The 143,747-nt window shown below is 44.5% G+C and overlaps 6 protein-coding genes across 10 annotated transcripts in view; 3 read left to right on the top strand and 3 right to left on the bottom strand.

The window, feature by feature from the left end:
- The window catches only part of si:dkey-73n8.3 (uncharacterized protein LOC100150965 homolog), a 3,703-nt gene extending 2,457 nt beyond the window's left edge, over positions 1 to 1,246 (bottom strand). Inside the window, exons 1-2 of the mRNA XM_064949907.1 lie at positions 1,113 to 1,246; positions 64 to 179 (exon numbers count right to left, since the gene is read on the bottom strand). Of these exons, the coding sequence (XP_064805979.1) occupies positions 64 to 179; positions 1,113 to 1,126 (130 nt within the window). The 5' untranslated portion in view covers positions 1,127 to 1,246. The remainder of the gene's footprint in view (positions 1 to 63; positions 180 to 1,112) is intronic.
- Positions 1,247 to 2,466: 1,220 nt separating this feature from the next.
- tnfrsf11a (tumor necrosis factor receptor superfamily, member 11a, NFKB activator) lies at positions 2,467 to 21,923 on the bottom strand. Of its 2 annotated transcripts, none has more exons than XM_064949301.1 (9): positions 21,617 to 21,923; positions 11,924 to 11,999; positions 11,441 to 11,566; positions 11,130 to 11,279; positions 10,857 to 10,941; positions 10,327 to 10,514; positions 9,772 to 9,821; positions 8,743 to 9,676; positions 2,467 to 4,635 (listed from the first exon to the last, which is right to left on the bottom strand). In XM_064949301.1, exons 1-9 carry the CDS (start codon positions 21,689 to 21,691, stop codon positions 4,322 to 4,324), a joined length of 1,998 nt encoding a protein of 665 aa, XP_064805373.1. In that variant the 5' UTR covers positions 21,692 to 21,923; the 3' UTR covers positions 2,467 to 4,321. The 2 variants fall into 2 exon arrangements, with proteins under 2 accessions (XP_064805373.1, XP_064805374.1); XM_064949302.1 differs by lacking the exon at positions 2,467 to 4,635 and adding an exon at positions 6,302 to 8,110.
- A 9,773-nt stretch (positions 21,924 to 31,696) lies between these two features.
- Positions 31,697 to 79,536, bottom strand: relch (RAB11 binding and LisH domain, coiled-coil and HEAT repeat containing). Its single transcript, XM_064949298.1, is given in 31 exon segments — positions 31,697 to 32,984; positions 35,657 to 35,727; positions 35,937 to 36,025; positions 40,937 to 41,053; positions 42,761 to 42,809; positions 42,812 to 42,910; positions 43,084 to 43,147; positions 44,339 to 44,421; positions 46,553 to 46,652; positions 49,024 to 49,130; positions 49,393 to 49,472; positions 51,386 to 51,434; positions 51,533 to 51,656; positions 51,736 to 51,892; positions 52,025 to 52,172; positions 52,541 to 52,705; positions 52,812 to 52,952; positions 54,588 to 54,659; positions 55,789 to 55,879; positions 56,059 to 56,171; positions 61,953 to 61,976; positions 62,184 to 62,279; positions 63,053 to 63,128; positions 63,275 to 63,538; positions 63,786 to 63,880; positions 64,658 to 64,840; positions 64,948 to 65,061; positions 65,214 to 65,266; positions 65,407 to 65,478; positions 71,508 to 71,597; positions 79,074 to 79,536. Coding segments are annotated over 31 exon segments (3,570 nt in total). The 3' UTR covers positions 31,697 to 32,863.
- On the top strand, positions 78,725 to 96,293 carry pign (phosphatidylinositol glycan anchor biosynthesis, class N). 2 transcript variants are annotated; one of them, XM_064949300.1, is made up of 30 exons: positions 78,725 to 78,804; positions 80,278 to 80,327; positions 80,542 to 80,803; positions 80,908 to 81,029; positions 81,417 to 81,515; positions 81,712 to 81,818; positions 81,918 to 82,042; positions 82,286 to 82,416; positions 82,494 to 82,613; positions 82,829 to 82,869; positions 83,003 to 83,062; positions 83,325 to 83,417; positions 83,516 to 83,571; positions 83,702 to 83,780; positions 83,943 to 84,125; positions 84,962 to 85,101; positions 85,253 to 85,352; positions 85,453 to 85,545; positions 85,842 to 85,933; positions 86,041 to 86,146; positions 86,221 to 86,329; positions 86,445 to 86,547; positions 86,643 to 86,745; positions 87,134 to 87,220; positions 87,873 to 87,928; positions 88,195 to 88,270; positions 89,475 to 89,548; positions 89,670 to 89,712; positions 90,501 to 90,553; positions 94,046 to 96,293. In XM_064949300.1, exons 3-30 carry the CDS (start codon positions 80,577 to 80,579, stop codon positions 94,167 to 94,169), a joined length of 2,802 nt encoding a protein of 933 aa, XP_064805372.1. In that variant the 5' UTR covers positions 78,725 to 78,804; positions 80,278 to 80,327; positions 80,542 to 80,576; the 3' UTR covers positions 94,170 to 96,293. The 2 variants fall into 2 exon arrangements, with proteins under 2 accessions (XP_064805372.1, XP_064805371.1); XM_064949299.1 differs by lacking the exon at positions 78,725 to 78,804 and having other exon boundaries at positions 79,773 to 80,327.
- An 8,806-nt stretch (positions 96,294 to 105,099) lies between these two features.
- Positions 105,100 to 117,482, top strand: LOC135522747 (probable G-protein coupled receptor 141). 2 transcript variants are annotated; one of them, XM_064949297.1, is made up of 3 exons: positions 105,100 to 105,517; positions 110,524 to 110,921; positions 116,673 to 117,482. In XM_064949297.1, exons 2-3 carry the CDS (start codon positions 110,554 to 110,556, stop codon positions 117,196 to 117,198), a joined length of 894 nt encoding a protein of 297 aa, XP_064805369.1. In that variant the 5' UTR covers positions 105,100 to 105,517; positions 110,524 to 110,553; the 3' UTR covers positions 117,199 to 117,482. The 2 variants fall into 2 exon arrangements, with proteins under 2 accessions (XP_064805369.1, XP_064805368.1); XM_064949296.1 differs by having other exon boundaries at positions 110,519 to 110,921.
- Positions 117,483 to 117,790: 308 nt separating this feature from the next.
- On the top strand, positions 117,791 to 140,375 carry hnf4g (hepatocyte nuclear factor 4, gamma). Of its 2 annotated transcripts, none has more exons than XM_064949295.1 (10): positions 117,791 to 117,984; positions 122,865 to 123,030; positions 124,560 to 124,654; positions 125,227 to 125,333; positions 125,440 to 125,595; positions 125,894 to 125,981; positions 126,510 to 126,662; positions 132,975 to 133,211; positions 138,858 to 138,977; positions 139,429 to 140,375. In XM_064949295.1, exons 2-10 carry the CDS (start codon positions 122,870 to 122,872, stop codon positions 139,536 to 139,538), a joined length of 1,227 nt encoding a protein of 408 aa, XP_064805367.1. In that variant the 5' UTR covers positions 117,791 to 117,984; positions 122,865 to 122,869; the 3' UTR covers positions 139,539 to 140,375. The 2 variants fall into 2 exon arrangements, with proteins under 2 accessions (XP_064805367.1, XP_064805365.1); XM_064949293.1 differs by lacking the exon at positions 117,791 to 117,984 and adding an exon at positions 120,472 to 121,874.
- The last annotated feature ends 3,372 nt before the right edge of the window (positions 140,376 to 143,747 follow it).

The raw sequence follows: 143,747 nt of genomic DNA, 5'->3' as shown, positions 1-143,747 counted from the left end.
TATAAGGGAGACAAGGGAAGCAATAGAATATCGAGGAAGAGAATGTAAGATTGTATGGTCTACCTCTCTTGGCCAGGTCCATAGCGGTCTCCTTGCCAATGCCAGTGTTAGCTCCCGTCACGATCGCAGTCTTCCCATCCAGACGAACATCAGACGACCAGTGCTTAGTGATCAGGGACCTTGAAAAAGAGAGAGCCAATATGATAAACAAATAAGCTGTTTGGCATTTGTTGTTAATATTGACTGGGACAACACAATTCTTACGTTAATATTAACAGCATACGTTTTGAATCGCAGTTATTTTCTCTTTGATGGTCTTACATCTAATTACAGTAGAACCATAGGGATTGGTCTTACATATATTTACAGTAGAACCATAGGGATTAGTCTTACATATATTTACAGTAGAACCATAGGGATTAGTCTTACATATATTTACAGTAGAACCATAGGGATTGGTCTTACATATATTTACAGTAGACCATAGGGATTGGTCTTACATATATTTACAGTAGAACCATAGGGATTGGTCTTACATATATTTACAGTAGAACCATAGGGATTAGTCTTACATATATTTACAGCAGAACCATAGGGATTAGTCTTACATATATTTACAGTAGAACCATAGGGATTAGTCTTACATATATTTACAGTAGAACCATAGGGATTGGTCTTACATCTAATTACAGTAGAACCATAGGGATTGGTCTTACATATATTTACAGTAGAACCATAGGGATTAGTCTTACATATATTTACAGTAGAACCATAGGGATTAGTCTTACATCTAATTACAGTAGAACCATAGGGATTGGTCTTACATCTAATTACAGTAGAACCATAGGGATTGGTCTTACATATATTTACAGTAGAACCATAGGGATTAGTCTTACATATATTTACAGTAGAACCATAGGGATTAGTCTTACATCTAATTACAGTAGAACCATAGGGATTGGTCTTACATCTAATTACAGTAGAACCATAGGGATTAGTCTTACATCTAATTACAGTAGAACCATAGGGATTGGTCTTACATCTAATTACAGTAGAACCATAGGGATTGGTCTTACATATATTTACAGTAGAACCATAGGGATTGGTCTTACCGGATCTTTTCCATATCTGTGTTTCTGATAGAAAACTGATATCCTCTTGGGAGACTTCAGAATTCCCCTCTTCAACCAGTCTGTCTTTCTGTCCACTCACAGAAACGGATGTGCAAGAGGACGCTGTGTGTCGAGACTCTTGTGTGTGTGTGCGTGTGTGTGCGCATGCAAGCGTATATATGTGTGTGTGTGTGTGTGTGTGTGTGTGTGTGTGTGTGTGTGTGTGTGTGTGTGTGTGTGTGTGTGTGTGTGTGTGTGTGTGTGTCATGTCTCCAAATTGTTAATGGTCTATTGATAGGCCCCAGATAAACCATTCTTTCATCAGGGGAGAGATGTGTCTAATTCATTACTGTGCCTTAGAGAAACTCTTTCTTACAAAATGTGTATCTGAATAGTAACAGTATTCTGTGATAAGTAGAGACGAGGAAGGAGTTAGTCAAGAGAGATAGCCAGCCGGAGGCTCCTCCTATTAGTGGGCCACCATGTTTTATCCTGACCATGTGACTGGACTGTGAAAACCTAATGTCACATGTATGGTTAGTAAAATCCCAGGTCCCTACATGAGAATGGAGTCTCACACTTCCATACAGGTCCTGTTTCACCTCAGGTGTAATTCAAGCCTGTCTAAACAGCAGGTGAAGATATTCCAGTTTCAGCATTTCTGACTGAGAAGTTTCTGGTAGTTTCCAGGTGAGAACTTGCTGCCCTGTGTCACCAGCAGCGAACTAGAACACTACAGGAAATGCAGTGTGTGTATTTGTTTGTGTGCAATACATGTAATACATCCTTCACTAGGTGGCATCATAGTTTAGTGCCAATGTTCTCCAATACATTACCCTCTAAATCTACACATTCTCTATTCTTATGTTCTCTAGAAGCAGCTGAGCTGAAGGCATCTGATGTAAACCATGTGCAGGTTAGTCATAACTTCCTGTTTTCACAGACAACAGAAAATACCCTCCTCTCCTGGTGGGCCTCTGGTTCTCAATGGCACACACGCACTTACACACAAACACAAGCGACCCAAACCAGGCCCTAAATCAGCATCTCCAGCCCTTCTCATGTGGTTTTACAGAAAATAGCCCCATCCTAGATGCTACGCAAGCTAAATGTGGCCAATGCTACGTTGGCCCTATACTGCCAGCCATCTTGTGTGATAATGAAATACTGTCAGTCTGTCTGTCTGCATTGGGACAGTGACAGAAACTGAAGCCCTGCCACATGTGTAATTAGCTCTGTTTTCACAGTCATTATGGCTCAGAGAGAAGATAAATAACTTCATTGTAATGACCAGATAGCAGACAGTAAACCATGGAATAACGGTATGGCTGCTGTCACAAAAAAAACCACTCGATTTGAATCAAAACAGTTCTGTCATTTATTGAAATTTGAATCAATATTTATAGTTTATTTACAGACAAGTTTTCACTTTCAACTCATGAAAGCTTTATTTGATTGGTTAGCTATTCAATAGCTGGTCTTAGACTTGGACTTGTAGACTAACTGTGTGAGCTGGTTTTAATTTCAACACAGCCTGGTCTAATAGACTAGACGTAACATAGTAAATGTAAATCCGAGACACTAGCATTAGTATATGTTACGTTTGGTATGGTTACAAAAGACAGAAGTTTACTTAAGGCAAAAAGTAAAGGACAGGGGGGACAGGTGGGCGTATAATGAAAACATTATCGAATCGTATCACAGACAATTTTAGCTAATTATCTACTTTAACTACTTACTACTTTACTTACTACTTTGCAACTACTTAGTATGTTAGCTAACCCTTCCCCTAACCTTACACTTTTTAGCTAACCCGAACTCAAACTCTTTTAGCTAAACCCAACCCTTTAACCTGCTAACCTTAACCCCTAGCATAACTAACGTTTGCCAGCTAGCTAATGTTAGCCTCCTACCCACCTAGCTAACGTTAGTCTCAACAAATTGGAATTCGTAACATACTGTATCATACATTTTTCAAATTCGTTACATATTAACAAATTGGAATTCGTAACATATCATACAAATTGGAATTCGTAACATATCATACGAAATGGATGATGGGCATCCTCAAATGAATACCTACCATACGAAACATAACATATGACACTAAATGTGAGTGTCTCTGATTTAAATATTGAATAATACAAAATGCTCGGAGACACTATGTTGTTCAACCAGGTAAAGTCTTAAAGCTGCAATATGTAACTTTTTGGGCGACCCAACCAAATTCACATAGAAACGGGAGTTATCGATCGATCATTATCATTCAAAGCAAAGAAACAGTAGATATGTTCTATGTGCACTATTTCTATGCGTTCCGTTCTGAAGTTTAGTTTTTTGCGTCTTTTACTTAAATCTTTTTCACCAGCTTCAAACAGCTGAAAATACAACATTTTTGATTACGGTAAATATATTTTCCAGCAATTTAGATGTTACAATGATTCTCTACACTAGACATGCTTGTTTTGTCACAAACTGAAATTAGGCAAACTATTCGATTTTAGTAACAACGAAATGGCGGAGTGATTTCTACATAGTGCAGTCTTTATTTTCTTTGGGTCAACACAATTGATTAAGGTGGATGAATCCCGGGTGTCCTACTGTCCACAAGACTTAGTTAGCGCTCTGAGCTAAAGCTAACACTAGTCTTTTCAGACAAGGTTACTCATCACACGAGTGTGGATCACTGATCCACTTCCATGGTTTTTGTAGTACGACAATAAGGCTTTCGTTCCAAAGATTTCTTCATTAGTCCAACATCAAAAATATTTTAGAAAATGAACAACACATTTACATGTATAGTATATAGCTCAACAAATGCATAGCATTTTTCTTAACAACAAACCGCACTCGTGGTGCTCTGAGAAGAAATCAACACCAAGGATAACAACAAGAAGGGAGTCAAACTCATGGACTTGATTTCAGTTGTCCAGCTCTTTTAGATCAGTAAGAATGAAAGAAAGGAGACAATGAAGTAAAGGAGGCTTCATGAGACTATTGAGACAGCCATGAGGTCCAGATGAGGAACACAGTCCTCCAGGTTCCAGTTCTAAGTCTATGGCACAGTTCCAATTCCTAGCACCTACCCAGGAAGACTATGGACTATTGTTTGAAGTAGGTCGTAGCAATAGGTTTTGGAGTGTCAACAAGTCTGTGGCTTCACTCCTCTCTTTATGGTACACTATCCACAATTTTCTTGTCTCACTTCATCAGTCACTGGGCAACTCATCAGTCACTTCCTGAACTGGCAGGTTGTCATCCTGCTGTGGGGGGTTATGGGTAATGGAGTTCCTTGGAGAAGGTGGAGGTGAATGACCGACACTTTTGGAGGAGGCGGAACTCTGGAACAACGGAGCTCTCTCATTGGCCTGTTCCTGGACGGGGATTCCGAATGCATCATCTAGCCCTTCCTCCTCGTTGCCTAGCGACGTCTGGCTGACGTAGACGACGATGACATCAGCGCTGAAGTTCATAACCTGACCGCTGGAGATGAAGGTGGTGTTATTGTTCCCCGTCACCTGACCTGGCAGAGAGAGAGTAGAGGTAGAGAGAGAGAGAGTAGAGGGGAGAGAGAGAGTAGAGAGAAGGAGAGGGAGGGAGAAAGAGAGACAGAGAATTAAGGGGTCAGTTTAGCCAGTTAGCCGAGTTAAGAGTCTTGCCATTATGGTCTCTTTCCCAAAATGGTATTAGGTTTAATTTCACTACCAGAGGTTAAGGGACATAACCAACACAGAGAACCAAACCTCTTTTGAAATGTGTACAGAGGCCAATGTATGTTATGGTTGTGTAATTATGCAGTAACACACACAAACACATGATCCTCTAAAGCCGTGATATAAAACAAAATGTTTATGTTAGGGGCGACCACAGATGACTAATAGCGAGTAGGAGTGATGATGACCGTGCACAGTAACCATAGAAAGACCGTGGTCGGCTGCGGTTGCTTTGACCATAGTCCTGGTCAAGGACATCATAAACATATCATTTAACATCACGGTTTCAGTGTGACCAGCAGTTTTCATTCTATGTGAAAATGTCAAACTTTATTCAAGCTGCCATTTAGACGTAGAGAAGTATAGTTTGTCATAACATTATTACAGACGACATGTCCGTTTCACTGCTGAAATAGAATTACTGTTATTGAAGCTGGCATTTAGACGCTTGTATCGTAAGCAACTTACAGCTAATGTCTTATCAAACCCACAACTTGTGAGAAGCACGATGCTCCAACCAACTGAGCCATCGGAACAACTCTGGCGTTTGCATTCAAATCAAGAGGAACAAACTGCCATCTTGTCCCTTATTTCCATGTTAGTAGTTCACACCGCTGATGGTATTTATAAACACAACAGGAAAACTACAGAAGTCCATGCCTGTTTCTGTCTGCTGCCCATTTCAACTCTCTCTCTCTGTGAACGCTCTGAGAGACTCTGGATTTCGCTCTCCTCTGCTTTCTTCCTCTCTCCCTCCATCTCTCTCTCCATCTCTCTCTCTCTCTCTCCATCTCTCTCTCTCTCTCTCTCATATATTCCCATGTTAACTCTGTAGAGGTGCAATGAGACAGTCACTCCTCACACCTCATTTACACGAATGCACGCGCACATGCACACAAACACACACCATAACATAGTATGTGTCAGTGTCTAGAATCCCATCTGAAATCATTTACAGGCATTGGAATACCAATCTGGCCAGCCTGGTGTAAAAATTTCATTTCACCACCATCACTACAACAAACAAACCCCCTGGTGTCTCTGTTTACAGCAGACTGTCTACCGTTTAACTACCCTTGGTGGGCAGATAACATCAATTATGAGAGGGAAATAATGGAACAGACTTAAACTGAGTGTGAAACTTGCTCTGCATCTCATTCTAGTCGAAAGTGGCTTCCTCTCCTCATCTCCTTTCCTACTGGAGCTGATGTAGTCATGGGGAACACCTGTCTTCGCTTCGCTCCCTATACTACTTTCACCTATCGTGCAGGTCTATGTCCAGGAGACACAGGGGCCATTGAGATGCAGCCCGTCTCTCCGAGGTGTGATCCCATAATTCAGTTGTTCCCAAACTGAGAGGTGCGTCATAGTAGTGCATCATCAGTTCCTCTTGTCATATCAGTCAGTAATACCTTAGAGAGCTACAGTATTTATAACTTTAGAACTCGTCAGACATTTCCAGATCAACTGGCCTGTCAGCTAAACCTTTTTATTTGTTTTTTTTTAGCCCATAGATATTGTTCACATTTTTCTGTCACTCAATTAGCACATGAACACACATTAGACATGGCAAAACATATAGAATTGCAAGATTTGCTTTAAAACTGTAAAATGTTCTTTGTATCCCATGACAAAATGTGTAGAATTTCAGAAAATAAGCTTTGAACCTGCAAAATTCTCTCCAGTGCTTGTGCTCATAGAAATAGATGTGGCGTGTGCGCGCGCAGGGTTGTGTGGGATGTTCCCCAATGCTTCAAGGGGGCCCTGAGTGAAAAGGTTTGGGAGCCCCCGCCATAATTAACCTCTCTGAGCGGGAAGTCCAGTTAATGACATGTTATTACTGCATTATGAGAAATGTGGTTTATTTACTTACTACTGCTTTGGGACATAATTAAAGTATACAGTGATCAACGAGAGTCTGAAAGTGTGTGAGTCTGTGTATTACTCAAGGGATGTGTATTCAGAGCACATCTTGTTTCAATTAGACCTGTAGTCACTTTGCAAAACCCTGTAGAACTCTGGAACTGGGTGAACAGGAGTGTTGTGGTGGGCAGAGCTCACACTCAGAGAGCTAAACACACACACACACGTTACAGCACGGTGTAATCACTGGCTCATCACACACACATTCCCCTTCCTACTGTGTGTGGTCTTTAAAACAAGCCAACAGCGTACAATATTAGTAGGAAACCAATATACTTATTTTGGAGGAGCAACAATGTGAAAAGATATTTCTGAAATCTCAGTTACAGTCCTAGCCAAAACAATGTACAATAACCCAGATCCAATAACCCAAGAGAAACACCAGTGGATGTATTTATCTTTCCTCTTTAACAATGGTTAGAATGTATAATGACATGTGGACAGTGCCTTCAGAAAGTATTCACACCCCTTTAGTTCTTCTACATTTTGTTGCGTTACAGCCTGAATTTAAAATGGACTAAAAAGAGATTTTGTGTCACTGGTCTACACACAAAACCCCAAAATGTCAAAGTGGAATTTTGTTTGCAGAACATTTTAGAAATGAATAAAAAATGAAAAGCTGAAATGTCTTGAGTCAATAACTATTCAACCCTTTTGTGATGGCAAACCTAAATAAGCTCAGGAATACAAATGTGCATAACAAATCGCATGGATTCATTCCGCGTTCAATAATATGGTTAACATTATTTTAGAATGACTACCCCCTCTCTGTACCCAACACATACAATGATCTGTAAAGTCCCTTCATCGAGTAGTGAATTTCAAGCACAGATTCAACCACAAAGACCAGGGAGGTTTTTCAAATGCCTTGCAAAGAAGGGCACCGATTGGTAGATGTGTAAAATTTAAAAAAAGATTACACTGATATCCACTGGCTTTGGATGGTGTATCAATACACCCAGTCACTACAAAGATACCGGTGTCCTTCAAAACTCAGTTGCCGGGAAGGAAGGCAACTGCTCAGGGATTTTCACCATGATGCCAATGGTGATTTTAAAACTTAGGTTGGATCAACAACATTGTGGTAACTCCCCAATACTAACCTAAATGGCAGAGTGAAAAGAAGGAAGCCTGTACAAAATACAAATATTCCAAAACATGCACCTGTCTGCAACAGAGCACTTAAGAAATATTTCAAAAATGTGGTGAAGAAATGTAGTTTTGGTCCTGAATACAAAGCGTTATGTTTGGGGCAAATCCAACACAACGCATCACTGAGTACCACTCTTCATATTTTTAAGCACGGTGGTGGCTGCATCATGTTATGGGTATGCTTGTCAATGGCAAGGACGAGGGAGATTCCTAGGATAAAAATAAACAGAATACAGCTATAAGCACAGGCAAAATCCTAGAGGATAACCTGGTTCAGTCTGCTGGCTAACATACACTGGGAGACAAATTCACCTTTCAGCAGGACAATAACCTAAAACAAGACCAAATCTATACCGGAGTTCCTTACCAAGATGCATTGAATGTTCCTGAGTCGCCTAGTTACAAATTTTACTTAAATCTATGGTAAGACTTGAAAATGTCTGTCTAGCAATGATCAACAATCAACTTGACAGAGCTTGAAGAATTTAAAAAAGAATAACTGGGCAAATATTGTGCAATCCAGGTGTGCACAGCTCTTAGAGACTTACCCAACAAAGCCTCACAGCTGTACTTACAAAGTATTGACTCAGGAGTGTGAATAATTATGTAAATTTGTTATTTCTTTATTGGATTTTCAATACATTTGCAAACATTTCTAAAAACATGTTTTCCTTTGTCATTATGGGGTATTGTGTGTAGATGGGTGAGAATTAAACAAAAATATTTAATCCATTTTGAATTCAGGCTGTAACACAATAACATGTGGACCAAGTCAAGGGATATGAATACTGTATTTAGCCTTTTTCTTGTAAAAAAGTGTGGCACTGCTGTGCAGTATCTACCTGAGGTGAGTGCTGGTTCCGCAACTTGGCTCTGGATACAATCAGCGGCACACTCCAGCTCCGAGCCCCCAGATAAGAGCTTGTTTCCTCCACTGCCCCTCCAGGAAAGTCCCTGGTTTGGCTCACTGCTGGAGGCCTCAGAGCTTAGCTTGGACTGCTGGTCTCCCACGGTTATAGAGGGGTCAGGAGAGGTTATGGAGGTTGAAGTGGGTGTGGTGTCTGTGGTGGGGGTGGAGCTTATGCTAGAGTTCAGTCTGTATAGCCCATCCACTTTCCTCTGTGAGCTGTCAATCAGCTGAGCTTTGACCTCTGACCTGGCTGGGGTCAGTGGCAGGTAGATGTCACATGACGGCATGACGGGGGAAAGGGGGGAGGAGGTGGGAGAGAGGGAGTAGGGGGAGGTATTACAGCTCATCTCAGAGCTCTTCCCTTGCAAGCCCTCAATCATCTTGGCCCTCTCCCTTCCTCCATCTTTCCTTTCATCCTTCTTTCCATCCCTGCTCTCCCCATCTCCTCCACAGGAGCAGGACCCGAGGGTTCCAGGGTTGACGGCCTGACTACAGTCTTCATTCTCTCCTACCTCTAAAGGTTCCCTCACAGACAACACACACACACAGGAGCCAGCCCACAGTGGAGACACACACACACCCTCTGATACACCCTCCTCACACACGGCCTCCTCAGAAACCTCCTCCGCCTCCCCTGACCCCTCACTTCCCATCCCCTCATCCTCCTCCTCCCTCCTCTCCTCCTTCATCTCTTTAATGGGTGGTAGTTTGACCCGGTCACCAGGTATGGCTGTAGGACAGGTGTGTAGAGTTTCTGAGGGGGTGTCAGCAAGGACAATCAGACAGGTTTTCTCACACAGGGTGCAGTTCTGCCCCCCTACCCCACCTCCTTCACCCCCACTGTGGTAGAGAGGGCCCAGAGTCTCCTGGAGAGAAACACAAACAGATAGGTTAGTCTGAGAGCCATTGAATGTTTTATTTAGTCTACTGTTTATGCATGTCATCAAAAAGTCTACCCTACCTGCTGTATCCGGGTCCTTTTCAGATTCTGGACACATAATCGCAAATTCACTGTAAAACATAAGAGGATGACAGTCATTCATTTCAGATACATTTTATGCCAAGGAATATTTATATAAAAAAATTATTCCTTCAAGAATATTGTCCTCTGCAACAAATTCAACCTGGGTAGACATAACATAGCAAATGTATCATATGTTACGTTTAGTATGGTATGTATTAATTTATGGATGTCCATCATACATTTCGTATGATATGTTACGAATTCCAATTTGTTGTGGCTAACGTTAGCTAGGGGTTAAGATTAGGGTTAAGGTTAGGATTAGGAATTTGGTTAAAGGGTTAAGGTTAGCTAACATGCTAAGTAGTTGCTAATTAGCTCAAATGCTAAAGTTGTCTGTGATGAGATTCAAACACAAAATCTTCGGGTTGCTAGATGTTCACAGAATACGCCCCCACCTATCTACCCCGACCGTGGGTGTCCAGGATTTACGTTTACTATGTTACCTCTAGTCTATGAGACACGGCGGACAAATTGAATCTCTCACTCGGGTACCTGAGAGTAGTTTGAGTTTGTCCTTGTAGCAGAAGAGCAGGAGGATGAGGAGACAGAGGACAGTGATGACTGACAGAATACACACTAGGACCCAGGAGGAGGTAGAGGAACCAGAGAGATGGGGTCCACAGACAGCATCAGTCTGGTCGCTCCCGGTCTTTTTGTCACTCTTCCCCAGGCCTTTACAACTGGAAGGAGAAAACACCCAAGGACACATGGTCATTATTTCTGTTTTATAGCAATTCAGGCATTCTCTCTCTTCTTTCTTTCCCTCTCTCGCTCTGCTCACTTTCTCTCCTTCCCTCCCCCTCTGTTCTCTTGGTTGACCACCGAGTCAGGCAGTGGTAGAAGCTGCTATGTGTTCCAGTGGAAGTGGTGCAGCATTAGTCAGAACAGCGCTGTGGTGGAGCTTTGAGCGCCTGTAGAACCCTGTTCCTGCCTCACTGAATGGGACACACTGGACTGAAGAGGAGCACCCAGGGGAAAAGACATTGTATGAAGGGACACGGTATAGGTGTGTGTTAACTCACTTGGTCCACTGTCTGCATGGTTCTATAGAGGTGTTGGGAGAGAAATATCCTCTCTTGCACGCAACACAAGTTCTCCTGCCCGCCTCTGAGTTTAAAACACACATGACAGAGAAGAGTGAAAAACTGGACTGCTAACAACAGTGGCAACACAGAAGTGTGTGTGTGTGCCTGCCTGTGTGTGTATGTGTATGCCAGCATGTGTGTGTGTGTGTGTGTGTGTGTGTGTGTGTGTGTGTGTGCATGTTCATGTCTGCGTGTGTCTGTCTCTCTCACCAGTGTCAGTCTCCAGTCCATATCCTGGTCCACAGGTAGGAATCTTCTCACAGAACTCACAGTTGATAGGAGAACACTCTAGACCAGGTTGACATTGACAGGGTACCGCAGCCTGGGGGTTACTGGTCCTCTCACGATTAAAACCTTTACCTGGGTTTCACAAACAGGTCAGGGGTTAGTGGTTAACCAAAGAAAACACCACAGACATCAGCATCTCTAAAGGCCTTTGCTAAAATGTATAGAAAACAAAGCTTCAACAGTAGACTTAAAGTCATCCTTCCAACTAGACTAGACTCCAGTCACCTACTGACCTGTGTCACAGAACTTCTGTGGCAGACACTTGGTCTCGCTGGTCCAGTCAGGCTGGTACTCATCACGACCACACTGACGACACTTGGTGTCAGAGTACCCAGAACACTCTGCAAACACATAGGACCCTGGGGAGTGGGGAAGAGCGAGAGGGTTAGACTGCCCACAGGTTAATACACCAACGTTGCAGTGATCTGCTGAGGTAAGAGAAAGCGGAAGAGGAAGAGGCTAAAATAGATACATTTCCGTTACGCTTAGAGATGGACAGTTATTTGGGGATTAGGGTGTGTGCATATGTGTATATATTGCAGCAAGTCAGTTCCTCTTTCACATCCTTCCTCATTTATTTTCAGGAAAAATGAAACATGGCAGTTTCTTTCTTCCATGCATATGACGGCTCTCTGCTAAAGCCCAGACAACTGGTTCTGTAGAGTGGTCATATTGGGTGTTAATGGCCATTCATGTATTTCTCTGGTTTAGTTTACCTGGTTCACACCTCCTGCAGCATCTCTTGTCTTTGAGGTACTGCTGCTGGGTACAGGTGGGTCTGGAGAGGGCTCTCTGGAAGACAAAACACAAACCACTATGGCCAATCTGGTTGTGGCAGGTGACAGTAAATTTAAACAAAATGTCATTAATTCATTTGTTTATTCACCGTACAAAAAGAAAACGCATGGGGAAAAAATCTGGTTAAAAAGGGTGGTTCATGTCTGGACATGTGAAAAATGACACGTGTGAACGTTTGTCACGTGAAAGTTCTGAATCTATTTTCACATATGAAACTGCTAATTTCACACGTGAATATGCAATTGACATGTGAGGTGAAAACGGGTTATTCCCCTCACATATAAAAAGTGGACTTCAAGACATGTGAACAACTGACTTCACGTGTCTCTTTTCTTATGTGAACATTTCTGCTCAACATGTGAAAATGCACATTTATCATGTGGGTTGTTTGTAAGGGTCATTCATGAATTTGTAGACATGAGATATAAGTCTATCAATAAGACTAAACAGTGGTTGTTGGAGGAAAAGAGAAGAGGATTGCCCAAGACAGAAAGAAACAGAAAAACCCCAACCCCTCAAGGCATTCCACTGCAAACATTCTCACATTCTCACTGTCAACAGAATGCATTTTGGAATGAAACATTACTGGAATAAAACTTTGTCCTAATGATTTGATTCCAAACTGTTCTAACGACCAAGCCCTTTTAAACAAAACCATAAAATACAAATAGTGCCCACTTCAGCAGAGCATACTGGCATTGTAGTAGTCACCAGAGTGGATACTTGGCTGTGGAGGGAGGGTGGTCGCCTCAGTGGCTCGTTGAAGCTTGGTGTACAGATGTAGGATCTTCATTTGATCACCCTGTTGCAGGATAACTTTCCAGTTACATTTGAAACTTGTAGTGTACAGTGCATTCAGAATGTATTCAGACCCCTTCTATTTTGTTACATTACAACCTTGTTCTAAAATGGATTAAATAAACAAATGTCCTCAATCTACACACAATACCCAATAATGACAAATATGTATTTTTTGGCCAATTTTTAAAAATAAACAGAAACAGTTTATTTACATTTACAAGTATTCAGACCCTTTGCTATGAGACTCAAAATTGAGCTCATCACTGATGTGTTTCTACAACTTGATTGGAGTCCACCGGTGGAAAATTAAATTGATTGGACATGATTTGGAAAGGCACACACCTGTCTATACAAGGTCCCACAGTTGACAGTGCATGTCAGAGAAAAAACCAAGCCATGAGGTCAAAGGAATTTTCTGTAGAGCTTCAAGACAGGATTGTGCTGAGACACAGATCTGGGGAAGGGTACCAAAACATTTCTGCAGCATTGAAGGTCCCCAAAAACACAGTGGCCTCCATCATTCTTAAATGGAAGAAGTTTGGAACCACCAAGACTCTTCCTAGAGATGGCCGCCCGGCCAAACTGAACAACCGAGGGAAAAGGGCCTTGGTCAGGGGAGGTGAACTATAACTCGATGGTCACTCTGACAGAGCTCCAGAGTTCCTCTGTGGAGATGGGAGAATCTTCCAAAAGGCCAAACATCTCTGCAGCACTACACCAATCAGGGATTTATGGTAGAGTGGCTAGACGGAAGCCACTCCTTAGTAAAAGGCACATGACAGCCGGCTTGTAGTTTGCCAAAAGGCACCTAAAGGACTCTCAGACCATGAGAAACAAGATTCTCTGTTCTGATGAAACCAAGATTGAACTCTTTGCTTCAAGTCCGGAGGAAACCTGGCAACATCCCTATGGTGAAGCATGGTGGAGTCAGCATCATGCTGTGGGGATGTTTTTCAGTGGCAAGGACTGGGAAAGTAGTCAGGATCGAGGGAAAGATGAATATAGCAAAGTACAAAGAGACCCTTGATGAAAACCTGCTCCAGAGCGCACAGGACCTCAGACTGTGGTGAAGGTTCACCTTCCAACAAGACTAAGCACACAGCCAAGACAACGCAAGAGTGGCTTCTGAATGTCCTTGAGTGGCCCAGCCAGAGCTCAGACTTGAACTCAATCGAACATCTTTGAAGAGTGAAGAGACCTGAAAATAGCTGTGCAGCGACGCTCCCCATCCAACCTGACAGAGCTTGAGAGGATCTGCAGAGAAGAATGGGAGAAACCCCCCAAATACAGGTGTGTCAGACTTGTAGCGTCATACCCAAGAAGAATCAAGAATGTAATCGCAAGATTAAGATCCTACAGCTGTGTAAGACACTTAAAACATGAGTTTCTCTCTACTGTGAACACTGATCGTGCTATGGTCTAGCCACCCACTGCTGTTGGCAGGGGTTCAATGGTACGCTAATACAATACCCCTCACCACAAACACACATATGCATGTACCTCCCCAGCCAGTGTTCTGAATTACAGAATAACACAGTTATGAGAGAAAATATGCTGAACCAAAAGTTTCTTTGTGAAGGAATAGAACTAACAAAAACACATAATTCTCCATTTATATAAACCTTCAAACACCACAAGCACAGAGTGCTTCTGCCTAGTATTACTAACTCCATCCTAAAGAATCTTACAGTAGCTCTACTTCACTGTCACATGGCACAACTCTTTCCTCTCTCCATCCCTCCCTCTGCTGTCTGTGCCCCTATGCCAGCTCTGTCCCCCAATCACAGACTACAGAAACTCATCTAAAGCTTCTCATTCAGGTTTTTCTTGTTACCCACCAAGTAAAAAAAACAAAGTCTGTAGCCTTATGCTACAACCCAGAACAAACAACCTTTTGCGACCAACCCTTTGAAAACCTCCACTGATACGGTTTTAGTCTGTGTGTCTGTGGTGCCAGAGATCCCAACCAGTTGAATTACTTCCACAGTGTCTCACATCAGTCATTGTTTTGCTTTTAATGATGAATGCCACTCATAGTTGTGACCACAGTCATAATGAGCAACATGTGTTAGAGGAGACAAGCTGACTGAGATCAGAGCAATGCTGCCATGCATCAACTTACAGCTGTTGGAGAAGGACACATTTCCCATACATCGAAGAAGGTGGGTGAGTAATGGAGCAGCAGTTCCGAAGGCTCAGCATGGTGCTGGAAACACTATAGTTGTGGGTTTGATTCCTGGATGGGCCATATATAGATCGGTCCTCTGGACCCCAAGGGCTGCATGTTTTGGTTTTTGTCCTGATTCAGATCAACTAATCATCAACCTTCGATCATTTGAAACAGCTGTGTAGTGTTAGCAAATACCAAAACGTGCATGCCTTGGGGTCCCGAGAACCCAGTTTTGGAAACGCTGCCTTACCGTATAACTGTCATGGATCAATGTTTCAGAGATGAGGGAAGGATATGCAGGAAGGAGGTGAGGGAAGAAGGCATGTTGAGACTATTGACACCCAACCGTGACAGAGAGTATTGCTCAGTGACAGATTTGGGCGAATGGGGGCAGGAAACCAAAAGAATGCTGGGAATTGTATTTCAGTTTCCTCTGCCTCCGAACATCAGGCCATAATTGAGACGTTGCTGCAATATGTTTTAATTCATTAAATATATAAGAGCATGGCTGGATCCATCCTAATGATTACAGGCTAAACTAGAGAAAGGCCAGGATGTTACATAGGCACCTCTAACCTCCATCCATTCTTATTTTATCTGAAGTGCAACTACAGTCAGTTCTGTTACATGCAAACATTGGTTCCCAAACTGTTTGTGTGTGTGCTGTGAACCATCAAAGCTTTAAAAGAAGAGATAATTATCTAATTATCGAAATCCAGAAAACAGCTGTTAAATTCTACAACCACCTAAAAGGTAGCGATTCCCAAATATTCCATAAAGCCATCGCCTACAGAGAGATGAACCTGCAGAAGAGTCCCCTAAGCAAGCTGGTCCTGTGGGCTCGGTTCACAAACACACCCCACAGAGCCCCAGGACAGCAACACAATTAGACCCAACCAAATCATGAGAAAACAAAAAGATAATTACTTGACACATTGGAAAGAATTAACAAAAAAAACCAGAGCAAACTAGAATGATATTTGGCCCTAAACAGAGTACACAGTGGCAGAAAACCTGACCACTGTGCTTGACCCAAGCTCTAGTTGTCACGAATCTCACCGAAGATGGTGCCTCTTCCTGTTCGGGTGGCGCTCGGCGGTCGTCGTCGCCGGCCTATTAGCTGCCATCGATTCCCTTTCCGTTTGTTTCTGTTTATTGGGTTTAATTGGGTACACCTGTTTTGAGTTAGTGTTTGTTTGTAGGCTATTTAAGGGCACTAGGCCCGCTGGGTATTTGTGCGGGCTTGTTCTCTGTTATTTAGTGTTGGTGTATTTGTGTGATCTATATTTTTTCCGGACAGTTTTAGTCCTTTGTATTTTGGACGGGTTGTTTCATGCGCCCTTGTGTTTTGCATGTCCGTGTCTCTACTGTCTTTGGAATAAAATATCCACGTACGGAATTACCTGCTCTCTGCGCTTGACCCCTCCACTCACCATTCATAGCAGTCGTAACAGAAGCACGCAACACCCCCGAATGGAGTCAGCAGGAGCAGCGACCACCCCTCTCCCAACTATGGAAGAGCGCGTCCATCATCATACAGCTGTCCTCCATTGGATCGGTTCAGCGATGGACCAGATGATGGAGAGGATGGAGCGATGGGAGAGGAGTGGTCTACCGACGTCTACCCCAGCTCCCCCACAGATGACGCCACCTACTCCACCTACGTCGTCCTCTGTGTCCAGCGCACTGCGTCTCTCCCCCCCGAGGGAGTACGATGGAGCGGTGGTTGGGTGCCAGGGATTTTTGCTCCAGCTAGAGCTCTACCTGGCTACCGTGCGTCCAGCTCCCTCGGGTGAGGAGAGTGTGAGCCTCCTCGTCTCCTGTCTAACGGGCAGAGCCCTGGACTGGGCTAACGCGGTCTGGAACAGCCCAGACTCGGCTCGGGACCACTACCCGGAGATCACCCGCCGTTTTCGAGGTGTGTTCGACCACCCACCAGAGGGCAAAGCGGCGGGTGAGCGACTGATCCACCTCAGACAGGAGACGAGGAGTGCGCAGGACTTCGCGTTGGAGTTCAGGACCCTGGCTGCTGGTGCTGGCTCCAGCCGAAGATGGTGCCTCTTCCTGTTCGGGTGGCGCTCGGCGGTCGTCGTCGCCGGCCTATTAGCTGCCATCGATTCCCTTTCCGTTGGTTTCTGTTTATTGGGTTTAATTAGGTACACCTGTTTTTGAGTTAGTGTTTGTTTGTAGGCTATTTAAGGGCACTGTTATTTGGTGTTGGTGTATTAGCGTGATCTATTTTTTTCCGGACAGTTGTGACCACTTACACAATGTAGCCGCTTACGGGTATTCTTCAACATAAAGGCGTAAAACTACGTCACAATGCTGTAGACACATTGGGGAATACGTAGAAAAAGTAATCTGGTTGATAGCCCATTCACTGCTCAATAGGGACGCATTGGAACGCAGAGCTTTCAAAACATGATGCACTTCCGGATTGGATTTTTCTCAGGCTTTCGCATGCAATATCAGTTCTGTTATACTCACAGACAATACTTTTACAGTTTTGGAAACTTCAGAGTGTTTTCTATCCTAAGCTGTCAATTATATGCATATTCTAGCATCTTGTCCTGACAAAATATCCCGTTTACTTTGGGAACGTTATTTTTCCAAAAATGAAAATACTGCCCCCTAGGTACAAGAGGTTATTAAGGAAAGCTTTGACTATGTACAGACTCATCCTTGCTATTGAGAAAGGCTGCCGTAGGCAGACAAAATTAGATGGAAACTGAACTGCACTTCCTAACCTCCTGCCTAATGTACGACCATATTAAAGACACATTATTTCATCAGAACACACAGATCCAAAGAATTCGAAAACAAACCCGATTTTGACAAACTCCCATATCTACTGGGTGACATACCACAGTGTGCCATCACCACAGCAAGATTTGTGACATGTTGCCACAAGAAAAGGTCAACCAGTGAAGAACAAACACCATTGTAAATACAACCCATATTTATGTTTATTTATTTTCCCTTTTGTACTTTAACCATTTGCTCATCGTTACAACACTGTATATATACATAATATGACATTTGTAATGTCTTTATTCATTTGGAACTTCTGTGAGTGTAATGTTTCCTGTTCATTTTTATTGTTAATTTTACTTTTACTTTTGTATATTATCTACTTCACTTGCTTTGAATTGAAATAGAGAGAAAGAAAGGAAGAGAGTGCGCGATAGAGAGAGACCTGGATCTCAAGAGAAGACAGGCTCGGTGCACACTGTCCACAAAACGAGGTAAAAACTGAGCTGCACTTCCTAACCTCCTGCCAAATGTATGACCATATTAGAGGCACATATTTCCCTCAGGTTACATAGACCCACAAAGAATTTGAACACAAATCCAATTTTGATAAATTTGCATACCCATTAGATGAAATACCACACAGTGTGCCATCACAGCAGCAAGATGTGTGACCTGTAGCCACGAGAAAAGGGCAACCATATATTTATTTTTAGTTTTCCCCCCTTTGTAGTTTAACTATTTGCACATCGTTACAACATTGTACATAGCCATAATATGACTTTTGAAATGTCTCTATTCCTTTGAAACTTTTGTGAGTTTAATGTTTACTGTTCATTTTTATTGTTTATTTCACTTTTGTTTATCATCTATTTCACTTGATTTGTCAATGTAAACATATGTTTCCCATGCCAATAAAGCTAATTGAATTTAAATGAATTCAGAGTGAGAGGGAGAGAGAGAGAGAGGGGGGAGAGAGGGATAGAGAGATGAGGCGGCAGGGTAGCCTAGTGGTTAGAGCATTGGACTAGTAACCGAAAGGTTGCAAGTTCAAATCCCCGAGCTGACAAGGTACAAATCTGTTGTTCTGCCCCTGAACAGGCAGTTAACCCACTGTTCCTAGGCCGTCATTGAAAATAAGAATTTGTTCTTAACTGACTTGCCTAGTAAAATAAAGGTAAAATTAAAAATGTGAATGAGTGAGTGAGATAGACAACTAGAGAAAGAGTGTGTGACAGTTCTCACAACCAGTAGCACCTGTAAAATATGAGCTTTATTTGTTTGTGCATGGGGGGCGCTGCAATCCCTGATCCCATCATCTTCTCTGACATGAGATACATTCCAGTCTTTCTCAGATTTGCATAACCGCCACCCCAAACTCTGACAACAGGCCAAGAACAACCTCTTCCCACATTAATGATTTAACATCTGGGTATTTGTAGACTACAGATTCAAATCTAGGTACTCTGTGAATTATTGCATGATAATCTCATGTCCATTCATGTTACTACCAAGGGATATAAATGATATGTAATGACTTATAAACAGTTTACTTATTGTTAACATCTGTAACAATGGTTTATAGCCCTTTATAAACAGATCTCCATCTAAAGTACTGTCTGCCGCTGGATGTGGGCTGTAGTAGACTGTATGTCTGTCTGTCATCGAAGCACTACCACAAAGCTTTATTTTTTACAGCGAACTCCGCAGCAGAAGCGAACTCCTTCGTCCGCTGCTCTTTAGCACGCGCGAGGTTCCAATAAATCACGTTTTGTGGGGGAAGTTGTGAAGCACCAGGGAAACTGTGAAGCATACTGTACCCTATCGCGTGATTGTGTTTATGAGTCTGTTATTAAAGAATGTGAAACAATGTGTATGTTTAATGCTTTTCATTAAATCATGTACGGCTATTAGTTATTGTTTTTAAATGATTAAAGGAATGGAAACATTGTGATTTTAGTGTGCGGAACGGCTTGCAGGGGAACTCAGTTAAATGTGTCATGAGGCTGATGGCTAAAAAAACAGTCTGTACTATATCTAGATTCTACAATATATTTTCACTTTAAATAATGTCTTTTCTCCCCAAATAGAAGCTATAATTATCACGGTCCACAACTTGGTTGGTTTCTTCGTCTGTCACTCTCTCAGGTTAAGACTTGTCCTACAGGAGTGAGAATAAGGCAACACCTGGGCTCGTCCAGTTAGTACAGTTAGTATAGTTGTAGACACTTAGCGTTTAGATACTGTAGACACTTAGCGTTAGATACTGTAGACACTTAGCGTTTAGATACTGTAGACACTTAGCGTTTAGATACTGTAGACACTTAGCGTTTAGATACTGTAGACACTTAGCGTTTAGATACTGTAGACACTTAGCGTTTAGATACTGTAGACACTTAGCGTTTAGATACTGTAGACACTTGGCGTTTGCCTGCACATTAGACAAAACATAAATGACTAAATTAATACTAGTGTTTGGTATTGCATAAAATACTGACAACTGTCTCGCATAAGAAGAGAGTCATTACAATAGAACATATGACTAGAAATGTATGTTTTGATAACAACGAGCATTGCCATTAAAAAGATGGACATGTGCAACTCAGTGAAAATCGTATATAGTTGAGGACAAATAAACTGAAATTAAAAATAAATAAAAAACGTTTGGTGTTCACTTGTGTTTAAATTCCAACTGCAAAGTCACTTCAAAGTCAAAAAATGTAATGGACTAAATGATTCACGCACTCCATTGTAAAGTGCAAGGTAGCCCAATACTGGACTAAAGGAGCCTACAGTTACTCTTTATTTTCCAAGAAACTTACCTGTTTTGTTTAGAGGCGAATTGCCTCTGGCAGCTAAAACAGCCAAATTCTCCATCTAAACTTGAATCGATTCTCAATTGTAGTAAGGTTCTAGAAACATAAAGCCCTTGACTTTCATATCAGATCAAAATAATTTCACAAATGCAAAATACACACTTACTGCCCACTGTTTTAACACAGTTTTAGACAACAGTATTTTTCAGTGACAACATTTTTGTGGCATGTCCGACTCCTCACAGGTATTTGGAAACGCAGATAGTCCTAGCTAATTAGTACAGGTAGTCCACTCTGTTTTCCCGCTGTAACATGGGAATATGGCCATGTGGGAACCTTAACCCTATACAGGTGTGTAGTAATTTAAGCTTTTTTGAATTATTATTATTTCTGGCTGTTATGAAAGATATCTTCCTTACGTTTCCAAAACCGTACCGCAAGCAATGCTTGTTAACATTTAGATCAAGTGTCGGGGCTCTTAAAAAACTTAACTGGCCAGAAGATACCTTAATCAATTAGGTGCTAAAGGTAGTTTGTGTATATGAATGGGGTAAGTGCAAAGGTACCAATGTACATGAAAGCAACTGTAGGTCCTGCATTTCTCAATGGAATATCTGACATGCAACATATTGCTCAGACAGTTGCAACACCAGCCCGTAGGATGGGGAGAAAGACAGAAGAGAACGCGTCCTAAATCCCCGAGACAAACCCACATGATCCTGATTTACAGTAACAAGACAAACGCCCCCACAACACATTGGAGCCGAAACGTGAACGTCCGGTAAAAACAACCTTAAGGCCAGCAAGAATGCATTCAGCTGTCCTTTACAGTTTACAGGGAACGGAAGAGGGCCGGGGTGCTTGGGTCGCTTGGTCACGACCCAAGCATAACTGTTTCCACTTGATGCTCAAGCATGTCTGTTTTCTACCAACTCTTCCAGAGCAATAACAATGGCTAGATGAAGACCTACTCTAGATATAGACAACTCTATACATCCATTAAATAAAACTATTATCTATATAAAGCACTTTTGTATGTATGCAATGAGTTTTTTGAGTAGCCTACGATTTACCTGTGCGCACAGATTGAGAACCAGATGGGTGACCCAGCCTTGAAATATCCAACTGGTAGGGAAGTGAACTCTCATCTCTCCTCCTTAGAGACACAAATCAGAGAAGACAAGAAATCCAATTGTCTTGTGCAGATTTAGGATGGTCGATAGCAAAGGAAACGGTACGGTTTTGTCGGTAATTATAGGGATTTCGGGGATTTCGGGGGATACAGTGTGCAGCCTCCAGACCAGTCTGGCATTCTCGCTTCGCATGCCCGGTAATGCACGCTCTGCTCTCCTCTAGTATCACCCACGCGCTCTAGAGTGAGCAGCCTCCGGTGAAAACACAGTAAATTTACTAGCACTACCGGAGAGAGTTGGGGAAGATCCCGCCCCTCTGACCTTCTCCTCCAATGGGTTTTGAGGAGACGTGGAGAGACAGCATGCAATTGAGATTCTCTCATAGTCTAAACTCCTCCCTCGCCATTGAATAAAATAATCCGTGTGTGTTGATTGCCTCAGACATATTGTAAAAGTTCAATGGTTTGAGTCTCACACCTAAAGTAGACCCTAATGTTGTTTCACAATGTAAATGAACCCATATAGTCAATTTAAATAAACATAATTGTATAAATCTGGTCTGTCTCTTCCTCTCCACTGTATTAAACTAACATGGCATTTTGTGAGGAAGGTTGTAATGTAATGTATTCATTGCCATGACTGTGAGACTGGCCAATAGCTTCTACCCCCAGACCATCAGGCTGCTGAATAGCCAACACTAGGCAGCTGCTCACCTTGTCTCCCTCCTGCACCCTGTACTTCCTCTGATATGTCACAAAATGGGTGAGTGATATTTGGGGATCCTCTGTAACAGCCTCATCTATCCTCTCTAACCCCCCCTGCCTACCTTGCTTCCCTCTCTCCCTCGAAGCCGTCAGGTGTAATTTAATATTTGCATAACCGTCACTTTATTTTAGAAGGAAGGCTTTCTTCACCTTTACTCAGCTCTGCGTTACTCTCTCCTCTCCCCCTGCCAGGGACAAGCAGAACCTCACATGCAAATCCAGAGGCTTTCCGCTTTTGTTTTTGTTACGTTTTTTTCTTTTACTAGGTGAGAGAGAGTTGGGGGAGTATTTCCTGGAGGCGTTCTCTGGAACTTGGTAGAACTTAATGTTCTAATTCCAGGAACACAGAACAGACAGTGATGTTTGGAGTTGTAACTCAGCCATTGCAGGTTTCTGTGACACAATGGAACCTACTGGAGCTAAGTCTAGAGCTCTGCTCACCAGGTCAGCTCTGACAGAGACCGCAAACTTGGCTTCTGATAATGATGATGCAAAGATGCAGGGATGTGTTGCATCGGTGACGTCATATTTGAGATTGTACGGTACATCCAAACACACACTGAATAAACAGATATACAACTACATTGAACAGAAATGTAAACACAACATGTAAAGTGTTGGTCACATATTTCATGAGCTGAAATAAAAGATCCCCAAAAATGTTACATACGCACAAAAAGCTTAATTATTTTCACAAATTTGTTTACATCCCTGTTAGTGAGCATTTCTCCTTTGCCAAGATAATCCATCCACCTGACAGGTGTGGCATATCAAGAAGCTGAATAAACAGCAAGATTATTACAAAGGTGCACCTCGTGCTGAGGACAATAAAAGGCCACTGTAAAATGTGCAGTTTTGTCACAACACAATGCCTCAGATATCTCAAGTTTTGAGGGAGCATGCAATTGGCATGCTGACTGCAGGAATGTCCGCCAGAGCTGTTGCCAGAGAATAAACCGCCTCCAACGTTGTTTTAGAGAATTTGGCATTACGTCCAAGTGTCCTCACAACCGCTAGACCACGACGTCACGCTTCCAAACAAACTAAACACCTTCTTTGCCCGCTTTGAGGATAATATAGTGCAACCTTCACGGCTCACTAACAAAGACTGCGCCCCCCCTCTCCTTCTCTGTGGCTGACGTGAGTAAAACATTTAAACGTGTTAACCCCCGGAAGGCTGTTGGCCCAGACGGCATCCCTAGTTGCGTCCTCAGAGCATGCACAGACAAGTTGGCTGGTGTGTTTACAGACATATTCAATCACTCCCTATCCCAGTTTGTTGTCCCCACATGCTTCAAGATGGCTACCATTGTTTCTGTACCCAAGAAGGCAAAGATAACAACCACCCCCGTAGCACTCACTTCTGTCATCATGAATTGCTTTGAGAGGCTAGTCAAGGATCATATCACCGCCACCTTACCGGCCACTCTAGACCCACTTCAGTTTGCGTACCGCCCCAACAGGTCCACAGATGACGCAATCACCATCACACTGCACACTGCCCTATCCAATATGGACAAAAAATAATACCTATGTAAGAATGCTGTTCATGGACTACAGCTCCGCATTCGACACCATACAACCCTCCAAACTCACCATCAAGCTGATGGACCTGGGTCTCAACCCCGCCCTGTGCAACTGGGTCTTGGACTTCCTGACGGGCCATCTCCACTTCGCTGACCCTCAACACTGGGGCCCCACAAGGGTGTGTGCTCAGCCCTCTCCTGTACTCCCTGTTCACCCATGACTGCGTGGCCATGCACGCTTCCAACTCAATCTTAAGTAGTGGGTTTGATCATCAACAATGACGAGACAGCCTACAGAGAGGAGGCGAGGGCACTCGGAGGGTGGTGTCAGGAAAACAACCTCTCACTCAACGTCAACAAAACAAAGGAAATGATTGTGGACTTCAGGAAACAGCAGAGGGAGCATCCCCCTATATCCACATCCTCAGGAGGCTGAAGAAATTTGGCTTGTCACCCAAAACCCTGACAAACTTTTACAGATGCACAATCAAGAGCATCCTGTAGGGCTGTATCACAGCCTGGTACGGAAACTGTGCTGCCCCCAACCGCAAAGCTCTCCAGAGGCTGGTGCACAACGCATCACCAGGGGCAAACTACCTGCTCTCAATGAAACCTACAGCACCCGATGTCACAGGAAGGCCAAAAAGATCATTAAGGATAACAACCACCAAAGCCACTGCCTGTTCACACCGCTATCATCCATTTACATTTACATTTAAGTCATTTAGCAGACGCTCTTATCCAGAGCGACTTACAAATTGGTGAATTCACCTTCTGGCATCCAGTGGTGCATCTAAATCATTTAAGGGGGGGGGGGGGTGAGAAGGATTACTTTATCCTATCCTAGGTATTCCTTGAAGAGGTGGGGTTTCAGGTGTCTCCGGAAGGTGGTGATTGACTCCGCTGTCCTGGCGTCGTGAGGGAGTTTGTTCCACCATTGGGGGGCCAGAGCAGCGAACAGTTTTGACTGGGCTGAGCGGGAACTGTACTTCCTCAGTGGTAGGGAGGCGAGCAGGCCAGAGGTGGATGAACGCAGTGCCCTTGTTTGGGTGTAGGGCCTGATCAGAGCCTGGAGGTACTGCGGTGCCGTTCCCCTCACAGCTCCGTAGGCAAGCACCATGGTCTTGTAGCGGATGCGAGCTTCAGCTGGAAGCCAGTGGAGAGAGCGGAGGAGCGGGGTGACGTGAGAGAACTTGGGAAGGTTGAACACCAGACGGGCTGCGGCGTTCTGGATGAGTTGTAGGGGTTTAATGGCACAGGCAGGGAGCCCAGCCAACAGCGAGTTGCAGTAATCCAGACGGGAGATGACAAGTGCCTGGATTAGGACCTGCGCCGCTTCCTGTGTGAGGCAGGGTCGTACTCTGCGGATGTTGTAGAGCATGAACCTACAGGAACGGGCCACTGCCTTGATGTTAGTTGAGAACGACAGGGTGTTGTCCAGGATCACGCCAAGGTTCTTAGCGCTCTGGGAGGAGGACACAATGGAGTTGTCAACCGTGATGGCGAGATCATGGAACGGGCAGTCCTTCCCCGGGAGGAAGAGCAGCTCCGTCTTGCCGAGGTTCAGCTTGAGGTGGTGATCCGTCATCCACACTGATATGTCTGCCAGACATGCAGAGATGCGATTCGCCATCCAGAAGGCGAGGTCAGTACAGGTGCATCAAAGCTGGGACCGAGAGATTGAAAAACAGCTTCTATCTCAAGGCCATCAGACTGCTAAACAGCAATCACTAACTCAGAGAGGCTGCTGCCTACATTGAGACCCAATCACTGGACACTTTAATAAATGGATCACTAATCACAACAATGCCACTTTAAATAATGCCACTTTAATAATGTTTACATATCTTACATTACTCATATCACATGTATATACTGTATTTTATACCATCTATTGCACCTTGTCTATGCCCCTTGGCCATCGCTCTTCCATATACTTATATGTCCATATTCTTATTCACCCCTTTATATTTGTGTGTATTAGGTAGTTCTTGGGGAATTGTTAGATTACTTTTTACTTGTTAGATATTACTGCACTGTTGGAACTAGAAGCACAAGCATTTCGCTACACTGTGATACATTTTTACATTTGATTTGAGGACCTCCCTATCCGGCTTCTTCACCAGCAGGATTGTTTGAGACCAGTCCCCCGGACAGCTGATGAAACGGTGGGTTTGCTCAACCAAATAATTTCTGCACACTGTGAGAAACGGTCTCAGGGAAGCTCATCTGCGTGCTCGTTGTCCTCACCAGGGTCTTGACCTGACTGCAGTTCGGCATCATAACCGACTTCAGTGGGAAAATGCTCACCTTCCATGGCTACTGGCACGATGGAGAAGTGTGCCCTTCACGGATAAATCCCGTTTTCAACTGTACCGGGCATATGGCAGGCGTCTTGTAGGCGAGCGGTTTGCTGATGTCAACATTGTGAACAGAGTGCCCCATGGTGGTGGTGGGGTTATGGTATGGACAGGCATAATCTACGGACAACGATCACAATTGCATTCTATCGATGGCAATTTGAATGCACAGTGATACCGTGAGGAGATCCTGAGGCCCATTGTCGTGCCATTCATCCACTTCCATCACCTCATGTTTCAGCATGATAATGCACAGCCCCACACTGCAAGGATCTGTAAACAATTGCTGGAAGCAATTGTATACTCACCAGACATGTATACTCACCAGACATGTCACCCATTTAGCATGTTTGGGATGCTCTGGATTGACGTGTACGACAGCGTGTTCCAGTTCCCGCCAATATCCAGCAACTTCGCACAGCCATTGAAGAGGAGTGGGACAACATTCCAGCCAACAGCCTGATCAACTCAGGTAAGGGTGCTCTCGAGTGGCTAGATGTTCTTTACCATTCAGCCATATGATTTGCCACCAATGCTCCTTATGGACACATTACTGCACTCTATACTATAATATGTAAACTGGTCATCTCTGTATACCCGTCGTAAAACCCACTGGTTGATGCTTATTTATAAAACCCTCTTAGGCTTCACTCCCCCCTATCTGAGATACTTACTGTAGCCCTCATCCTCCACCCGTTGTTGTCACACCCTGATCAGTTTCACTTGTCCTCCTTATTGTCTCCACCCCCTCCAGGTGTCGCTTATTTTCCCCAGTGTATTTATCCCTGTGTTTCCTGTCTCTCTGTGCCAGTTCATCTTGTATGTTTCCAAGTCAACCAGTGGTTTCCCGTTCTCCTGCTTTTTGCTATTCTCCTTTTTCTAGTCCTCCGGGTTTTGCCCCTTGCCTGTTTCTGGACTTTGTACCCACCTGCCTGACCATTCTGCCTGCCTTGACCACGAGCCTGTCTGCCACTCTGTACCTCCTGGACTCTGATCTGGTTTGGACCTTTTGCCTGTCCACATCCATTCTCTTGCCTTTCCCTTTGGATTAATAAACAATGTAAGACTCCAACCATCTGCCTCCTGTGTCTGCAATTGGGTCTCGCCTTGTGCCTTGATAGTTCTGCCAGTCACATTCTGTAAAAGGTCCCCAAAGCTGTGTGTCTTTTCAGTTCACTGCAGCTAGCGACTGGAACGAGCTGCAACGAACACTCAAACTGGACATCTCAATTTCTTAATTCAAAGACTCATTCATGGACACTCTTACTGAGAGTTATTGTTGCTTTGCGTGATGTGTTGTCTCTGCCAGTTGTGCTGTTGTCTGTGCCCAATAATGTTTGTATCATGTTTTGTGCTGCTACCATGTGCTGCTGCCTTGTTGTGTTGCTACCATGCTGTGTTGTTAGGTCTCTCTTCAGGTAGTGTTGTGTTGTTTCTCTTGTTGTGATGTGTGTTTTGTCCTATGTTTAATTTATTTTGTATTTTTAATCCCAGCCCCCGTCCCAGCATGAGGCCTTTCACCTTTTGGTAGGCCGTCATTGTAAAAAATAATTTGTTCTTAACTGATTGGCCTAGTTAAATAAAAAATAAATAAACTCTATGCAAATGGTCATACCAGATACTGAGTGGTTTTAAAGTATCTGTTACCAACACATGCATATCTATATTCCCAGTTGTGAAATCCATATATTAATGAATTTATTTCAATTGACTGATTTCCTTATATGAACTGTAACTCAGTAAAATCTTTGAAATTGTTGCCTGTTGCATTTATTTTAGTTCAGTGTATGTTTGTATACGGATGATGGTTTGTTGCTCTTGTTACTGTTCAGAGGTATTAGCCTACACTCAAATGTACATTGTTAGTCTTTCTAATATGCCACTAAATCTTCTCTCTTTCATTGATGAGAGCATTATAATGACAGAAAAACAATATTTATGTATAAAATGTATGTATTAAAACATTTTTTTCTCAGAGCCAATGGAAGTCTTTCACACTGCTACCCCCACTCGCCTGCCCCCCCCCCCTCGCCTGCCCCCCCCCCCCCGCCTGCTTCCCCCCTCCTCTCTCTCCTCAGCCATTCCCGTAAGCTCCCGCTGAGCAAGGCATATTTGTGGCGAGCCTCCCTGCAGTTAGCAGAGGGGAAATTAGGATCTGGAACTGACTAGCATAGCAATAAAAGGCCTCAATTTAAACTCCAAACATATCGCTAACAGTTCAACGCTTCAATTTAGCCTCTGACACCAAACATGGCTGAAGCCACAGAAACATCTGGCTGTGTGTGTGTAAGGATAAACATTGCCCAAAAGGAAAAAGCAAATAATTCATTGGTTATGCATGTTGCTACAGGCAACCCACTTATAAAGGGAGAGTAAAACATGGACAACCAGAAAAGGCCAGAGGAGGATTCCATTAATAAGCGCTCTAGTGGCCTGCCACACACTGAATGTGTGTGTGTTTCTGCCATAATAGTGACCACAGCGCTGAACTCAGTTCAAAGGGTTCCTTCCTTATCCTGTTTGCAGTCGTGTCACTGGCACACACACACACACACACACACACACACACACACACACACACACACACACACACACACACACACACACACACACACACAGCAGCGTAGAGGCACTATGTTCCCGTGGTTGAAACTTGAAGACCATTTCTGCTGCTTGCTTTGGAAACAGACATGATTTTCTGAGTCACCACAGCACACACACACACTCGCCCAAAGTCAGTCGTATGACTAAGAAGTCCCAATTGAGGCCCTTTCCAAACACACACACAGTAGTAAGTTAAGTAAAAACACAGGACCCCAAGAAAGTCAACATTCACCAAAGTTGGGCTTAAAAACCTCTTCTAAACACACTACAAACATAGCTTAATTCTCATTCAAATCACCCACATACTCTCTCTCTTTCTCAAACACACCTACCCTTAAACACACCACCCTACACCAGGTGCGTATCCTAACCCAGATCCCGCCCTTTACCCTAAACTGGGTTCGTATCCAAACCCCAACTCTCTCCCTTCTTTGAGCACACCCCTCACTTTATTCATGTTTTTGTTCAGTCCGTTTTGTTTTGAGTCCTGTTTTTTTGTTTTTCTTTTAATTTCTACAACGGTAAAGCGACTTAAGGTTTTTGAAAAGCACAATTTAAGTAACACAACATGCAACAATTTCAAATTTCAAAGATTTTGCTGAGTTACAGTTCATATCAGGTCATCAGTCAATTGAAATAAATGAATTGGGCTTGAATCTATGGATTTGACATGACTGGACAGGGGCGCAGCCATCGGTGGGCCCACCCATTTCAGGGGCGAGGTCCACCAACTGGGGAGACGGGCACTGCCAATCAGAATGAGTTTTTGCCCACAAAAGGGCTTTACTACACCCCCCCCCCCCACCCCACACATCTGACGATCCCGCAGGTGAAGAAGCCGGATGTGGCGGTCCTGGGCTGGTTACATGTGGTCTGCGGTTGTGAGGCTGGTTGGACTTACTGCCAAATTCTCTAAAACGTCGGAGGCGGCTTATGGTAATTAACAAATTCATTGGCAACAGCTCTGGTGGACATTTCGGCAGTCATCCTGGCAATTGCACATTCCCTCAAAACTTGACACATCTGTGGCATTGTGTTGTATGACTGCACATTTTAGAGCTGCCTTGTATTATCCCCAGCACAAGGTGCACCTGTGTAACGGCCATGCTGTTTAATCAGCTTCTTGATATGCCACACCTGTCAGGTAGATGGAATATCTAGACAAAAGGATCAAATGCTCACTAACAGGGATGTTAACAAATGTGTGCACAAAATGAGAGAAATAAGCTTTTTGTGTGTATGGAACATTTCTGGGATCTTTAATTTCAGCTCATGAAACAAGGACCAACACTTTACATGTTGAATTTATATTTTTGTTCAGTGTATTATTATTATACGCTGACAAATACCAACATGCTCCATGTTTCATTTCTACCCATGCAGTACAGTGTCCCAAAATATATTAATTTTTTGTCCACCTGGTGAGTAATCAGTAACTATGTTAAATATTAAAGTGAATATGCAAATTCTGTTCTTTGTGGAGGGGTGGGGACAGGGTGATATATTGACAGAACAGGGTGTAGCGTCACACATGACTCCCTACAGTACACTGTATACCGAAGCTAGGACTTGTAATGGCTCTGAACCAGTCTACGGGCCAGCAACTCTGTCTGTCCCATCTACTGAACTTTGGAATCCTGGACAGACAAAGGGACATAACACTCTTTGAAGTTAGAGTAGTAGCGGTTGTGTGTGTGTGTGTCTGTGTGGGGGGGGGAGGGGGTGACAGATGAGGGGGATTCTGTCTATTTACCAAGGGCTTAGTTTTACTACTCTGAACACCTGCTGAAACTTTGAGCTGTGTATTGTATGGCAATGGTGGATATTTTTACACACACATTCACAATAACCAGAGACAGGTGTACAGTGCATACTTAAAGTCGTCAGACCACTTGACCTTTTCACGTTTTGTTACGTAACAGCCTTTTTGAAATTTTGCAAAATATATAAATATATATATAAAAAAAAAGCTTATTTACACAAGTATACAGACCCTTTGTTATGAGACTAAAAATTGAGCTCAGGTACACCCTGTTTCCATTGATCATCCTAGATATGTTTCTACAACTTGGAGTCCACCTGAAGTAAATTAATTTGGACATGACTTGGAAAGGCTCCACAGTTGACAGTGTATGTCAGAGCAAAATCCAAGCCATGAGGTCGAAGGAATTGTCCGTAGAGCTAAGAGACAAGACTGTGTCGAGGCTCAGATCTGGGGAAGGGTACAAAAAAAAACATTTCTGTAGCATTGAAGATCCCCAAGATCACAGTGGCCTCCATTTATAAATGGAAGAAGTTTGGAACCACCAATACACTTCTTAGAGCTGGCCACCCAGCTAAACTGAGCAATTAGTGGAGAAGGGCCTTGGTCAGGGAGGTGACCAAGAACCCAATGGTCACTCTGACACAGCTCCAGAGTTCCTCTGTGGAGATGGGAGAACCTTCCAGAAGGAAGTTTCTGAATGTCCTAGAGTGGCCCAGCCAGAGCCTGGACTTGAACCCAATCAAACATCTCTGGAGAGACCTGAAAAAGCTGGCAGCGACGCTCCCCATCCAACCTGACAGAGCTTGGGAGGATCTGCAAAGAATGGGAAAAACACCCCAAATACAGGTGTGCCAAGCTTGTTAACGTCATACCCAAGAAGACTCAAGGCTGTAATTGCTGTCAAAGGTGCTTCAACAAAGTATTGAGTAAAGGGTCTGAATACTTATGTAAATGTGATATTTCTGTTTTTAATTGTTTATACATTTGCAAACATTTTGAAAAACCCGTTTTTGCTTTGTCATTATTGGGTATTGTGTGTAGATTGTGGAGGGGAAAAAAACAATTGAATCCATTTTAGAACAAGGCTGTAACATAACAAAATGTGGAAGTCAAGGGGCCCGAATACTTTCCAAATTAACTGTATAAGTACACAATTGTTTATTTCGTCTTTTATTATTTCATGACACCAATTTCAAATGTACATAATAATATGGGTACAGTCCTTTTCATTTCAGTGTATCATACAGTTATTTACTTGTAGAGCATATCCCAAAGAGAAGATAACAAAACCCAAATCAGAACAGCCACTTCAGATAAGAACCAGCCGAGACACTGCAACACGCAGAGGCAGAACGAGACAGGGAAAGGAGGAAGGAGGGAGGCATGGAGCGAGGGAATCAGTGTTCTTCATCTTCACATTTCCAACATAAACAAACTAAGCCAATGAATGGTAGTGATGATGATCATGTACATCATATATAATAAGACGACTCTGAATCAAAATACACACAATAAAGAGAAAAGAATGATAAAGTGATGTGCACATTTCTTTGGAGGAATAAAGTCTTAAGAGATAAATAAGTTATAAAATAGAGACTATCAAAACAACAATGAGAGAGACGTGACGAAATAAAGGCAGGCGATTTTGACTTCAAGTAGGCGATTCCCCAGAGCCATGAACATACAGATGTCAGTTAGTAAGCTAGTCCTCTCCATGTTGACACCAAAAGGTTCCGGAACAATCACATTCTGACATAGAACGCCACTAACATTCTAACTAGACTGGACTGCAACATTCATAAAGCTTTTGGTGCCGACATGGCGCAAGCTAAAATTCGAAATCAAACTCAATTAGGTGCATCTCAATAGTCTATAATGACTTCCTCTACTCTACTCGTCTTCTCTCCTTGAGACGAGGAAGTCACTTCAGAGTATTGATATACACCCTGGCCCTGATCGAATAGTTCAAAGCGCATCCTTCCTTCCTACCTACCTAGGGCTCAGCCAGATAGCTCTCCCCTTTCGAGTCACAGAGGAGTGAAGGATGCATCTGGAAGGTATTCGAACAGACCCTGACCTGGCCTATCACTGGTGGCTGGGCCAGCGCTCCCGGACACTGGAGGCTCATGGGATATGTAGTGCGCTGGGGCCCCAGGCGGAAGGATAGATCATTTCTTCCTCTGGAAGACGTTGGCCAGCATGGCGCCGGACGTGGTCAGCTGACCCATCTTACTCAGGAACTTGGTTTTAGCGTCTTCACCAACCAAACTAGCAGCAATGGACACAGAGCTACAGGAACAGAAACACAATGAACACGTTGGCCAGCATGTGTTCTCCTACTAGCACAGAGTTTGCTGATAACTACTTTGAGGGAAAATGTACTTACTACGACTGATATGTGGTTGTCCCACCTAGTGATCCTAAGATGAATGCACTATGTAAGTCATTCTGGATAAGAGCATCTGCTAAATCACTAAAATGTCAACGTGTACATTTTTTATAGAGCTTAGACATTGCATCATCCTCACACAGAGAGCTACAGTTTATTAGGTACACCCATCTAGTACTGGGACGGAACCCCCTTTGCCTCCAGAACAGCCTGAATTCTTCAGAGCATGGATTCTATGTTCAGACATGCTGTGGCTTTAAAACGTTACTCAATTGGTATCAAGGGACCTGACGTGTGTCAGGAAAACATTCCCTACACCATTACACCACCAGCCTGTACCGTTGACACCAGGCAGGATGGGGCCATGGACTCATGCTGCTTACGCCAAATCCTGACTCTGCCATCAGCATGACGCAACCGGGATTCGTTGTACCGGGTATTGTTTTTCCACTCCTCAATTGTCCAGTGTTGGTGATCGTGTGCCCACTGGAATGGCTCCTTCTTGTTTGTAGCTGATAGTGAAACGTGGTGTGGTCATCTGCTTCAATAGCCCATCTGTCACAAGGGCCCACAAGTTGTGCTTTCCCGAGATGCTGTTCTGCACACCACTGTCTGTTTGTGGCCCGCCTGTTAGCTTGCAAGATGTTTGCCATTCTCCTTCAACCTCTTTCGTCAATAAGCTGTTTTCGCCCACAGGACAGCCGCTGACTGGATGTTTCTTGTTTGTTGTACCATTCTCTGTAACCCCTAGACACTGTTGTGCGTGAAAAGCCCAGGAAGCCGGCCGTTTCTGAGATACTGGAACTCTCGCGCCTGGCACCGGCGATCACACCACACTCAGTCGCTTAGGTCACTTGTTTTGCCCATTCTAACGTTCAATTGAACAGTAACTGAATGTCTCGATGCCTGTCTGCTTGCTTTATAGAACAAGCCACGTGACCATTTTTGTGAACCGGGTGAACTATTAAGTACCTAATAAACTGTCCAAAGTGTATATATGAGTTATATTGGGCCTCGTGAGTGGCACAGTGGTCTAAGGCACTGCATCGCAGTGCTAGCTGTGCCACTAGAGATTCTGGTTTAGAGTCCAGGCTCTGTCACAGCCAGCCACGAACGGGAGACCCATGGGGCGGTGCACAATTGGCCCAGCGGGGGTTTGGCCGGCAGGGATATCCTTGTCCCATCGCGCACTAGCGACTCCTGTGGTGGGCCGGGAGCAGTGCACGCTGACAATGTCACCATGTGTACGTTGTTTCCTCCGACACATTGGTGCGGCTGGCTTCCGGGTGAAATGAGCAGTGTCAAGAAGCAGAGCGGCTTGGTTGGATTGTGTTTCGGAGGACGCACAGCTCTCGACCTTCGCCTCTCCCTAGTTCGTACGGGAGTTGCAGCAATGAGACAAGACTAACTACCAATTGGATACCAAGAAATGTTATATTGATGATAATACTGTAGAATGGGATATATTATATAATATATATATATTATATAACCTATAGAATGGCACATACTGTATTTTATATAGCCTGAACACAAATAATAAGTATAGAATGTTTTCCCTATAATCCCTATAATGTTTTCCCTATAATCTCTACAATCGTTCTCTCCCTAAACATACAGTGATTGACAGTGTCAACTGTGAAATGCTCATTTGTTTGCTTTGTTCTGCTCTTGTTTCAGTCTCTCAGTCCATCTATTTGGACAGGTAAATGGAAAAGCTGTTTCCTAAGCGTTAACAGTAACAGTCTCTACTGACTGACAGTTAGGAGAGTTCCTCTTCCCCCCCCCTGCCTAAATCTGGTTGAACAACAGCAGATAAAGAACTGTAGGGGAACAACTTTTCAACTAAATTTGGTCAATAGTCAAATTAAAGTTATGTAAAATGCTGGAGTTGAGTGCCGTAGTGTAGTAACATGGTTGTTGATCGATGCTTTGAGTCTAAAACAGACCCAACTCTTGTCAGCATGATGATGCTGAGAGATTCTATAGTTAGAATTAAACATGATGATTAATCTAACAACCTCAAAACAAGACTCAATATGACATTGGGGTGTGTGACTGTGTTGCTAGGCTACAGCCTCAGAGTTCAAGAGTTCAGAGGGTACACGTGTGCGCACATACACAGTTCTGTTTTTAACGAGGCAGAAACACATGTTCACAAGACAGCCACACTATGGGCAGTCTATAATAGTTGATTTTCACTACTCCCTAACCTCGCCCTCACACTATGGCTGAGTCCCAATGCTCTTTACAGGCTCTCTTCTCTCCTCCCCCTAACCTCCATTCCTTACCACTGTCCTGAATCTAAAGGCTGCAGTTTCTCTACTGTTAATGCAGTTAGGCTTACAGAGGGTCATATGACTGTGACCCAACAGTCAACAGCACTCATGGTGTGGGACGAAATCCAGCGGATAAAGACAAGGAGAGTTTGTAGAGTTTTGTGTGTGTGTGTGTGTGTGTGTGATTTTGAATGCTCCGACATAGAACACAGACATAGCACACAGGACTGTGATTGTGTACTGATTTACTGGTGGGCTTTAGTAGTGATTTACTGGTGTGCGTTAGTACTCACCCCTCTGCCTGTCCGATCCCTCTGTTTTCTACCTTTATCTCCCCCTCCTTGATCATGGAGCTCAGGATCACCTGCAACAGGAAAGGAGACACACACAGTGGAAAATATACCAGTTAGACTGCTGTGCTGTGGAAAGTATGCCTGGTGAGTGTCCCTCCTGGAGACAACATCACGCTGTGTGGTAAGTGGTCTGGGAATCAGCTGGTCTTTAACTGGCATGGGAAACAGGTCATTTGATGTAGTTTGGGAGAGCTACTGTGGTCAGTGTGTGTGTGTGTACCTCGTGTTCAGGAGATAGCTGTTCCATGTCGGTCCTCAGACACCTCAGGCCAGGCAGGAAGTGATTCACCATCAGCTCCTCTGAGATGACTGGAGCAGAAGGTCAAGGACCGGACAACTGAACACAACGTTAACTTACACTGAACACTGGACAACCAAACACCAACACACAGTTCAACACTACTGAACACTGGTCAACTGAACCGTTGTGAATGAGGTAATATTATGACACTAACACAGTTTAAAAACAAGTAAGATTAGTGAGGTTATATGACTACATTACCCAGAGGGCCACAGTAATTCCACTGCCTCGTCGCACACTGATGGTGTCACAGTACCAGGCTCTGATAGTGGGGAGTTTAGCCACTGTGACCAAAACTACACGAGACCCCCCGTATAGCCTGCGATATTCGCGCATTACCAAACCTCAGCCAGCTGGTATGAGTGAGTGTGTGAGGTGGCATGGAAGTCACTAGAGAGGTTAGGGAGGTATGTCGCTGTGCTGCGAAATACGCCGTTGAGGAGCCTCACTATTTTGGTAACACATTTAGGGAGGAACGTGCACGCATGCATGCACATGCCATATGCTGGGAATTCTGACCAAAGGCTTAGAGGCAGCTCTCCCTCTGTCATTTTCTCTTCTGGTTTCTCCGTCTCTCTGAGGCAGACTGTGGTCTGTAACTCGTCGTCTCTCTCATTTTCGCTCCCCCTCTCTGTGGGCTGTGGTCCATCTCTCTCTGTCTCCCTCCCTCTCTCTCTCCGCCCACTCAACCCTGTAATCAGCATACGGCCCCAAAATGGAGAGTTCATTTTCCTTTCTCAACTCTCCAGGGCATAAATACACATACAGCTAATGTATTCAACTTATTCAGTGTAATATATATATATATACATACACACACACACACACACACACCACACTGATTGAGGCAGGGTTGGTCGATTACAGCCCAGAACCACAAATAGTGAACTTTTAACCTAGTCTGACAACAGTAACCTCGTCTGACAACAGTAACCTAGTCTGACTACAGTAACCTAGTCTGACTACAGTAACCTAGTCTGACAACAGTAACCTCGTCTGACAACAGTAACCTCGTCTGACAACAGTAACCTCGTCTGACTACAGTAACCTCGTCTGACTACAGTAACCTCGTCTGACTACAGTAACCTCGTCTGACTACAGTAACCTCGTCTGACTACAGTAACCTCGTCTGACTACAGTAACCTCATCTGACTACAGTAACCTAGTCTGACTACAGTAACCTAGTCTGACAACAGTAACCTAGTCTGACAACAGTAACCTCGTCTGACTACAGTAACCTCGTCTGACTACAGTAACCTCGTCTGACTACAGTAACCTAGTCTGACTACAGTAACCTCGTCTGACTACAGTAACCTCGTCTGACTACAGTAACCTCGTCTGACTACAGTAACCTCGTCTGACTACAGTAACCTAGTCTGACTACAGTAACCTCGTCTGACTACAGTAACCTCGTCTGACTACAGTAACCTCGTCTGACTACAGTAACCTCGTCTGACAACAGTAACCTCGTCTGACTACAGTAACCTCGTCTGACAACAGTAACCTCGTCTGACAACAGTAACCTCGTCTGACTACAGTAACCTCGTCTGACAACAGTAACCTAGTCTGACTACAGTAACCTCGTCTGACTACAGTAACCTCGTCTGACAACAGTAACCTCGTCTGACAACAGTAACCTCGTCTGACAACAGTAACCTCGTCTGACAACAGTAACCTCGTCTGACTACAGTAACCTCGTCTGACAACAGTAACCTCGTCTGACAACAGTAACCTCGTCTGACTACAGTAACCTCGTCTGACAACAGTAACCTCGTCTGACTACAGTAACCTCGTCTGACTACAGTAACCTCGTCTGACAACAGTAACCTCGTCTGACAACAGTAACCTCGTCTGACAACAGTAACCTCGTCTGACTACAGTAACCTCGTCTGACTACAGTAACCTCGTCTGACTACAGTAACCTCGTCTGACAACAGTAACCTCGTCTGACTACAGTAACCTCGTCTGACAACAGTAACCTCGTCTGACTACAGTAACCTCGTCTGACAACAGTAACCTCGTCTGACAACAGTAACCTCGTCTGACAACAGTAACCTAGTCTGACTACAGTAACCTAGTCTGACTACAGTAACCTAGTCTGACAACAGTAACCTCGTCTGACTACAGTAACCTCGTCTGACTACAGTAACCTAGTCTGACTACAGTAACCTAGTCTGACAACAGTAACCTCGTCTGACAACAGTAACCTCGTCTGACTACAGTAACCTCGTCTGACTACAGTAACCTCGTCTGACAACAGTAACCTCGTCTGACTACAGTAACCTCGTCTGACAACAGTAACCTCGTCTGACAACAGTAACCTCGTCTGACAACAGTAACCTAGTCTGACTACAGTAACCTAGTCTGACAACAGTAACCTCGTCTGACTACAGTAACCTCGTCTGACTACAGTAACCTAGTCTGACTACAGTAACCTAGTCTGACAACAGTAACCTCGTCTGACAACAGTAACCTCGTCTGACTACAGTAACCTCGTCTGACAACAGTAACCTCGTCTGACTACAGTAACCTCGTCTGACAACAGTAACCTCGTCTGACAACAGTAACCTCGTCTGACAACAGTAACCTAGTCTGACTACAGTAACCTCGTCTGACTACAGTAACCTCGTCTGACTACAGTAACCTAGTCTGACTACAGTAACCTAGTCTGACAACAGTAACCTCGTCTGACAACAGTAACCTCGTCTGACTACAGTAACCTCGTCTGACTACAGTAACCTCGTCTGACAACAGTAACCTAGTCTTGACCCAGGTCTTGTTATTCTAAAGACGTATTCTGAGTCACAGCTATAAAAGTGAAATAAAAACACCCGCCCCTGAGCCCCAGCCAAGCCAACACTCTGCTCTGGGTACAGTTCTTGAAATGTCTTAAGTACATACTGCTAGGTGGACACATTTAAAAACACTTAATGAACTATTGCCCTCTTTTAGCTTTTCTGTTTAAATGCCCTGACTCAACTCGTTAATATGTAGCGGTTTGTCTCAACCATTAATAAAGGGTGAGGTAAGTTCTGTAAGTTAAGGACCCAGTAGCAGGGAACACACACACAGCTGATCACCATGGAGCTGATTGTGGTCTACAGGGAACAACGGGTGGAGCACTCCCCTATTGTCATCGATAGGGCTGCAGTGGAGAGGGTCAAAAGCTTCCTCTGTCTTTATTATCACATCACAGAGAACTTGACATGGTCCAATCACACCACCACAGTGGTGAAGAAGGCACAGCACAGCCTCTTCAACCTCATGCACCTGAAGAAATTCGGCATGGGCCCTTGGATCCTTGCACCATCGAGAGCATCTAGACCCGGCTGCATCACCGCCTGGTCGGGAAACTGCACCCCCTCTCAACTGCAAGGCTCTACATAGGGTGATGCGGATGGCCCAGTACATGACTGTGGGTGAGCTCCCTGCCCTCGAGGTCTTGTACACCAGGCGGTGTCTGAGGAAGGCCCAAAAGATAGTCAAGGACTCCAGTCACCCGGGCCACGGACTGTTCACTCTGTTACCATCTGGCAAGCTGTATTGGAGTATTGGGTCTCGGAACCAGGCCATCAGACTGCTGAAAAGCTAAACATAGTTGTCTCCCTGCACCTTACAGACTATTTGCACCAGAGAAATTATATGCACGTTAGAGATTATTTTCACTGACTACCCCCACAGCCAACACTGACACAAACACATCCAGAACTCATACATGCAGACAAAGCTGCTGTTCTATCATATAATATTGATTCCACTAGCCACTTTAGAATTGTACATACAGGTCCATTATTACTATGTATACACCTATTTTTGACTAATTTCATAGTTATTATTGATTCATGTACAGAATTGTTGAGGGAGCTAGCTGTTTATTACCTATGCATAGTCACTTTACCCCAACCTACATGTACAAAATAACTTGACTAACCTGTACCCCCACACATTGACTCGGTACTGGTACCCCCTGTATATAGCCTCCACATTGACTCGGTACTGGTACCCCCTGTATATAGCCTCCACATTGACTCGGTACTGGTACCCCCTGTATATAGCCTCCACATTGACTCGGTACTGGTACCCCCTGTATATAGCCTCCACATTGACTCGGTACTCGTACCCCCTGTATATAGCCTCCACATTGACTCGGTACTGGTACCCCCTGTATATAGCCTCCACATTGACTCGGTACTGGTACCCCTGTATATAGCCTCCACATTGACTCGGTACTGGTACCCCCTGTATATAGCCTCCACATTGACTCGGTACTGGTACCCCCTGTATATAGCCTCCACATTGACTCGGTACTGGTACCCCCTGTATATAGCCTCCACATTGACTCGGTACTGGTACCCCCTGTATATAGCCTCCACATTGACTCGGTACTGGTACCCCCTGTATATAGCCTCCACATTGACTCGGTACTGGTACCCCCTGTATATAGCCTCCACATTGACTCGGTACTGGTACCCCCTGTATATAGCCTCCACATTGACTCTGTACTGGTACCCCCTGTATATAGCCTCCACATTGACTCGGTACGGGTACCCCCTGTATATAGCCTCCACATTGACTCGGTACTGGTACCCCCTGTATATAGCCTCCACATTGACTCTGTACTGGTACCCCCTGTATACAGCCTCGTTATTGTTATTTTACTGTTTTTACTTTAGTTTATCCAGCAAATATTTTCTTAACTCTTTCTTGACCTGCATTGTTGGTTAAGGGCTTGTAAGTAAGCATTTCACAGTAAGGTCTACTACACCTGTTGTTATTTGTCACATTCTCCGAATACATTTGATTTGACATAAGCATTGTGCTGCACCTTTTATACCTGCTGTATGTGACGAATACATTTCATTTGAATTTGATTTCACACACACACACACACACACACGTTAGTGTTGGGTGAAGGATACAGCAACAGGAGAGAGCGCTGTAGGCCTCAAACAGCTGAGTAGCGATGTCTATCCTCTTACTCTCTGTAGCCTGGACGTTGTTACCCAACGCTAGTTTGTGGAGGTGAGGCAGCACAACTGGAAGACAAAAAACACACAATATCACTGTGTGTGTGTGTGTGTGTGTGTGTGTGTGTGTATTTGAGTCCATATGTGCATGTGAGTGTGTCTGCATTAGTGTGTGTGTGTGTATGTATGTGTCCATACTGACACTCGTCTGTGAAGTGTGGTTCAGCGTAGTGTGTATTATCAGTAGTACTGACACTCGTCTGAAGTGTGGTTCAGCGTAGTGTGTATTATCAGTAGTACTGACACTCGTCAGCGTGTGTGTATTATCAGTAGTACTGACACTCGTTCAGCGTTGTGTATTATCAGTAGTACTGACACTCGTCTGAAGTGTGGTTCAGCGTAAGTGTGGTTCATTATTATCAGTAGTACTGACACTCGTCTGTGAATCAGTGTGGTTCAGCGTAGTGTGTATTATTATCAGTGGTTCAGTACTGACACTCGTCTGAAGTGTGGTTCAGCGTAGTGTGTATTATCAGTAGTACTGACACTCGTCTGTGAAGTGTGGTTATTATCAGTAGTACTGACACTAAGTGTGGTTCAGTATTATCAGTAGTACTGACACTCGTCTGAAGTGTGGTTCAGCGTAGTGTGTATTATTATCAGTCAAGTGTGGTTCAGCGTACAGTGACACTCGTCTGTCAGCGTGTGTGTATTATCAGTAGTACTGACACTCGCCTTCAGCGTAGTGTGTATTATCAGTAGTACTGACACTCGTCTGTGAAGTGTGGTTCAGCGTAGTGTGTATTATCAGTAGTACTGACACTCGTCTGAAGTGTGGTTCAGCGTAGTAGTACTGACACTCGTCTGAAGTGTGGTTCAGCGTAGTGTGTATTATCAGTAGTACTGACACTCGTGAAGTGTGGTTCAGCGTAGTGTGTATTATCAGTAGTACTGACACTCGTCTGAAGTGTGGTTCAGCGTGTGGTTCAGTGTGTATTATCAGTAGTACTGACACTCGTCTGAAGTGTGGTTCAGCGTGTGTGTTTATCAGCGACACTCGTCTGGGAAGTGTGTATTATCAGTAGTACTGACACTCGTCTGAAGTGTGGTTCACACTGGAAGTGTGGTTCAGCGTAGTGTGTATTATCAGTAGTACTGACACTCTGTGAAGTGTGGTTCAGCAGTAGTACTGTACTGTGTATTATTATCAGTAGTACTGACACTCGTACTGTGTGGTTCACAGTAGTACTGACACTCGTCTGAAGTGTGGTTCAGCGTAGTGTGTATTATCAGTAGTACTGACACTCGTCTGAAGTGTCAGGGTGGGGGGGGGGGGGGGGGGGTGTAGTACTGACACTCGTCTGTGAAGTGTGGTTCAGCGTAGTGTGTATTATCAGTAGTACTGACACTCGTCTGAAGTGTGGTTCAGCGTAGTGTGTATTATCAGTAGTACTGACACTGTCTGTGTGTGGTTCAGCGTAGTGTGTATTATCAGTACACTCGTCTGTGTAGTACTGACACTCGTCTGAAGTGTGGTTCAGCGTAGTGTGTATTATCAGTAGTACTGACACTCGTCTGAAGTGTGGTTCAGCGTAGTGTGTATTATCAGTAGTACTGACACTCGTCTGAAGTGTGGTTCAGCGTAGTGTGTATTATCAGTAGTACTGACACTCGTCTGTGAAGTGTGGTTCAGCGTAGTGTGTATTATCAGTAGTACTGACACTCGTCTGTTAAGCGTGAGTAGCTGTGTGTTCAGCGTACATCAGTAGTACTGACACTCGTCTCTGAAGCGTGGCTCAGCGTTGGGTCCTGACACTCGTCTGTTAAGCCAAAGGTCCTGATGATCTCCATGTGTAGAGAGTGTTGGTCCTGGTACTGTGGGTCCTCCAGGAACGACGCCAGCTGCATCTTCACACGCTCCAACAGCTGGGACACACACACACATATTAATGTACACACACAAACACACATGCCAACATGGATACCCCCCTAATACACATGGACACAATACAAAACACACCTGTGCTCAAACATCTAACCCAGACTTGCTTAATGCAGGAGTGTAGTTTTTGCATATATGAGAATCAGCATGTCCATACCTCTTTTTGCGTGACCGTCTCCATGATGGTACCAAAGGCAGGGATAGTAGAGATCCTAACTGAACTATAAGCCAGACAGGAGTTAGAACAGAGCCAGGTCTCTGCTTTATTCAAACTACAAAATGCAGCTCAGAAGATAATATAAAACAGACCAACACCAACCAATCATCAGTGTGGATCATGTATGTTAATGCCAAGGTTAATGGTGATGTTAGATCATTCCAGTGTCCGTATGGATTTAAATAATATAATACACTAAATAGAACCAGGAGGATGCAGAGGAAGGAGGGATAGAGAGGAGAGAAAACGTCTCGTCTTCGTTGACTCACAATTCAGGGCCACTGCACAGTGTAATAAGAGCCGGGGCCACCCGACGGTCTATTAAAGCTTCTGACATGCCTCGCAGAATCAACTGGAAACGGTTAGGAGGGAGGGAGAGACGAAGAGGTTAGGAGGGAGGGGGGGGGGGCAATCGTCCAGGACCTGAGGGTTGGGTGGAGGGGGTCTGCTAAAAAGGGGGTGAGGAGGAGGATGGGGGGGTAGTGCATTACAGCTGAGCATGCTGGGATGATCTCCACATGCAGCCAATCAGAGCGCGAGTTGGGGTAGTGTAGCAGACTGATGATGCGATGAACATGATTGGGTAGATCATGCCAGAAAGGACAAAATGACCTATATTGTCAGAACTGATGATCAAGTACATTACATATTTTGTCTTAATTGAGGACTAGGTTACGATTAAGGTTAGAGGTAAGGGTTTGGGCTAGTGTTTAGAAAGCATCATACTGCTGTCCTTTCAAGCATGGTTATATAGTGACTACCGGGGTGTGGGTTAGTGTCGCACACTGATGATGCCTGGTGTTAGTGACAGTAAACACAGAACCGCACACGGTCGACCGCACCTCAACCTCTACAGGAAGAAAGACCTAAGAAGACTTTTATCCAGAGTCAGAGAGACCTTGAACCATCTAGGAGCACAGACAGGGCAAAACCCCTAAAGATACACAGTTTAGAGAAAGCACCTACTTTGGAATTGATTTATGTTGCAAAGCCTCAGTGTCCCTGAGTTTTGAGAAAAAAAATCCTAAGTCAAACCATTGACTCCTTTAACAATGGATGTATGTTTCCATACCAACTACAGTCCTGAAAGCTCTGGTGTTATTCAATATATATCCTCATGAAAGAGGTTAGGGTTCTTCCCGTGAGGTTGGAGGAGGGGTCGAGGTGGCCAGACAAGGCAGCAGGAGACACTTACATCTCAGGGTCGCTGGAGAGCGTGATGAGAGCAGGCACCACCCTCTGAGCCACCAGCGTCTCATTCACCCCCTTCACCAGCAGCTGTTTGGACAACACAGCCGTGATGTCACAGCCCAGGGGCGGGTGATGGACAGAGCCAGCAGTGTCATGGCAACACGCCGAGAGAGGGAGGAGAGGGAAAAAGGAAAACAAAAAGAAAGAAAGGAAGTGATATACAACAACAAGAAGTAGCAGCAGCGCCAAGGTAGGAACGCATGTCACGCACGCCCAAGCCCGCACGTAAACACACAGGTAAACAAACAAAAAAGAAAAACAACCAATAAGTGAGAAGCCAAGCAAACAGAGCTGCTGAACAGAGTTGGTAGAAGTTCCCCCTAACCAGTGGTCCAGAGTCAGATTTTTGTTAATGCCCTAATAGTCATGGTTAGGACTGGGGGCAGAGGGATCAGATCCTTGATCTGTGGTTAGGGGAGCCTGCAGAGAATGGCATGGGAAGGATATACAACTATGAGATGGTGATAGGGGGGTTAAGTGTCTATACCACTATGACAGTAAAGGGGGATGTCCATACCACTATGACAGTAAAGGGGGATGTCCATACCACTATGACAGTAAAGGGGGATGTCCATACCACTATGACAGTAAAGGGGGATGTCCATACCACTATGACAGTAAAGGGGGATGTCCATAGCACTATGACAGTAAAGGGGGATGTCCATACCACTATGACAGTAAAGGGGGATGTCCATACCACTATGACAGTAAAGGGGGATGTCTATACCACTATGACAGTAAAGGGGGATGTCCAAACCCCCATGACAGTAAAGGGGGATGTCCATACCACTATGACAGTAAAGGGGGATGTCCATACCACTATGACAGTAAAGGGGGATGTCCAAACCCCCATGACAGTAAAGGGGGATGTCCAAACCCCCATGACAGTAAAGGGGGATGTCCAAACCCCTATGACAGTAAAGGGGGATGTCCATACCACTATGACAGTAAAGGGGGATGTCCATACCACTATGACAGTAAAGGGGGATGTCCATACCACTATGACAGTAAAGGGGGATGTTCATACCACTATGACAGTAAAGGGGGATGTCCATACCACTATGACAGTAAAGGGGGATGTCCATACCACTATGACAGTGAAGGGGGATGTCCATACCACTATAACAGTAAAGGGGGATGTCCAAACCACTATGACAGTGAAGGGGGATGTCCAAACCACTATGACAGTGAAGGGGGATGTCCACAACACTATGACAGTAAAGAGGGATGTCCAAACCACTATGACAGTGAAGGGGGATGTCTATACCACTATGACAGTGAAGGGGGATGTCCATACCACTATGACAGTAAAGGGGGATGTCTATACCACTATGACAGTAAAGGGGGATGTCGATACCACTATGACAGTAAAGGGGGATGTCCACACCACTATGACAGTAAAGGGGGATGTCGATACCACTATGACAGTGAAGGTGGATGTCCATACCACTATGACATTAAAGGGGGATGTCCACACCACTATGACATTAAAGGGGGATGTCTATACCACTATGACAGTGAAGGGAGATGTCCATACCACTATGACAGTGAAGGGGGATGTCAATACCACTATGAAAGTGAAGGGAGATGTCCATACCACTATGACAGTGAAGGGAGATGTCCAGACCACTATGACAGTGAAGGGGATAGTGCTACAACACCTCCTCATCAAAAGTGTATTTTATGTAGGCCTGATTCCATTTCAATCCAATGTTTTTCCCTAGCTCCTACCTCTTTGATGTTCACAATGAAGGGGTAGGGGCTCTGGGAAGGGGCTAGGGATTAAAATGGAATCAGGCCCTTGAGGGGGAAGGCAATAACAAGCAGAGGCTGCTGCAGGGGAAAGACATAGGGAGGCATTTCAAACCAGTATAGTTCTGTTTGCATAATACAACTCAAAAACCTTTACAATCCAGTCAATGTTCCAACAATACTTATCTATTAAAACTGTAAGATTAAATCAGCAAGAAGACTACTTCTAGTCCATGACAAAACAGGTTTCAATAAAAACAGGTTTCAATAAAACATTTTAGATACAGCATACATCAAACAAAATACACTGTCATTCTTATATGGTAAAAACTATAAAGCATGTTATTACGTGGGCAAATTTGTGTGTGTGAAGGTGTGTGTGGCGCGTTGTGGCAGGGCGTCATACCTCAAACATGCGTGCGGCGGTACAGCGAACTAGAGCGGAGGTATGGACCACTCCGTACCATAGCACTGTCAGTAACAACTCATGGTACACTGGGTTAGCCCTGAGAGAGAGAGATGGTGTTGTAGAGAGAGAGAGAGAGAGAGAGAGATGGTGTTGTAGAGAGAGAGAGAGAGAGAGAGAGAGATGGTGTTGTAGAGAGAGAGAGAGAGAGAGAGATGGTGTTGTAGAGAGAGAGAGAGAGAGAGAGATGGTGTTGTAGAGAGAGAGAGAGAGAGAGATGGTGTTGTAGAGAGAGAGAGAGAGAGAGATGGTGTTGTAGAGAGAGAGAGAGAGAGGTGTTGTAGAGAGAGAGATGGTGTTGTAGAGAGAGAGAGAGAGAGATGGTGTTGTAGAGAGAGAGAGAGAGAGAGAGAGAGATGGTGTTGTAGAGAGAGAGAGAGAGAGAGATGGTGTTGTAGAGAGAGAGAGAGATGGTGTTGTAGAGAGAGAGAGAGAGATGGTGTTGTAGAGAGAGAGAGAGAGATGGTGTTGTAGAGAGAGAGAGAGAGAGAGAGATGGTGTTGTAGAGAGAGAGAGAGAGAGATGGTGTTGTAGAGAGAGAGAGAGAGATGGTGTTGTAGAGAGAGAGAGAGAGAGATGGTGTTGTAGAGAGAGAGAGAGAGATGGTGTTGTAGAGAGAGAGAGAGAGATGGTGTTGTAGAGAGAGAGAGAGATGGTGTTGTAGAGAGAGAGAGAGAGATGGTGTTGTAGAGAGAGAGAGAGAGAGATGGTGTTGTAGAGAGAGAGAGAGAGAGAGAGAGAGAGAGAGATGGTGTTGTAGAGAGAGAGAGAGAGAGAGAGAGAGAGAGAGAGAGAGATGGTGTTGTAGAGAGAGAGAGAGAGAGATGGTGTTGTAGAGAGAGAGAGAGAGAGAGATGGTGTTGTAGAGAGAGAGAGAGAGATGGTGTTGTAGAGAGAGAGAGAGAGATGGTGTTGTAGAGAGAGAGAGAGAGGGATGGTGTTGTAGAGAGAGAGAGAGGGATGGTGTTGTAGAGAGAGAGAGAGGGATGGTGTTGTAGAGAGAGAGAGAGGGATGGTGTTGTAGAGAGAGAGAGAGAGATGGTGTTGTAGAGAGAGAGAGAGATGGTGTTGTAGAGAGAGAGAGAGAGATGGTGTTGTAGAGAGAGAGAGAGAGATGGTGTTGTAGAGAGAGAGAGATGGTGTTGTATATGGTGAGAGAGAGAGATGGTGTTGTAGAGAGAGAGAGAGATGGTGTTGTAGAGAGAGAGAGAGATGGTGTTGTAGAGAGAGAGAGAGATGGTATTGTAGAGAGAGAGAGATGGTGTTGTAGAGAGAGAGAGAGAGATGGTGTTGTAGAGAGAGAGAGAGAGAGATGGTGTTGTAGAGAGAGAGAGAGAGATGGTGTTGTAGAGAGAGAGAGAGATGGTGTTGTAGAGAGAGAGAGAGAGAGATGGTGTTGTAGAGAGAGAGAGAGAGAGATGGTGTTGTAGAGAGAGAGATAGAGAGATGGTGTTGTAGAGAGAGAGAGAGAGATGGTGTTGTAGAGAGAGAGAGAGAGATGGTGTTGTAGAGAGAGAGAGAGAGAGAGGTGTTGTAGAGAGAGAGAGAGAGAGAGATGGTGTTGTAGAGAGAGAGAGAGAGAGATGGTGTTGTAGAGAGAGAGAGAGATGGTGTTGTAGAGAGAGAGAGAGAGATGGTGTTGTAGAGAGAGAGAGAGAGAGATGGTGTTGTAGAGAGAGAGAGAGATGGTGTTGTAGAGAGAGAGAGAGATGGTGTTGTAGAGAGAGAGAGAGATGGTGTTGTAGAGAGAGAGAGAGATGGTGTTGTAGAGAGAGAGAGAGAGATGGTGTTGTAGAGAGAGAGAGAGGGATGGTGTTGTAGAGAGAGAGAGAGATGGTGTTGTAGAGAGAGAGAGAGAGATGGTGTTGTAGAGAGAGAGAGAGAGATGGTGTTGTAGAGAGAGAGAGAGAGATGGTGTTGTAGAGAGAGAGAGAGAGATGGTGTTGTAGAGAGAGCGAGAGAGATGGTGTTGTAGAGAGCGAGAGAGATGGTGTTGTAGAGAGAGAGAGAGATGGTGTTGTAGAGAGAGAGAGAGATGGTGTTGTAGAGAGAGAGAGAGATGGTGTTGTAGAGAGAGAGAGATGGTGTTGTAGAGAGAGAGAGATGGTGTTGTAGAGAGAGAGAGATGGTGTTGTAGAGAGAGAGAGATGGTGTTGTAGAGAGAGAGAGAGAGAGAGAGATGGTGTTGTAGAGAGGGAGAGAGATGGTGTTGTAGAGAGGGAGAGAGATGGTGTTGTAGAGAGAGAGAGAGATGGTGTTGTGTAGAGAGAGAGAGAGATGGTGTTGTAGAGAGAGGGAGAGAAAGGGGGTAGAGAGACGGAGGAGATCCAAGTAAGTAAAAGTAAAGAGTTTATTACACGATTGTTGCCTATTCATTCTTACTAATGTGTGTGTGTGTGTGTGTGTGTTACCCCAGCTCTACAAAGGAGGCTTTGAGGCTGTCCAGGGGGGCATGTGAGAGAGACAGTGTCGTCATGACGTCCTCTAGAAAACCAACAAGCAGCTTACGATCCTCATCCTGCAGGAAACACACATATTACACACACACACACACATTATATAATATAATATATTAATACATACATTATTAATACATACATGATGTAAAATACACACATTATATAATACATGAATACATACATTATATAAAATACATGAATACATACATGATATAAAATACACACATTATATAATATATGAATACATTATTAATAGATTATATGCTGATTATCTACAGTTATGAGAAAGATGGGTGGCTGGCCAACGACAGACATGTTTACCTGATTGTAGCATGTCAGTACTCCTGTAGCATAAATGGGGACAGTAGCCTTGGTCAGAATACCATTCCCAGTTAAAGCATCTAGGAGAAACAGAATACAAATACTTCATACATTTGGGTGTTGTGGCCCTTAGCACTGTATGAGGTTCCAATCTCAACAGTGGAGAAGATGGAAAGAGGAGTCACAGGCTACTTAAAGAAGTGGTTCGGAGTTCCACGATGCCTTACCACCATAGGCCTCTATGGAGATGGTGTCCTCAAGCTGCCCCTCACCAGTCTAACAGAGGAATTCAAGTGTGCAAAAACCAGGCTCCAGATGACACTGAATGAATCTCGAGACCCAGTGGTGAGCAACAACGCGCCGACCCTGGCAACTGGGCGCAAATGGAGGCCAGGAAAAGCAGTCCAGGAGGCAACAGCAGCCCTCAGACATGCTGACATTGTGGGTCATGTTCAGCAAGGAAGAGGAGGCCTTGGGCTAACTAGCCGTGCTGCTTGGAGTAAGGCCACTGCACCAGAGCGGCGGAAGATGGTAGTGCAGGAAGTACGCCATCAGGAGGAGGCTGCAAGGAGGGCCAAGGCAGTCTCTCTTGCCAAACAGGGACAGTGGACTCGATGGAACAGTGTGGAGAAGAGGAAGATCAGCTGGAAGGATCTGTGGGCCATGGAAGCGAGGCGGTTGAGCTTTTCAATCAGAGCAACATATGACGTCCTTCCAACACCAGTTAATCTTCACCAATGGTATGGTGAAGATCCGGACTGTGCCCTCTGTTCCATGCCAGCCAACCTCAGGCACATTCTCACAGGGTGTAAAACAAGCCTCACCCAAGGACGCTACACTTGGCGTCACAACCAAGTCCTTAAAAACCTTGCGTCCGCCCTGGAGGACAAGCGAGCTGCCACCAACTCCCTACCACCCACAGCAGCATCACACTCCTTACGGACAAACTTTGTCCGCAAAGGGGTTAAACCACCGAAGAGCGGCTCTACACCATTAGAGCGAGACCAGCTGCGCTTGGCCCACGACTGGAAAATGCTAGCTGACATTGGCCGGCAACTTGTGTTTCCTCCGGAGATCGCAACCACCACCCTAAGACCTGACATGGTGCTCTGGTCCCGTTCACTCAATAAGGTCTTCATCATTGAGCTCACAGTACCCTGGGAAAACTCAGTAGATGAGGCTTATGAGCGAAAACATCTGCGCTATGCTGATCTAGCTGCCGAAGCATGGCATCATGGCTGGAACACAGAAGTCCGACCAGTGGAGGTGGGCTGCAGAGGTTTTGTGGCAACATCTACAACCAGACTGCTTAGAGACCTAGGAATTAAGGGCCAGAGCCAGCGTTCGGCAATCAAAGCTGTATCAGAGGCGGCAGAAGGCAGCAGTCAGTGGCTCTGGATGAAGAGGAAAGACCCCAGCTGGGCCCCGAAGTGAGAGGGCCAGGAGGTATGCGGTCAACAATGCTTGACTCAGGGAGGAGGACGCCCCTGCCATGCGTAGTCCCATGGGATGTTGGCTATCAACAACAAGGCAACTCCTATGACTAATTGGGAATGGGACGCAAGCGTAGGATTGATCACCCTGTTGCTGGCCGCCTTTGGGGAGGGTGTATAGTGTGAAAGGCCGAAACACCCTAGGAACCAAAGGTACACTACTGACGATGCGCTCCCCAAATTTCACCACGCTCACTGTTCATTAACTCTTGGAAGTGCTTGCACAAAGGATAGTAACATCTCATCCTGTGTTCTTGGAATCAGAGATAGAAAATGAGAAAATGACATATGACCATGTAGCTGATTTCCAGTTCAGTGAGCTAATTTAACAGAACAGTTGACAGGAAGCACAAGGCCTGACACAAACACTTCACACAAACCACAACAACAAACTAAAACACTTGGCAGAGATCTGAGCACACGCTTGTTTTAATATTCAGAGGATGAAAGAGACAGGGAAACACCAAATCCCACTGAGTGTGTGTGTGTCTTCCACTTACCCACATTCTCTTCAGAGAGCCGTAGGATCTCTTGGAACTGTGGTTTTACCTGAAAGAGAGAGGAGAGACTGCTATAGTCTGCACCAATGAAATTAATTAAGCAGTGCAGATTCCTTCCGGCAAATGGCCTACAGTAGATACTCTCACCTTAGTGTTCGTGAAGATCTTGCCAAATGTGCGACAGAGTCTCCAGAAGAAACGTGAGAACTCATGGACACACGTAGTGGAGGCTACGTTAATACGACCTACTATGTCTATCAGCTGGGGAAGACTGGAGAGAGAGGAGAGGGGGTCAGGGCTGTGTGTGTGGCTGTGTGTGTGTCAATGTGTGTACTGCATAGACCACTCACAGTTGGTTGACCACCCATAGCAGGCTGTCCCAGCCTGTGGTGCCCTCATGTTCTAGCTGGTAATCATACAGGATGAGAAGGGCGCTCAGCGTCTCCCGGCTGCCAACGATAGTCGCTATATCCTGCAGAGGAGACGCCGGACGAGGGAACCGCGTCACTGAGGGGTCAAACAGAGGTCAGAGGTTGGGGTTAAAGTTCAGGGAAGGAAAATACTAGAGATTATGGGTGAATAACGTAGTCAGAACATAGCAAGGTTACTGGTCACCAATTGTGTCAGTGTGTTTCCTACCCTCTATGGGGGGAATGTCTCCTTGCAGGTTAACTCTGTGTGTGAAGGGAGCGTTCTGGATCACCACAGAGAACAGAGGAGGGATGAGAGACTGTAGGGCAGACAGGAACATGTGGAGCTTGTGTTCATCAAGACCATGTTCTCCCTGCTGGAGAGAAGGAGAAAAAGGAGGGGACAGTGAGAGAGAGGGAAGGAAGGAGAGAGAGGGAGGTGAGAGAGGGAGGAGATGAAGGAGAGAGAGGGAGGAGATGAAGGAGAGAGGGAGGAGATGAAGGAGAGAGAGGGAGGTGAGAGAGAGGGGAGGAAAGAGAGAGGGGGGGAGTGAGAGAGAGGGAAGGAAGGAGAGAGAGGGAGGTGAGAGAGGGAGGAGATGAAGGAGAGAGAGGGAGGTGAGAGAGAGGGAAGGAGAGGGCAGTTAGAGAGTTCACTTCTTTATCTAGATTCTAGAATGTTAGCGTCAACATCAAAACCTTTCTTACATATACCAAATAAACAAAGTCCTGTGGGTCTACCTACCTTCAGTAGTTTCTCTATGCGGGCCAGTAGAGAGGGGATGAGCGTGGTCTGGAGGTTTCCCAGCTCTGTGGTCCAGGCAGCGAATGCTGGGATGAACACCTGGTGGATAGCACTGACCACCCTCTCGGATGGGTCACCAAGGGACAGCAACATCAGCTCGAAACCCTGACCGCAACATGAACACAACACGACCAGTCAGTATAACATGACCACATTCAACACTACCAAACACAAGAACGGTCAAAACATGCATGTACACACACACACACACCTGGGAGTACTTGTCAGGGTCATCAATGTATCCCATGATGATAGCGAGGCTTTTGACCACAGCCTCTCTGACCATGTCTGCCTTGTCTTCAGCCAGCATCTGCTGCAGCATGGACAACACCAGGGAACTACGGATCTCCTTCTGTTAACACACAGACATATAAACAGATTTGAACAAAGGAGCGCGCACACGCACACACGTGGCCAAGTCTCTTACAAGCAGATAAGATGTGATGGCAGGCGTGTGTACAGGTGTTTGTGTACCTATGTAAAGGTGTGTGTGTGTGTATTATTGGTACGTGGGCCAGCTGTTTATTCACCCACACCCGCCCGCAATTGCTAATAACCCATCCGCAACTGTCTGACTATATGCGATAAAGTGTAAATCTGTGTCTCGCATAGGGCTGTGCATCAGCAACAAGTGCTCAGCATATTTGGGAACTCCTTCAAGACTGTTAGAAAAGCATTCCAGGTGAAGCTGGTGGGGAGAACGTCAAGCGTGTGCAAAGCTGTCATCAAGGCAAAGGGTGGCAAATTTGAAGAACCTAAAATTCTTAGGGGGTGGAAATTCGAGGCATTATCAAGTGCTTGTTCAATTATGAATGAGAGACTGATGAAGTCTACATCATGTTCCTGTCTAAAATAAATCATGGATTTATTGTGATAGTGTAGGCTATATTACATGGATTTATTGTGATAGTGTAGGCTATATTACATGGATTTATTGTGATAGTGTAGGCTATATTACATGGATTTATTAGACTTTTTAAAACGTAGATGTTCCAAATGTCTGCATCAGTGGCTCGTAGGCTATGTGTGGAAGAGAGGAGATGCTAAATGTGTTTGTAAATTGGTCAATTACCGTGATACCGGCAGTTATGTGCTTGACGATCACCGCCTGACAAAATGAATGACCGCCACAGCCCTATGCCTGCACCCAACCCACTAATATAGAAATTGCTCTGTAGGCTACAGTCAGTCAGAGGCGGTGGAACTATATTTGGACAGGGGGTGCAGGATTTTTATATGCAGCTTCAATTCTATCATTACATGTTGCCCGGGAAGACTAAGTAAACCCTTGGAAAAACAAATGACATCTGTTTCACCAGCTGTCAGGGAATAAGAAGCTGTGGAAACGACCCAACGTGTTACTGATCTCAGTTCGGTTTGGATGCATATTTTATGTGGTTGAAATACTATCAGCTTTTATGATGCTGATAAAGATAGATACTGTCTGTTGAGATGCTAACTGCAAATTCACATTCTCTCAAGATGCTGAAAGAAATAAATCATTTTCTCCACTCCTGTTCTCGAGTCACAATTTAGCCTACATTTGGTGTATCATTTTACTGCAAGAAATGCTTAATTCTGCAGGAGTTAATATGAAGGCTCTGTGAGAGCTTGTGGACCTACAGTCAGTGTCCAGATTTCTGTTTCCATCTAACCCTTCTGAACAGTAGGCTACAGTTCCCTTGACGTGCCATAGGCCTATTTGAAGTCCCCGACATGTGAATGTTGAATTTGTATAGCGCCTCAAAATCATCACACACAACATGCAGTGCTCTTTTGCCACGTCACCAAATCTTTCCTAAACATGGCTTTTCTGGCCCTCCCATCTCTTTATTTTCAACTCTCTTTATTCAATCTCCCAGCCACCCACCCGCCCTTCATCTACACAATATTTAAATGACCCTAAACCCGCCAGCACCGTGGATATAACTGCGGGGACTGCGGGTTGAGTCAACTTATGCATCACTAGCGTGTGTGTGAGTCTTACAGGCAGGTAAGGTGCTAAGGCTCCACAGGCTTCTGCTACCAACAACCTCCTCTCTGGATACTTATGGTTGATCTGGAGAGAGAGAGAGAGGGAAAGGAGAGAGAGAAGAGAGAGAGAGGGAAAGGAGAGAGAGAAGAGAGAGATAGAGGGAAAGGAGAGAGAGAGAGAAGAGAGAGGGAAAGGAGAGAGAGAAGAGAGAGATAGAGGGAAAGGAGAGAGAGAGAGAAGAGAGAGGGAAAGGAGAGAGAGAGAGAAGAGAGAGGGAAAGGAGAGAGAGAAAGGAGAGAGAGAAAGGAGAGAGAGAGAAGAGAGAGAAAGGAGAGAGAGAAGAGAGAGAAAGGAGAGAGAGAAGAGAGAGAAGAGAGAGGGAAAGGAGAGAGAGAAGAGAGAGGGAAAGGAGAGAGAGAGAAGAGAGAGAGAAAGGAGAGAGAGAAGGAAAGGAGAGAGAGAGGAGAGAGGGAAAGGAGAGAGAGAGAGAGAGACGAGAGAGAGAAAGGAGAGAGAGAGACGAGAGAGAGAAAGGAGAGAGAGAGAATAGAGAGAGGGAAAGGAGAGAGAGAGGAGATGGAGAGGGAGGGAAAGGAGAGAGAGAGAGAGGGAGGGAAAGGAGAGAGAGAAAGAGAGAGAAAAGAGAGAGAAAGAGAAAGGAGAGAGAGAGAAGAGAGAGAGAAAGGAGAGAGAGAGAAGAGAGAGAGAAAGGAGAGAGAGAGAAGAGAGAGAAAGGAGAGAGAGAGAAGAGAGAGAAAGGAGAGAGAGAGACGAGAGAGAGAAAGGAGAGAGAGAAAGGAGAGAGAGAAAGGAGAGAGAGAGAGGGAAAGGAGAGAGGGAAAGGAGAGAGAAGAGAAAGAGAGAGAGAAGAGAAAGAGAGAGAAGAGAAAGAGAGAGAGAGAGAGAGAGAGAGAGGGAGGATAGGGTGGGGGAGACAGAAAGAGAGGCAACATGAGATTCTGGGACAGACATGACCCTGTAGATTAGAAAATGTTGATCTTAAGCATTCCTCGTGGTTTGTCTTTATTGGAATGTTATTGGACCTGCTCAATATATCGGTCATTACCATCGTAACAGATATTCGTTTATGTATCAACACTTTACACAAGTAAAAAAAAAAAGAAAAAAAAGGAGAGGAATATTTTCAGGAAGAAAAAAGAGAGAAAGGACAGAGAGCGAGAGAGAATAGGAGTCAGGAGAGAGGAGTAGCTACCTGTTCCCAGCATTGTGGTAAGAGTTCAGCCTCAACTCTGGTAGGACCAACATGTCTGGCAAACGCCACACAACCTGTTAGGATCATCTGCCTACAAACACAACCAGGAGTCAATATACACACACGGTCAAGATCCTCCTTGATCATCAGCCTATAAACACAATCAGGAGTCAATATACACACACTGTCAAGATCCTCCTTGATCATCAGCCTATAAACACAGAGAGAACAGCTAGGTATAAGAACACACACGCATGCACGAGCCCACACCTCTGTTCGTCGTCAGGTCTCTTGATGAGGTTGAAGAGGATGTGGAGGAGCTGGTCTCTCTCTTTAGGCTCCGGGTGGAGACACGCTGTACATAGGATGAGAGGAATCAACTCCTAGAGAGAGAGATAGAAGGATGAGAGAGAGATATGAAAAGAGAGATATCAGCTTGGGTTTGTGGCTCTGAGTATTCACACAGCAAAGAAACGGTTTGCAGGCAGGGGTGTGTGTGAAGTTTGCATGTGTGTGTGTGTGTGTGGGGGCAATGGGTAGGAGAGAGGGAGTTCAATGACGACAACACCACCAACAGAAACAAGGTCAAATGAAACAATGTGCTGTTATGTACATCTATGTATCATGATGACAATGTATCATGGTTTTCTAATCTGAATGACTGGTACCCCTGGTCTGAATCAAGTTCCTTTATGAACAGTAAAGTTCATGCGAGAGTCAGCCTGGAGAGAAAGCAAACTAAAACGTAGTCCCAGGACGAGGTGGGGCAGACAGACAGCCCTTCATTCTGCCTCATGGACAAACTGTGGTTAGCTCAACATTCCTGCCTCAAACACAACCAAATTAGAGAGAGGATACACTTAAAAAACGCAGTTAAAAATATGTATTTTATTTTTTAACCAGCAGGGTTTTCCAGGAAGGTTTCATATTTTCCTGCTGAATGTTGGCATACGAAACAAACCCAACGTTGAATGTTGGCAGAACAAGCAAGCCCAACCAAAGAGAGGCTTGGGAGGGGGAGACCTGAAATTACTCTGGATGTCTGTCGATGGACACCTGTCATTCATTCAAATAAAATATATTACGTGCTTCACATACAACACAACCACCAGAGACATACAGTTGAAGTCGGAAGTTTACATACACCTCAGCCAAATACATTTAAACTCAGTTATTCAAATTTCCTGACATTTAATTAAGTTCCCTGTCTTAGGTCAGTTAGGATCACCACTTTATTTTAAGAATGTGAAATGTCAGAATAATAGTAGAGAGAATGATTTATTTCAGCTTTTATTTATTTATTTCATCACATTCCCAGTGGGTCAGAAGTTTACATACACTCAATACTCAATTAGTATTTGGTAGCATTGCCTTTAAATTGTTGAACTTGGGTCAAATGTTTCGGGTAGCCTTCCACAATAAGTTGGATGAGGTTTGGCCCATTCCTCCTGACAGAGCGGGTGTAACTGAGTCAGGTTGGCAGGCCTCCTTGCTCGCACACATTTTTTCAGTTCTGCCCACAAATTTTCTATAGGATTGAAGTCAGGGCTTTGTGATAGCCACTCCAATACCTTGACTGTTGTCTTTAAGGCATTTTGCCACAACTTTGGAAGTTTGCTTGGGGTCATTGTCCATTTGGAAGATCCATTTGCGACCAACCTTTAACTTCCTGACTTGAAATGTTGCTTCAATATATCCACATAAATATCCTACATCATGATGCCATCTATGTTGTGAAGTGCACCAGTCCCTCCTGCAGCAAAGCACCCCCCCCCCCCAACATGAAGCTGAGACCCCCATGCTTCACGGTTGGGATGGTGTTCTTCGGCTTGCAAGCCTCCTCCTTTTTCCTCCAAACATAACAATGGTCATTATGGTCAAACAGTTATATTTTTGTTTCATCAGTCCAGAGGACATTTCTCCAAAAAGTATGATCTTTGTCCCCATGTGCAGTTGCAAACCGTAGTCTGGCTTTTTATGGCAGTTTTGGAGCAGTGGATTCATCCTTGCTGAGCAGACTTTCAGGTTATGTCGATATAGGACTCGTTTTACTGTGGATATACAGTGGGGCAAAAAGTATTTAGTCAGCCACCAATTGTGCAAGTTCTCCCACTTAAAGAGATGAGAGGCCTGTAATTTTCATCATAGGCACACTTCAACTATGACAGACCTGCATGGTGCAGGTCTACAATTTTGTTTCTGGTGTCCTTTGACAGCTCTTTGGTCTTGGCCAAAGAGTGTGTGACTGTTTGAGGTTGTGGACAGGTGTCTTTTATACTGATAACAAGTTCAAACAGGTGCCATTAATATAGGTAACGAGTGGAGGACAGAGGAGCCTCTTAAAGAAGAAGTTACAGGTCTGTGAGAGCCAGAAATCTTGCTTGTTTGTAGATGACCAAATACTTATCTTCCACCATAATTTGCAAATAACAAGCAAGATTTTTCCAAGCTCTTTAAAAGGCACAGTTAACGTAGTGTATGTAAACTTCTGACCCACTGGAATTGTGATGCAGTGAATAAGTGAAATAATCTGTCTGTAAACAATTGTTGGAAAAATTACTTAGGACATCTACTTTGTGCATGACACAACAGACTTGCCAAAACTATAGTTTGTTAACAAGAAATTTGCAGAGGGGTTGAAAAACTAGTTAATGACTCCAACCTAAGTGTATTTAAACTTCCGACTTCAACTGTATATGGCACTGAGAACAACTATCCTGATTATCCTGTCACCAACTGTTAGAGAAAGTATTTTTAAAAGCTAAAGAACAGCTGCTCGGGCAGTGTTAAGTAAACAATTTCCCCAAAATGTATGTTTCTTTTTGAAATGGCACAAGCATTAAAAGAAGGAATAGGACATTAAAAAGTAAAGGTCAACAAGCTGTTACCATCAAAGTGTGTTATTTTGTTTCAGATATTTACTTCTGAGAAAAGAGAAAGTGTATACTTCTAAGACTTTTCCTTCAGTGAACCCTATCTGACCCTGTTCTATTCCAGAACCAAGCGACACTTCCACCTGTTCCAAGGAAAACATCTGGCCAACGCTGGGTCAACATGTGGGTCAGTAGAGCAGCCAGGGAAACACCATGGTACCACCATGTTTATACCAGAGATGGCCAACTAGGATCTATTGCAGAGTGACAACATGGCACCACCGTGTTTAGACCAGAGGTGGCCAACGAGGACCTATTGCAGTGTGACAACATGGTACCACTGTGTTTAGACCAGAGATGGCCAACTAGAATCTATTGCAGTGTGACAACATGGCACCACCGTTTTTAGACCAGAGGTGGCCAACGAGGACCTATTGCAGTGTGACAACATGGTACCACTGTGTTTAGACCAGAGATGGCCAACTAGGATCTATTGCAGTGTGACAACATGGTAACATGTTTAGACCAGAGGTGGCCAACTAGGATCTATTGCAGTGTGACAACATGGTAACATGTTTAGACCAGGGGTGGCCAACTAGGATCTATTGCAGAGTGACAACATGGCACCACCGTTTTTAGACCAGAGGTGACCAACGAGGACCTATTGCAGTGTGACAACATGGTACCACTGTGTTTAGACCAGAGATGGCCAACTAGGATCTATTGCAGTGTGACAACATGGTAACATGTTTAGACCAGAGGTGGCCAACTAGGATCTATTGCAGTGTGACAACATGGTAACATGTTTAGACCAGAGATGGCCAACTAGGATCTATTGCAGTGTGACAACATGGCACCACCGTTTTTAGACCAGAGGTGGCCAACGAGGACCTATTGCAGTGTGACAACATGGTACCACTGTGTTTAGACCAGAGATGGCCAACTAGGATCTATTGCAGTGTGACAACATGGTAACATGTTTAGACCAGAGGTGGCCAACTAGGATCTATTGCAGAGTGACAACATGGCACCACCGTGTTTAGACCAGAGGTGGCCAACGAGGACCTATTGCAGTGTGACAACATGGTACCACTGTGTTTAGACCAGAGATGGCCAACTAGGATCTATTGCAGTGTGACAACATGGTAACATGTTTAGACCAGAGGTGGCCAACTAGGATCTATTGCAGTGTGACAACATGGTAACATGTTTAGACCAGAGATGGCCAACTAGGATCTATTGCAGTGTGACAACATGGCACCACCATGTTTAGACCAGAGGTGGCCAACTAGGACCTATTGCAGTGTGACAACATGGTACCACTGTGTTTAGACCAGAGGTGGCCAACGAGGACCTATTGCAGTGTGACAACATGGTACCACTGTGTTTAGACCAGAGATGGCCAACTAGGATCTATTGCAGTGTGACAACATGGTAACATGTTTATACCAGAGATGGCCAACTAGGATCTATTGCAGTGTGACAACATGGTACCACTGTGTTTAGACCAGAGATGGCCAACTAGGATCTATTGCAGTGTGACAACATGGTACCACTGTGTTTAGACCAGAGGTGGCCAACTAGGATCTTTTGCAGAGTGACAACATGGTACCACCGTGTTTAGACCAGAGGTGGCCAACTAGGATCTTTTGCAGTGTGACAACATGGTACCACTGTGTTTAGACCAGAGGTGGCCAACTAGGATCTTTTGCAGAGTGACAACATGGTACCACCGTGTTTAGACCAGATGTGGCCAACTAGCAACTATGGCAGTGACACCATGGTAACATGTTGTAATTCAGGCTACAAGACTGGAAGCTTAATGACAATTGCCAAATGTCATTACACTATTTGGTACTTTGTAAAACATGTCTCTTTCCATTCATCAAATGGCGGGGAACACAGTATTCTGTTTGGATGCCGGAAACCATTTGGAGTGGACGAACGTACGCAGGTAGCCTACTACCTGAAGTGATGTGTTCGACAATAAGATCATGACTGGTTGTTCATGCCACATTAAAATGACCAGTAAAACATTTCTACCGTTAAACGACATGTCTTTACTATTATGCCCATAAAATAGAGACCCCTGAATGTCACGGTATAATTGACTCATTAAACCTCAAAGAGAGAAAAAAGGGAAGTGGGATTGTTGACTCTCTTTATGGTCCTGGTTCTCAAGAAGCCCATACAGGTACTGGGCCATATCTTCGAGTAGACTTGGTCTGTCTGCCATAAGACCATAATGATTTATGATCATTGATAGTGAAGGCGACAGGTGGCGGGCATGTTTTTACCATTCACTTATTCAGTCAGTCATCAAAGTCAAACGTCTATTGTTCCTAGTTGCGTGTCCATAGTGTGTAGAGTTAGGCACTTAAGGTGTGTCATTGAGCTGGCAGTAGGTGACCTACAAATAGTAGGAGCACAAAGGTGTGTGTTGATTCTGTCTGTCTAACAGACGCAGAACAAAGTCCATTCCCGCCCGGAGGCAGAATAAGACAATCTCTCTTTTTTTTCTCCCTCACTTTGTTTTCCCTAGTTTTGGGCAGGAATCCAAATTCTTCATAACTGTCAGTAGATCATTAAAACCACAGCTGTGATACGCAAATCACATACAGTGTGGGGAGCCCACCTGACCCTCCCTACCACTCCCTCACACAGACCACACACTGTCAAACACAATTCCAAACCTAGCTCACCACACTAGCTCTTTAAACATGCTGTAGACTAACGCATGGAAAGAAACCAGCAGCATTTACCATTAAGAGTGATGACTTACTTTACAGCAACGCCAGATAGCTATTTAGTGGTGTTTTTGTTAATCGGTTAGTCAGTTACACTGCATGTCTTTGTCATACAATGCACTTAAATTAGCTTAGAAATGTTACGTAAAATTATACAAAATGCACACAGTTGTTCAATCAGCTCTGGTTGGCCACCGTTTCAGCCAGTCAGAGATTAAAGAATCAATCAATGAGAAGACTGCGTGCTATTGGGAACCACTCAGAAAGGAGCAAGGTGAGAACACACAGGGTGAGAGAGGTAAAACACAGTCCACTATACAGGCCACAACCACATATGCAATCTTAAGGACTAAAACAAACCATACCCCTAATCTAAGCGTTTTCATAAATGATCCAAATACTGCCATGACTTTGTCCTGCTCGAGTACGAATAACTAGCCAATCAGATGAGAGACTGGGTGGTTATAGCCCGTGGCGTGAGCCTGTGTTACACTGTGTGTGAGGTCAGGTGAGGTCATGCAGATGTGGGGGGCATCCAACTCACCTGGCACAGGTGTGCAACCATTCTCTAGGAGCAGAGAGGCATGCACAGAGCGAGAGAGTGAGTGAGAGAGTGAAAGGACAAAAAAAGTGAAGGAAAGGGAGGAGAGATGAGAGATGAGCATCGGTGAAAAAACAGTGGAGTCAGACGCTGAATACCAAACTGAAGACAGAAGACCGTGTTGATGGGAGAATGGGGGAGAGGTGAGGAGGGGGGAGGAGAGGAGGGAGGTACCTCTCGTTTGGCCAGGAGGACATTGGGGACGATGTGAGGGAGACAGCGACCCAACATCAGCATCACACTCTCCTCATTGTCTGCTATCCTCGACACCTAGAGAGAGAAAGAGGGGGAGAAAGAGTGAGTGAGAGAGAAAGAGGGGGAGAAAGAGTGAGTGAGAGAGAAAGAGGGGGAGAAAGTGTGAGTGAGAGAGAAAGAGGGGGAGAAAGAGTGAGTGAGAGAAAAAGAGGGGGAGAAAGAGTGAGTGAGAGAAAAAGAGGGGGAGAAAGAGTGAGTGAGAGAAAAAGAGGGGGAGAAAGAGTGAGTGAGAGAAAAAGAGGGGGAGAAAGAGTGAGTGAGAGAAAAAGAGGGGGAGAAAGAGTGAGTGAGAGAAAAAGAGGGGGAGAAAGAGTGAGTGAGAGAAAAAGAGGGGGAGAAAGAGTGAGTGAGAGAAAAAAGAGGGGGAGAAAGAGTGAGTGAGAGAAAAAGAGGGGGAGAAAGAGAGAGAGAAAGAGGGGGAGAAAGAGTGGGTGAGAGAGAAAGAGGGGGAGAAAGAGTGGGTGAGAGAGAAAGAGGGGGAGAAAGAGTGAGTGAGAGAAAAAGAGGGGGAGAAAGAGAGAGAGAAAGAGGGGGAGAAAGAGTGGGTGAGAGAGAAAGAGGGGGAGAAAGAGTGAATGAGAGAGAAAGAGGGGGAGAAAGAGAGAGAGAAAGAGGGGGAGAAAGAGTAAGTGAGAAATACCAAGACAGAAATTAGAAAAGAAATGCTGATGATATTTTGTTGATATGTCACTGCTCTGCGTATTAAAATGGTTTCAGTAGTAGTATACTACACTCTTAAGATAGCTGACACTATGGTCATGTGACCGTGATTAGGGATGACCTCTGACCTCTGCACCCAGACGACTGTCAGCTGACATCTTACAGAAGGACAGCAGGGCCTGCTGGAATGCAGGGGACAACTTCCTGTGGACGAGAAAAGACAAAAAAAGATGAGAGTGAGAGTGAACAGGAATCAAGATGCTCATTCCAGTCAATCAGACTGTTTATTACGGACCACTGGCTCCATCTACAGGTCATTCTGAGTAACTAGACTTTATTTTCAGACTCACCTGTTGGGCTGGTCAAACACCACCGTCCCTCTGCTCTTTAGCTTGGCATGGGGTTGTGAAGAGGTGTGTGTAGGGTTACTGATGGTCTGAGTGGGGGGGGTGCTCTCAGTGGGGGGTTTATCAGGTTCTGAGGCACCCCTGATATCCAGGTACTGACCGTTGTCCAGAGGGGGCTGGGAAGGGGTGGAGGAGGAGGGGGGGTTTGGCTGTGAGCCCTGGTCATGAGGAGGGGGGGACACTGTCCTTCTCAGGCTTTGGATCTCACTGGAGAAGAGAGGACATAAACAAATAATATCAAATAGCTGTAAAGTTCTGAAGGATTGCAGCCAACTGAATAGGCCATGGGTGGACAGAGAGCTGACTGATGAAATGCCAGTTCAAAGGGTAAAGGTCACATGGTGTGGCAGTAACATTTTCAATTAGCATCCACCTGTGACCACATAGTGTAGTGTAGAGCCATTACTCCATGCCCTCCCAACGCATGTGCACAAGCACACGCGCACACACACACCTCTGTAGTTTCTTGATATAGTCGGCCAGACTCTGTTTCTCCTCGTTCAGTAGACTAATCTGATACTCCAACTCCTCAACTACCTCCGTCTGCTGCTGAAAAGAGGAGAGAGAGGAAAGAGACAGAGAGAAGCCACAGAGACAGAGATAGAGAGAGGAAAGAGAGAGGAGACAGAGAGAAGCCACAGAGAGACAGAGACAGAGAGAGGAAAGAGACAGAGAGAAGCCACAGAGAGGCAGAGATAGCGAGAGAGGAGAGGAAAGAGAGAGACAGAGAAGCCACAGAGAGACAGAGATCGAGAGAGAGGAGAGGAAAGAGAGAGGAGACAGAGAGAAGCCACAGAGAGACAGAGACAGAGAGAGAGGAAAGAGACAGAGAGAAGCCACAGAGAGGCAGAGATAGCGAGAGAGGAGAGGAAAGAGAGAGACAGAGAAGCCACAGAGAGACAGAGATCGAGAGAGAGGAGAGGAAAGAGAGAGGAGACAGAGAGAAGCCACAGAGAGACAGAGACAGAGAGAGAGGAAAGAGACAGAGAGAAGCCACAGAGAGGCAGAGATAGCGAGAGAGGAGAGGAAAGAGAGAGACAGAGAAGCCACAGAGAGACAGAGATCGAGAGAGAGGAGAGGAAAGAGAGAGGAGACAGAGAAGCCACAGAGAGACAGAGATCGAGAGGAGAGGAAAGAGAGAGGAGACAGAGAGAAGCCAAAGATACAGAGATAGAGGAAAGGATTTTAGTATACATTGCCAAAGGAGAAAAGGTGTGTAGACTAAATCAATAAGCTCTGTACCCAAAATCACACTGGTATGTACACATTATGAGTGGCTGCAGGACACACATGATCACACCCAGAATTTTTCTACCCCTCATTCACCTGCTGTAAGAGATCAGATTTCTGGGTAATGTAGTTCCCAGTGAGCTCGCCTGACTCCACTCCCACGGCTACGTCCACGGTATTCCGCGGCGACGGAAGGGCGGAGCCACAGTTCCTGTAGATCTGTAATAGGTCGGGAGGCTTTGGAATGTTAAGGCCCACGTCGTCCCACAACTCAAAGTCCTAAACAACCGAAAAAGATGGGATCATGATTTTATTCACTATATAGCATTTTGTGCCGCACTAAATGCACCCAGTTCAGGCCAACAACTCAAAGAAACAAGCATTACCTGGTCATCATTTTCATCAGAGAATGTGATGGCCGACAGTTTGTATTCATTCTTTAATAAATATTCATTCGCAAGGAAATTTAAGGCTCGCTTCTCTAGTGGGCGGATTGGTTCCTGAGGAAGAGGACAGAGGGAAATAAACCATGAATCCACTTGAAAAGGGAAGTTTCTCAACCAACAGTGTTTTGTAAGAAACATTGTGTATTTGCTGCAGTGGTATTCCAAAAGTGAAATGCATACAATTACTAGCAGAGTGTCTGGCCTACCTGAGTCTCAGGATGTGAACTGTAGTTCTTGTTTCTCTCCTGAGTGTCGCTTTCTAGAAAGACAATAAAGCAACAGAACAGATGAACCCTTCCACCGTTCAGTAAAACAGGGGAGGAGCTAGAGAGAATCTCCGAAGAAAGAGAGAGATGATAGAGGGATGAAATGGAGGAGTAGAAGTGTTAAGTACGCCACCTGCTGCCTGAGTCAAGTTGGTGCGTAGAGCCTGAATGGTCTCCTTGGCTTTCCGTAGCTCAAACTCCAGCACTGGACAGGAAGTGACATCACAACACACAGGAAGGAAGTGCATCCAACCAAGGAGAGGGAACAAACAAACAAACAAAAATATGGCCATGAAAAATGAAACAAAAAGAAACAAAAAGGAGATTGATTTGAAAACAGGAGACATGCAAACTATGGGGTCTAATGAACGCATGCAGCAGAGGATCCTGGGAAAGCGGACTAAGGAATAGTGTCTAAGGGTTTACGTGTCTAAGGGTGCATCGAAAGAGTGTCAAGTGGCTACCTCTCCTCATCTCCTTTGCTTCTTCTGCACCGATCTGAAAACCCAGGATAGATGGAAGCAATGTGGAGGATACTTTATGTGAATCTGCTTCCAACTATCCAGTTGTTTAAGATCAGTACAGACAGGAGGGAGAGAGAGCTGAAACCACTTATGGGATGCAGCCTAAATAATATGCTAATAGCTGTCTGACCAGGGATTGTACAAATCAATAGATTAAAAAAAGTGAGTTCCAGGCTATGCAAAATATTGGACTCTGCTCAAATTTGAAGTGGAGCTTTTTGATTTGTGGTTGAATAAAGGTTGGTCAAATGTTAATACAGTATACTATTAGGCCTAAGCATAGGATGGATACTATAGCCGCTACTTACATACAGGAGAAAAACTGACGTATGGATTGTAATTACATTATGCTACATTGAGAGGGCTCTAAAACCTCCTGTAAGAAGTCTAGGACTACAGTAGTGAGATTCAATCAAATAACACCTTCATGAGCAGGGAAACACTCCACAGGTTGCTCTTCAGACATGTTGAAGAAAACCACACAGGAGGAAGAGAAGCAATGGCGAGCAGAGAGGACATATTGCATGGCTGTGCACTGAAGATCTGCCGCTTCAGTAGTCTGACTCAGCGCCTGTTCAATTCTGTCCGAGGTCCAGACAATACTTCCCAATGCAGATCAAGAGTACACAGGACGCAACAAAAGACAACAAAATGGAGAAAGAAACTGAAGAAACCCCCCCAAAAAAGGAGAAAAAAAAGAAAAAAGAAGCTGCAAGCTGCTAGTCTGGATGGAGGGTTGTCCTGTTATGGGCCGGGCTTGGATCAGAACAGCCTGAAAACCCAGAGTCAGACAGCTGGGGGCGACATGGGGCGACGGAGGAGAGGCAGGTTTCGGGAGGAGATGCCGAATTGGAGGGATGGAGGTAGGGCAGGATGGAGGGAGGGCAGGATGGAGGGAGGGCGGAAGAGTAGAGGGTCTGTGGTTGTGGAGAAGGGACCACAGGCTTGCTCTGCTGCATGGTTCCTGGAGAATTGTCCAGAACTTTCATCTTACAAAGCTAAAGGGTTGGAATTGACATTTGGCATTTTGGCATTGAGAAAAGAAAAGACAACAGGCCAATTAACAGTCATATAAAGAGATGAGGTTCTATGTGGAGCAGAGTGTCCAGCTTTCAGTATATCAGTTATAGTCATTTGCATCATATTCACAGTACTGGTCTCTAGTCATCACATCCTGTCTGGCGAAATGTGGAGAACAAACACTAGAATAGGCTACATCATAGGCCTACACCATTACAGAGAGATCTGTGGAGTGTAGCCCCTGGATGGATACCTTGGTCCTCTACTCGTCGTCTTGGTCAGTTCATCCTTTCTGATCTTTAACGTACTCGTCATCTTGGTCAGTTCATCGTCTCTGATCTTTAACGTACTCGTCGTCTTGGTCAGTTCATCGTCTCTGATCTTTAACGTACTCGTCGTCTTGGTCAGTTCATCCTTTCTGATCTTTAACGTACTCGTCGTCTTGGTCAGTTCATCGTCTCTGGTCTTTAACGTACTCGTCGTCTTGGTCAGTTCATCGTCTCTGGTCTTTAACGTACTCGTCGTCTTGGTCAGTTCATCCTCCCTGATCTTTAACGTACTCGTCGTCTTGGTCAGTTCATCCTCTCTGATCTTTAACATAATCGTCGTCTTGGTCAGTTCATCGTCTCTGATCTTTAACGTACTCGTCGTCTTGGTCAGTTTATCCTCTCTGGTCTTTAACGTACTCGTCGTCTTGGTCAGTCCATCCTCTCTGGTCTTTAACGTACTCGTCGTCTTGGTCAGTCCATCCTCTCTGATCTTTAACGTACTCGTCGTCTTGGTCAGTTCATCCTCTCTTATCTTTAATGTATTCAGTCTATCCTCTCTGATCTTTAATGGATTCAGAGATGATTAGCTGGTGGGTGTCATGAGAAAAGCTTTTTAAAAAAGTGTGAATTTTCACAACATCCAGTGACACTGACAGGTCCTTTGAGGGAAAATAACACTGTCTCAATTACATATGCTGCTTTATTTAAACCAGGATGGCTTAATAAGAGGAACATGGAATGGGTAGGTAAATCTGGAATAGAACCATAGTGATGTCATCATCAGTGAATCAAACAGGGCTGTAGATACACCATGACATCATAAAGAAAAGGTCCTGTATACTCTGCTGTCTGTCTCTCCCTTGCCCTGCTCTTCTCAGTCTCTCCCTTGCCCTGCTCTTCTCCGTCTGTCTCTCCCTTCCACTGCTCTTCTCCATCTGCTGTCCGTCTCTCCCTTCCACTGCTCTTCTCCGTCTGCTGTCCGTCTCTCCCTTCCCCCGCTCTTCTCTGTCTCTCCCTTCCCCTGCTCTTCTCTGTCTCTCCCTTCCCCTGCTCTTCTCTGTCTCTCCCTTCCCCTGCTCTTCTCTGTCTGTTGTCAGTCTCTCCCTTCCCCTGCTCTTCTCTGTCTGTTGTCCGTCTCTCCCTTCCCCTGCTCTTCTCTGTCTGTTGTCCGTCTCTCCCTTCCCCTGCTCTTCTCTGTCTGTTGTCAGTCTCTCCCTTCCCCTGCTCTTCTCTGTCTGTTGTCCGTCTCTCCCTTCCCCTGCTCTTCTCTGTCTGTTGTCAGTCTCTCCCTTCCCCTGCTCTTCTCTGTCTGTTGTCCGTCTCTCCCTTCCCCTGCTCTTCTCTGTCTGTTGTCCGTCTCTCAATTCCCCTGCTCTTCTATGTCTGTTGTCAGTCTCTCCCTTCCCCTGCTCTTCTCTGTCTGTTGTCCGTCTCTCCCTTCCCCTGCTCTTCTCCGTCTGTTGTCAGTCTCTCCCTTCCCCTGCTCTTCTCTGTCTGTTGTCCGTCTCTCCCTTCCCCTGCTCTTCTATGTCTGTTGTCCGTCTCTCCCTTCCCCTGCTCTTCTCCGTCTGTTGTCCGTCTCTCCCTTCCCCTGCTCTTCTCCGTCTGTTGTCAGTCTCTCCCTTCCCCTGCTCTTCTCCGTCTGTTGTCCGTCTCTCCCTTCCCCTGCTCTTCTCTGTCTGTTGTCAGTCTCTCCCTTCCCCTGCTCTTCTCCGTCTGTTGTCCGTCTCTCCCTTCCCCTGCTCTTCTCCGTCTGTTGTCCGTCTCTCCCTTCCCCTGCTCTTCTCCGTCTGTTGTCAGTCTCTCCCTTCCCTTGCTCTTCTCTGTCTGTTGTCCGTCTCTCCCTTCCCCTGCTCTTCTCCGTCTGTTTCTCCCTTCCCCTGCTCTTCTCCGTCTGCTGTCCGTCTCTCCCTTCCCCTGCTCGTCTCCGTCTGTTGTCCGTCTCTCCCTTCCCCTGCTCTTCTCCGTCTGTTGTCCGTCTCTCCCTTCCCCTGCTCTTCTCCGTCTGTGTCCGTCTCTCCCTTCCCTGCTCTTCTCCGTCTGCTGTCCGTATCTCCCTTCCCCTGCTCTTCTCCGTCTGCTGTCCGTCTCTCCCTTGCCCTGCTCTTCTCCGTCTGTTGTCCGTCTCTCCCTTCCCCTGCTCTTCTCCGTCTGTTGTCCGTCTCTCCCTTCCCCTGCTCTTCTCCGTCTGTTGTCAGTCTCTCCCTTCCCCTGCTCTTCTCCGTCTGTTGTCAGTCTCTCCCTTCCCCTGCTCTTCTCCGTCTGTTGTCAGTCTCTCCCTTCCCCTGCTCTTCTCCGTCTGTTTCACCCTTCCCCTGCTCTTCTCCGTCTGCTGTCCGTCTCTCCCTTCCCCTGCTCTTCTCCGTCTGTTGTCCGTCTCTCCCTTCCCCTGCTCTTCTCCGTCTGTTGTCCGTCTCTCCCTTCTCCTGCTCTTCTCCGTCTGTTGTCAGTCTCTCCCTTCCCCTGCTCTTCTCCGTCTGTTGTCAGTCTCTCCCTTCCCCTGCTCTTCTCCGTCTGTTGTCCGTCTCTCCCTTCCCCTGCTCTTCTCCGTCTGTTGTCCGTCTCTCCCTTCCCCTGCTCTTCTCCGTCTGTTGTCCGTCTCTCCCTTCCCCTGCTCTTCTCCGTCTGTTGTCCGTCTCTCCCTTCCCCTGCTCTTCTCCGTCTGTTGTCAGTCTCTCCCTTCCCCTGCTCTTCTCCGTCTGTTGTCCGTCTCTCCCTTCCCCTGCTCTTCTCCGTCTGTTTCTCCCTTCCCCTGCTCTTCTCCGTCTGTTGTCCGTCTCTCCCTTCCCCTGCTCTTCTCCGTCTGTTGTCCGTCTCTCCCTTCCCCTGCTCTTCTCCGTCTGTTGTCCGTCTCTCCCTTCCCCTGCTCTTCTCCGTCTGTTGTCAGTCTCTCCCTTCCCCTGCTCTTCTCCGTCTGTTGTCCGTCTCTCCCTTCCCCTGCTCTTCTCCGTCTGTTGTCAGTCTCTCCCTTCCCCTGCTCTTCTCCGTCTGTTGTCCGTCTCTCCCTTCCCCTGCTCTTCTCCGTCTGTTTCTCCCTTCCCCTGCTCTTCTCCGTCTGTTGTCAGTCTCTCCCTTCCCCTGCTCTTCTCCGTCTGTTGTCAGTCTCTCCCTTCCCCTGCTCTTCTCCGTCTGTTGTCAGTCTCTCCCTTCCCCTGCTCTTCTCCGTCTGTTGTCAGTCTCTCCCTTCCCCTGCTCTTCTCCGTCTGTTGTCAGTCTCTCCCTTCCCCTGCTCTTCTCCGTCTGTTGTCCGTCTCTCCCTTCCCCTGCTCTTCTCCGTCTGCTGTCCGTCTCTCCCTTCCCCTGCTCTTCTCCGTCTGTTGTCAGTCTCTCCCTTCCCCTGCTCTTCTCCGTCTGTTGTCAGTCTCTCCCTTCCCCTGCTCTTCTCCGTCTGTTGTCAGTCTCTCCCTTCCCCTGCTCTTCTCCGTCTGTTGTCCGTCTCTCCCTTCCCCTGCTCTTCTCCGTCTGCTGTCCGTCTCTCCCTTCCCCTGCTCTTCTCCGTCTGTTGTCAGTCTCTCCCTTCCCCTGCTCTTCTCCGTCTGCTGTCCGTCTCTCCCTTCCCCTGCTCTTCTCCGTCTGTTGTCCGTCTCTCCCTTCCCCTGCTCTTCTCCGTCTGTTGTCAGTCTCTCCCTTCCCCTGCTCTTCTCCGTCTGTTTCTCCCTTCCCCTGCTCTTCTCCGTCTGCTGTCCGTCTCTCCCTTCCCCTGCTCTTCTCCGTCTGTTGTCCGTCTCTCCCTTCCCCTGCTCTTCTCCGTCTGTTGTCCGTCTCTCCCTTCCCCTGCTCTTCTCCGTCTGTTGTCCGTCTCTCCCTTCCCCTGCTCTTCTCCGTCTGTTGTCAGTCTCTCCCTTCCCCTGCTCTTCTCCGTCTGTTGTCAGTCTCTCCCTTCCCCTGCTCTTCTCCGTCTGTTGTCCGTCTCTCCCTTCCCCTGCTCTTCTCCGTCTGTTGTCCGTCTCTCCCTTCCCCTGCTCTTCTCCGTCTGTTGTCAGTCTCTCCCTTCCCCTGCTCTTCTCCGTCTGTTGTCAGTCTCTCCCTTCCCCTGCTCTTCTCCGTCTGTTTCTCCCTTCCCCTGCTCTTCTCCGTCTGCTGTCCGTCTCTCCCTTCCCCTGCTCTTCTCCGTCTGTTGTCCGTCTCTCCCTTCCCCTGCTCTTCTCCGTCTGTTGTCCGTCTCTCCCTTCCCCTGCTCTTCTCCGTCTGTTGTCCGTCTCTCCCTTCCCCTGCTCTTCTCCGTCTGCTGTCCGTCTCTCCCTTCCCCTGCTCTTCTCCGTCTGTTGTCCGTCTCTCCCTTCCCCTGCTCTTCTCCGTCTGTTGTCAGTCTCTCCCTTCCCCTGCTCTTCTCCGTATGTTGTCTGTCTCTCCTTTTCTCCGATTCTCTTCTTCATGTCCGCCACTCAGTCTCTGTCCGGTCAGGACATGACAGGTCTTACCTGCCACCCTCTCGTCCGACTCCCGGTTCCCGTCGTCAGAGTAACGAGCAAAGTCCAGAGAGTCCAATGTGCTGATGCTGCCCGCTCGGTCTGATGGGAGAGACATGGAGAGCAATCAATCAATGAATCAATGTATATTTTATTTCACCTATATTTAACCAGGTAGGCCAGTTGAGTTCTCAATTCCTACTGCGACCTGGCCAAGATAAAGCAAAGCAGTGCAACACAAACAAAAGAGTTACACATGGAATAAACAAAACATACAGTCAATAACACAGTAGAAAAATCTGTACACAGTGTGAGCAAATGAAGTAAGGAGGAAAGGCAATAAATAGGCCAATAGTGGCGAAGTAATTACAATTTAGCAATTTACACTGGAGTGATATATGTGCAGATGAGGATGTGCAAGTAGAAATACTGGTGTGCAAAAGAGAAGAAAAACAAAAACAAAATATGGGGATGAGGTTGGTAGTTGGTTGGATGGGTGATTTACAAATGGGCTGTGTACAGCTGCAGCGATCGGTAAGCTGTTCTGACAGCTGACGCTTAAAGTTAGTGAGGGAGATAAGTCTCCAACTTCAGGGATTTTTACAATTCGTTCCAGTCATTGGCAGCAGAGAACTGGAAGGAAAGGCGGCCAAATGAGGTGTTGGCTTTGGGGGTGACCAGTGAAATATACCTGCTGGAGCGCGTGCTATGGGTGGGTGTTGCTATGGTGACCAGTGAGCTGAGATAAGGCGGAGCTTTACCTAGCAAAGACTTATAGATGGCCTGGAGCCAGTAGGTTTGGCGACGAATATGTAGCGAGGGCCAACCAACAAGAGCATACAGGCCGCGGTGGTGGGTAGTTTATGGGGCTTTGGTGACAAAACGGATGGCACTGTGATAGAAAACTGGATGTAGTCTGAGTAGAGTGTTGGAGGCTATTTTGTAAATGACATCGCCAAAGTCAAGGATCGATAGGATAGTCAGTTTTACAAATAGGAAGCCAATTCTAGATTTAATTTTGGATTGGATATGCTTAAAGTGAGTCTGGAAGGAGAGTTTACAGTCTAACCAGACACCTAGGTATTTGTAGTTGTCCACATATTCTAAGTCAGAACCGTCCAGAGTAGTGATCCTGGACTGGCGGGCAGGGAACGGTTGAAGAGCATGCATTTAGTTTTACTAGCATTTAAGAGCAGTTGGAGGACACGGAGTGTTGTATGGCGTTGAAGCTCGATTGGAGGTTTGTTAACAGTTTGCAAAGAAGGGCCAGATGTATAAAGAATGGTGTTGTGTGCGTAGAGGTTGATCAAAGAATCACCCGCCGCAAGAGCGACATCATTGATATATACAGAGAAAAGAGTCCGCCCGAGAATTGATCGGCCCGAGAATCAAATGGTAAACAGCCTATTCATTAACAGAGCCTCCAGTGATTATTACAGTATTCACCTCATCACATTGACTATGAACAGCTTGGGGGAAATCATAACAGAATATAAACCAAACACTATATGTGGAGACAGGAGAGAACATGGGGGTAGATTCAGCATCCAAACAGGTTAGTTTTCTTTGCAATAGTCCATCCTGTTTTCAGAAACATACCTAAACAATACAAATGTAGATCTACAGTCGTGGACAAAAGTTTTGAGAATGACACAAATATACATTTTCACAAGGTTTGCTGCTTCGGTGTCTTTAGATATTTTTGTCAGATGTTACTATGGAATACTGAAGTACAATTACAAGCATTTCATACGTGTCAAAGGCTTTTATTGACAATTACATGAAGTTGATGCAAAGAGTCAAAATATTGATGTTTTGTTCCCCGAGCCACTTAGTTATCACTTTTGCCTTATAGCAAGGTGCTCCATCATGCTAGAAAAGGCATTGTTCATCACCAAACTGTTCCTGGATGGTTGGGAGAAGTTGCTCTCGGAGGATGCGTTGGTTCCATTCTTTATTCATGGCTGTGTTCTTAGGCAAAATTGTGAGTGAGGCCACTCCCTTGGCTGAGAAGCAACCCCACACATGAATGGTCTCAGGATGCTTTACCGTTGGCATGACACAGGACTGATGGTAGCGCTCACCTTGTCTTCTCCGAACAAGCTTTTTTCCGGAGGCCCCAAACAAACGGAAAGGGGATTCATCAGAGAAAATGACTTTACTCCAGTCCTCAGCGGTCCAATCCCTGTACCTTTTGCAGAATATCAGTCTGTGACTGATGTTTTTCCTGGAGAGAAGTGACTTCTTTGCTGCCCTTCTTGACACCAGGCCATCCTCCAAAAGTCTTCACCCCACTGTGTGTGCAGATGCACTCACACCTGCCTGCTGCCATTCCTGAGCAAGCTCTGTACTGGTGGTGCCCCGATCCCGCAGCTGAATCAACTTTAGGAGACGTCCTGCCGCTTGCTGGACTTTCTTGGGCGCCCTGAAGCCTTCTTCACAACAATTGATCCGCTCTCCTTGAAGTTCTTGATGATCCGATAAATGGCTGATTTATGTGCAATCTTACTGGCAGCAATATCCTTGCCTGTGAAGCCCTTTTTGCGCAAAGCAATGATGAAGGCACATGTTTGCTTGCAAGTAACCATGGTTGACAGAGGAAGAACAATGATTCCAAGCACCACCCTCCTTTTGAAGCTTCCAGTCTGTTATTCGAACTCAATCAGCATGACAGGGTGATCTCTAGCCTTGTCCTCGTCAACACTCACACCTGTGTTAACGAGAGAATCACTGACATGATGTCAGCTGGTCCTTTTGTTGCAGGGCTGAAATGCAGTGGAAATGTTTTGGGGGATTCAGTTCATTTGCATGGCAAAAAGGGACTTTGCAATTAAATTGCAATTCATCTGATCACTCTTCATAACATTCTGGGGTATATGCAAATTGCCATCATACAAACCGAGGCAACAGACTTTGTGAAAATTAATATTTGTGTCATTCTCAAAACTTTTGGCCACGACTGTAGAATGTGATAACTCTTGTTTCAGTGAGTGACAGGGTTAGCTATCCTTCTAGTAACCTCATATGCCTGTCCAACCATATAGCCTACCATTCACTCACATCTCAACACAGATAGCATATTGAAAGGATATTAAAAGGAGAGATGACCATTCATTTTGAGAGTAAGACTGAACTACCCTGTAGTGAGTAGGAGTGTATGGTATTGAAAAGCTGAGCTATTCTTCCCTAAGGCCTACCCCTCCTCGTCTCCTTACCAAACCAGAGGAGATATTCCAAGTCCAGGTGATTACACTGCACCGGTCCTCCATCCCTCCCTCTCTGCAGTTCACTCATATCAAAGGCAGAGAGTGTGTGTGTGTGTGTGTGTGTGTGTGTGTGTGTGTGTGTGTGTGTGTGTGTGTGTGTGTGTGTGTGTGTGTGTGTGTGTGTGTAGGCCTACTCAAGCTCCATGTATGGTTCCAGGCCTGGCTAGCCTAACAGCTGTCTGACTACAGGAGACTCCTCACCTCTATACCCACTGACAGGGAGGTGAAGAACAGTGACACAAATTGTATTTTGTAAATTGTGTGTATGCAGAGCTCCCTTGCAAAAGAGACCTTGGTCTCAATGGGACTCCCTGTTCAAATAAAGATTCAAAACAGAGGCAATATAACAATAGATGTATTCTACAGCATGGATTATTAGGTACACAGACAGTGTAGGTCTACAGACTGAGATGTGGTGGTGCACGCACTGTTGTGGAAATAATCAGAATTTGTTGGTAACATAGGTAAGATGTTTTATATTCATCATATGTTTGTAAGTTACTTCTCATCAGAATGGTATTTTTGTATAATACTGTGGCGAGGTTGCAGTTATCTGTCCTATGTCAAGACTAAGTTGCATGGGCCGCAGAGAGGGGAGAGGTCAAAGTGTCATCGTGTGTAAACATATCTTTTGCTTCACTGTGTCTGTGTGGAGTCACTCCCTACTTTTCCCAGCGGGGAAAGGAGGGTGGCAGTGTCTGGAATCATTCTATGCTCCCTCTAATGTTGTCCCCATCTTAACCTATAGCAATCATTCTCCTCTCTGTGAGCTTGTCCAGGATTGGTTGTATTTAGAATTGGTTGTATCTAAATGACAATTTGATATATGCCTGTTGATATGGAGGATTGGTTTATGGTTCTGAGTTTGAGAAAGGAGACAAAGCTGAACAATGAATTATGCCGATGCTGTCTTATCCTGTGTATCTTTGCTATAAAGGATCCCATTTTCCATTATGTTGGGACTCTCAACTTTTCATTAGAGATACTGAACTGTTGAAAGTCAAAATGCTATTGCAATGTGGAAGGGACTCTCAGAGAATTCATTGATAGACACTGAATTGATCTGAGAGTCACAGGGTTTGTGATAGAGCTCATATAATTAAAGATGGACTTTGATAAAACTAACTCTGACTTGTGTGTGTGGTTTGCTCCCATGATTTGGTAAATAGAGGAAATTTCCACGACAGCACGCACTACACACACACACACACACACACACACACAAACACACACAAACACACACAAGGTAGATGTGAGCGAGTGCTCAGACAGTCAGGCCAGAACAGAAACAGGTTGAGCAGAGCCAAACATCCCACAAAGTGATTCGCCAGCATCTCAAAACCCTGCAGCAAATCTGTGTCTGTGTTTTCTTCTCACTGCCTGTATGTTTAAGTGAGTGATTTCTTCGAATGGATTAAGGGTGTGTGGTGTTCTTCATCTGTGTGAGCAAGTGTGTGCTTGACTGCATGTACCCTGCTAGTGCCAAAGAGAGCAGGGTAGTAGGATATCCCTAAGCTAAGTCTTTCAAGGAAGAGAGTGGCTAGCTAAAAATGGAGCATTAATGCTAACACCGTAGTCTCTGATTGAGCTGAGAGTTGAGCAAGCAGACTGTAGCAACATGCTAATCAGCTAGCTACAGAGGAGAAAACAATGAGCTGGGTAGAGAGAAAGGGAGTGGGTGAGAGAAGCATTGTGTAAATGGGTGGTGGCATCCAGCTACTCTTGCTCGATGAATAGCCTAACCACCCCCTGAGTCTTCAGAACCTGAAGACTTGTATTAGCTCCTGGAATTAGGTCTAATGCTTAGGCTTCAGCTCAGTGGGCTATGGTGTTGAGTTGTGCAGCGAGAGGCCTGCTGCAGGTGACCAGAGCAGCGTGCTAGACTTTTAAATTAGCAGAAAGCTAGCCAGATCATAGTATTATGGGAGTGCTAACAGCAACAAGTGACCCTTATGATGCCTAGACCCGTATGAGACAGCGTCTTTACCCAGTGTCCATGCAACACCTTTTCCAATAATTTCCCATATGCTCCCGACATGGTGCATGACACCTGTCAGTTTTAAATTATGTGGCATCAAATTAAGCTTCTAATATACAATGTTAGAACATCAACTGCCTCTTCTTTAGTTTTACTACTGGATCTTAAACCCTTCATTAACAAATCCATCAAATCAATGTGATTGTATTTGTGTACAGTCCTGACCAAAACCTGGAAAGAGCAAGCAGAGGGGACAGTGGCAAGGAAACCGTCCCTGGGCTGTAGGTCTCTAGTAGGGACAGGCCCTCAAGCTGTCCCCGTCTCTCTCGTCTATTTTCCTGTTTATCAGTGAAGTTAACATAATAGGCTGAGTTCCTCATCATCCTGTTCTTAAGATCAGATGTAGGATCAGCTTACCCCTCACCAAATACTAACCTTAATACTGTGAGGTGAAATTCTAATGGGGGAAAATTCTATGGGAAACTTCCTTTCCTTTTTTTATAAAGTCAGTTAAGACAAATTCTTATTTTCAATTATGGCCTAGGAACAGTGGGTTAACTGCCTGTTTAGGGGCAGAACGACAGATTAGTACCTTGTCAGCTCAGGGGTTTGAACTAGTCCAACGCTCTAACCACTAGGCCGCCCCAGGTTGACATAGATAATAGACGTGTGGTGTTTCACCTAGGATTTTTTTCAGCAGCGATGGCAGAGTTAGTGGGGGAGTATTCCTGCGGGGAGGGGCGAAGCATGCATCTACATGATAAAACATGTAAATGTGTGCCTCTGCTAAATGCATATAGGGCAACACTGGGCAACACTGGGTGTGGCTGCCTGGAGTACCATATGTCACTGCTGTTCTAAGGTCTTTTGCAAAAGCCCCCGCCCATTCGTAAAGAGAAATGCCCCTGGGATACCTTAGTCCTCAAGATCCACAACAACCGGCGAGGCACCAGACAGACAGGCAGAGGCAATTAGGCCTAGCCATGCGCTGAACAATGGCAGCTATAGATAGAAGCTATTAGGCTACATGAATGTAAATACTTCTACCACGACAAGCATCCTTCCTCCTTCCCTCCCAAAACAGTCTCATCACTGACCTCACATGACTGGGCTGGTGGAGGCTTTGTAATGGAACCCCTGCTTTCACCTATCCAGTTGTGTTAGATCAGGTAGGAAGGAAAGTGGGAGGCACATCATACAATGATGGAAATGGAGTTTACACAGCTCAGGCCACTGTTCTTATCGTAGCTTTTATCAGTAGAAAAGGATGCAAAATTGCTAATTAGGTCATACCCCTTGATTGTACCTGCAACAGTAGAACACAGAATACACAGATCTGGGCTAGGCATACACATGCAGTCCTGTGTTTAGTGATGGAAATGGCCCTAAGATTTGGGGCAGTTGAATGTGTGGTTTGATGTTGCAGTAGCAGTTCTGGTGGTGCACCAATTTGTCAGCAAACTGTGTGTGTTGTGTGTCTCACAGGACACACCTCTATCTACGCATAGGGCAGCGCACAATTGGCCCAGCGTCGTCTGGGTTTGGCTAGTATTGTAAATTAGAATTTGTTCTTAACTGACTTGTCTAGTTAAATAAAGGTTAAATAAAAAATGAAAAACTTCTAGGAATCATTATTTACAACCTGTAGACCAGGGGGATGTATTATGTACTGTAGCCAACTCTTCTACCATTGTCATGCTGAATGAACAGAGAGAGGAATCATAATACCACGTACCACTGTGTAATACCAATGTAATGATGGTTCTAACAATGATCAAGATGCCTAAATCCACCATCCAGGCCTACAGACAGCTACAGCCAGTTAGAGAGACAGGCCTAGTTAGTGTTGGCACAGCACCATGTATAGCCATCTTTAGCAGCATGATGCAAATATCTCAATTACTACACTATAAAGAAGGTGCCAGGCATCATTTGCACATGAATGTCTGATAGGCCTTTTCAGGTCGCCATGTTATACATGGTCACTACTATTCTGGTTGCACCTGTTCCAAGCCAGCTGGCACCTAGGCTAGGGGAGAAACTCACCACACAGCAGGTAACAAAGGTAGGTGCGCTTATTCTCCTTGATTAGTGAATAATCATGATCACGGTGAAGTTTCCACTGATCGCGAGTTAGAGAGAAAGACGGGTGTCGTTTATGAAAGACGGGTGTCGTTTATTCTGTATAACCAGGCCATAACGTTAGTGTACCAGCATTGTTTCTCCATTGAATAATATACTGTCAGGGAGCTAACTAGCGCACACAGCTAGTTATATTATAATGCATTGGGTTGTTAGCTAGTAAGGTTAGATAATAGCTAGCTAGCTACTTACTTAGCGGTCCCCCTGGTCCCAGTCCTTGTTCTTTACAAGCGGGCGGAGTGCCGGTTTGCCTCTCGAAGTTGCCCGGGTTGGAGAAATAATCACGCAACCGCGGAAGCTCCCTCCCTGATTCCAACAGTTCGGTATGAAACTCAAGAGCCGTGAGGATGTAATGATCCCGTATTAACTGAGCAGCGATCACATCTACCGAGACCCGGGTCTCTGCCAAGGCAACTGTCATAGCCGCAGCTGCGACCGATACCGAGATGCCTTCCACACTGGGGCTGGTCCGGGTGCTGGACACTAAAAGGGCCGGGGGCTCGGCGTCCGCTTGCGGAGAGAATGGGTTGTTGGACGAGGGGCCTTGCGTTCCAACGCTAGGGCTCTTTTCGATGTGAACACCGTCCTCTGCTCTCTGGTCTGCCTCATCTTCAGAATCACTCAGATTAAACGGGTTGACGTTACCCGCCGCCATTTTCCTACTATAAAGATTTGAGTAGCAAGCTTGCTAGCTAGCTGAGAATTGGACCCGTCTTCCTGGACGGATGGCTAGCTAGAAGGCTAGCTGGCTGAACCCTTCCTTCCTCGATCGACATGAAAAGGGGTGAATTCAGGGTAGCGTTTGGTTGAATGTAATTTCAACACCCGCCTTCTCCATGTAATAGCGGGATTGGATTGGATACGGGAGTTTTTAGGGAGAAACTGGGCAGGCCAGGAGCTTTGACAGCTGACAGCATCGGTTTGACAGCTAGCTAACCTTGCCGGAAAGTGATACTTTTCTCACCATCACTAAAATAAAGCATGGATGGATGGACGGACCATTGCTATATAGTTATAACCATGTTAATCCCTAATAGCGACTATGATCTATTTCATTTCTGTAGCCGACTGTGAAATCAAATGCCAGTAGTAGAACTACAATACCCACGGACCATTGCTGTAGCTCAGTTGGAACGTCATATTTACAACAAGGAAGTGGCGCTGTAACGTCCCAGTGTGGACTGATTTATTTTATAAGCTGCTTAGAAAGACAGACAGCAGGTTTTTAAGCCCGTCGCGCCGGTAGATAAGCTTGACACACTGTACTAAAGGTTGTATAAGTGTGTTTCTTAATTTAGTTCACCTGAAATTAGGGTCTGTTGATGGGTGAAGTTGGGTCGCTAGACAGCAAAAAGTGGCAGGTGTGTGTTTGAATGACAACTCTCATTCATTCAAGATTCAAAGTAACCAATCTGCCACCGGCTTGAAACAAGAAAGTGTTCAAAGGTAAGATTTTTTATTTTGTTTAGCACGTCTGATGTTGTTGACATGTGGGACACATTTGTGTTCTAGTGAGTGAATGCGATAGCTAGAGTATGAATGGATGGCAGCACCTTACAGACTCAGAAACATATGGCCACAACAGATTATCTGATGTCTATGTCTAATAGCTATTTTCTGCTCTCTCTGTTCCTCTCCATCCATTCCTCCCTCCCTCCAGAACTTCTGGGGTCTCCGCAGCCCCCAGTCTTCATCATGAGGATGATAATGTTCTTCCTGGTTGGGCTTCTGGTCCATGTCATTTTCTTCATCTCCATATTTGACATCTACTTCACATCGCCCCTGGTCCACGGCATGGCCCCCCAGGTGTCCCCCCTGCCTCCCCCTGCCTCCCGCCTGCTACTGGTGGTTGCAGATGGACTCAGGGCAGACAGCCTCTATAAGCCTGATGCCAATGGATCCACCAGGGCTCCTTACTTAAGGTAACTGAGCTCTCTCAGATTAACTGGCTGTATGGAAGTGTGTGTGGACTCAGAGTTGTGTGTGCATATGCATTTCTCATAGTGTGTGTGTGTGTGTTCTGAAGGAGTGTGATGGAAGAAACAGGGAGTTGGGGTGTGTCACACACACGTGTTCCCACCGAGTCTCGACCTGGACACGTTGCTTTGATCGCTGGCTTCTACGAAGATGTCAGCGCTGTAGCTAAAGGTCAGTATCTGTGTGTGTGTGCCGGCATGTGTGTGTGTGTGTGCCGGCATGTGTGTGTGTGTGTGCCAGCGTGTGTGTGTTCGTGCGTGTTACAAATGGAAGTGGGCAATTCTACAGTAATAGTGACACTGAGACCCAGATTTTTCACTTTAAAATGTATGTATCTGCACTGTTCTTCAAGTAAATTATTTTTTTTTCTTTGGAAATTGTTACAACTAATTTTTAAATTCGTCCTTGTGAAGAGTTATGTTTTGTTTCACTTTGCAATTATTGTTTTACATACCTTTTTAAAGTAAAAAATCGGAGTCTGTAATTTCCCTATTGTTAAATGCTGCGTTCATAATATTTTCTCTTTGTGTGTGTGTGTGTGTGTGTGTGTGTGTGTAGGCTGGAAGGAGAATCCAGTGGAGTTTGACTCCGTGTTCAATGAGAGCAGACACACCTGGTGTTGGGGCAGCCCTGACATCCTGCCCATGTTTGCCAAAGGTTAACAAACACATGTACAATACACAACCTTTCAAATACAGGAGAAACACAGATACACCACCATGCACGTGTGTGGCTTATTAGATCAGAAATAAACTAATCCTCTCTTTCTTTCTCTCTCTCGACCACCCTCTCACTTTCTTTTTATCATTCTTACCATCATTTCTATCTACACTTCTTCCCCCCTCTCCTGCAGGTGCCAGTGGGGACCATGTGTACACCTACACCTACCCAGCAGAGAGGGAGGACTTTGCCTCCACTGACGCCTCCAGACTGGACACCTGGGTCTTTGATGAAGTCAAGGTACTTATGGTGATGAGAACAGGGTGTATGTGTTTGTCTCAGCATGGGGGTACAGACACTGTATCTATTTGCCTCTCTCCCCCACCTCCTCTCTCTTAGTCGTTCATCCAGTCTGCCAGGGTGAACTCCAGTCTGATGTCCAGTCTACAGAAGGATCAGAATGTCTTCTTCCTCCACCTACTGGGCATTGACACCAATGGACACGCCCACAGACCCATGTCACAGTGAGATAGAAACCCTGTACAGACCAGAAATATCACATTCTAGATATACAGGAATATACAGAAACCATGTACAAACAAGAGATACATTATTCTCTGGTACCTTTTAAACGAAGGACTGCAGATTTCTATTAGTGCATATAGTGGGGTCTACACAATGGATGGCAGGAAACACAGACTCATTTAGACTAATGACCATGTTTGATTTTGTCTCTTAAAAATCCCCTTTGTGTGCGTTGTGTGAAGGGAATATCTAGAGAACATACGTCTGGTTGACTCTGGGGTGAAAGAGCTGGTCTCCATGGTCGAGGACCTTTTTGACAACGATGGAAGAACAGCCTATGTGTTCACCTCTGACCACGGCATGACCAACTGGGGTAGGACTTCAGCTAGCTCAGAAAGGTGGTCACCATAGTAGTGAAGTAGTAGATAATGTATTGCTGTGTGTCTCCAGGCTCCCATGGTGCAGGCCACCCCTCTGAGACCCTGACCCCATTGTTGGTGTGGGGAGCTGGGGTTCACACTGCTCAGAGAGTCACTGAACCCCAGAAGTACTCAGATGGATACCTACAAGGTACTATAACTCAGTACTATTGGTCTGTGTGTGTTTGTCCTCCTACTCTCCTCTCTTCTTTCAACTCTTCTAGAGGGGGAAAAGGTAGGTCAGAGATTGTATTATTCTGTTGTAACACTTTACTCCAACCCTCAGTTGTTCTACCTGTATATAACGGTCATAATGCTGAGATAACACAATGTGTGATCTTGTGTCTGTTGGTGTTTCTCTGTCAGAATGGCAGCTGGAGGGCCTCCGCAGGGTTGATGTCAATCAGGTGAGACACCCATGTAGCCTCACCACATCTGGCGCTGACTGATGATGTCACAACCACGTATTTCCTCTGTGTTGAAGATAGTCCAAAAACAACAGTAATCTGTTCCCAGTCTAATGCTAGATGTGTGTTACAGGCAGACATAGCGCCACTGATGTCATCTCTTATTGGAGTTCCTATTCCTCTCAACTCTGTGGTGAGTAACACCTCATAACAGCATGTCAGTATCCTTAGAATACCATAATGAAGAGACATGTCAGTGGAAAAACTGTTATACAGTAACCACACTCTGCACTGTGGTTACAGAGCTGCTCTGAGAGGGAAAATAAAATATATGTGCAGACGATAAGGCATCATCTCATGCCATATATACCTTCTCTATATTGAGTGTGTGTGTGATATAGGGAATTGGGTATATATTGCGTTTATTATGCTGATAAAGTGTGTGTGTTGTGTAGGGTGTGTTACCACTGCAGTACCTGAACAACAGTGACCAGTTTAAAGCTGAAAGTATGTATTCTAACGCCATCCAGATACTGGAGCAGTTCAAGGTGAAATATAACATGGAGGATAATAATGTTGTTATGATGATGACGTTATACATTACATAACCAGGTGTATTTGTTCAAATATTCACCTCTGTTTCCAGGTGAAGATGGCTCAGAAAAAGGAAACAACTTTATCCTTTCTCTTCACTCCATACCAGTAAGTATCAACCGTAGAGATAGAACTATTGACTGTAATGTTAATTCTCTAGTTCAACTGGTATAAAGAGAGTGACATGACCAGTTGTGTGTAACCAGTGTGCCCTCCAATCTGTCTGTCTGTCCCTCAGGTTGCTGACAGAGTCACGCCAGGCAGAGTTTATCAACAAGGCCAGGGTTCTGATCCAGCTAGAGGAATATGAAGAAGCTGTAAGTACACTGGGTATCAAACCCCAGTTATCTGTACAACTGAAGACCGTGTGGCCCACTGAGCTAAAGGCTATGTTTTTTCTTGGGTTACGTTGGTCTGACAGACACTAGCTGCTAATATACTGAATGTTCTCTATCCTCCCCCCACAACCTCTCTCTCAGATCTCTCTGTGCAGGTCTCTGATTGGCCATGCGTTGGAGGGTCTGTCCTACTACCACACCTATGACCGGTTCTTTCTGGGCTGTAGTGTTGTGCTGGGCTTCACAGGCTGGACCTCCTATGTGGTTCTTGTTATACTGAAGACACACGCCAGTCTCAGGAGACCACCCACACCCACTGACCAGGTGATCAAACACTCACACACACACAGTACATGGGCGCACACATGAAGGCAGGCACACACACACCTCACCTCCTGTATCATTCTGCTGATACTGAAAACCCTGTGTGTTTGTGTGTGTGTGCGTGTGCGTGTGTTTGTTGAAGGTGTCTGGTAAAACCCTGTGTGTGTGTGTGTTTGTTGAAGGTGTCTGATAAAACCCTGTGTGTGTGTGTGTGTTTGAAGGTGTCTGGTAAAACCCTGTGTGTGTGTGTGTTTGAAGGTGTCTGGTAAAACCCTGTGTGTGTGTGTGTGTGTTGAAAGTATCTGGTAAAACCCTATGTGTGTGTGTGTTGAAGGTGTCTGGTAAAACCCTGTGTGTGTGTGTGTGTGTGTTGAAGGTGTCTGGTAAAACCCTGTGTGTGTGTGTGTTGAAGGTGTCTGGTAAAACCCTGTGTGTGTGTGTGTTGAAGGTGTCTGGTAAAACCCTGTGTGTGTGTGTCTGTTGAAGGTGTCTGGTAAAACCCTGTGTGTGTGTGTCTGTTGAAGGTGTCTGGTAAAACCCTGTGTGTGTGTTGAAGGTGTCTGGTAAAACCCTGTGTGTGTGTGTGTTGAAGGTGTCTGGTAAAACCCTGTGTGTGTGTGTGTTGAAGGTGTCTGGTAAAACCCTGTGTGTGTGTTGAAGGTGTCTGGTAAAACTCTGTGTGTGTGTGTGTGTTGAAGGTGTCTGGTAAAACCCTGTGTGTGTGTTGAAGGTGTCTGGTAAAACCCTGTGTGTGTGTTGAAGGTGTCTGGTAAAACCCTGTGTGTGTGTGTCTGTTGAAGGTGTCTGGTAAAACCCTGTGTGTGTGTGTGTTGAAGGTGTCTGGTAAAACCCTGTGGTGGATGGGTGTGGGAGCTACGCTGCTGATTGGAATGTTCCTGATTATCCAGAGAAGTCCAGTAACCTACTACATCTACTGTCTACTGCCTGTCCCTGTCTGGTACTCTGTCCTTAAAGAGTGAGTATACACACACACACACACGGTTTGAAGTGATTTGGTGAGTTGAATGGATGAAAGGGAGGTATTTTACTTATTCTATGCCACTACATTTTTCATGATCGCAAAGTGTTTATTTTGATGATATCAACCATACGTGTGTGTGTTTCAGGTTTGGAACACTAACAGATCTGGTTCGTTCATACAGTTCACTACCACTGGGTAAATGCTTTGGCTACTTTGCCCTGGTCACATTTGGGATTGAACTTCTGGTAAGCAGCCATTATATAGTTACTATTTCACTAATGGCTCAATTCAATATAATCTGCATTTCTACTTGGAAAAAGTTACTACTGTGTCTATCTCCCCCAGGTGGTGAGTTTCTTCTATCGGGCCATGTTGACTGTAGGCCTGGCTGTTCTCTCTCTCTGGCCCCTCCTCTCTGGCCTCTACAGCAAGGCCAAGGTAAGACGATGAGTGGCTTGTAGTTCTTTATTAGTCTGGTCTCTAGCTCCTTCCCCTTTGAGGTGCACAAATCTGAAAGGACAGGATAGCAAGCAATATGGCAGGAGCACAAAGCACTTGTAAAATATGTTTAATTTATTTTTCTCTCTTACTCTAAATATCTTTCTCTGTCTTTTACTCTTAATATATATCCCTTTGTCCTCTCTCTCTCTCTCTTTGTCCCCTCTCTCTCTCTCTCTGTCCTCTTTCTATTTGTCCTCTCTCTCTCTCTTTGTCCTCTCTCTGTCTGTCTGTAGTTTAGGTCAGTGAGCTGGTTCCTGTGTTGTTTGTTTCTAGCCACATTTCCTATGATGCCAGTTGTTGGGAGAGAAGCCAACATCCACATGGTGTAAGTATTCTAACCTCTCTACAACATTACAGCAATGCTTCTTAGCCTTCTTTAAAAAAGAAAAATAGCATTATATATCTTTCTCTCTTTCTTTCCTCTCTCTGTAGTACCTGTGCAGGTGTACTCTCTCTGTTCATTTCTACCTTTTACCTCTGGTTGGCACGGAAACGGACTACACTACACCTGACTGACCGCTACCTCTTAATCTTCCAGGTAACGAATGTGTGTGTGCGTGGGTGGGTGCACGTGCATGTATGTGTTAATCAGTATTGTTTCTATGTGTATAGATGCTCCATGTAGCAGTGTGTGCCTATGTGCCCACCAGCACTCATTCCAGTCTGCAGCTGAAACAGGGTCTGCCTCTCCTCAACCAGATGATCAGTTGGACTACACTGGGTGGGCACCAACTCTCTCTCTCTCTCTTTCTTTATGATAAAAGTCCTTGAAATATCTGTATGATCATCAAAACCATCAAAACCATAAAGATAACTGGCATCTCTCTCTCTCCCAGGTTCCTCTCTATTTGTTCCTTTGTTGAGTTCTACTCGTCTGTTCCATCGTCTGCTCAGTATCTTCCTCTCCCTCACAGCCACCTACCTACTACTGAGTACTGGGTAAGAGATAGTCAGGCAATGCTCAACATGTGTAAGCTTACACTGCAGTGATTAGCTGGTATCGTACCTGTACTAATTGTGAGTGTGTGTGTCAGGTCTGAGGCTCTGTTCCCGCCAGTCTTGTCCTGGCTGATGTTTGTGTGGATCAACATAGAACAGGAAGCCATGCTCTCTCAAGGTATCTCTGGGAGACAGGAGGTATAAACCATTACGCTGTTACTGTTTTCTATTGATGAATGGTTCTACTTGCAATCTACTTTAGTTGAATGTTCCTAATGCATGTTGATCTGGATAAGAGTGACTGCTGAATGACTGGAGCCATGTAAATGTATATACTCTCTATGCACCGACTGTGTCAAGGACCAGTCTCATGTTAATCACCTCCGACTAATACAGCTACTTCCTGGTAAACAGGGGAACCACTGCTAGTCCCTCCACTTGGCACAATGCCATGGTTAATCCTCTGAGCATAGAAGACAACCTTATTGGTGTAGAATGTCTGGTATAGCTTTATACCATACAGTGTTACACTGTATCAAGTCATTGTGGCTTTATTATGAAAAACATTTGTGTCATTGTTTTTCAGCTGTCCACGCTTGACTTCTCTGAAAACATTGACATCACCAAGATCAGACAACTAAAGCTGGATGACATCAGAAGATCCTACTTCTTCGTATCCTTTTCCTTGGTGACACTGCTGACTGTTAATGACCTATAGGCAGCGCTAGTTTAACCCTGGTGATAGTTGTCCCTATCTGATGTAGTTGCTGTCTGAGCTGGCTAAAGAAGAAGAACAGTGTTATTTCTTTTCCTTGGTGACACTGCTGACTGTTAATGACCTATAGGCAGCGCTAGTTTAACCCTGGTGATAGTTGTCCCTATCTGATGTAGTTGCTGTCTGAGCTGGCTAAAGAAGAAGAACAGTGTTATTTCTTTTCCTTGGTGACACTGCTGACTGTTAATGACCTATAGGCAGTGCTAGTTTAACCCTGGTGATAGTTGTCCCTATCTGATGTAGTTGCTGTCTGAGCTGGCTAAAGAAGAAGAACAGTGTTATTTCTTTTCCTTGGTGACACTGCTGACTGTTAATGACCTATAGGCAGTGCTAGTTTAACCCTGGTGATAGTTGTCCCTATCTGATGTAGTTGCTGTCTGAGCTGGCTAAAGAAGAAGAACAGTGTTATTTCGACACATTGGTTTTTAAGCACAAACCCTAACATCACTCTTGACCTTATGCAAACGAATAGCATTTTGACCGTCACTCTCTCTAAACTACTGGCTATTCTGTAAAACCACTGTCTGGTTCCTTGACATTAGGCTTTCAGGTTTTCTTCATAATTACAGCCTTCTTTGGTACTGGGAACATAGCATCCATTAACAGGTATTGTATGGTGGAGACTGGGGCTCTGGACCAATATGGGTTTATTCATGAGTGCATTAGGTTGGTTTTCACATTTACGTTATTTCATTATCTGACCTCTGAAACTCTTCTTGTCTTTCTCTGGGTTCTCTTTTTCTCGACTATACTATGTCTCTTTGTTCTTGCTTCCTCTTTCTTCTTGCACCCCCTTCTCTCGCTCTCTCTACTCTCCTTCTCCCCCCTCTCTCCCGCTCCCCCCCCCCCTCCCTCCTACTCTCTCTCTGTAGTTTTGATCCAGCCTCAGTGTACTGCTTCCTCACCGTCTTCAACCCCTTTATCATGGGAGGCCTGATGATGTGGAAGGTACCACACCCCACACACAAACACACACACATTACAATGTCATACCATATGAAAGTACACTACCGTGTAGACTCCGGGATGCTGGCCTTCTAGGCAGAGTTGCAAAGAAAAAGCCATATCTCAGACTGGCCAATAAAAATAAAAGATTAAGATTGGCAATAGAACATAGACATTGGACAGAAGAACTCTGCCTAGAAGGCCAGCATCCCGGAGTCACCTCTTCACTGTTGACATTGAGACTGTTATTTTGCGGATACTATTTAATGAAGCTGCCAGTTGAGGACATGTGAGGCATCTGTTTCTCAAACTAGACACTCTAATGTACTTGTTCTCTTGCTCAGTTGTGCACCGGGGCCTCCCACTCCTCTTTCTATACTGGTTAGAGCCAGTTTGCGCTGTTCTGTGAAGGGAGTAGTACACAGCGTTGTATGAGATCTTCAGTTTCTTGGCAATTTCTCGCATGGAATCACCTTAATTTCAGCGTTTCAGAAGAAAGTTCTTTGTTTCTGGCCATTTTGAGCCTCAACTAGTCTAAAGAAGTCCAGTTTAATTGCTTCTTCAGCACAACCGTTTTCAGCTGTGCTAACATAATTACAAAAGGGTTTTCTAATGATCAATTAGCCTTTTAAAATGATAAACTTGGATTAGCTAACACAACATGCCATTGGAACACAGGAGTGATAGTTGCTGAAAATGGGCCTCTGTACACCTATGTAGATATTCCATAACAAATCTGTTTCCAGCTACAATAGTCATTTACAACATTAGCAATGTCTACACTGTATTTCTGATCAATGTGATGTTATTTTAATGGACAAAAAAAGTTTATTTAAAAAACAAGGACCTTTCTAAGTGACCCCAAACTTTGGAACGGTAGTGTATGTTAAAAGGAAACACTATTCTACTTATAATGGTGCCAACAAGATTGTGGTTAACCATGACTATTCTAACAACAGGTGTGGGTTACATTCGTTTAGGTCTACATATCGGTCTGCATACACAATATGCCTCTATGGATTGTAGTATTGTCTTGAGGTCTCTCACTCAACTCGCTGAGTGACATTGACAGAGCAAATATACATATCGTCAACAAAACGGATCACAACTTTGCAAATAATCCACAATGTGTTGTAATCTCCCCACACTTTTACAATGGAGTCCATTGCCTAAAAGAGTGAAGATGAGACTGTTGTTGTTGTTACAGGTGATAATCCCATTCATCATCGTTATGTGTACGTTTGAAACCATCCAGGTCTCTACACAACTTTCCTCCAGAAGGTATCAGTTAGCTTGGTTCCATCATGTGAAAATCAAGTACACATACAGACATACAGTATTTTGAGAAATTAGCTCATGGGGTCATTTATTGAATTAATAATTTCTCTTCTTTTGTTTCCAGTCTGTTCCTCATCGTCCTGGTGATTTCTGACCTGATGGCTCTGGTAAGGAATGAGACCGCTATTAGCAATATGGAAGCCTCTGGTAAGGAATGAGACAGCTATTAGCAATATGGTAGCCTCTGGTAAGGAATGAGACAGCTATTAGCAATATGGAAGCCTCTGGTAAGGAATGAGACAGCTATTAGCAATATGGAAGCCTCTGGTAAGGAATGAGACAGCTATTAGCAATATGGAAGCCTCTGGTAAGGAATGAGACCACTATTAGCAATATGGAAGCCTCTGGTAAGGAATGAGACAGCTATTAGCAATATGGAAGCCTCTGGTAAGGAATGAGACCGCTATTAGCAATATGGAAGCCTCTGGTAAGGAATGAGACAGCTATTAGCAATATGGAAGCCTCTGGTAAGGAATGAGACAGCTATTACCAATATGGTAGCCTCTGGTAAGGAATGAGACCTCTATTAGCAATATGGTAGCCCCTGGTAAGGAATGAGACAGCTATTAGCAATATGGTAGCCTCTGGTAAGGAATGAGACCGCTATTAGCAATATGGAAGCCTCTGGTAAGGAATGAGACAGCTATTAGCAATATGGAAGCCTCTGGTAAGGAATGAGACAGCTATTACCAATATGGTAGCCTCTGGTAAGGAATGAGACCTCTATTAGCAATATGGTAGCCCCTGGTAAGGAATGAGACAGCTATTAGCAATATGGTAGCCTCTGGTAAGGAATGAGACAGCTATTAGCAATATGGTAGCTTCTGGTAAGCTGTGGAAATGTCACCATATTCTCCATCACTACCTCGTCCTCCTCTCTTCCTCTTTCCTCCAGCATTTCTTCTTCCTAGTGCAGGACTATGGGAGCTGGTTGGACATTGGCACCAGGTAGGACCCAGCAGAGAGAGAGGTTTTGCATGTCTTATGGCTTATTTATAAACTGGGTGGTTTGAGTCCCGAATGCAGATTGGATGAAAGCCGTGCTATATCAGACCATATACCATGGGTTTGACAAAACATTTATTCTTACTACTCTAATTACGTTGGTAACCAGTTTATAATAGCTATAAGGCACTGAGGGGGTTTGTGGTATATAGCTAATATACCACGTCTAAAGGCTGTCTCCAGGAACTCCGTGTTGAGTCGTGCTTAAGAACAGCCCTTAGCCGTGGTATATTCACCAAATACAGTGCATTCGGAAACCCATTGAATTTTTCCAAATTTTGTTCCGTTACAGCCTTATTCTAAAATGTATTATTGTTCCCCCCCCCTCAATCTAAACACAATACATCATAATGACGAAGCAAAAACAGGTTTTTATATTTGTTTGCAAATTTATTAAAAATAAACAACTTTAATAAACAGCTCCCATTTACATAACTTTTCAGACCCTTTACTCAGTCCTTTGTTGAAGCACCTTTGGCAGCGATTACAGCCTTGAGTAATCTTCGGTATGACTCTACATCGGGTTCAAATCTGGGCTCTGGCTGGGCCACTCAAGGACAGTCAGAGACTTGTCCCGAAGCCACTCCTGCATTGTCTTGGCTGTGTGCTTAGGGTCGTTGTCATGCTTAAAGGTGAACCTTCAGCCCAGTCTGAGGTCTTGAGCGCTCTAGAGCAGGTTTTCATCAAGGTTCTTTCTGTACTTTGCTCTGTTCATCTTTCCCTTGATCCAGTCTAGTCTCCCAGTCCCTGCCACTGAAAAACATCCCTACAGCATGACGCTGCCACCACAATGCTTCACCATAGGGATGGTGCCAGGTTTCCTCCAGACGTGACACTTGGCATTCAGGGCAAAGAGGTCAATCTTGGTTACATCAGACCAGAGAATCTTGTTTCTCATGGTCAGAGTCCTTTAGGTGCCTTTTGGCAAACTAAAAGCAGGCTGTCATGTGCCTTTTACTGAAGAGTAGCTTCCCTCTGGCCATTCTACCATAAAGGCCTGATTGGTGGGGTGCTGCAGAGATGGTTGTCCCATCTCCACAGAGAAACTCTGGAGCAACCGTCGGGTTCTTGGTCACCTCCCCGACCAAGGCCCTTCTCCCACGTTTCCTCAGTTTGGCCAGACGGCCAGCTCTAGGAAGTCTTGGTGGTTCCAAACTTCTTGCATTTAAGAATGATGGAGGCCACTGTGTTGTTAGGGACCTTCAATGCTGCAGAAATGTGTTGGTACCCTGCGCCTCGACACAATACTGTCTCAGAGCTCTACGGACAACTCCTTTGTTCTCATGGCCTGGTTTTTGCTCTGAATGCACGGTCAACTGCGGGACGTTATATAGGCAGGTGTGTGCCTTTCCAAATCATGTCCAATCAATTGAATGTAGAACAGGTGGACTACAATCAAGTTGTAGAAACATCTCAAAGATGATCAATGGAAACAGGATGCATCTGAACTCAATTGTCAAGTCTCGTAGCAAAGGGTCTAAATACTTATGTAAATACATTTCTAAAAACCTGTTTTTGCTTTGTCATTATAGGATATTGTGTGTAGATTGAGTTTTTTTAAATTAATTCATTTTAGAAAGGCTGTAACAATGTGGAAAAAGTCAAGGGTTCTGAATACTTTCCAAATGCACTGTACCACACACCCTCGGGCCTTATTGATTAAATTAGCCCATACTGTCAGGAGGCTGGTGGGCGGAGATATAGAAGTACAGGCTCAATGTAATGAATGGAAATGTGTTTTGATACCTCTCCATTTATTCCATTTCAGCCATTACAACAAGCCTGTTCTCCTATATCTTGGCCCACCAGCATCCACACACACTTACTTACCATATATACACTGCTCAAAAAAATAAAGGGAACACTTACACAACACAATGTAACTCCAAGTCAATCACACTTCTGTGAAATCAAACTGTGCACTTAGGACGCAACACTGATTGACAATCAATTTCACATGCTGTTGTGCAAATGGAATAGACACAGGTGGACATTTTAGGCAATTAGCAAGACACCCCCAATAAAGGAGTGGTTCTGCAGGTGACCACAGACCACTTCTCAGTTCCTATGCTTCCTGGCTGATGTTTTGGTCACTTTTGAATGCTGGCGGTGCTTTCACTCTAGTGGTAGCATGAGACGGAGTCTACAACCCACACAAGTGGCTCAGGTAGTGCAGCTCATCCAGGATGGCACATCAACTCGAGCTGTGGCAAGAAGGTTTGCTGTGTCTGTCAGCGTAGTGTCCAGAGCATGGAGGCGCTACCAGGAGACAGGCCAGTACATCAGGAGACGTGGAGGAGGCCGTAGGAGGGCAACAACCCAGTAGCAGGACCGCTACCTCCGCCTTTGTGCAAGGAGGAGCAGGAGGAGCACTGCCAGAGCCCTGCAAAATGACCTCCAGCAGGCCACAAATGTGCATGTGTCTGCTCAAACGGTCAGAAACAGACTCCATGAGGATGGTATGAGGGCCCGTCGTCCACAGGGCTTACAGCCCAACACCGTGCAGGACGTTTGGCATTTGCCAGAGAACACCAAGATTAGCAAATTTGCCACTGGCTCCCTGTGCTCTTCACAGATGAAAGCAGGTTCACACTGAGCACGTGACAGACGTGACAGCCTGGAGACGCTGTGGGGAACGTTCTGCTGCCTATAACATCCTCCAGCATGACCGGGTTGACGGTGGGTCAGTCATGGTGTGGGGTGGCATTTCTTTGGGGGGCTGCACAGCCCTACATGTCCTCGCCAGAGGTAGCCTGACTGTCATTAGGTACCGAGATGAGATCCTCAGACCCCTTGTGAGACCATATGCTAGTGCGGTTGGCCCTGGGTTCCTCCTAATGCAAGACAATGCTTGACCTCATGTGGCTGGAGTGTGTCAGCAGTTCCTGCAAGAGGAAGGTATTGATGCTATGGACTGGCCCGCCCGTTCCCCAGATCTGAATCCAAATGAGCACATCTGGGACATCATGTCTCACTCCATCCACCAACGCCACGTTGCACCACAGACTTTCCAGGAGTTGACGGATGCTTTAGTCCAGGTCTGGGAGGAGATCCCTCAGGAGACCATCCGCCACCTCATCAGGAGCATGCCCAGGCGTTGTAGGGAGGTCATAGAGGCACGTGGAGGCCACACACACACTACTGAGCCTCATTTTGACTTGTTTTTAAGGACATTACATCAAAGTTGGATCAGCCTGTAGTGTGGTTTTCCACTTTAATTTTGAGTGTGACTCCAAATCCAGACCTCCATGGGTTGATAAATTTGATTTCCATTGATCATTTTTGTGTGATTTTGTTGTCAGCACATTCAACTATGTAAAGAAAAAATGTATTTAATAAGAATATTTCATTCATTCAGATCTAGGATGTGTTATTATTTTAGTGTTCCTTTTATTTTTTTGAGCAGTGTATATATCTATATCTCTCTGTTTCCAGTATCAGCCACTATGTGATTGTGATGTCCATGACCATCTTCCTGATGCTGCTCAGTCTCATGACCCACATCCTCACGTCCGGGAGAGTCTCTCTGTGGAGGACACGCAAGATGCACTTCCCCTGAACACTATCTCTCTCACTCTGTGTGTGAGTTTTTAATCATGCCTATTTATTAACATTCTCCATTAGATTTACCTGAAGTGCACAATTATGCAAAGCAAGATGCCGTAGGACTAACTTTTGATGTGCACTGGAATTGTTTTAATGTAGATGTCTACATTAAAACTGTGGCTTATCAAAGTCAAGGTAGCAAAAACATAACCACATGTAACTTATGGAGTTATTCCCGTAAAAGTTCAATTAAATGCAGTCTCAAATAGCCGCCTTTCCCTTTTGAATAGCCGGGTAACGGCACACATTTCAGCAAATGAACACTGTTTACGAGGTTACCATGAATTGCCATTAATTGTTTACAAGGTTTAATGTGTGATTTGTTACATTTCACAAATTCAGTAAGGACTCAAAAAATATATAGCAATCATCCATTTTTATCGACAGTAATACACTGGTAGCCATTGGCTGCGAAAAGCTGAGAACTGTTAGCTAACTGGCAACCACAAAAAGTCAACAACTTCGGGAGTACAGACCCCCAGAAATTGGCTGTTCGCCCTCTAGTGGCAAAAGTAAGAACTGCCGAAATATAGACATACTAAGACAAAAGAAACGTGACAATGTAAATGATAACACATTTGTGCAGGAAATGAAGACATTGATTAAAATGTTGAAGTGATTGCTGGAATTAAACCAATAACTATGCAAATGAGGAAAATCTGTGAAATAGACACCTGGCTCAAATAGAAGCCTGTCTCTAATAATCCTCTTTCTGTTTTCAGTGATTCAAGCCGATAAACTCCCAGGCTATTTGACTTTTTTTTGTGTTTTTAATTTTACTTTTTTAACGGTACATAAACTGATCAGATCAGAATTCTGAAGTCTGACAAATGTTTGTTTTTTTGAGGGGCGACAATGTCATAGAGGACCCGGTGTGCATTCATGACTACTCGTTTTCAGCCAACTTACAAGCAAATACTTTACCATCTCATGGTAAGAGTGGCTGAGTTACTAAGCGAGAGTCAGGGTTGAGAGGCACTTCAGAGAGAGAATCAGTGAATCCCATAGCGATATAAGTAGGGGAAATCTAAAGTAGATAGATTTCAGAGGCAACACTCCATAGGCGACAGAGGTCACAGGTGTCGAGGGGAGGAAGGCTCCAGGCAGGTGGAAATGATCACATAACAGCACAGTCCAAACTCCGATGTCAGTCAGCTAGCGCGCTAGCACTAAGCCAAGGTTACAAAAGCTACAAAACTCCGGTAGGCCAAAAAGTGGCCAAAACAAATGAGGAAAGACAGACGAGGTACTAAACAATTAAAGTAGGCAGGGATGATTTGAAGCAAGTCACATTCTGAATGTGCAGAATGCCCCATGTGTAATATGATAGCTGGTTTACATCACACTTCCTCGTGAATGTTGGATTGTAGCTCACCACCGCCAACACTCGGTCTCTTAATGACGGTGGCAATTGTGCATTGTGGGTAGTTTAGACGTTATCCGAAAATAAGTTAATACATATTTAAAACCCCAAACAGAACTATTTTGGAAGTTATAGTTAACCAGATCGTGACTACAACTAAATTTGACTACACTGTGTTGTCACTTTGTTGAGTAAAAACTCCTGCTTTCTACCCTTTAAGTCTAGGTATAAGTCTATTTGAATATTTGAATGATCTGTATATGATATTGACAACACTATTTTCAACTACTGTTCACCAAAAACATTGTATAATTTAAATGAAGCCATTAAGTAATGGAACAAGAGTAATAATAATAATATGCCATTTAGCAGACGGTTTTATCCAAAGCGACTTAGTCATGCGAGCATACATTTTACATATGGGTGGTCCCAGGAATCAAACCCACTACCCTGGTGTTAAACGCCATGCTCTACCAACTGAGCTACAAAGGACCATGCTCAAGAGTAGCCTAACTAACTTAATTTAATAGTTGATAAGGGATGTATTTGTGTGTTATTGAATTGTTTCCTACTTCGATGTGTGGTAAATAGTTTTATATTCTACAGGGTTATCTATCATATTAATATTGTATTACATTTAAAAAATTCAACTGATACTATATGATGTATTACCTGGTGGATATGGATGGTGTATTAAAATGTTAATTTACTGCCTGTGTGTTGTCCTGTAGTGTTTCTACTGTACATTAATCCAGAGGCAAGACCTATTTTAACACCATCATCAACAATAGACATCTTTCAGTTAACTTCTGTTTCCTCCAAGAATGGTTGTACATGATCTTATCTTCTTTGGCACTACTACACTCAACCGACAGTTTATTATAATAGTGTACATTGCTTTGAATTTGTTCTGGGGACTGTGAAAAGACCAATGGTGGCATGTCTGGTGGGGTAAGTGTATGTGTCAGTGTTGTGTGTAAGTTGACTACACAAACAATTAGGAATTTCCAATACATTAATATTTCTTATTTTTATAGGAAGAGACACAGTCACAGTCTTTCCTCAACTCTTAGCCAAGAAAGACTGGCATGCATAGTATTAATATTAGCCCTCTGATTACAATGAACAGGAAGACGTGTCGCTGTGTTCTGGACGAGCTGCAGCTTAACTAGGTCTTTGCAGCACTTGGCCATATGACTGGACAGTAATCACGATACGATAAAACTAGAGCCTACTGAGTTGAATGTCTTTCTGTCCATCATTTCATTTAAAGTACTCAAGTTTTTTTCCATCATTCTTTATATCACTGATCTTGGCTTCATAATACAGTTTCTTTTCTTTTTTTGAGTTGAGTCACATAATTTCTCAATTTGCAGTATGTCAGCCAGACCTACAGTGCCTTCGGAAAGTATTCAAACCCCTTGACTTTTTCCACATTTTGTTACGTTACAGCCTTATTATAAAATTGATTAAATAAATACAAAATCCTCCGCAATCTACACACAATACCCAATAAGCAAAAACAGGTTTTTAGAAATGTTAGCAAACATATATATATAAAAATAAAACCATAAGTATTCAGACCCTTTGTTATGAGACTGGAAATTGATCTCAGGTGCACTCTGTTTCCATTGGTCATCCTTTAGATGTTTCTACAACTTGATTGGAGTCCGCCGGTGGTAAATTCAATTGATTTTGCATGATTTGCAAAGGCACACACCTGTCTATATAAGGTCACACAGCTGACAGCGCATGTCAGAGCAAAAGCCAAGCCATGAAGTCAAAGGAATTGTCCGTAGAGTTCTCTAGACAGGATTGTGTCGAGGCACAGATCTGGGGAAGGGTACCAACACATTTCTGCAGCATTGAAGGTCCCCAAGAACACAGTGGCCTCCATCATTCTTAAATGGAAGAAGTTTGGAACTCTTCCTAGAGCTTGCCACCTGGCAAACTGAGCAATCGGGGGAGAAGAGTCTTGGTCAAGGAGGTGACCAAGAACCCGATGGTCACTCTGAAAGAGCTCTAGAGTTCCTCTGTGGAGATGGGAGAACCTTCCAGAAGGACAACCATCTCTGCAGCACTCCACCAATTATGGTAGAGTGACCACATTGAAGCCACTCCTCAGTCAAAGGCACATGACAGCCCGCTTGGAGTTTGCTAAAAGGCACCTAAAGGACTCTCAGACCTTAAGAAACAAGATTCTCTGGTCTGATGAAATCAAGATTGAACTCTTTGGCCTGAATGCCAAGTGTCATGTCTGGAGGAAACCTGGATCCATCCCTACAGTGAAGCATGGTGGTGGCAGCAGGGACTGTGAGACTAGTAATGATTGAAGAAAAGATGAACAGAGCAAAGTACAGAGAGATCCTTGATGAAAACCTGCTCTAGAGCGTTCAGGACCTCAGACTGGGGCGAAGGTTCACCTTCCAACAGGACCACGACCCTAAGCACACAATTAAGACAACACAGGAGTGCCTTCGGGACAAGTCTCTGAATGTCCTTGAGTGGCCCTGCCAGAGCCTGGACTTGAACCTGACCGAACATCTCTGGAGAGACCTGAAAATAGCTGTGCAGCAATGCTCCCCATCCAACCTGACAGAGCTTGGGAGGATCTGCAGAGAAGAATGGGAGAAACTCTCCAAATACAGGTGTGTCAAGCTTGTAGCATCATACCCAAGAAAACTTGAGGCTGTAATCGCTGCCATAGGTGCTTCAACAAAGTACTGAGTAAAGGGTCTGAATACTTATGTAAAATGTTATATTTCAGTTGTTTTTTTATAAATACGCAAAACTATCTAAAAACTTGTTTTTGCTTTGTCATTATGGAGTAATTGTGCAGATGAGGGGAAAATGATTTAATCCATTTCAGAATAAAGGCTGTAACCTAACATACTTTCCAAAGGCACTGTATTAGCAACTCCTTTTGCCCCGTCTCTTTCAGCCATACAGTTTTTCAATTCCTCATCAAGCCATGGAGCCTTAACAGTTCTATCAGTCCGTTTCATAACAGGTGCATGTTTATCAATTGGAAGAAGCAATTTCATAAATTCATGAAGTGCAGTGTCTGCATGATCCTTATGAATCATATCAGACCAACAAATATTTTTAACATCATCCACATAAGAGACACAGCAAAATCTTTTGTATGATCTCTTAAACACTATTTTAGGCCCAGCTTTTGGAATTTTGTCTTTCCTGGATATAGTCACTATATTGTGATCACTGCATCCAATGGGTAAGGATACAGCTTTAGAACAAATTTCTACAGTATTAGTAAAAATGTGATCAATACATGTGGAGTATCTTGGTTGATTAATATCCCAAACCAGATTACAGGCACTGGTTACAGTGAGAAGCTTCCCCTTGAACCGATGAAAACCAGTAAATATTCAGGTCCCCAAGAAAGTAGACCTCTCTGTTTACATCACACACACTATCAAGCATTTCAAACATACTATCTAGATACGGACTGTTAGCACTTGGTGGGCTATAGCAAAACTATCTAGATACGGACTGTCAAACACTTGGTGGCCTAAAGCAAAACCCCCAAATAAAAGGCTTTAGATGTGCCAGGTGAACCTGCAACCACAACACTTCAATAACACTTGACATAAGAGTGTTGGCGACCGTGTGCCCACTGGAGACTCTTCTTCTTGTTTTTAGCTGATAGGAGTGGAACCTGGTGTGGTCGTCTGCTGAAATTGCCTATCTAAGACAAGGATCAACAATTTGTGCGTTCCTAGAAGCCGTTCTGCACACCACTGTTGTACTGCGCCATTATTTGTCTGTTTGTGGCCCGCCTGTTAGCTTGCACGATTCTTGCCATTCTCCTTCAACCTCTTTCGTCAACGAACTGTTTTCGCCCACAGGACAGCCTCTGACTGGATATTTCTTGTTTGTTGTACCATTCTCTGTAAACCCTCGACACTGTCGTTTGTGAAAAGCCCAGGAGGGTGGCCATTTCTGAGATACTTGATCCGGCACTTGGCACCGATGATCACATTACGCTCTTAGGTCACTAATTTCGCCCATTCTAACGTTCAATCAAACCGCAACTGAATGCCTCCTTTATATAACAAGCCATGTGACTCACTGTCTGTAGGACTGATCCAATTTTGTATACGGTGTAGTGTACCTAATAAGATGGCAGGTGGGTGTCAGGATTTGGCCAGGGTTGTTCCAGTTGTTTGTCAGTAGATGTCCCCATTGTGCTTTTTGTCCCTGTGTTTTTCCCTTGACCCCCATTATTGTTTGCACCTGTGTCTTGTTTCCCCTGAGTGTATTTAAACCCTTTGTTTCCCTCAGTTCTGTGCTCTGTGTTTGTATGTTGGCACCCTGCCCTAGTGTTCTGTGTGCTCTTGTCGATTCCGGGTAACGTTCTTGTGGTATTCTGTTTTTTGTTTTAGTTTAGTTTTGGTGAGTTTCTTTTTAGTTCTTTTTGTGTTTTTCCTTCCACCTTTTGGATTTGCCATTTTTATTTTTAGGATTTTTTCTTCATTAAATACACCGTCTTAAGTACTGCTGTGTCTGCCTCATCTTCTGGGTTCTGCTGTCTATTCGTGGCTCAGTTGGTTAAGTGACTGTTTCTCACTCCGGAGACCCAGGTTCGAAACCGGGTCCTGACAGAAACACAGAGCCAAAAATGAACCCAGAGGCAGCCAGTTCCCAGGACCTTTTTGCCACGCTGTCCCACCACCAGGAGACTGTCCAACACCACGAAGCCGCCCTGGTTCAGCAAGAGGCCTTAATGGCAAGACATTCTCATCTTCTGTCGGAGATGCTGACTTCCATTAAGCAAATGTCTGATCGACTTACCCCGGCAACAGTTCCCGTCCCAGTACCTCAAGTTCACGTACCCATGGCAGTTAACCCCCTGGCTGAACCTCGTCTTCCACCTCCCCAACGGTTCTCAGGTGATCCAAGTGCTTGTAAAGGGTTTCTCACTCAATGTTCTCTCTCCTTTGAGCTGCAACCCTCGTCGTTTCCCACCGACTGGTCTAAGATCGCATATATCATCACCCTGCTGTCGGAAAAAGCCCTGGCCTGGGCTACTGCTGTGTGGGATGCCCATAGTTCCTGCTGTGCCAGCTACTCTGCCTTTGCTGAGGAATTCAAACGAGTGTTTCAAGGCCCAAGCAGTGGTTCTGACTCAGCCAAACAGCTCCTGACTCTCCATCAAGGTTGGCGCAGCGTGACGGACTATGCCATCCAGTTCCGCACGGTAGCAGCAGCGAGTGGCTGGAACAACGAGGCGCTCACGGTGTGCTTTCTGAAAGGCCTTTCCGACACTATCCAAGATGAACTGGCCACTCGGGAACCACCGGACAATCTCGAGTCCCTGATCAAGTTGGCCTCACGCATTGACCAGCGTCTGAGAGAGAGAGAACTCAACCGTAGACCTCTAGCCCCTATCAGTCCCAGCTCCGAGCTCCCACCTTTATCATCACTGGCTCCACCGGAACCCATGCAGATTGGACGCATCTCCCAGGCTGAGAGAGACCGCCGGATGAGGGAGCGACGCTGTCTATATTGCGGCAAACCGGGCCATTTCCGTTCCACGTGTCCCGGGCTCCAGGGAAACGCTCTGTCCCGTACAGACCGGGGGAACTGTAACGGGAAACATAACCTCCTCCCATCCGTCCAACTCCCGTCTGCTCATTCCAGTCACCCTCTCCTGGGACAACCACAAGCTTCACCTTCAAGCCTTGGTAGACTCTGGAGCCGCAGGTAACTTCATGGATGGTGTCTGGGCGAAGGAGAATGGCGTTCCCTCTGAACCTCTAAGTGACCCCATGAGGGTTACTACATTGGATGGAAGCCCTTTGGGATCTGGACTTGTCACTCATGTCACTACCTCCTTGAGACTTTCAGTTTCACAACACCAGGAATTGATGAACTTTCATTTGATCTCCTGTTCCGAGTTCCCTCTCGTCCTTGGATACCCCTGGCTTCACAGCCATAACCCTCACATCGACTGGTCTGTGGGCACTATCAAGCAGTGTGGTCCTACGTGCCAAGCTACTTGTATTTTCCAGAATTCCCCGAGTTCTACTCCCGAGTCTTTAGAATCCATCGACCTGACCCGAGTTCCCGAGTGTTACCATGACCTCAAACTGGTGTTTAGCAAACAGAGGGCCACCATGCTACCACCCCATAGATCTTACGATTGCCCCATCGACCTGTTTCCGGGCACTTGCCCCCAGGGGTCGGATCTTTTCCCTATCTCCACCCGAACGAGCTGCTATGGATACCTACATCAAGGACTCTCTGGAAGCAGGCCTCATGCGTCCATCCACCTCCCCGGCGGGAGCAGGGTTTTTCTTTGTGGCCAAGAAAGACGGTGGGTTACGTCCTTGCATCGACTACCGGGGACTCAATGACATAACCGTCCGTAACCGTTACCCGCTACCCCTTATGGCCACAGCCTTCGAGCTGCTCCAGGAAGCAGTTGTTTTCACTAAGCTTGACCTGCGGAACGCATACCATCTTGTGCGGATCAGACCTGGTGACGAGTGGAAGACCGCTTTCAACACGCCTACTGGTCACTATGAATACTTGGTGATGCCCTTCGGCCTGACCAACGCCCCAGCGGTGTTCCAAGCGCTCATAAACGATGTGCTTAGGGATATGCTTAACATATTTGTGTTCGTTTACTTGGATGACATCCTCATCTTTTCGAGCTCCCTTCAAGAACACACTAAGCATGTCAGACAAGTACTCAAACGCCTCCTGGACAGCCATCTGTACGTTAAGCCGGAAAAATGTGAATTCCATTCATCCCGAGTACAATTCCTGGGATTTGTAGTGGAACCCGGTCGAATCCAAATGGACCCTAGGAAGGTAGGGGCGGTAGCGGATTGGCCCACCCCCAAATCCGTTAAGGATGTTCAGCGTTTCCTGGGCTTCACAAACTTTTACCGCAAGTTCATCAAGAACTTCAGTTTGGTGGCAGCTCCTCTCTCAGCTTTAACCAAAGGTGGCAATGCAAGGTTTTTTTGGGGAAGAGAAGCTGAGACGGCCTTCCAAGGACTCAAGCAGCGCATCCTCTCTGCTCCCATCCTGATACTACCGACTACGGATGAACCATTTGTGGTGGAGGTAGACGCATCAGAGGTTGGTGTCGGAGCTGTCCTGTCTCAGAGGGGTGAAGACAAGAAGCTTCATCCGTGTTCTTTCTTCTCACACCGGCTTACCCCGACTGAGAGGAACTACGATGTGGGGGATCGTGAACTCCTAGCGGTTAAGATGGCATTGAAGGAATGGAGACACTGGCTCGAGGGGGCTTCTCACCCGTTTCAAGTGCTTACGGACCACAAAAATCTGGAGTATATCCAGCAGGCGAAGCGATTGAACTCTAGACAAGCTAGATGGTCTCTTTTCTTCAATCGATTCCAGTTTATCCTCACCTATCGGCCCGGGTCGAAGAATCTCAAACCGGATGCCCTGTCCCGAGTCTACGCTCCTGCCATTCGAGATGACACGGACATGCCTGTCCTTCCTGCTGCTAAGATTGTGGCTCCGATCTCGTGGCAAGTTGAGGATACCGTGAGACGTGCTCAAGCTAGCGAACCGGACCCTAAAGGAGGCCCTGCCAATCGGTTGTTTGTCCCCAAGGCAGTGAGGACTCAGGTCCTTCTGTGGGGCACTCCTCTCGCCTCACCTGTCATCCGGGCGTAGGTCGCACCTTGGAGTTCATCCAGCGTAAGTTCTGGTGGCCTACCATAAGAGAAGACGTTGCCACTTTCGTCAATGCCTGCCCCGTGTGCTGCCAGGGCAAATCTTCTCACCTCCGCCCTCAAGGACTCCTTCACCCTTTACCTGTTCCCCACAGACCCTGGTCCCATATCTCATTGGACTTTATTACTGGACTTCCTCCATCCCATGGCAATACTACTATCCTAGTCATAATCGACAGGTTTTCAAAGGCGGCCAGGTTCGTCCCTCTGACTAAGTTACCTTCTGCCAAGGAAACGGCTGAGTTGGTAATTAATCATGTGTTCCGAGTCTTCGGCATTCCTCAAGATGTGGTTTCTGACAGAGGTCCCCAGTTCGCCTCAAGGTTTTGGAAGGCCTTCTGCCAACTCATGGGGGCTTCTGCCAGTCTATCTTCAGGGTACCATCCGGAGTCCAACGGCCAAACAGAGAGGATGAATCAAGAGCTGGAAACCACCCTCCGATGTATGACTCGTGACAACCCGTCCACATGGTCATCCTTTATTGTTTGGGCCGAATACGCGCACAACACCTTGCGCTCCTCCTCCACTGGTATGTCCCCGCACGAGTGTCAGTTTGGCTATGCTCCTCCATTGTTCCCGGACCAGGAGGCAGAAGTCAGTGTGCCTTCAGCCTTGAGATTCGTCAGACGCTGTCGGCTTATGTGGAGGAAGACCCGTCTTAATCTGATGCGTTCCTCAGAGGTATCAACAACAAGCCAACAGACGTCGCCGTCCCGGGCCTACCCTGCGCCCCGGCCAGAGAGTCTGGCTCTCCACAAGAGACTTACCTCTACGGGTGGAGTCTCGCAAGCTGTCCCAAAAATACATCGGTCCCTTCAAGGTTGCCAGGAGAGTTAACCCAGTTTCTTATCGCCTACACTTACCCAGATCCCTTAAGATTAATCCCACATTTCATGTGTCATTGTTAAAACCTGTTGTTTTTTCTCCCCTTGTCCCGGCAGACAGACCTCCCCCTCCGCCTCGTGTCATTGGAGGCCAGCCGGCTTATACCGTCCACCGGATACTGGATTCCCGCCGGGTGCAGCGGTCCTGGCAGTATCTGGTGGACTGGGAAGGCTACGGTCCTGAGGAGCGCTCCTGGGTTCCTGCCAAAGACATCCTGGACCCTGACCTCATTCGTCAGTTCAGGGTCCTCCACCCTGAGAGATGTCCCCATTGTGCTTTTTGTCCCTGTGTTTTTCCCTTGACCCCCATTATTGTTTGCACCTGTGTCTTGTTTCCCCTGAGTGTATTTAAACCCTTTGTTTCCCTCAGTTCTGTGCTCTGTGTTTGTATGTTGGCACCCTGCCCTAGTGTTCTGTGTGCTCTTGTCGATTCCGGGTAACGTTCTTGTGGTATTCTGTTTTTTGTTTTAGTTTAGTTTTGGTGAGTTTCTTTTTAGTTCTTTTTGTGTTTTTCCTTCCACCTTTTGGATTTGCCATTTTTATTTTTAGGATTTTTTCTTCATTAAATACACCGTCTTAAGTACTGCTGTGTCTGCCTCATCTTCTGGGTTCTGCTGTCTATTCGTGGCTCAGTTGGTTAAGTGACTGTTTCTCACTCCGGAGACCCAGGTTCGAAACCGGGTCCTGACAGTGGGTGTATATCAGCTCTTTCTGAGAACAATGATGGAGTGATGATTTTGTTTACTGGAAGAAAAGTATTGGCTAATTTGGCACGTCTGAAAATATCTCTCAATTTTCACCACATCCTCTTTCAGTTCTGTTGAACAGCCTGGTCTCTCAACAGATGGATTACACACTCACACTTCATACACATTCTATTTTATGGGGCTGAATAATGATGTATGGAGCTGCTCACAGCCTCTGTAAACCCTTTAAGAGGCCTATAGAAAGACTTTAATATAGTCCTCCCAGAGAAAGACAGGAAGTGTTCTCTCTCTCTGTCAGTGTGGGTGCATAGAGCTGGTCAGAGGAAGTTAACAGCTCTGTGGCTGAGCTGCCATATGTGTAGTCCCTTCTTGTGAATGTGGTGTTGTGTGCTTCTGACTCTGCAGACAGTATGTAAAAAGGACCTATCAAACGCACTGTGCTTTTTTTACAAAGAAAAGGGGGTGGTAAAGCAGCTCTGGTAAGGGTGGCGCATAGGTCACACTCTCTCTCACACACACACTGTATGCCCTGACTCTCACAAAAACTTCCTGACACTCACACCACCCTGATTTCCTTCTCTGTGGAAAGTTTTTACCTGATCCATCAGAAGGTAGGTCTACAGAATGATTTGATATTGCTATATATTCTATTGTCATTTTTCAGAACTTAAGACTTCTGTAATAACATGAGACTTACTTGATAGATTTTAAGGTTGTGAGGAGGATTGTGTTGCACATTGGTTGTTTTCCGAATAGTTGAATTTTCATTATTTTGTCACTCCCAGTAGATATGGACAGGTACAATCACTCACTGTATTGCAATATGTGTCCACTGTGACTGACAGTATGTATATAATGCTGGGCTGTAGTACCCGAGACCACATTGAGTGTCTCAGTGTTGGATACATTTGTACTCGGTCTTGGACAGTGAGTACTGGTAATTTCTTCCCGAGACCAGCCAAAACCAGCAGAGTAAAAACTCAGAATTATCAGCTTCCTTTCAGTCAGAGCATAAAACTGCTTCACCAGGCCAAATATATACACTCCTTTCTTGAAACATTAGTATCTTAACAGCTTTTATATCAATTATAGACATGTTTGTGCAGTGCTGAACCTATAGACTTTCAGTGTGTGACAGGTTAGTACAGTGGTGAACCTATAGACCTTCAGTGTGTGACAGGTTAGTACAGTGGTGAACCTATAGACCTTCAGTGTGTGACAGGTTAGTACAGTGGAGAACCTATAGATCTTCATTGTGTGACAGGTTAGTACAGTGGTGAACCTATAGATCTTCAGTGTGTGACAGGTTAGTACAGTGGTGAACCTATAGACATTCAGTGTGTGACAGGTTAGTACAGTGGAGAACCTATAGACCTTCAGTGTGTGACAGGTTAGTACAGTGGTGAACCTATAGACCTTCAGTGTGTTACAGGTTAGTACAGTGGAGAACCTATAGATCTTCAGTGTGTGACAGGTTAGTACAGTGGTGAACCTGTTTGGCCTTCAGTGTGTGACAGGTTAGTACAGTGCTGAACCTATAGACTTTCAGTGTGTGACAGGTTAGTACAGTGGAGAACCTATAGACCTTCATTGTGTGACAGGTTAGTACAGTGGTGAACCTATAGACCTTCAGTGTGTTACAGGTTAGTACAGTGGTGAACCTATAGACCTTCAGTGTGTGACAGGTTAGTACAGTGGTGAACCTATAGACCTTCATTGTGTGACAGGTTAGTACAGTGGTGAACCTATAGACATTCAGTGTGTGACAGGTTAGTACAGTGGTGAACCTATAGACCTTCAGTGTGTGACAGGTTAGTACAGTGGTGAACCTATAGACCTTCATTGTGTGACAGGTTAGTACAGTGGTGAACCTATAGACATTCAGTGTGTGACAGGTTAGTACAGTGGTGAACCTATAGACCTTCAGTGTGTGACAGGTTAGTACAGTGGTGAACCTATAGACATTCAGTGTGTTACAGGTTAGTACAGTGGTGAACCTATAGACCTTCAGTGTGTGACAGGTTAGTACAGTGGTGAACCTATAGACCTTCAGTGTGTGACAGGTTAGTACAGTGGTGAACCTGTTTGGCCTTCAGTGTGTGACAGGTTAGTACAGTGGTGAACCTGTAGATCTTCAGTGTGTGACAGGTTAGTACAGTGGTGAACCTGTTTGGCCTTCAGTGTGTGACAGGTTAGTACAGTGGTGAACCTGTAGATCTTCAGTGTGTGACAGGTTAGTACAGTGGTGAACCTATAGACCTTCAGTGTGTGACAGGTTTGTGATTCTGCAAGGACAGCAACAATAATACCAGTGCACTCATGTAAGAGAGGACACTTTTTGTAAAACACAAAGGGCCAGTGGTGTAGTGGAGGGTATACACAGGTATACCCACTTTTTTTCAGCGGGCATTGCTTATACTCACTTCTTAATCCCTACTGTTGAGTATCAAAGTAGTGTAGTGGAGGTATATGACTTATCAATTACGTACTACAATAGAGAAATCATGCACAAAGTTGCCAACACAATCGCAAAGCCCGTGAAATATATTCACATGCATGTGCGCTGAACACACAACCTAGTTACAGCGGAATATCATCTGCAGACAGCAAGAGTGTGCAGCTCTCAACTGGTTTTGGCATGGTGCAGATCACAGAATAACGACATCGGTAGCCCGGTGGGTAGGAAAGACGTTTCAACGTATGATATCTACCAGTAAATGTTAATGTTAACTAAGGCAACAATGGGTGTGTAAACCAGGTATTGAAAAGTTTAGTCCGAAGTGTTGGTTAGTAGGCTACTTGTGATGTGCAATTGTCATCATGCCTGTTTGTATCACGGGGCATGGGTGGACACACCCTGACAGGCCAACCCAACCAGATTGATGTGGTTTAAGCATTGTTGTGGACTTAGACCATTACATTTGTGTATTTTTCCTATAACAAAGTGTCATTTTGAGAGTGAAAATCTGAAAAATGTATAAGAAAACTCACAAAGAAATATACAAAACATGGGATTTTTCCACACAGGCCACCTTTCCTTCACTGGGTGGGCAGTTTGGGAACTTTTTGACAAAATTAGACTATACCACCTTCTCCAGGCATCAATACATAGGGCCGATGGAAAGACAGCAGTCACACACAACATGATGTTAAAGGATAAGCAGTGCATAAACTCTGACATAATAAGCCAGTAGGTTTCAATCATAAAAAGACAAAAAACAACCATTGAGCATTTCCCAATCGAAATGTAGAACTATCACTTCCCATTGCAAAAACATTTCACATTTATTACAAAGTAACCAGTGACGTAAAGTTTAAAGTGGAACTGACAGCGGATATGAAACAGACAATCATAATATCAGTCAAAAATATTAAATTCCCAGTTTATCCTACAAAACCAACTTTATAAAAGGTTTTAAAAATAGGTTATATTTGAGTCAACATTCCATGACATAGACTAAGGCATTGTTGGCAGAATAGATGGATGCAGTTCAATGCATGATTCATATAATTCACCAATACATTTCTTGGTAGTCCAACAAATATTGCTATCAGGTTGTTAATCACAGCTGGCCTGGTACATTGTTTGCTGCCTCCATTCGGGATGCACTGTTTCAGTTTCAATGATTCAATACTCTGGACAAAAACAGACGAATGTAACTAAGGCTGGGAATGTCAATACAATCAAACTAGCAAGGGCAATGATCACAAGTCAGTCATAACGTAGCTAATAGGCTAGCGCATCTATTTATGTAGCAAGCTAAAAACACGGAGCCTAACCTTAGCTAGATAGCTATCTAGCTAGCTGCTAGGAGGATGTCATGTCATTGGAGGAGTGGGTGATTGACTGATGTTTTCCCCTCATATAGTTTTTCAGTAGCTATACACAGCTTTAGATGCAGGTGTCATTTGGTTAGCTAGCAAGAACATGAACGATTGTTATCCAGTTAGCATATCTCTTGCGTTCGCAAATTCACTCTGTCTATCTACTCCGATTTCAGAGCACTCTCGTCTGTGTGCCAGAGAACAGAATAACTGATGAATTTACAAATGTGCAACACCCTCTGAATATGACCGGTGTCAGTAAACGTAGGCAAAAAAATGTAATAGTTAGTCACGAACACCAGATAACATGCTCTGCTACGGCGAGTAAAATGGTCAGAATAAGGTGTTTTCTCATTTGTGTCTGGAAGTAGCTGGCTAGCAAGCTAGACAACTTTATCCAGTTAGTTTAGGTGCTTGGTTGGGACAAGAATGCATTGTCAGACAAGCTGCAGAAGGACGAGGAGGCTACAATTCCCCATCTTTTATCAGTGCAATTTTGACGGCCAACTAGCTGAAAAAGTTTGAGAGGGTTTATCTAATGTTCCTTTGTTATATTTGAGCTCATCTTGCTCTGGTTAGCGTTAGTTGTTGATGTGCATAACTGAGGGAGAGAGAGCACACCTTTTCATGGTTGTTTAATCAATAGAACTGTAATGTTCCCAAATGTCAAATCAAATCAAATTTTATTGGTCACATACACATGGTTAGCAGATGTTAATGCGAGTGTAGCGAACTGCTTGTGCTTCTAGTTCCGACAATGCAGTAATAACCAACGAGTAATCTAACCTAACAATTCCAAAACTACTACCTTATACACAGTGTAAAGGGATAAAGAATATGTACATAAAGATATATGAATGAGTGATGGCACAGAACGGCATAGGCAAGATGCAGTAGATGGTATCGAGTACAGTATATACATATGAGACGAGTAATGTAGGGTATGTAAACAAAGTGGCATAGTTTAAAGTGGCTAGTGATACATGTATTACATAAAGATGCAGTAGATGATATAGAGTACAGTATATACATATGAGATGAGTAATGTAGGGTATGTAAACATTATATCAAGTAGCATTGTTTAAAGTGGCTAGTGATATATTTTTACATCAATTTCCATTATTAAAGTGGCTGGAGTTGAGTCAGTGTGTTGGCAGCAGCCACTAAATGTTAGTGGTGGCTGTTTAACAGTCTGATGGCCTTGAGATAGAAGCTGTTTTTCAGTCTCTCTGTCCTTGCTTTGATGCACCTGTACTGACCTCGCCTTCTGGATGATAGCGGGGTGAACAGGCAGTGGTTCGGGTGGTTCTGAAGTCTAAGGATCTGAAGTCACGCTGTTGTAACCAACTGTAAACACACAGTCCAGTTCAAAGTGAATGATGGTGGCCCTGTGTTGCAAATGGCTTGTTTGTATAAAGGTCTACTGTAGCTCTGATAATACTTATTTTTATTTATTTATTTTTATAATACTTATTTTCCACCATAATTTGCTAATAAATTCATTAAAAATCCTACAATGTGATTTTCTGGATTTTTTTTGTCATTTTTTTTGTCATAGTTGAAGTGTACCTATGATGAAAATTACAGGCCTCTCTCATCTTTTTAAGTTGGAGAACTTGCACAATTGGTGGCTGACTAAATACTTTTTTGCCCGACTGTATCATGTCAATACCTACAATAATGATATTGTGTCGTTGGCTGTTTACCCTCCTAATTTGAATTGATAAGAGTGTCTGCTTAACTGCATTCTGTTCTCTATCTCTCTCTCTCTTCTCCCCATCCCCCAGCGAAGTTGGTGTCTCAGGTTCCCTCTAACTCTACCATGTCCAACGTACCGGAAACCCTGTCCATCCTCAAACGTCTTACCCTGTTGTCCATCTATAGCCTGGTCCTGGTCATTGGGGTCACCGGGTTGGCCCTGATGATCCACATCCTCCAATCCAACATGCGATCAGTCATCACCATCGCTATGCTCAACCTCACCCTGGCCCACTTCCTGTTCCTACTCACCGTACCCTTCAGGATCTACTACTATGCTGCTGGTTACTGGATGTTGGGGGAGATGCTGTGTAAGGTGGTCAGTGCCATGATCCACGTGCACATGTACATGGCTTTTGTTTTCTACGTGGTCATCCTCGTCATACGACTGCTGGGGTTCCATAGCAAGAAGGATCGCTACGAGTTCTACAGGTAGTTAACTGTGTCCTACAGGTAGTTAATTTAACTGTGTTCTACAGGTAGTTAACCATGTTCTACAGGTAGTCAACCTCATTGTAAAGGTAGTTAACCGTGTTCTACAGGTAGGTAACCCTCTGTTTTCTACAGGTAGTTAACCCTCTGTGTCCTACAGGTAGTTAAAGCTCTGTGTTCTACAGGTAGTTAACCCTCTGTGTTCTACAGGTAGTTAACCCTCTGTGTTCTATAGGTAGTTAACTACCTGCAATTAACTGTGTTCTACAGGTAATTAACTTGACCATGGTCTACAGGTAATTAACAGTGTTCTACAGGTAGTTAATTTAACCATGGTCTACAGGTAGTTAACCGTGTTCTACAGGTAGTTAACCGTGTTCTACAGGTAGTTAACCGTGTTCTACAGGTAATTAACCGTGTTCTACAGGTAGTTAACTTAACCGTGGTCTACAGGTAGTTAACTTAACCATGGTCTACAGGTAATTAACCGTGTTCTACAGGTAATTAACTTAACCGTGGTCTACAGGTAATTAACCGTGTTCTACAGGTAGTTAACTTAACCGTGGTCTACAGGTAGTTAACTTAACCATGGTCTACAGGTAATTAACCGTGTTCTACAGGTAATTAACTTAACTGTGGTCTACAGGTAATTAACCGTGTTCTACAGGTAGTTAACTTAACTGTGGTCTACAGGTAATTAACCGTGGTCTACAGGTAATTAACCGTGTTCTACAGGTAATTAACTTAACCGTGGTCTACAGGTAATAAACCGTGGTCTACAGGTAATTAACCGTGTTCTACAGGTAATTAACTTAACTGTGGTCTACAGGTAATTAACCGTGTTCTACAGGTAGTTAACTTAACCGTGGTCTACAGGTAATTAACCGTGGTCTACAGGTAATTAACCGTGTTCTACAGGTAGTGAACTTAACCGTGGTCTACAGGTAGTTAACTTAACCATGGTCTACAGGTAATTAACCGTGTTCTACAGGTAATTAACTTAACCGTGGTCTACAGGTAATTAACCGTGTTCTACAGGTAGTTAACTTAACCGTGGTCTACAGGTAATTAACTTAACCGTGGTCTACAGGTAATTAACCGTGTTCTACAGGTAGTTAACTTAACCGTGGTCTACAGGTAATTAACCGTGTTCTACAGGTAGTTAGCCGTGGTCTACAGGTAGTAACCGTGTTCTACAGGTAGTTAACTTAACCATGGTCTACAGGTAATTAACCGTGTTCTAGAGGTAATTAACTTAACCGTGTTCTACAGGTAATTAACCGTGTTCTAGAGGTAATTAACTTAACCGTGGTCTACAGGTAATTAACCGTGTTCTAGAGGTAATTAACTTAACCGTGGTCTACAGGTAATTAACCGTGTTCTACAGGTAGTTAACTTAACCGTGATCTACAGGTAATTAACTTAACCGTGGTCTACAGGTAATTAAACGTGGTCTACAGGTAATTAACTTAACCGTGTTCAAAAGGTAATTAACTTAACCGTGTTCTACAGGTAATTAACTTAACCATGGTCTACAGGTAATTAACTTAACCGTGGTCTACAGGCAGTTAACTTTACCATGGTCTACAGGTAATTAACTTAACCGTGGTCTACAGGTAGTTAACTTAACCGTGGTCTACAGGTAATTAACCGTGGTCTACAGGTAGTTAACTTAACCGTGGTCTACAGGTAGTTAACTTAACTGTGGTCTACAGGTAATTAACCGTGTTCTACAGGTAGTTTACTTAACCGTGGTCTCCAGGTAATTAACCATGGTCTACAGGTAATTAACTTAACCGTGGTCTACAGGTAATTAACCGTGGTCTACAGGTAATTAACCATGGTCTACAGGTAATTAACTTAACCATGGTCTACAGGTAGTTAACTTAACCATGGTCTACAGATAGTTAACTTAACCATGGTCTACAGGTAATTAACCGTGTTCTACAGGTAGTTAACTTAACCATGGTCTACAGGTAATTAACTTAACCATGGTCTACAGGTAATTAACTTAACCATGGTCTACAGGTAATTAACTTAACTGTGGTCTATAGGTAATTAACTTAACCATGGTCTACAGGTAATTAACTTAACAATGGTCTACAGGTAATTAACTTAACCATGTTCTACAGGTAATTAACTTAACCATGGTCTACAGGTAGTTAACTTAACCATGGTCTACAGGTAATTAACTTAACCGTGGTCTACAGGCAATTAACCGTTTTCTACAGGTAATTAACTTAACCACGGTCTACAGGTAATTAACTTAACCGTGGTCTACAGGTAATTAACTTAACCACGGTTTACAGGTAATTAACTTAACCGTGGTCTACAGGTAATTAACTTAACAATGGTCTACAGGTAATTAACTTAACCGTGGTCTACAGGTAATTAACTTAACCATGGTCTACAGGTAGTTAACTTAACCGTGGTCTACAGGTAGTTAACTTAACCATGGTATACAGGTAATTAACTTAACCATGGTCTACAGGTAATTAACTTAACTGTGTTCTACAGGTAATTAACTTAACCGTGGTCTACATGTAATTAACTTAACCGTGGTCTACAGGTAATTAACTTAACCGTGGACTACAGGTAATTAACTTAACCATGGTCTACAGGTAGTTAACTTAACCATGGTCTACAGGTAATTAACCGTGGTCTACAGGTAATTAACTTAACCGTGGTCTACAGGTAATTAACCGTGGTCTACAGGTAATTAACTTAACCGTGGTCTACATGCAGTTAACTTAACCATGGTCTACAGGTAGTAAACTTAACCATGGTCTACAGGTAGTTAACTTAACCGTGTTCTACAGGTAGTTAACTTAACCATGGTCTACAGGTAGTTAATTTAACCATGGTCTACAGGTAATTAACCGTGGTCTACAGGTAATTAACTTAACCATGGTCTACAGGTAATTAACTTAACCATGGTCTACAGGTAATTAATCGTGGTCTACAGGTAATTAACTTAACCATGGTCTACAGGTAATTAACTTAACCGTGGTCTACAGGTAATTAACTTAACCGTGGTCTACAGGTAATTAACCGTGGTCTACAGGTAGTTAACTTAACCATGGTCTACAGGTAATTAACTTAACCATGGTCTACAGGTAATTAACTTAACCATGGTCTACAGGTAATTAACTTAACCGTGGTCTACAGGTAATTAACCGTGGTCTACAGGTAGTTAACTTAACCATGGTCTACAGATAGTTAACTTAACCATGGTCTACAGGTAATTAACCGTGTTCTATAGGTAGTTAACTTAACCGGGGTCTACAGGAAATTAACTTAACCATGGTCTACAGGTAATTAACTTAACCGTGGTCTACAGGTAATTAACCGTGGTCTACAGGTAGTTAACTTAACCATGGTCTACAGATAGTTAACTTAACCGTGGTCTACAGGTAATTAACCGTGTTCTACAGGTAGTTAACTTAACCGGGGTCTACAGGTAATTAACTTAACCATGGTCTACAGGTAATTAACTTCACCGTGGTCTCCAGGTAATTAACCGTGGTCTACAGATAGTTAACTTAACCGTGGTCTACAGGTAATTAACCGTGTTCTACAGGTAGTTAACTTAACCGTGTTCTACAGGTAATTACCTTAACCGGGGTCTACAGGTAGTTAACTTAACCATGGTCTACAGGTAATTAACTTAACCATGGTCTACAGGTAATTAACTTAACCATGGTCTACAGGTAGTTAACTTAACCATGGTCTACAGGTAGTTAGCTTAACCATGGTCTACAGGTAGTTAACTTAACCATGGTCTACAGGTAGTTAACTTAACCATGGTCTACAGGTAGTTAACTTAACCATGGTCTACAGGTAGTTAACTTAACCATGGTCTACAAGTAGTTAACTTAACCATGGTCTACAGGTAGTTAACCGTGGTCTACAGGTAGTTAACTTAACCATGGTCTACAGGTAGTTAACTTAACCATGTTCTACAGGTAATTAACTTAACCATGTTCTACAGGTAATTAACTTAACCGTGGTCTACAGGTAATTAACCGTGTTCTACAGGTAGTTAACTTAACTGTGGTCTACAGGTAATTAACCGTGTTCTAAGGGTAGTTAACTTAACCGTGTTCTACAGGTAATTAACTTAACCGTGGTCTACAGTTAATTAACCGTGTTCTACAGGTAGTTAACTTAACCGTGGTCTACAGGTAATTCACCGTGTTCTACAGGTAGTTAACTTAACCATGGTCTACAGGTAATTAACCGTGTTTTACAGGTAATTAACTTAACCGTGGTCTACAGGTAATTAACCGTGGTCTACAGGTAGTTAACTTAACCATGGTCAACAGATAATTAACCGTGTTCTACAGGTAGTTAACTTAACTGTGGTCTACAGGTAATTAACTTAACCGTGGTCTACAGGTAATTAATCGTGGTCTACAGGTAATTAACTTAACCGTGTTCTACAGGTAATTAACTTAACCGTGTTCTACAGGTAATTAACTTAACCATGGTCTACAGGTAATTAACTTAACCGTGGTCTACGGGTAGTTAACTTTACCATGGTCTACAGGTAATTAACTTAACTGTGGTCTACAGGTAATTAACTTAACCGTGGTCTACAGGTAGTTAACTTAACCGTGGTCTACAGGTAATTAACCGTGGTCTACAGGTAGTTAACTTAACCATGGTCTACAGGTAGTTAACTTAACCGTGGTCTACAGGTAATTAACTTAACCATGGTCTACAGGTAATTAACCGTGGTCTACAGGTAATTAACTTAACCGTGGTCTACAGGTAATTAACTGTGGTCTACAGGTAGTTAACTTAACCATGGTCTACAGGTAATTAACCGTGTTCTACAGGTAGTTAACTTAACCATGGTCTACAGGTAGTTAACTTAACCATGGTCTACAGGTAATTAACCGTGGTCTACAGGTAATTAACTTAACCGTGGTCTACAGGTAATTAACCGTGGTCTACAGGTAATTAACCGTGTTTTACAGGTAGTTAACTTAACCGTGTTCTACAGGTAATTAACTTAACCGTGGTCTACAGGTAAATAACCGTGTTCTACAGGTAATTAACTTAACCATGGTCTACAGGTAATTAACCGTGTTCTACAGGTAGTTAACTTAACCGTGGTCTACAGGTAATTAACCGTGTTCTACAGGTAATTAACGTAACCATGGTCTACAGGTAATTAACCGTGTTCTACAGGTAGTTAACTTAACCGTGGTCTACAGGTAATTAACCGTGGTCTACAGGTAATTAACTTAACCATGGTCTACAGGTAATTAACCGTGTTCTACAGGTAGTTAACTTAACCGTGGTCTACAGGTAATTAACCGTGGTCTACAGGTAATTAACTTAACCGTGGTCTACAGGTAATTAACTTAACCATGGTCTACAGGTAATTAACCGTGTTCTACAGGTAATTAATAGTGTGTTCCACAGGCCATATAGCACAAATATTATATTGTATATTGGCCATATAGCACACACCCCTGAGATGCCTTATTGCTATTATAAACTGTTTTCCAATGTAATTAGAGCAGTAGAAATAAATGTTTCGTCATACCCGTGGTATATGGTTGGATATACCACAGCTGTCAGCCAATCAGCATTCAGGGCTTGAACCACACAGTTTATAATGGTAGTTAACTATGTTGTAGAGGTAGAGAGGTGTCTCTCAATGTGTGGCATGGCATGGGGGATGGGAAAGGCAAATATCTGTTTCTCACAAAATCACTAAGGGTCTCCTCTCTTCTCCAGGAAGTTGCATGCTTTTGGCGCCAGTGTGGCAGTGTGGACAGTGATGTTTATGGTCATCCCCCCCATCCTTTATTACAAATACGGCAAGGACGTCCACGATAACACCACCAACAAGACAAACACAACGTCCGACAATTACTCCCACTGTTTCCATTTCGGCAACCACCTGGAAAAACACACTGTTGCCAAGGTGCTGAACTACATCATGAGCTCTGTGATCATCATTGTGGCCTGTGTGCTGACGGCACTGCAGTGTCATGTCATGGTCCTTCTGACCAGGAAGTATGGGGGAGACTGCATGTCTCACCAGGAGTTCTGGGCTCAGCTGAAGAGCCTGTGTTTTGCTTTGTTGCTGCTGGTGTGTTTTGTCCCCTATCACATGTTCCGGATGTACTACCTGGGACACCTTGACCTGCAGAACATTAACGAGGTATTCCTCAGTCTCACGGCCTTCAGCTGTTTCGACATGCTTACCTTCCTAGGGAGGGGACACTGCTATATGTGTAACAGAGCACGGACTGTGTGACCTCTTCTCACACAAACTCAGAGCCGAAACCTTGCTGTAAGAGCGTTTCCTTTTTAAACAGTACTTTAGCGCCATCTGCTGCTTATTCATATAGCTACACAAGAGAGTATATCTACTATAGACTTCACTATAATTTATTTATAATCTTATTGGAATTTAAAATAACTTGACGATGTTTCTCTCTATATGCCGATTTCACTGTTTGCTAAAACTATTTGTAAGGGCGAGATCTGGCTACATATGGTCCAAATATTGTAATAAATAAATACATTGCTAAAATGTTACTGTTCTACTATTATTTTGTGAAACATTACCTCACTCTTTCCCCCGTCTCAACAGAATTGGCAATGCTGACACCACACACACACACACACACACACACACACACACACACACACACACACACACACACACACACACACACACACACACACACACACACACACACACACACACACACACACACACACACACACACACCAATATTCCTGTCCCTCTGAGTTTTATGGAGGCTAGTTACTGTTTAACGTCCCCACCCAACTTTCAGTTTGTTTAGTAAATCGATGTAATGAGAGCCTATGCCGGCACCATCAAATGTGTCGCTCAATGAATTATAGGCCCATAGCTTTCCCTTCCAACCTTCCGTGTGTTGTTGCAACTCCTCGCCCACGACTCTCCCATTTCGTGCGGTGACACCGTGGGACAAGTGTCGCTTCAAAGCTGGTGGCTAGTTTACAGGTGGACTCTGTTGAATTAATGTACATAGCTGACGGACAACAAAAAAAGGTAAGCGGTCTCATTTGAAAATATAAAGAATGAACACATGATGTTTGTAGCCTACATCGTATACAGTGACATTATCACAGCGATGATAATTAACTTTGTTGAGTATTCAAAGGTGAGACATCAGCTGCGTTCGTACCTTCCCTTGTCGGTTCAGCTGTATTTGGGTCGTAGCGCTCCAACGGGAGACATTGACTTGTCACGTGGTGCTGTGTTTGTCTAGTGGGGTGTTACCCCACCTGCACAGGATAGGACAGGACAGGTAGGCTAGATTATGGGAGTTACAGTATGAGTGAGCTAGCTCTCAGGTAGCCGAGCCTATGTCCCATAGACATAAAACAGAACCTTTCCATTAATTGCCTACTAAAATAAATATAGTTCATGTAGTTCATTCCGAGGAGAATAAACCATTCCCCAAATAGAACAACTAAAGAGGGTGGTAGTTGGGCTACGCCATAGCTTACTTTACTTGTGTGAATTGTAAAACTGTGTGAAGTTGGAACTTCCTCATACAGTTCCATAAAACATTTGTTTGCATATGGCTGTAGTCAACCTCGTTCTCAATGCATGTAGACCTACCTACCCATCAACTGTAGAGCTAGACCATGACTTCCTTATATTTGAACAATGTTTTTAAAGGATCATTTAATCAATTCAATGCCTTTGATATGAGACCATTGGCCCTCAGTGAGAAGATGAAAGGATGACACCAGCTTGAGATAGTGAAAGTGTAATATTCAAGATATTCTGTTCAAAGTAATCTAAAAGTTGGAATGCTGCAACCTTTGCTAATATCTAAATTGGATAATTAAGTAATAAGGCACGAGGGGGTGGGGTATATGGCCAATATACCACACCCCTCATGCCTTATTGATGTTATAAACTGGTTACCAACGTAATTGGAGCAGTATGGATAAATGTTTTGTCATACCCGTGGTATATGGTCTGATATACTACGGCTGTCAGCCAATCAGCATTCAGGACTCGAACCACTCAGTTTATAATGTAGAATAATCTCCCCTGGTTGGAAGAGAGAGACGGTATGTACACAATACAGGTGTTTTCTTGTGGTAAAACAGATAAGATATCTTTGTTGCACACAGGATGGTAAAGATCACATGATAACCAATTTCACATTCTCTACTTGAACTAAAAGGTACTTTTTAATTGGTTTCATCAGACTCACTTCTAATGACAATCTCTAAAGGAAGACCAAGATAGCTCCATATTTTTTGCATTGTGTGTGGTTGTATACCTGTGTTTAAAAGGTTTGAAATGTCAAACAGACAGATAGGGTTTTGAGTGTTTCACACAGTGCTAGCCTGTTAGCTCTGGGTTTAATGGCCCTGCTGTAGTGTTTTAGTTGCTAACACACCAACCAGACATGTGACTACAGTGCGTGTGCTCCGGGAGAAACAGGCATTGATGCTAGGCAGCAGAGACAGACACTGTAATATGGTTCGGCTGCTGTGTTTGAAAAGAAAGCTCTGTTTGTTGCTAATGTCATGAAGCAAACACACTTCCACTAGCATGGTCTTCATCAGGTAACCTTATGGGTGATGTTATTGACGTTTGTCTCTCTCTCTCTCTCTCATACACACACACACACACACACACACACACACACACACACACACACACACACACACACACACACACACACACACACACACACACACACACACACACACACACACACACACACACACACACACACAAAAAACTCCTTTCTTTCTCTCTCTCTCTCTCTCTATGTAGGTATGCACTTGGTAGTGGATTAATGAAATAGATGTAGGATCTTAATTTGAGCCAGTTTGCAACAGCAGAAAAATTATCCTGTAGCAACAGGACATTTGAATTAATGGACATTTCTTTGTAGGGGTTGATATTTTTTTGTCAGGGCAAATCAATTCTGAAATGTCAAAGTGGAATTACAAACTTTAGAAGCCTTTTAAAAACAAATGCTAGTTTGCATTTTCTGCTGTGCAGGAAAATTCTCAGTAATTAAATGTTGATCAAATGAAGATCCTACATTTGTATGTGCCATTAGGAGACATTTACCACAGTTAGATTAACTGCTCTCAGTATACTGTATATCCCCACACCCTCCTTCCTACCATCGTGATTATTGCCCTAATCATAAACGGAATGATGCAGGCCATTCAATTATGTTAGATTCATTATATTACCTCAATCAGATTGCATTCAATCTCTAACGGAGGTATTTAGTGCAGGGAAACTATGTGAATAGTGGGAGTAGAGGGTCAACTATGTCTTGTTTATGATCAGCAATACAAAAGGATAGAAGGAAGTGAATGGGAGTCAGTGGCTGGTATCAGTGGTGTTTTTCTCTGTGCTCTGCCTCCCTGTAGATTAGATGCTGTTGTATTGCTCTGCCATTGATTAGATTAGGCAGGCTATGGAGGCCACAGAATCCTGGCCACAAACACACACACCTAATGATATCGTCACCACCTTGTCAAACTTGCCAATATGTCTCACAAACAGAGAATATCTATCTCTCCCCTATCTCTCCAACTCTGTGATAAGTGAGGGAAAAAAGGACAGATAAAAGAAAGAGATAAGTAATGTGCAACTAGGTGAGATGCCTTCGTCAAGGCCCACCCACTTTCGTTGTAGGTGACCAATCAAATGGCAGGTACCTTAGGTTACCTTCTGCACTCCGAAAGGTGGACGAACTGTGTGACAGAAGAAGAAGGTGAAGAAGAAGGTTAAGAAGAAGAAGAAGGTGACGAAGAAGAATGTGAAGAAGAAGAAGGTGAAGAAGGTCAAGAAGAATGTGAAGAAGAAGGTGGTGAAGAAGAATAAGAAGAAAGAAGAAAGAAATAGACAGAAAGTGATAGCGAAAGAAATTGGAACAAAAAAACATAGAGAAAGACGGGCAGAGAAAAAGAGAGAGAGGGAGAAGAGCCAGTAAAAGGATAGAGAGAGAGAGAGAGAGAGAGAGACTGACAGAGGGAAAGAGAGAGAGGGAGAAGAGCCAGTAAAAGGATAGAGAGAGAGAGAGACTGACAGGGGAAAGAGAGAGAGGGAGAAGAGCCAGTAAAAGGATAGAGAGAGAGAGAGACTGACAGGGGAAAGAGAGAGAGGGAGAAGAGCAAGTAAAAGGATAGAGAGAGTGAGAGAGAGACTGACAGAGGGAAGAGAGAGGGAGAAGAGCCAGTAAAAGGATAGAGAGAGAGAGAGAGAGAGAGCGACTGACAGAGGGAAAGAGAGAGAGGGAGAAGAGCCAGTAAAAGGATAGAGAGAGAGAGAGAGAGAGAGAGAGCGACTGACAGAGGGAAAGAGAGAGAGGGAGAAGAGCCAGTAAAAGGATAGAGAGAGAGAGAGAGAGAGCGACTGACAGAGGGAAAGAGAGAGAGGGAGAAGAGCCAGTAAAAGGATAGAGAGAGAGAGAGACTGACAGAGGGAAAGAGAGAGAGGGAGAAGAGCCAGTAAAAGGATAGAGAGAGAGAGAGAGAGAGAGCGACTGACAGAGGGAAAGAGAGAGAGGGAGAAGAGCCAGTAAAAGGATAGAGAGAGAGAGAGAGAGAGAGCGACTGACAGAGGGAAAGAGAGAGAGGGAGAAGAGCCAGTAAAAGGATAGAGAGAGAGAGAGACTGACAGAGGGAAAGAGAGAGAGGGAGAAGAGCCAGTAAAAGGATAGAGAGAGAGAGAGACTGACAGAGGGAAAGAGAGGGAGAAGAGCCAGTAAAAGGATAGAGAGAGAGAGAGAGACTGACAGAGGGAAAGAGAGAGAGGGATGAAGTATCCGTCTGTGTCAGTGAGTAACTCTCTGTTGGACATGGATGTAGCCAACTACAGTGAGGGACTGGACCCAACGTACAGCAGCCTGGGCTTCGATCATGCTGACGTCCTCTATGGTGGGGGAGGTGAGTGGACCCACACGCACACAAACACACACACACAAACACACGCATAGTTTACATACGTAGACATGTAGCTTGTCATTCTACTTATACACTCACACTCATTACTGCACTTAAAAAAACAGTTGAATATTGCATTTATCCATGAATGAATAATCCATGATTGGTAAGAGGTCTGTTAGGATGTGAATCTCAGTGTGTCATAAAGACAGGTTCATTGTGGGCCTACAGTTAGAGGACAGTAAGAGGAGAAGTTGTCACCTCAACACGTTGATGGATAAAAGGAAAGTTGGTCAAACATTGACTTTCTTCTCTCTGGCATTGTCAAGATGTATTCCTCCTCCTTGGACGTGGTTGGCGTATGCAATCATCTTTCTGGTGTGTTTTTGTTGCTATATTTATAAGTCTTGATCTCATGGTTTTGGTCTTGACATCACATGGGGTTTGGGTCTGGGTCCCAATACGCTGGTTCTTGTTCTAAGTCTGGGTCTGTGGAGGTTGGAACTTGGTCTGGTTCTGAGTTTTGAAGGCTCATCTTATCTCTGGAGCCATGTAGATATAGAAAAACTAGATCAACCCTAACCCTGCATGGTTTTGGAGTGAGGTTTAATATTATTGCTGTCCTTCACATGTATTCCAGATAAAAGCACCAAAAGCTTTCCTAATCAAGCCAATTCCCTATCTGTCACCATACAGATACCAGTCAGCCTGTACAGATCTGAATCCCCACTGAGTCCTTCTCTTCCTTTGTCAAGATGCCTTGATTTCACATGCACAAAGGAATGATTGATTCTCTATTTCAATTGAGGAGGTTTTCTGATGCCAAGAGGATGTGTGTGTGTGTGTTCATGTTTGTGTGTGTGTGTGTGTGTGTACATGCATGATGGGTAACCTTTTCTGAGGCCATAAAACTTGTATTAGCTCCCTGCACTAATACCTATAAACTTCAGCTCAGTGGTCTAACCCAGTCTTTGGATAATGTGTGTGTTCCAGACAGTATGCCAGCGGAGCCGGGCCTGTCCCAGGCAGATGTTGGGAACTCTAACTGTGCCATATGTGGAGACAAGGCTACAGGGAAACACTATGGAGCTTCCAGCTGTGATGGATGTAAAGGGTTCTTCAGGCGCTCCATACGCAAGAACCACATCTACTCCTGCAGGTAGGGGAGTGTGTGTTTGTGTTTCCAGCCTATAGCTGCAACTACCAGAGCCTATGTCTACACTAACACACACAATATTAACATTACACTCCTGCAGGTAGGGGAGTGTGTGTTTGTGTTTCCAGCCTATAGCTGCAACTACCAGAGCCTTTGTCTACACTAACACACACAATATTAACATTACACTCCTGCAGGTAGGGGAGTGTGTGTTTCTGTTTCCAGCCTATAGCTGCAACTACCAGAGCCTATGTCTACACTAACACACACAATATTAACATTACACTCCTGCAGGTAGGGGAGTGTGTGTTTGTGTTTCCAGCCTATAGCTGCAACTACCAGAGCCTTTGTCTACACTAACACACACAATATTAACATTACACTCCTGCAGGTAGGGGAGTGTGTGTTTGTGTTTCCAGCCTATAGCTGTAACTACCAGAGCCTATGTCTACACTAACACACACAATATTAACATTACACTCCTGCAGGTAGGGGAGTGTGTGTTTGTGTTTCCAGCCTATAGCTGCAGCTACCAGAGCCTATGTCTACACTAACACACACAATATTAACATTACACTCCTGCAGGTAGGGGAGTGTGTGTTTGTGTTTCCAGCCTATAGCTGCAGCTACCAGAGCCTATGTCTACACTAACACACACAATATTAACATTACACTCCTGCAGGTAGGGGAGTGTGTGTTTGTGTTTCCAGCCTATAGCTGCAACTACCAGAGCCTATGTCTACACTAACACACACAATATTAACATTACACTCCTGCAGGTAGGGGAGTGTGTGTTTGTTTTTCCAGCCTATAGCTGCAACTACCAGAGCCTTTGTCTACACTAACACACACAATATTAACATTACACTCCTGCAGGTAGGGGAGTGTGTGTTTGTGTTTCCAGCCTATAGCTGCAACTACCAGAGCCTATGTCTACACTAACACACACAATATTAACATTACACTCCTGCAGGTAGGGGAGTGTGTGTTTGTGTTTCCAGCCTATAGCTGCAACTACCAGAGCCTATGTCTACACTAACACACACAATATTAACATTACACTCCTGCAGGTAGGGGAGTGTGTGTTTGTGTTTCCAGCCTATAGCTGCAACTACCAGAGCCTTTGTCTACACTAACACACACAATATTAACATTACACTCCTGCAGGTAGGGGAGTGTGTGTTTGTGTTTCCAGCCTATAGCTGCAACTACCAGAGCCTATGTCTACACTAACACACACAATATTAACATTACACTCCTGCAGGTACAGTACACTCTTAGAAAAAAGGTGCTATCTAGAACCGACAAGGGTTCTTCGGAACCCTTTTTGGTGCCAGGCAGAACCTTTTGGGGTTCCATGACTTTCCACAGAGGGTTCTACCTGGAACCAAAAAGGGTTCTCCTATGGGGACAGCAGAAACCCCCTTGTGGAACCTTTTTTTCTAAGAGTGTAGTCATACTGCAACCAACAGAACTACAAGGTTGGCCCATAGAGTTAAGATATTGACAGTAACCTGTCTGTGCGTCTCCAGGTTTAACCGTCAGTGTGTGGTGGACAAGGACAAGAGGAACCAGTGTCGGTACTGCAGGCTCCACAAGTGTTTCAGAGCTGGCATGAAGAAAGAAGGTTGGCCACATCAAACCATCAGTATTACTGAATACCAATAGAATATGGCACTCATCTCCATCATTGTGCAGGCTTTTGTTCCAGCACTAGGTCTGTACTCACAAATTAAACAAATCAAGCAGTCAGTGTGAGGAGGGCATCAGGGCTGGGAGGCTGAAACCAGGATTGCCATGAGCTAAACATGATTATTCAGAGAACACTGTGTTTATGACGGATATCAGAAAAGGATTGTGTGTGTGTTTGTGTGTGTGTGTGTTTATGGGCCCTGTAACCTTGGCAGAGAGCTTTATGACACCCAATCATGTGCCTTTCAGACATGTTGTTCAGTGCTGCTATTGGTTAACTTTTGACTTCACCTCTACACAGCCTGTTCTCCTGCATGGTTTGGTCAGAACTAAAAGTCAGCTATTCAAATGATTATTATGACATTGTAGCAAATTCCGGGGATAGGCAAACTATATTTGTTTCTCAGTCCTATACCTTAGATTCTGGAAATGGTAACATGGTAATATCATATTAATAGCTCTGATCTGATGTGTGTGTGTGTGTGTGTGTGTTTGTGTGTATTTCAGCGGTTCAGAATGAGAGAGATCGAATCAGCTCCAGAAGAAACATTCAGGACAATCAGGATCTCCCACCTATCACTGTTCTGGCCCAGGCAGAGTCACTGTCTCAACAGGTAAAACGCACCCGCACCCGCACCTGCACACACAAACACGTACACACACACATCATCAGTGTTTCCAATCATCTGCATGACTACTCATTCTCTCTCCCCACTCTAGATCAGTGTATCCAGTCCCAGGGGTGCAGTAGATGTGTCAGAACAGAAGTCAGCTGGTGTGGGTGATGTCTGTGACTCCATGAGACAACAGCTGCTAGTGCTGGTGGAATGGGCCAAATACATCCCTGCCTTTGGTGAGCTGCCCTTGGATGACCAGGTAAGCAACCTGACTAGTCCGGGCGTAGCTACATGACCAACTAATAGTGACTGGAACTAAAACAAAACAGTGGTCATCAAAGTTATGCCACGACTCTTCTAAAGCCTTTTGAATGTGCTTGTGACCTTCCAGGAACACAAAGTAATGGATCTAGCTTTAGTTCGTAGCTAATGGTTTAGATTCAAATGAGTCTTGAACTGAGATATGTGTGTAGCCTGTGATTGGTTACTCATGTCATTGTTTCTCACCCTGTGTGTGTTTCCTGTGTCTGTGTCTCTCTGTGTGTGTGTTTGTCCAGGTGAGTCTGCTCAGGGCTCATGCAGGGGAACAACTTCTACTAGGGGTCGCCAAGAGGTCAATGCCTTACAAGGACTTCCTGCTTCTTGGTAAGAACTGACCAATCACCTCTCACCTTTATGCCTCAGTAACACCCAATCAGAACCTGTTATACTGCCGTGCTAAGCTTGATTTAAAGCTGACATATCAAGGCCAACAGGTCGGTTGCCCTGTAAGACTGTTATACAACCAGATAATCATTGACTCAAGTCTTTGGAGGCCCCTGACTTAAACATGTTTTATCAGACAGAAAGACATGGAAGACACTTTTTGTGGATCGCCACCTACAGATGATTTGTAGATGGTAAAATTATCAAAATAATTGATAAGTAATGTAAATGGGGATTAGAAGTGACATGCTTCAAGTACATTCACCTACACACACATACACACACACACACACACACACACACACACACACACACACACACACACACACACACACACACACACACACACACACACACACACACACACACATATACATCCCCCGCAACATGTGGAGAAACACACACTCAACCCCCTACCCCTCTCCCAAAACACACATTTCCGTCCCCCTCCCCTCTCTCCCTCTCCAGGTAATGGGTGTGTGATCCATGGTAGCAGTGCGGAGCCGGACATCGGTCGTGTAGCTAACCGTGTTCTAGATGAGCTGGTCCTGCCCTTCCAGGACATCCAGATAGATGACCATGAGTATGCTGCTCTCAAGGCCATTGTCTTCTTTGACCCCGGTAAGCACTTTAACAACCCGACTCAGGCAGCCTTCCACTTTTACACACCCATATACCACACAATAGCTTCCGTATTCAACCAAACAAAGTTGATTTGAATGGTTTTGTTAATCATTGACACGTGACTGTTCTCTGTTGCCTCTGTTTCAGCAGACGCCAAAAAGCGTATCATATCATATCAAAAATGGCGCCGGAGGAGATGGCTGCCGTTTTATTTGTATTTGTTTTTATTCCACCTTTATTTAACCAGGTAGGCAAGTTGAGAACAAGTTCTCATTTACAATTGCGACCTGGCCAAGATAAAGCAAAGCAGTTCGACACATACAACAACACAGAGTTACACATGGAGTAAAACAAACATACAGTCAATAATGCAGTATAAATAAGTCTATATACGATGTGAGCAAATGAGGTGAGATAAGGGAGGTAAAGGCACAAAAAATACCATCGGTGGCGAAGTGAATGCAATATAGCAAGTAAAACACTGGAATGGTAGATTTGCAGTGGAAGAATGTGCAAGGTAGAGATAGAAATAATGGGGTGCAAAGGAGCAAAATAAATAAATAAATACAGTAGGGGGAGAGGTAGTTGGGCTAAATTATTTTTGGGCTAAATTATAGATGGGCTGTGTACAGGTGCAGTGATCTGTGAGCTGCTCTGACAGCTGATGCTTAAAGCTAGTGAGGGAGATTTGTTTCCAGTTTCAGAGATTTTTGTAGTTTGTTCCAGTCATTGGCAGCAGAGAACTGGAAGGAGAGGCGGCCAAAGGAAGAATTGGTTTTGGGGGTGACCAGAGAGATATACCTGCTGGAGTGTGTGCTACAGGTGGGTGCTGCTATGGTGACCAGCGAGCTGAGATAAAGCGGGGCTTTACCTAGCAGGGTCTTGTAGATGACCTGGAGCCAGTGGGTTTGGCGAAGAGTATGAAGCGAGAGCCAGCCAACGAGAGCGTACAGGTCGCAGTGGTCGGTAGTATATGGGGCTTTGGTGACAAAACGGATGACACTGTGATAGACTTCATCCAATTTATTGAGTAGGGTATTGGAGGCTATTTTGTAAATGACAACGCGGAAGTCGAGTATCGGTGGGATAGTCAGTTTTACGAGGGTATGTTTGGCAGCATCAGTGAAGGATGCTTTGTTGTGAAATAGGAAGCCAGTTCTAGATTTAACTTTGGATTGGAGATGTTTGATGTGAGTCTGGAAGGAGAGTTTACAGTCTAACCAGACATCTAGGTATTTGTAGTTGTCCACCACGTTCAGAGTAGTGATGTTGGACAGACAGGCAGGTGCAGGCATCGATTGGTTGAAGAGCATGCATATAGTTTTACTTGTATTTAAGAGCAATTGGAGGCCACGGAAGGAGAGTTGTATGGCATTGACGCTTGCCTGGAGGGTTGTTAACACAGTGTCCAAAGAAGGGCCAGAAGTATACAGAATGGTGTCGTCTGCGTAGAGGTGGATCAGAGACTCACCAGCAGCAAGAGTGACATCATTGATGTATACAGAGAAGAGAGTCGGTCCAAGAATTGAACCCTGTGGCACCCCCATAGAGACTGCCAGAGGCCCGGACAATAGGCCCTCCGATTTGACACACTGAACTCTATCAGAGAAGTTGTTGGTGAACCAGGAGAGGCAATCATTTGAGAAACCAAGGCTTTCGAGTCTGCCGATGAGGATGTGGTGATTGACAGAGTCGAAAGCCTTGGCCAGGTCAATGATTACGGCTGGCCAGGTCAATGAATACGGCTGCACAGTATTGTTTCTTGTTGATGGCGGTTAAGATATTGTTTAGGACCTTGAACGTGGCTGAGGTGCACCAATGACCAGCTCTGAAACCAGATTGCATAGCGGAGAAGGTATGGTGGGATTCGAAATGGTCAGTAATCTGTTTGTTCACTTGGCTTTCGAAGGGTATGGGCTCCTAACCAACTGTCCTATTTTGTTACTTTTTTTGTAACTTATTTTTTTAACTTATTTTGTACATACTGTTGCTGCTACCGTATCTTATGACTTCTGGACATTAGAACAGCAATTACTCACCTCGAACTGAATAAATATTTTTTCTTTAACGAGTCCAACGCAAAGGATATTTGCATGAAGAAAAGATGGAGAAAAAGGGGGCGGATGTCGGGGTGCCTTCTGAGAATCCGTAGGCAAGTGAGTAAACTTCTACTACCATCCGTTCTATTGGCCAACGTGCAATCACTGGAAAACAAAATGGATGTTATACGATCAAAACTATCCTACTAACGGAACATTGAAAACTGTAATATCTTATGTTTCACTGAGTCGTTGCTGAACGACGACACGGATAATATAGAGATGGCAGGATTTTCCATGCGGCGTCAGGACAGAGAAGTTACGTCTTGTAAGACGAGGGATGGGGGTGTGTGTCTATTTCTCAATAACAGCTGATGCGCGATGTCTAATATTAAAGAAGTTTTGAGGTATTGCTCGTCTGAGGAAGAGTACCTCGTGATAAGCTGTCGACCACACAATCTACCAAGAGAGTGCTCATCTATATTATTCATAGCCGTCTATATACCACCACAAACCGATGCTGGCACTAAGACCGCACTCAACCAGCTGTATAAGGCCATAAGCAAACAATAAAATGCTCATCCAGAAATGGAGCTCCTAGTGGCCGGGGACTTTAATGCGGGCAAACTTAAATACGTTTTACCTAATTTTTACCAGCATGTCACATGTGCAACCAGAGGGGGAAAAAAACTCTACACCACCTTTACTACACACAGAGAGACGCATAGAAATCTCTCTCTCATCCTCCATTTGGCAAATCTGACCATAATTCTATCATCCTGATTCCTGCTTACAAGCAAAAACTAAAGCTGGAAGTAACAGTGACTCGCTCAATACGGAAATGGTCAGATGACGCGGATGGTATGCTACAGAAATGTTTTGCTAGCACAGACTAGAATATGTTCCCGGGATTCATGGTCAATAACTGCATCAATGACGTCGTCCCCACAGTGACCGTACGTACATATCCCAACCAGAAGCCATGGATTACAGGCAACATCCGCATTGAGCTAAAGGCAACCACTTTCAAGGAGTGGGGCACTAATCCGGACGCTTATAAGAAATCCCGCTATGCCCTCAGACAAACCATCAAACAGGCGAAGTGTCAATACAGAACTAAGATAGAATCCTACAACACCGGCTCTGACGCTCGTCAGATGTGGCAGGGCATCAAAACTATTACGGACTACAAAGGGAATCTCATTAACAGCATCATCTTGGATACCTTAGACACACTCCAATTCACATTCCGCCCCAACAGATCCACAGATGACGCAATCTCAATTGCACTCCACACTGCCCTTTCCCACCTGGACAAAAGGAATACCTATGTGAGAATGCTGTTCATTGACTAAAGCTCAGCATTAGTGCCCACAAAGCTCAACACTAAGCTAAGGACCCTGGGACTGAACACCTCCCTCTGCAACTGGATCCTGAACTTCCTGACAGGCCGCCCCCAGGTGGTAAGGGTAGGCAACAACATGTCTGCCACGCTGATCGTCAACACTGGGTCCCAACAGGGGTGTGTGCTTAGTCCCCTCCTGTACACCCTGTTCACCCACGACTGCATGGCTAAACACTTCTCCAACACTATCGTTAAGTTTGCTGACGACACAACAGTGGTAGGCCTGATTACTGACAACGATGAGACAGTCTATAGGGAGGAGGTCAGTGACTGCCAGGACAACAACCTCTCTCTCAATATGAACAAGACAAAGGAGCTGATTGTGGACTAAAGGAAAATGCGGGCCAAACGGGCCCCCATTAACATCTACGGGGCTGTAGTGGAGCGGGTCGAGAGTTTCATGTTCCTTGCTGACCACATCACTAACGAACAATCATGGTCCAAACACACCAAGACAGTCGTAAAGAGGGCACGACAACACCTTTTCCCCCTCAGGAGACTAAAAAGATTTGGCATGGGTCCCCAGATCCTCAAAAAGTTATACAACTGGACCATTGAGAGCATCCTGACCAGTTGCATCACCGCCTGGTAATGGCAACTGCTTCGCATTTGACCTTAAGTTGCTACACAGAGTAGTGTGTACGACCCAGTACATCACTGGGGCCAGGCTTCCTGCCATCCAGGACCGACATTTGAAGTCGGAAATTTACATACACCTTAGCCAAATACATTTAAACTCAGTATTTTCACAATTCCTGACATTTAATCCTAGTAAAAATTCCCTGTCCTAGTTCAGTTAGGATCACCACTTTATTTTAAGAATGTGAAATGTCAGAATAATAGTAGAGAGAATGATTTATTTCAGATTTGATTTCTTTCATCACATTCCCAGTGGGTCAGAAGTTTACATACACTCAATTAGTATTTGGTAGCATTGCCTTTAGATTGTTTAACTTGGGTCAAACATTTCGGATAACCTTCCACAAGTTTCCCACAATAAGTTGGGTGAGTTTTGGCCCATACCTCCTGACAGAGCTGGTGTAACTCAGATTTGTAGGCCTCCTTTCTCGCACAAGCTTTTTCAGTTCTGCCCACACATTTTATATAGGATTGAGGTCAGGGCTTTGTGATGGCCACTTCAATACCTTGACTTTGTTGTCCTTAAGCCATTTTGACACAACTTTGGAAGTATGCTTGGGGTCATTGCCATTTGGAAGACCCATTTGCGACCAAGCTTTAACTTCCTGACTGAGGTCTTGAAATTTTGCTTCAATATATCCATATAATTTTCCTCCCTCATGATGCCATCTATTTTGTGAAGTGCACCAGTCCCTCCAGCAGCAAAGCACCCCCACAACATGATGCTGCCACCCCTGTGCTTCACGGTTGGGATGGTGTTATTTGGCTTGCAAGCCTCCCCCTTTTCCTCCAAACATAATGATGGTCATTATGGCCAAAGAGTTCTATTTTTGTTTCATCAGACCAGAGGACATTTCTTCAAAAAGTACGATCTTTGTCCCCATGTGCAGTTGCAAACCGTAGTCTGGCTTTTTTATGGCTGTTTTGGAGCAGTGGCTTCTTCCTTGCTGAGCGGCCTTTCAGGTTACGTCGATATAGGACTTGTTTTACTGTGGATATAGATACTTTTGTACCGGTTTCCTCCAGCATCTTCACAATGCCCTTTGCTGTTGTTCTGAGATTGATTTGCACTTTACGTACCAAAGTACATTCATCTCTAGGAGACAGAACGTGTCTCCTTCCTGAGCGGTATGATGGCTGCGTGGTGTTTATACTTGCGTACTATTGTTTGTACAGATAAACGTGGTACCTTCAGGCGTTTGGAAATTGCTCCAAATGATGAACCAAACTTGTGGAGGTCTATAATGTTTTTCTGAGGTCTTGGGTGATTTCTTTTTATTTTCCCATTATGTCAAGCAAAGAGGCACTGAGTTTAAAGGTAGGCCTTGAAATACATCCACAGGTACACCTCCAATTGACTAAAATGTCAATTAGCCTACCAGAAGCTTCGAAAGCTATGACATAATTTTCTGGAATTTTCCAAGCTGTTTAAAGGCACAGTCAACTTAGTGTATGTAAACTTCTGACCAACTAGAATTGTGATAAAGTTAAATAATCTATCCGCAAACATTTGTTGGAAAAATGACTTGTGTCATGCACAAAGTAGATGTCCTAACCGACTTGCCAAAACTATAGTTTGAGTGGTTGAAAAACAGGTTTTAATGACTCCAACCTAAGTGTATGTAAACTTCCGACTTCAACTGTATGCTAGGCGGTGTCAGAGGAAAGCCCCAAAAATTGTCAAAGACTCCAGTCACCCAAGTCATAGACTGTTCCCTCTGCTACCGCATGGCAGGCGGTACCGGAGCACCAAGTCCTCGGACCAAAAGGCTCCTTAACAGTTTCTACCCCCAATCCATAAGACTGCTGAACAATTAATCAAATGGCCACCAGGACTATTTACATTGACACCCCCTCATTTGTTTTTAAACTGCTGCTACTCGCTGTTTATTATCTATGCATAGTCACTTTATCCCTACCAACATGTACAAATTCCCTCAACTAACCGGTATCCCTGCACATTGACTCGTCACCGGTACCGCCTGTATTTAGCCTCGCTATTGTTATTTTATTGGGTTACTTTTTTTATTTTTTACTTTAGTTTATTTGGTAAATATTTTCTAAACTCTTTCTTTAACTGCATTGTTGGTTAAGGGCTTGTAAGTAAGCATTTCACGGTAAGGCCTACACTTGTATTCGGTGCATGTGACAAATAAAGTTAGATTTGATTTGATTCACGTATCCTTTGTCTCCCGCCATCATCGTTCCATCCCTCCTTCTCTCCAGATGCCAAGTCTCTGCGTGACCCGTCTAAGATCAAGGCGATGCGTCTGCAGGTCCAGATGAGTCTAGAGGACTATATTAACGACCGTCAGTATGACTCCAGAGGGAGGTTTGGAGAGCTGCTGCTCCTGCTGCCTACTCTACAGTCCATCACCTGGCAGTTGATAGAACAACTGCAGTTTGTTAAACTCTGTGGCCTGGCCAAGATAGACAACCTTCTGCACGAGATGCTGCTGGGAGGTGAGTCTATGTATGATAACATACAGGGTTGGGTAGGTTACTTTCTAAATGTAATCCATTAAAGTAATTGTAATCAGTAACGTAACTTGTGGATTACCCAAACTCAGTAATGTAATCTGATTACATTCTGTTACTTTTAGATTACTTTCCCCTTAAGAGGCATTAGAAGAAGACAAAAATGTATGTTACCAATTGAACAACATCTATTGCAGGATAAATCAATGTTAAAGTTTACATAGCTGGCCATATATGGATGTTCAATTTTACTTTATTTATTTAATTTTTATGTAACTAGGCAAATCAGTGAATAAAATGTCTTATTTACAATGACAGCCTACCAAAAGGCAAAAGACCTGCGGGCGTGACGGGGACTGGGATTAGATAAAAAAAATATATACAAATATAGGACAACACACATCACGACAATGAGACAACACAACACTACATAAAGAGAGACCTAAGACAATAACATAGCAAGGCAGCAACACATGACAACACAGCACGGTAGCAACACAACATGACAACAACATGGTTGCAACACATCATGGTAGCAGCACAAAACATGGTACAAACATTATTAGGCACAGTCAACAGCACAAAGGGCAAGAATGTAGAAACAACAATACATCACACAAAGCAGCCACAACTGTCAGTAAGAGTGTCCATGATTGAGTCTTTGAATGAAGAGATTGAGATAAAACTGTCTAGTTTGAGTATTTGTTGCAGCTCGTTCCAGTCGCTAGCCTCAGAGAATGGAAAAGACGAGCAACCCAGGGATGTGTGTGCTTTGGGGACATTTAACAGAATGTGTGTTGTAGGTGTTGTATGTGGTGTGGCGTACATCAGGTCAGCCACCAGGGGGAGAGTCGTCGAGGCCTGGTGACAGACAGAGTATACATCGAGGCGATGGCTCGTGCCAGGTCTTGACGGGCTCTCCGCCCAGGACTAATTGGGGCTGATTGGGGAGTTGGTGAGTAATCAAGGGCTGATTGCTCACCAGCTGTACAAGCCCCATAAAGCTGCCAGAAGGGCAGCACACAGGAGAGGACTGGGTAAGGTAAGGTAAGGTGACTTCCGTGTAGTTGGAGACGGAGCCCGCGCTAAAGCGAGTTTGAGTTTGTGTACCCGACAGGATACAGCAAGACCCGGAGCCCAGAAGACGGTATCCCGGAAAGGGTCTCATGGGGGAGACATATCCTCTTCTTTTGATTTATTATTTAATAAACACCCTTGAAACCGAGCTAATCATACTATGTCCATGTCTGATCTGTGTAAACGTCTTCACCCAACCCCCTGGTCTGCCACAGTGGATAGGGGGGAGTGAGGCCTAAGAGGGTTATATAAATAAGCATCAACCAGTGTGTCTTGCGACAGGTATACAGAGATGACCAGTTTACAGAGGAGTATAGAGTGCAGTGATGTGTCCTATAAGGAGCATTGGTGGCAAATCTGATGGCCAAATGGTAAAGAACATCGAGCTGCTCGAGAGCACCCTTACCTGCTGATCTATAAATTATGTCTCTGTAATCTAGCATGGGTAGGATGGAATCAGGGTTAGTTTGGCAGCTGGGGTGAAAGAGGAGCAATTACGATACAGGAAACCCAGTTTAGATGTAACTTTATCCTGCAGCTTTGATATGTGCTGAGAGAAGGACAATGCACCGTCTAGCCATACTCCCAAGTACTTGTATGAGGTGACTAACTCAATCTCTAAACCCTCAGAGGTAGTAATCACACCTGTGGGGAGAGGGGCATTCTTCTTACCAAACCACATAACCTTTGTTTGAAGGTGTTCAGAACAAGGTTAAGGGTAGAGAAAGCTTGTTGGACACTAAGAAAGCTTTGTTGTAGAGCATTTAACACAAAATCTGGGGAGGGGCCAGCTGAGTATAGGACTATATCATCTGCATATAAATGGATGAGAGAGCTTCCTACTGCCTGAGCTAGGTTGTTGATGTAAATTGAGAAGTGCGTGGGGTCTAGGATTGAGCCTTGGAGTACTCCCTTGGTGACAGGCAGTGGCTGAGACAACAGATTTTCTGACTTTATACATTGCACTCTTTGAGAGAGGTAGTTGGGGGGGGTACCTGTACCAGACAGGGGGAGACAAGCCAGGGCAAACGGTGTACAGATCGACAGGTGGAATCCAAGCATCAGTGCAGCAGGCAATGGGAGTAGATGTCACCGACTTGGGAGAAGCTTATATTTCTGGAGGCAGATTTCTTGTAGAAAATGCCAGTGGATGGTCTTTGAACAGCTGGAGGGGGCTTCAAGGCCTTTGGATCTGGGTGGGGTAGCCTGCCATTTGTTGGGCTCAAAGGCTTCGACACCTCTCTCTTCACACATCAGTGCTAATTGAAGTTGTATCCCTTTGTCCTAGCAAAGCTTGGTAGCCTGACCATTCAGTCCTTATTAAGTAAAATATATAATTGTAATGTATTTTTCTTCTTGGCTTTTGAAAGTAAAACAACTGCTTCAGACTAAGCATTACTCACTCAGCTCCAGGTTGGATGGGGTTTTCAGGTCTCTGCTTGTTTGCCAGAGCATTTTATGTATAGTTTGGGAATAATAATCCTTGAATGTAAGAACCACGACACCATTCTGTATACTTCTGGCCCCTCCTTGGACACTGTGTTAACTAACCTCCAGACGAGCTTCTATGCCATACAACTCTCCTTCCGTGGCCTCCAACTGCTCTTAAACGCAAGTAAAACTAAATGCATGCTTTTCAATTGATCGCTGCCTGCACCTGCTCGCCCGTCCAGCATCACTACTCTGGACGGTTCTGACTTAGAATACGTGGACAACTACAGATACCTGGGTGTCTGGTTAGACTGTTTACTCTCCTTCCAGACTCACGTTAAGCATCTCCAATCCAAAATGAAATCTAGAATTGGCTTCCTATATCGCAACAAAGCATCCTTCACTCATGCTGCCAAACATACCCTCGTAAAACTGACCATCCAACCGATCCTCGACTTCGGTGATGTCATCTATAAAATAGCCTCCAACACTCTACTCAACAAACTGGATGCAGTCTATCACAGTGCCATCAGTTTTGTCACCAAAGCCCCATACAACTACCCACCATTGCGACCTGTATGCTCTCGTTGGTTGGCCCTCGCTTCATACTCGTCGCCAAACCCACTGGCTACAGGTTATCTACAAGTCTCTGCTAGGTAAAGCCCCGCCTTATCTCAACTCACTGGTCACCATAGCAGCACCCACTCGTAGCACACGCTCCAGCAGGTATATCTCACTGGTCAACCCCAAAGCCAATTCCTCTTTTGGTCGTCTTTCCATCCAGTTCTCTGCTGCCAATGACTGGAACAAACTGCAAAAATCTCTGAAGCTGGAGACTCACATCTCCCTCACTAGCTTTAAGCACCAGCTGTCAGGGCAGTTTACAGATCACTGCACCTGTACCTAGCCTATCTGTAAACAGCCCATCTATCTACCTACCTCATTCCCATACTGATATTTATTTATTTTGCTCCTTTGCACCCCAGTATCTCTACCTGCACATTCATCTTCTGCCGATCTACCATTCCAGTGTTTAATTGCTATATTGTAATTACTTCGCCACCATGGCCTATTTATTTCCTTAACTTACCTCATTTGCACTCACTGTATATAGACTTTTTGTTTTCTTCTGTTCTACTGTATTATTGACTGTATGTTTTGTTTATTCCATGTGTAACTCTGTGTTGTTGTATGTGTTGAATTGCTACGCTTTATCTTGGCCAGGTTGCAGTTGCAAATGAGAACTTGTTCTCAACTAGCCTACCTGGTTAAATAAAGGTGTTCTCAACTAGCCTACCTGGTTAAATAAAGGTGTTCTCAACTAGCCTACCTGGTTAAATAAAGGTGAAAAAAGAAGCCATGTAATTCCATCCAAAATCAGGTCGTGGGTTTGGAGTTTTAATTTAGAGTGAAGGTTATGTTGAGGAGGGTAGTATCCTGTATATGTCCTGGTGACATAGTGAAGGTTATGTCCTGGTGACATAGTGAAGGTTATGTTGTTTATGGTAGCATCCTGTATATGTCCTGGTGACATAGTGAAGGTTATGTTGTTTAGGGTAGCATCCTGTATATGTCCTGGTTACATAGTGAGGTCATGTTGTTTAGGGCAGCATCCTGTATATGTCCTGGTGACATAGTGAAGGTTATGTTGTTTAGGGTAGCATCCTGTATATGTCCTGGTGACATAGTGAAGGTTATGTTGTTTAGGGTAGCATCCTGTATATGTCCTGGTGACATAGTGAAGGTTATGTTGTTTAGGGTAGCATCCTGTATATGTCCTGGTGACATAGTGAAGGTTATGTTGTTTAGGGTAGCATCCTATATATGTCCTGGTGACATAGTGAAGGTTATGTTGTTTAGGGTAGCATCCTGTATGTGTCCTGGTAACATAGTGAAGGGTATGTTGTTTAGGGTAGAATCCTGTATATGTCCTTGCCAAAAAATCTAAATTTGTTTAACTCTAAATCTATCTATTTTTAAGTGTTTTCTACTACATTTATTTATCGCTTTCTACTACATTTATTTATTATAATTTTATTTTTATTTTACTAGGCAATTAAGTTAAGAACAAATAATTATTTACAATGACGGCCTAGGAACAGGAGAAGAATGACAGATTTTTACCTTGTCATCTCGGGGATTCGATCCAGCAACCTTCCGATGACAGGCCCAACACTGTAACCACTAGGCTACCTGCCGCCCTACATATCATAATAATCCGATCAGAATTCCAGTCATTCCAATAAATGTTATACACCTTGATCTTCAAGAACAGGACTTGGAGATATGGAAGTATAGATTAGCCAAAAATATTTTATTTATTTATCGGCATGAATTAGATTGAACAAAAAACTTTAATTCCATGGGCTGTGATCTGCACTGTGCAGCTGTTGAATGAGCACATTTTTCACTGGCTGTCCACTGGTTTCAAAAACAATGATTGATAGGCAGTTTAAACTTCGTGAATTCAACCATTATTGGGTTCAAATACACCTTTAGATTTGTGAACAGTCATCCACAACAACCACAATCCATAAGGTGCAAATAGCTAAATGAGAGAGCAGCAGTGTGATTCACATCAATGCGCTTTGTAGATATCAATAATAAGTGATATCCGTATCGCCGTTGACTACACCACTGCTGTCATTCTTACCTCCAAGCGTTTATTCAAGATGGATAATCTTTGGATGCCGACAGCAGTTGCACCATTGGAAGACATAGCTTGGACTGTAGCCTACAAAAGCCTATTACTGCTCTTTTCCCACAATCCATCACATTTGGTGTGTCATTATAGTGGTCTCTGACTTGTTGTCAGACTCGCTTAGGTGGAACAAACTTAAAGTAATCATCTAGTTGTTCAAATGTATCTGTAATCTGATTACAATATTTTTGCTGGTAACGTAACGGATTACAGTTACTGTTTTTTGTAATCCCTTTAAATGTAACAGATTACATGTAATTCGTTACTCCCCAACCCTGATAACATAACATCAATAATATTGATAAGCAATATAGATGTTATTACACTACTTGGAGGTGGGTAGTAGAGTGTACATTAACAGTGGACACAAGCAAATATATTTTCCTGTGTGCTGATTGGCTGGTTTGTCTGTTTATCTCCAGGTCTGGCGGCAGAGCCCGCCCACCTGCACCACCCAGGCCACACCCAGTTAGCCCAGGACCCTCTGACTGGACACACACTGGTCATCAGCACTATGCCTGCTACACACACTACTCAGATAGGTAAAATACACAACAACACACACTGGTCATCAGCACTATGCCTGCTACACACACTACTCAGATAGGTAAAATACACACCTACACACACTGGTCATCAGCACTATGCCTGCTACACACACTACTCAGATAGGTAAAATACACACCTACACACACTGGTCATCAGCACTATGCCTGCTACACACACTACTCAGATAGGTAAAATACACACCTACACACACAAGCATGCACGCAGTTGTTTCTCCAGTAGGTAAGATTCATGAGCATTCACAGGCAAGCGTTCATTATATGCCACAATGACTGCTCCATATTACTCTTTCTGCCCCTCTGGTGTGAGGCTCATCTTTCTCTCTTTCTCTCTCTCTCTCTCTGTCTCTCTCCCTCTCCCTCTCCCTCTCCCTCTCCCTCTCCCTCTCCCTCTCCCTCTCCCTCTCTCTCTCTGCACCGTCTCCAGACACTCCTATCCCGTCTCCGCCTCAGGTTGCAGAGAAGTCCTCTCCTAGCCCCTCCCTCCTCCTGGCTCCACCCCTCCCACACAGACATACCACCGAATCCCCACTCTGAGTGTACAGCACCTGCCCCCACCACCAAATAACCAAACAAACAAAACATACTGTTTGTTCACTAAGAATGCAGCCAAAAAAATAGCAGAAAGCCTTTTCTATGGTCCAAATCCGAATTTGAGATCTACACCTGTATAACTTGTAAATGAAAAAACTTGAATTTGGATCTCAAGTTTGCATTCTGCCCTATGCTTGTAAATGTGTAAAATGTTCAATGTTCCCTCCCCTATTCAGTGCCATAGGTTTTCACTCCAATTCGGTAGTCTTTATAGTTCGGTAGCATCTTTATAAATCATTAGATTATTCCTAAAGTCGGAGCCTCTCTTATCGTGGTGTAATTGTGAGTGTATGTGAGCTTTCTGTAGGCTCATCGTTGAATATGGAGCAAGAGATTTGCTAATCAGCATGTACTTTACTTTATATACAGTATGCGTTACTTAAAGTGCACTTATTAGTAGTGGACTGTGTCTGGAACACATGATTGTCTGTTAATATTAATGTTCACGTGTTGCCATGTTGCTTGTGGTGTGGTGCTTTACAAATACACAAACTGGAGTATACTGTATTTGTCAATAATATAATTAACCGTACATTTAGTTCCTAATCAACTTTTCAGTGTCTTTCAGTCTTTTGAGATTACTGTTATAATATGAAATTATATGAAAATGTTCACATTTTGTGTAAATTCAATTGTTTGTATGTCAGAACTATCATATTGACCTTCTAAACTGTCAAATAGTGTATACAAATTAGACAATGTAAGCTATATTTTGTAACTGTATATTCTGATAAAAACAGAACACTATTTTCAATTAATTATAACCTAAGCTATACGTTGCATTTTGTACGCTCTTGCATGAACATGGACAAAGTTATGATAAATGAGGTGTGTGTTTATGGCTGTCTGGGTTATGAGGTGTATGTTTATGGCTGTCTGGGTTATGAGGTGTGTGTTTATGGCTGTATTGGTCTGGGATATGTGGTGTGTGTTTATGGCTGTATTGGTCTGGGATATGAGGTGTGTGTTTATGGCTGTATTGGTCTGGGTTATGAGGTGTGTGTTTATGGCTGTATTGGTCTGGGATATGAGGTGTGTGTTTATGGCTGTATTGGTCTGGGATATGAGGTGTGTGTTTATGGCTGTATTGGTCTGGGTTATGAGGTGTGTGTTTATGGCTGTATTGGTCTGGGATATGAGGTGTGTGTTTATGGCTGTATTGGTCTGGGTTATGAGGTGTGTGTTTATGGCTGTATTGGTCTGGGATATGAGGTGTGTGTTTATGGCTGTATTGGTCTGGGTTATGAGGTGTGTGTTTATGGCTGTATTGGTCTGGGATATGAGGTGTGTGTTTATGGCTATATTGGTCTGGGATATGCTCATATATTTGTTGACATGAGTTGAGTGAAAGTTGATTCTAGCTGATGCTCAATTTGGCCCCTCATCTAAAAGAAAATGAGAAAACACAACCATAGTGTGTATATAGATGTACCTCCATATATACTCATACTGAATGTTTCAGTGTGAAATGTGGTATGTTTACATAGATGTACCTCCACATATACTCATACTGAATGTTTTAGTGTGAAATTTGGTATGTATACATAGATGCCTGACCTATTCCACTGTGTGTGTGTGTCTGTTTGTGAGCCTGTGAGGGAGATGATGGTGTCTGAAATGAACATGGTTAAATCTCTCTATCAACTCTATAATGAAGTAGGAAACATTGTCAGGTTAAAACAACATTGCATGGTGTGTGTGTATGGCTGTGGGTGTATGTGTGTATGTGGGTATATGTCTGTGTGCCGGGACGTCAGGCACCCATTATTTTAGAGGAGGCAGTAAGTACGTGAGGATGGGGGGCTGGTCCGGAGAGGGGGTTGGTCCGGAGGGATGGCTGTTCCGGAGGGGGGGGGGGGGTTGGTCCGGAGGGATGGCTGTTCCGGAGAGGGGGTTGGTCCGGAGGGATGGCTGTTCCGGAGAGGGGTTGGTCCGGAGGGATGGCTGTTCCGGAGGGGGGTTGGTCCGGAGGGATGGCTGTTCCGGAGGGGGGGTTGGTCCGGAGGGATGGCTGTTCCGGAGAGGGGGTTGGTCCGGAGGGATGGCTGTTCCGGAGAGGGGGTTGGTCCGGAGGGATGGCTGTTCCGGAGAGGGGGTTGGTCCGGAGGGATGGCTGTTCCGGAGATGGGGTTGGTCCGGAGGGATGGCTGTTCCGGAGATGGGGTTGGTCTGGAGGGATGGCTGTTCCGGAGATGGGGTTGGTCTGGAGGGATGGCTGTTCCGGAGATGGGGTTGGTCCGGAGGGATGGCTGTTCCGGAGATGGGGTTGGTCTGGAGGGATGGCTGTTCCGGAGATGGGGTTGGTCCGGAGGGATGGCTGTTCCGGAGAGGGGGTTGGTCCGGAGGGATGGCTGTTCCGGAGAGGGGGTTGGTCCGGAGGGATGGCTGTTCCGGAGAGGGGGTTGGTCCAGAGGGATGGCTGTTCCGGAGAGGGGTTGGTCCGGAGGGATGGCTGTTCCGGAGCTGGGGTTGGTCTGGAGGGATGGCTGTTCCGGAGGGGGGGGGGGTTGGTCCGGAGGGATGGCTGTTCCGGAGAGGGGGTTGGTCCGGAGGGATGGCTGTTCCGGAGAGGGGGTTGGTCCGGAGGGATGGCTGTTCCGGAGATGGGGTTGGTCTGGAGGGATGGCTGTTCCGGAGATGGGGTTGGTCCGGAGGGATGGCTGTTCCGGAGATGGGGTTGGTCCGGAAGGATGGCTTTCTGGAATCTGGAAGTTGGATAATTTTGCCTGAAACACCCTAAACAGCTTCTAGAGCCATAATCATTATGCCTAATTCTATCTAAAAAAAAATCTATGTTTATTTTTCTGCATATGTTATATTTAAGCAATAAGGCCTGAGGGAGTGTGGTATATGGCCAATATACCACGGCTAAGGGCTGTTCTTATGCATGATGCAAAGCAGAGTGTCTGGATACAGCCCTTATCCGTGGTATATTGGCCATATACCACAAACCCTGAGGTGCCTTATTGCTGTTATAAACTGGTTACTAATGTAATTAGAGCAGTAGAAATATTTTTGGGTTATACCCATGGTGGTATTCAGCCAATCAGCATTCAGGGCTCGAACCACCCAGTTTATAATAGCTAAGATAGTTGGACAAGCTACTCTAACTTGATTGATAGCCTAAAATGACTTGTTAGCTGCTTATGAGGTTAGAAGATTGGGAACCTTTCTAGCTGGTTAGCTAAAGACAACTTTATAAAATTGCTTAGTGGCTAGTATTGCAGAGAAACAACAAAACATTTTAGTTTTATTTATTCATCAAGAAGTAATCAAATGGCTACAGAGCTTGATCACATTCATGAGCCCATTACCAGAAGCTAAAATCAAATCAAATGCTGTGTGTGTCACTCTACTCTCTCTCTCTCCAGTCAGGGTGCCCCCTCTTAATTATGATAAAACGTGGGTTATTAATTTAACATCTGAAAAAAAACACACAAAAAAACAGGACAAATCTGACAGGGTACGTACCATTGTGCCTCTATGGGCATGATGACACTGTGTGTGTGTATGTGATCCTGGCTCCTGGCCCTAGAAGACAAACCTGCGTGTTAGCATGCTGGTCACATATCTCATCTCAGACACCCCCACCCACGCACGCACGCACACACACCGCTCGTCTCACACTGACAGCTCTGTATTACGACCCAGCAGGCACATCTACCTGCACAGGAAGGAGGGAGGAAAGGAGGGTGAAAGGATGAAAGGAGAGAAGGAAAGATGGAGTGAAATAATCATCGTACATTTTGTCCATACCTATCTTGGTGTGGATTTGGTGAGGACGATGGCAATGGCAGAAAATTACATTCAATTAAAAAGTGCCCAATCTTCAATCGAGCCCTCCACAATATCCCCTGTGGATATGTTATATTGTACATATTCAATCCTTTTCTATACTTTATATATGCTGCTCTTTCCATGACATAGACCTACCAGGTGATCCAGATGAAAGCTATGATACCTGATTGATATCACTTGTTAAATCCACGTTAATCAGTGTAGATGAAAGGGAGGAAACAGGTTAAAGAATGATTTTCAAGCCTTGAGACAACTGAAACATGGATTGTGTATGTGTGCCATTCAGAGGATGAATAGGCAAGACAACATATTTAAGTGCGTTTGAACAGGGTATGGTATTGGGTGCAGGGAACA

This window comes from Oncorhynchus masou, chromosome 30 (genome assembly GCF_036934945.1).
Source record: "Oncorhynchus masou masou isolate Uvic2021 chromosome 30, UVic_Omas_1.1, whole genome shotgun sequence".
Lineage (NCBI taxonomy): Eukaryota > Metazoa > Chordata > Actinopteri > Salmoniformes > Salmonidae > Oncorhynchus > Oncorhynchus masou.
This window is presented reverse-complemented; position numbering and strand designations above follow the sequence as displayed.

Excerpts from the sequence above, each read along its gene's own strand:
- pign (XM_064949300.1), top strand. The coding sequence starts at position 80,577 with ATGAGGATGATAATGTTCTTCCTGGTTGGGCTTCTGGTCCATGTCATT. Across the intron at positions 83,572-83,701 it reads TTTCTCTTCACTCCATACCA|GTTGCTGACAGAGTCACGCC; the intron begins GTAAGTATCAAC and ends TCTGTCCCTCAG. Across the intron at positions 86,147-86,220 it reads GCTACCTCTTAATCTTCCAG|ATGCTCCATGTAGCAGTGTG; the intron begins GTAACGAATGTG and ends CTATGTGTATAG.
- LOC135522747 (XM_064949297.1), top strand. The coding sequence starts at position 110,554 with ATGTCCAACGTACCGGAAACCCTGTCCATCCTCAAACGTCTTACCCTG. Across the intron at positions 110,922-116,672 it reads GATCGCTACGAGTTCTACAG|GAAGTTGCATGCTTTTGGCG; the intron begins GTAGTTAACTGT and ends TCTCTTCTCCAG.
- hnf4g (XM_064949293.1), top strand. The coding sequence starts at position 121,745 with ATGAAGTATCCGTCTGTGTCAGTGAGTAACTCTCTGTTGGACATGGAT. Across the intron at positions 124,655-125,226 it reads AGCTGGCATGAAGAAAGAAG|CGGTTCAGAATGAGAGAGAT; the intron begins GTTGGCCACATC and ends TGTGTATTTCAG. Across the intron at positions 125,596-125,893 it reads AGCTGCCCTTGGATGACCAG|GTGAGTCTGCTCAGGGCTCA; the intron begins GTAAGCAACCTG and ends GTGTTTGTCCAG.
- tnfrsf11a (XM_064949301.1), bottom strand. The coding sequence starts at position 21,691 with ATGAGAGTTCACTTCCCTACCAGTTGGATATTTCAAGGCTGGGTCACC. Across the intron at positions 11,567-11,923 it reads CTGCAGGAGGTGTGAACCAG|GGTCCTATGTGTTTGCAGAG; the intron begins GTAAACTAAACC and ends CCCACTCCCCAG. Across the intron at positions 9,822-10,326 it reads CAAACTCAAACTACTCTCAG|TGAATTTGCGATTATGTGTC; the intron begins GTACCCGAGTGA and ends TATGTTTTACAG.